Source organism: Ictalurus punctatus, chromosome 8, assembly GCF_001660625.3.
Source record: "Ictalurus punctatus breed USDA103 chromosome 8, Coco_2.0, whole genome shotgun sequence".
Lineage (NCBI taxonomy): Eukaryota > Metazoa > Chordata > Actinopteri > Siluriformes > Ictaluridae > Ictalurus > Ictalurus punctatus.
The window spans coordinates 16,421,363-16,543,258 of record NC_030423.2 but is presented as its reverse complement, the minus strand read 5'-3'; the positions used below and the strand labels follow the sequence as shown (position 1 = coordinate 16,543,258).

The 121,896-nt window shown below is 38.3% G+C and overlaps 9 protein-coding genes across 10 annotated transcripts; 3 read left to right on the top strand and 6 right to left on the bottom strand.

Moving 5' to 3' along the window:
- Window positions 1-383: 383 nt before the first annotated feature.
- hapln3 (hyaluronan and proteoglycan link protein 3) lies at window positions 384-11,326 on the bottom strand. The gene is made up of 5 exons (XM_017473970.3): window positions 11,237-11,326; window positions 10,438-10,591; window positions 8,292-8,663; window positions 6,159-6,464; window positions 384-2,472 (listed from the first exon to the last, which is right to left on the bottom strand). The coding sequence occupies exons 2-5, from the start codon at window positions 10,556-10,558 to the stop codon at window positions 2,186-2,188; spliced, it is 1,086 nt and encodes a 361-aa protein (XP_017329459.1). The 5' UTR covers window positions 10,559-10,591; window positions 11,237-11,326; the 3' UTR covers window positions 384-2,185.
- A 7,601-nt stretch (window positions 11,327-18,927) lies between these two features.
- On the bottom strand, window positions 18,928-37,909 carry mfge8b (milk fat globule EGF and factor V/VIII domain containing b). Of its 2 annotated transcripts, XR_001813373.3 has the most exons (11): window positions 37,732-37,909; window positions 31,459-31,584; window positions 31,224-31,343; window positions 25,645-25,758; window positions 25,234-25,415; window positions 22,800-22,955; window positions 22,556-22,700; window positions 20,970-21,154; window positions 19,817-19,972; window positions 19,174-19,504; window positions 18,928-19,022 (listed from the first exon to the last, which is right to left on the bottom strand). XR_001813373.3 is itself a non-coding variant. In XM_017473969.3 (10 exons), exons 1-10 carry the CDS (start codon window positions 37,811-37,813, stop codon window positions 19,361-19,363), a joined length of 1,410 nt encoding a protein of 469 aa, XP_017329458.1. In that variant the 5' UTR covers window positions 37,814-37,909; the 3' UTR covers window positions 18,928-19,360. The 2 variants fall into 2 exon arrangements, 1 of the variants encoding a protein (XP_017329458.1); XM_017473969.3 differs by having other exon boundaries at window positions 18,928-19,504.
- A 3,257-nt stretch (window positions 37,910-41,166) lies between these two features.
- On the top strand, window positions 41,167-48,318 carry abhd2b (abhydrolase domain containing 2, acylglycerol lipase b). Its single transcript, XM_017473583.3, has 9 exons — window positions 41,167-41,378; window positions 41,636-41,811; window positions 43,808-43,975; window positions 44,377-44,560; window positions 44,688-44,780; window positions 45,682-45,783; window positions 46,130-46,199; window positions 46,312-46,396; window positions 47,818-48,318. The coding sequence occupies exons 1-9, from the start codon at window positions 41,167-41,169 to the stop codon at window positions 48,024-48,026; spliced, it is 1,299 nt and encodes a 432-aa protein (XP_017329072.1). The 3' UTR covers window positions 48,027-48,318.
- A 471-nt stretch (window positions 48,319-48,789) lies between these two features.
- On the bottom strand, window positions 48,790-53,072 carry rlbp1b (retinaldehyde binding protein 1b). Its single transcript, XM_017473584.3, has 8 exons — window positions 53,043-53,072; window positions 52,494-52,585; window positions 51,835-51,963; window positions 51,483-51,687; window positions 51,125-51,303; window positions 50,801-50,959; window positions 49,819-49,929; window positions 48,790-49,699 (listed from the first exon to the last, which is right to left on the bottom strand). Exons 2-8 carry the CDS (start codon window positions 52,503-52,505, stop codon window positions 49,571-49,573), a joined length of 924 nt encoding a protein of 307 aa, XP_017329073.1. The 5' UTR covers window positions 52,506-52,585; window positions 53,043-53,072; the 3' UTR covers window positions 48,790-49,570.
- Window positions 53,073-55,514: 2,442 nt separating this feature from the next.
- Window positions 55,515-60,401, bottom strand: isg20 (interferon stimulated exonuclease gene). The gene is made up of 4 exons (XM_017473433.3): window positions 60,321-60,401; window positions 59,296-59,897; window positions 58,958-59,152; window positions 55,515-57,934 (listed from the first exon to the last, which is right to left on the bottom strand). The coding sequence occupies exons 2-4, from the start codon at window positions 59,878-59,880 to the stop codon at window positions 57,737-57,739; spliced, it is 978 nt and encodes a 325-aa protein (XP_017328922.1). The 5' UTR covers window positions 59,881-59,897; window positions 60,321-60,401; the 3' UTR covers window positions 55,515-57,736.
- A 2,724-nt stretch (window positions 60,402-63,125) lies between these two features.
- Window positions 63,126-71,869, top strand: ckmt1 (creatine kinase, mitochondrial 1). The gene is made up of 10 exons (XM_017473326.3): window positions 63,126-63,227; window positions 64,264-64,462; window positions 65,783-65,981; window positions 67,174-67,269; window positions 67,495-67,716; window positions 67,977-68,062; window positions 68,570-68,693; window positions 70,432-70,566; window positions 71,224-71,349; window positions 71,508-71,869. The coding sequence occupies exons 2-10, from the start codon at window positions 64,314-64,316 to the stop codon at window positions 71,619-71,621; spliced, it is 1,251 nt and encodes a 416-aa protein (XP_017328815.1). The 5' UTR covers window positions 63,126-63,227; window positions 64,264-64,313; the 3' UTR covers window positions 71,622-71,869.
- A 6,189-nt stretch (window positions 71,870-78,058) lies between these two features.
- pdia3 (protein disulfide isomerase family A, member 3) lies at window positions 78,059-83,358 on the top strand. Its single transcript, XM_017474680.3, has 13 exons — window positions 78,059-78,357; window positions 79,419-79,497; window positions 79,620-79,737; window positions 80,111-80,218; window positions 80,338-80,467; window positions 80,692-80,808; window positions 80,884-81,009; window positions 81,250-81,432; window positions 81,672-81,780; window positions 81,876-82,004; window positions 82,347-82,426; window positions 82,652-82,709; window positions 82,810-83,358. The coding sequence occupies exons 1-13, from the start codon at window positions 78,221-78,223 to the stop codon at window positions 82,924-82,926; spliced, it is 1,491 nt and encodes a 496-aa protein (XP_017330169.1). The 5' UTR covers window positions 78,059-78,220; the 3' UTR covers window positions 82,927-83,358.
- Window positions 83,359-84,280: 922 nt separating this feature from the next.
- Window positions 84,281-103,861, bottom strand: si:dkey-234i14.6 (uncharacterized). The gene is made up of 5 exons (XM_017474679.3): window positions 103,084-103,861; window positions 90,977-91,153; window positions 89,034-89,252; window positions 86,250-86,463; window positions 84,281-85,146 (listed from the first exon to the last, which is right to left on the bottom strand). Exons 1-5 carry the CDS (start codon window positions 103,555-103,557, stop codon window positions 84,968-84,970), a joined length of 1,263 nt encoding a protein of 420 aa, XP_017330168.1. The 5' UTR covers window positions 103,558-103,861; the 3' UTR covers window positions 84,281-84,967.
- Window positions 103,862-115,528: 11,667 nt separating this feature from the next.
- Window positions 115,529-120,545, bottom strand: nudt7 (nudix (nucleoside diphosphate linked moiety X)-type motif 7). Its single transcript, XM_017475150.3, has 3 exons — window positions 120,305-120,545; window positions 118,126-118,284; window positions 115,529-117,000 (listed from the first exon to the last, which is right to left on the bottom strand). The coding sequence occupies exons 1-3, from the start codon at window positions 120,458-120,460 to the stop codon at window positions 116,650-116,652; spliced, it is 666 nt and encodes a 221-aa protein (XP_017330639.1). The 5' UTR covers window positions 120,461-120,545; the 3' UTR covers window positions 115,529-116,649.
- Window positions 120,546-121,896: the final 1,351 nt, after the last annotated feature.

Below are 121,896 nucleotides of genomic sequence, written 5' to 3'. Positions count from 1 at the left end.
CCCAGGAATTCTAAATGTGAGGTGGGAATACACCTTGAATGGGATGCCAATCCATCTCAGGTTACCTCATCTCATGTACACACATACAGTTACACACTCATTCATACCTAGAGTAGCCAATCCACCTACCAGCATGTTTTTGTACAGCAGGAGGGAACCAGAAAACCCTGAAGAAACCCACGCAGACACAAGGAGAATATGGTAAAATCAGTAAAAAAATAAAAAAAATAAATAAATAAAATAAAAGGGGTAACCTGAGCTCAGGATCAAGCCAGACACCCTGGAGCTGTGTAGTAGGAATGGTACACACTACACCATCATGCCATGTTATATATAACGAGTAAATGAATAAAATATGATTAACAATCAATACTATAAAAAGGTTTTAAGGGGAAAAAACATTTATTATCTAAAATGATAGTTAATAAGACAATAAAACAACAGCAAGTTGTTGTTGTTTTTAAACAAGATAGACTGTAAACATGCATGGACTATGGCATAAACACAATTAGTGAAATTAAACACTATATGTACGTAGGATACTACATATGCAAAGCTTTCAGTCATTTGAGCAAAAATATATCACAGAACTTTGGGGGTGTGGGGGGGGGGGGGGTTAACTTCCATTATAGTTTGCTTTGTTGCATCTATATGTATGTGAAATTTAATGTAAATAGTTTATATATGCACATATAGTACATGGCTGTAGTACATGTGATGGTAGAACACATTGTATGTATTATACAATGAATGTCCATTGATTTAGTTGATGTGAGAGAATTTACCAAGGGCAGTTTTTGCAGACCTATTCCCTGAGTGATACTTTAATGCTTAATTCTACATACAGGTGCAGCTAAAAAAAAATGGAATATCGTGGAAAAGTTCTTTTCCCCCCATAATTTAATTCAAAAAGTGGAATGTTCATATATTCTAGATTCATTACACATTAAGTGAAATATTTCGAGCCTTTTTTTGTTTTAATCTCGATGATTACGGCTTACAGCTCATGGAAATCAAAAATCCAGTATCTCAAAATATTTGAATAAAGAATTTTTAATACAGAAATGTCGACCTGAGAAGAGCTCTAATCAGCTAAAAACTCAACACATGCAAAGGTTTCCTTGGCCTTTAAAAAGAACTGGACCATTGCGCAGTGGTCCAAAGTCCTCTTTTCAGATGAAAGTAAATTTTGCATTTAATTTAGAAATCAAGGTCCCAGAGGCAGGAGGAAGAGTGGAAAGGCACAGAATCCAAGTTGCTTGAAGTCCAGTGTGAAGTTTCCACAGTCAGTGATGATTTGGAGTGCCATGTCATCTGCTGGTGTTGGTCCACTGTGTTTTCTCAAGTCGAGAGTCAATGCAGTGTCTACCAGGAGATTTTAGAGCACTTCATGCTTCCATCTGCTGACAAGCTTTATGAAGATGCTGATTTCCTTTTCCAGCATGACTTGGCACCTGCCCACAGTTCCAAAACTACTAGTAACTGGTTTGCTGACCATGGTATTACTGTGCTTGATTGGCCAGCCAACTCGCCTGACCTGAACCCCATAGAGAAGCAACCAATGAGAGACAGCAGTCCTAACAATACAGACGAGCTGAAAGCCGCTATCAAAGGAACCTTGGATTCCTTAACACCTCAGCAGTGCTACAGGATGATTGCCTCCATGCCACGCTACATTGATGCATTAATTCGTGCAAAAGGAGCCTCGACCAAATACTGAGTGCATAAATTAACATACTTTTCAGAAGGTTGACATTTGTGTATTATAAATTCTTTATTCTAATATTTTGAGATGCTGGATTTTTGATTTCCATGAGCTGTATGCCGTAATCATCAAGAATAAAACAAAAAAAAAAGGCTTGAAATATTTCTCTTTATGTGTAATGAATCTAGAATACACGAAAGTTCTACTTTTTGAATTAAATTACGGAAAAAAAGAACTTTTCCTCAATATTCTAATTTTTTTTGATGAACCTGTTTATAAAATCAGAAAATGTAATAGTGGAATCCAAATCAGTCCATTTAATCAAAACTAAACTGATTGCAGATTCACAGGAACAGCTCAGACACCCTTCATTTGTATTACAGAAATTAGAAGATGAATCATCAAACCATATATCATCTGCCAGAATTCACATTTGTGTTGACTGAATTTTAAATTGATGACCACAGTTGTGTCAGAATCTTACCATCTGACTTTGTGACAGTAAACTCCATATTTTAAATGCTGGGGCAGGAAGCCGAAGCTCCGTACACCAGGATCAGGTGGGCCGCAGTTGGCTCTGGGTTTGATGATGGGATAACGCACACTGCCATCAGCCAACCACCCAGCATCACACTGATCTAACCCTGCAAACCTCCATGCTGCGTACAGCTGACCCACTTTAGCAATCTGAGCACCATCCTGTGCACACTCCTCCACTGCCTCAGAGAAGTTCAGCTTGAGCTGGTGCTGCAGGAAGTAAACTTCACCTGAAATCAGGAACAGAACAATCATTCAATTCCTTTTTTGTCAGTCATTAAAGCAAAGGTTGCACTGTTAACTTCAAATACAGCCATTCGGAGCAACTTCAAGAACTTCTGAGGTGAGTTGGTAATATTGTAACTTATTATAAGGTCTACCTTTATTATAATATATTACATAATTTTATTACATTATATTCTTTACATAATGGTAATAGTTAGATAAAAGTTAGGTATGTAGTTAGGTAATAGTATTAAGGTCTTGTTAAATTTTCTATAATCTATTAATTAATACAATAACTCACAGTATTAATAAAGATCATTTACATTATGAAGAGTCTGTCTGGAAAAAAAGGTAGGTTAACCAAATTATAGGCTACAATAATTACCCTCAATTCTCAACTTATCCTGGTACAAATTCAAATGAAATCGATATATAGTTGCATTTTTACCTGTGGTATAAAAACACAAGTTTTTATTGAATATAGCGTACAGTGAGGGAAAAAAGTATTTGATCCCCTGCTGATTTTGTACGTTTGCCCACTGACAAAGAAATGATCAGTCTATAATTTTAATGGTAGTTGTATTTGAACAGTGAGAGACAGAATGACAACAAAAAAATCCAGAAAAACGCACGTCAAAAATGTTATAAATTAATTTGCATTTTAATGAGGGAAAAAAGTATTTGACCCCCTCTCAATCAGAAAGATTTCTGGCTCCCAGGTGTCTTTTATACAGGTAACGAGCTGAGATTAGGAGCACACTGTTAAAGGGAGTGCTCCTAATATCAGTTTGTTACCTGTATAAAAGACACTTGTCCACAGAAGCAATCAATCAATCAGATTCCAAACTCTCCACCATGGCCAAGACCAAAGAGCTCTCCAAGGATGTCAGGGACAAGATTGTAGACCTACACAAGTCTGGAATGGGCTACAAGACCATTGCCAAGCAGCTTGGTGAGAAGGGGACAACAGTTGGTGCGATTATTCGCAAATGGAAGGAGCACAAAAGAACTGTCAATCTCCCTCGGCCTGGGGCTCCATGCAAGATCTCACCTCGTGGAGTTGCATTGATCATGAGAACAGTGAGGAATCAGCCCAGAACTACACGGGAGGATCTTGTCAATGATCTCAAGGCAGCTGGGACCATAGTAACCAAGAAAACAATTGGTAACACACTACGCCGTGAAGGACTGAAATCCTGCAGCGCCCGCAAGGTCCGCTGCTCAAGAAAGCACATATACATGCCCGTCTGAAGTTTGCCAATGAACATCTGAATGATTCAGAGGACAACTGGGTGAAAGTGTTGAGGTCAGATGAGACCAAAATGGAGCTCTTTGGCATCAACTCAACTCGCCGTGTTTGGAGGAGGAGGAATGCTGCCTATGACCCCTGGAACACCATCCTCACCGTCAAACATGGAGGTGAAAACATTATGCTTTGGGGTTTTTTTTCTGCTAAGGGGACAGGACAACTTCACCGCATGAAGGGACGATGGACGGGGCCATGTACTGTCAAATCTTGGGTGAAAACCTCCTTCCCTCAGACAGGGCATTGAAAATGGGTCGTGGATGGATATTCCAGCATGACAATGACCCAAAACACACGGCCAAGGCAACAAAGGAGTGGCTCAAGAAGAAGCACATTAAGGTCCTGGAGTGACCTAGGCAGTCTCCAGACCTAAATCCCATAGAAAATCTGTGGAGAGAGCTGAAGGTTCGAGTTGCCAAACGTCAGCCTCGAAACCTTAATGATTTGGAGAAGATCTGCAAAGAGGAGTGGGACAAAATCCCTCCTGAGATGTGTGCAAACCTGGTGGCCAACTACAAGAAACGTCTGACCTCTGTGATTACCAACAAGGGTTTTTAAACCAAGTACTAAGTCATGTTTTGCAGAGGGGTCAAATACTTATTTCCCTCATTAAAATGCAAATCAATTTATAACATTTTTGACGTGCGTTTTTCTGGATTTTTTTGTTGTTATTCTGTCTCTCACTGTTCAAATACAACTACCATTAAAATTATAGAATGATCATTTCTTTGTCAGTGGGCAAACGTACAAAATCAGCAGGGGATCAAATACTTTTTTTCCCCTCACTGTATATGGTCTATAATGCATATAGTGTTCTTACATCAACTCTGCACACAACTTTAAGGGACAAATACCCTTATATCTTACTATTATAATAACCGTGTGCTGGAATGAATTTATTGAACCTCTAGTGAGATTGTCAGCACATCCATTTTAATAACCCCATGCCAATTAAGTGGCAACTTTTTAGTGGTGCTTTGAATTGTGAATTGTCCCAAGTAAATGATTTTTTATTAATACTGTAAGTCACAATGCTCATTTACAGAAATCTGTTAATAATTGACTATTATCATTATTATGGGTATTCATATATGATTTAGTTGTGTGTTAATGCCTGTGCTTCATTATTTCCATTATATGCTAAGGATTAGTGCATGTATTATTTCATCATTTTGACAGCATTAATTAATTATAAATATATACTTATTTGTGTACCTTACATAGTAAAAATGTGCAGCTGTAGTCTATCAAAGACATGAGAGTCAAGCCATCATTTGTAATAAAGTGAATTCTGTCATTGACCATGTCCAAAACACACAACTCCTGAGCTTTAAAATGGATTGCTTGTCAAAGCTCTAATGATGTGTTAACATTAGACTAATCAGTTCAGGAAGAGCTACAAACCAGAGACAATTCCTTAGAGACAATCTGAGAATGCTTTTGTCTTTGAAGACTGAGACTCATGAGAATTTTAGAGATCAAAACCAAGGCCAGTTGTATTTCTGTAATCATTGAAGGCCAGCGTGTATTTGGTATGCATGATCTGCTGGCTTCATCAGAACTGCATTTGACTCTCCGGTTCAGCCCTTATAACACAGTGGAGACAGGTCATTTTGTCACAGCTGTAATGAATCAAATGCTCCCTTGGAATTCTACAACACCCGTTGGTGTTTTTACAGTATGGAAATCCTCTCAGCATTTTCTTTTCAAGCTACTATTAGAATCCTTTTCCAAACTCAGTACTTGTCTACTGCTCAGATGATTTTTGCAGGTAAAAGAAATATTAAAGTCAAGGTTTATAATTAGTATGTGTATTGGGTGATGAACAGTGTTTCCTTATCAGACAAAGTTCCAAGTAGAAGCTAAGAACACTTAATTATTGACTGAATCCTTAAGGAACCCTTGATGAACCCCATTTTTCTAAGAATGTATATTACATAATTTTATACACTTACTGGCCACTTAATTGTAACAGCAGCGCAAATGTATGAAAACATGCAGGTCAAGAGCTTCAGTTAATGTTCATGTCAAGCATAAGAAATGGGAAAAAATGGCCACTATGACTTTGACCGTGGTTGTTGGTACCAGATGGGATAGTTTGAGTATTCCAGAATTGCTGATCTCCTGTCATTTTTGCACACAATAACCTTTGAGGTCAGATTGGTTTGAGGTGATGCTTTACCAATATTCAACTGTCTACTTTCAGTGAACCTGTGCCCACCGTAGCCTCAGATTCCTGTTCTTGGCTGATAGGAGTGGAACACATATGACTGGCTGATTGTATAATTGCATGAACAGGTGTGCAGGTGTTCCTGATAAAGTAAATGGTGAGTGTGTATTATAATGCCATTTGTACAGTTGTAAGAGGTAAAGCAAAGTGATCACCTTTGATTGAAGAAGTGAAGCAGAATGCATCAAATCGGTCGATGGATTTGTGGCGTACGCCGTAACTCCTGACGCCCGGTGCCAGGTCTGTACCACCACAGGCATCTCGAGGCACTGATACAGGGTACTGTGCTGTCCCATCAGCCAGCCAGCCAGCATTGCACCAATCAAGCTTTTCTTCCTCCCAGGCTGCAAACAGCTGCTCAAAGGTGGCCAGACAAGCACCCTGCTCCTCACATGCCTCTTTGGCTTCCTGGAAGTTAAACTGGTAGCGACCCATGGGAGAGTAATATGGGAACACTATACCTGTGGGAGGCAACCAAACTGAGATGAGTTCAGGTCATGTTAAAAACATTACATTTACACAGGTACATACTAACATTTGTTGATACAAAATGATAGCTCAGAATTTTCCAGTATTTTCAAGTCATGGATATATAGTTACATTGTGGAGAGGTGATGTATCTGTAGCAAAATGCAAATCAACTGTCCTAAAACAGTGTCTGTCACAAAACTACAAGCAGGTATTGTCTTTAGAATTTACGATATAAACACTTGAATATGGGACAAAATAGTACTTCAGCAAAGTCCAAATAAAAAACACACAGTGGCCACATCATTACATACATCTACCATGAGCAACAAAAAATTTTTTCAGTTAAACCTACCATGTAGGTGCAATTGTAGGTATATAATTACTGATTGTAGCCCATCTGTTGCTATGCACAGTCTGTCATCAATGGAAATGGAAAGGGACCACCATTTGTACCATGGACCACCACATTCCTGATACACTCTTACCACCACAACACTCACTACCATGTCACTAAAATCAACTTTGAGTATTGAATATTGATAAATATCCAGATTTATATCCAGTGTGTGATAGTTAGTGGAAAATATCAAATTAAAAGATTAAATAATGGAATTCTTTCATCAACATGTTGGTCTATTTTCACTTTTTGCTGCTCGATGAAAGTGGTGGAACTGGGTATTAGCCTTCTCTTCATCTCTAACTAAAAGGAGGGATACAGGACAGCTTTAGTCCTTTAGTCTGTCTAACTCTCTCATCTTTACATCTGCAATCTCTGCTCAAACACAACTGGTTCCAAAGCTTTCATTCTAATACCGCCATCCTCAATCAACGCCATCATGCTTGTCATCTCCAAGATTGCTAGCTTTCAAGCCTAGCCTCCACTTAACTTAAGGCAACTGCATCGAAGAGCTGCATTTTGGAATTCTTACTCCAATGTTTGCTGTCTCCATTAATTCTACAGTGGCTTTCTCACTAATATGACATAACTGGAAAATGGTGAGTGAGAAAAGTAGCTTTTGTTCTGTGCTTTTAAAATATTACTGTTATCACTTAAGTTTGAGATCATTTAAACATGTTCTCCTATTGTGGCTCCCAAGTGGTGCAACAGAAAAGCATTTGCCCTGTTATCTGGAGATCTTGAGCTCAGTTCCCAACAATGTCACTGTGGCTGGGAGTCCAACAAGAGCAAAACTGGCCCTGCTCTGGGTGGGAAGAATGGCACACTCTCTCCCTGTCAATCACAGCAACAATAGCTAATAGTGGGTGTCTGTGAGCTCGTGTATGCAGAAGTGAGTGGATAGCACTCTCTGAGAGTGTTACACTGCCCTGATGCACTGATACAACAGTTGGCTGGCTTCATGTGTCTTGGAGGAAACAAGTATTAGCCTTCACCCACCCTAGCTGGTAGCTGTCGCATGATAGGGGAATGCTGACCGGTGTGAGAGAACTGGCCAAGGCCAATTTAGGGAGAAAATATTGTACACCATTGTAACTGCACTACAATGTCGCCCTGTGACATCAGTGCAGCCCAGAACCACCAACATCTCTCTGAAATAAAGAAAATACAGCACCAAAATCACTAAGGAAATCACAAATATTTGTGAAATAAATACATTTAATGTCTTTCAGGGTGAACATTTCCTTTAAGTATAACTACAAATGGTCTAATCAGTAACTATATACCTACAAAGCGATTTATATGGTTGGTGCACCTTAAAAATGGTCAATAAGCGCAGATGCAATGAAGTATACCCAACGCCTAGAAAAATGGCCACATAGTTTATGTTCCAAATGTGTTTTACAGATGATTACGTCACCCCGAAACTGAAGCTCCACGGTGATGCTCTCGTCCTCCAGGCCGTCTATAATCTCACAGCGGTAGCGCCCAGTGTCGTCGCTCAGCAGCGGGTTGATGACCAGAGACGCATCGCCTGGAGCACTCCGGCGCAGACGCACGCGACCCCGGAAGTCGCCGTAACTCCTGTGTCGGGACCCAAAAGCCACTATGACGTGCATCTCTTTGGTTTCACCTGTGTTCGGCTGCCAGAACCACTTCACCCTCGTCTTGCGAGGTGCACTGACCTCCGGCTCATACCGGTACACACATGGAAGAGTCACATTGCCTCCTTGTACAGCAGACACCAAAGTTTGAGGAGATTCCACGTGAAGACGCACACCACTGAAGTATACTAGGGAAGGTTGGGGAGTGTTAGTAAGGTCCAAAAAGCTATTATATAAGACAAAAGTGAATATCTGCAAGTAGTAAATATAGTGCATCCAGAAAGTATTCACAGCGCTTCACTTTTTCCACATTTTGTTATGTTACAGCCTTATTACAAAATGGGTTAAATTCATTATTTTCCTCAAAATTCTACAAACAATACCCCATAATGACAATGTGAAAGAAGATTGTTTGAAATCTTTGAAAATTTATTAAAAACAAAAAAAGCACATTTACATAAGTATTCACAGCCTTTGCTCAATACTTTGTTGAAGCACCTTTGGCACCAATTACAGCTTCAAATCTTTTTGAGTATGATGCTACAAGCTTGGCTTGGGCAGTTTCTCATATTCTTCTTTGCAGGACCTCTCAAGCTCCATCAGGTTGGATGGGGAGCATCGGTGCACAGCCATTTTCAGATCTCTCCAATGTTCAATCGGGTTCAAGTCTGGGCTCTGGCTGGGCCACTCAAAGACATTCACAGAGTTGTCCTGTAGGCACTCCTTCGTTATCTTGGCTGTGTGCTTAGGGTCATTGTCCTGTTGGAAGATGAACCTTTGCCCCAGTCTGAGGTCCAGAGACCTCTGGAGCAGGTTTCCAACAAGGATGTCTCTGTGCGTTGCTGCATTCATCTTTCCCTCAATCCTGACTAGTCTCCCAGCTCCTGCCGCTGAAAAACATCCCCACAGCATGATGCTGCCACCACCATGCTTCACTGTAGAGATGGTATTGGCCAGTTGATGAGTGGTGCCTGGTTTCCTCCAGACATGACGCTTGCCATTCAGGCCAAAGAGTTCAATCTTTGTCTTGGTCTTGGTCTGAGAGTCCTTCAGGTGCCTTTTGGCAAACTCCAGGCCGGCTATCATGTGACATTTACTGAGGAGTGGCTTCCGTCTGGCCACTCAACCATACAGGCCTGATTGGTGAAGTGCTGAAGAGATCGTTGTTCTTCTGGAAGGTTCTCCTCTCTCCACAGAGACACGCTGGAGCTCTGTCAGAGTGACCATCAGGTTTTTGGTCACCTCCCTGACTAAGGCCCTTCTCCTCCGATTGCTCAGTTTGGCCAGGCGGCCAGCCCTAGGAAGAGTCCTGGTGGTTACAAACTTCTTCCATTTATGGATGATGGAGGCCACTGTGCTCATTGGAACCTTCAATGCTGCAGAAACGTTTTTGTATCCTTCCCCAGATCTGTGCCTCGATACAATTCTGTCTCGGAGGTCTACAGACAGTTCCTTGGACTTCATGGCTTGGTATGTGCTCTGACATGCATTGTTAACTGTGGGACCTTATATAGACAGGTGTGTGCCTTTCCAAATCATGTCCAATCAACTGAATTTACCACAGGTGGACTCCAATCAAGTTGTAGAAACATCTCAAGGATGATCTGTGGAAACACGATGCACCTGACCTCAATTTTGAGTGTCATGGCAAAGACTGTGAATACTTATGCAGATGTGCTTTTTTGTTGTTTTTTATTTTTAATATATTTGCAAAGATTTCAAACAAACTTCTTTCGCGTTGTCATTATGGGGTATTGTTTGTAGAATTTTGAGGAAAATAATGAATTTAATCCATTTTGGAATAAGGCTGTAACATAACAATATGTGGAAAAAGTGAAGCGCTGTGAATACTCTCCGGATGCACTCTATAATTAATTTAAGTTGGAAGCTGCAAAAAAAACAAAAACTGAAATATTATTAATAGATACAAGTATCATAATGTAAAATAACAAGCAGACATACTCTCTCCGTTTCCGTTGCCATCAGGTGATAAGTCCTGATAGTAGTAACTGTTGGAGTAACGCAGCGCCTGACTCTCCAGCATAAGGTGCAGCAACAGCAGCAGAGGGCGCTTCATCCTCATATTCACCAGACCGCTGCTTTCCAAAACAACATCCTACACAAGACAACGTGTAATTCTGCTTATTAGTAATATTTACAGTCTGATTACAGTTTGCTGCAGTGCTATCATACCTTACACCTGCATTGCACTCATATCCTTACAGATATGATGTTTACATTCTGATATTTTGCACAGATTTATTTCTCAACATTAATTTGCAGCTATTGATGGCTACAATAGCCACTGTTTCCTTTTTTTGAGAATGCTATAATGACAATAAAATCTACTTGACCTGAACTTATCCTAACCAAACCTAACTTATACTACAGCTCTTAAAATCATGGCAAATAAAGTGTTTTTCATTTTGCAATCTGCTATGTGCAAAATATTCCAAAAATAAAAGGAATTATTCATTACAGTTTGTATTTCAATGAATTTTTACGTTCTTCTGCACTGTGGATGCATACGCAAACAGTAACGTCGCCTTAAATGCAATATCTTTGATTTTATTATTATTATTATTATTATTATTATTATTATTATTATTATTACTATCTTTAGTTTTTATTATTATTATCTGTTTTACTCAAAACTGCATCCAGAAATAAACGCATATCGCAAGCGTACTCATGTCAATTTGCTAAATTGCCAAAACGTGCAACAAAGATTACCTCATTTGTTTATTTAAGAGCTGCTTACCGATTGAAGACGATGCTGTGCTCGGTGCGTTCTCTGCACAGTTTTCTCATGTGTTCACATGTTCACACTCCGCCCGGATTTAATAGCCTACACTCGCTCCCCCTCTGCGTGTGGCTGGAAAACTGCGATGACGTCACGGAGGCATCCTCGCTGCTGAAGAGCACGAGCTTAACCTGTAACATCAGCACAGGAGCTTCACTAATTTTACAGAAATATTTCCCAAAAAGTTTATTTAAAAAAAAGAAAGAAAGAAAAAAAAGTGTGTGTTTGTGTAGGGGGGGGGGGGGGGGGGTAATAATACCCATAATGCAACCTACTAAGCAATTCCAAAAAATTTTAATCACACACAAGTCAGTAGAGCAGAATCCTAAAATGTCTTTTCATCATTTCATTCATTCTTACAGCACTGGTTATGGCTTTATCCTGGTTAGGGTCACAGGGGATCCGGGGATTATTCAAGGAACACTGGGGCGAAAGGCAGGAATACACCCTGGATGGAACACCAATTCATTGCAGGACGCCACTTACATACATGTTACATACAAACACACATACAAACACACACACACACACACACACACACACACACACACTTTGGGAGGTGGAGAAAACCAGACAACCCAGAGAAAACCCACATAGATAGACGGAGAACATGCACAGGAACAGGGACATGCAGACAGTTCTTCAGTGGCAGGGGCTCAAATGTATAAAAATAAAAAAAAATCACAAAAAAGGCTACAGTGGGGGAAATAAGTATTGGACAAGTCAACATTTTTTTTTGTAAATATATTTCCAATGAGGCTATTCACATGAAATTTTCACCAGACATCGGTATTAACTCAAGAAATCCGAAAATATAAAGAATTCACAACTTTAAAGTCCATAAATTAAGTTAATAAAGTTGAATGACACTGCAAAAAAAGTATTGAACATGCTAACTGGAATTTATTGAATACTTAGTGGAGAAGCCTTTGTTTGTAATGACAGCTTCAAGGTGTTTACTGTATGAATAAATTAATCGGCCACAGTATTCAGGTATTTTGTCCCATTCTTCTAAACATATTGTCTTTAAACCTTGTTCAATTGGATTCAAGTCAGGTGGTTGACTGGGCCATTCTAACGTCCTGATTGTTTTCTCTGAAATCAATTGAGAGTTTCCTTTGCTGCATGTTTTGGATCGTTGTTCTGATTGAAGGTCCATGCACATCTCATCTTCATCATTCTGGTGGATGGCAGTAGATTCTTCTCAGGAATCTCTCGGGAAAGGGCTCCATTCATTGTTCCTTCAATTATATGAAGTCTGGCAGTACCATGTGATTAAAAACAGCCCCACACCATGATGCTTCCACCTCCAAACTTCACTGTTGGTATAGTATTTTTAGGGTGATATGCAGTGCCATTTCTTTTCTAAACATGATGTGTAGTATGACAGCCAAAAAGTTCAATTTTGCTCTCGTCTGACCAGACTACACTCTCCCAGTATTTAATAGGACTATCCAAATGAGTTGTAGCAAACTTTAAACGAGCTTCGAGGTGCCTTTTCATTAGTAATGGAGTCTTGCGGGGTGAGTGTGAGCAGTGGCGTGCATTGCCTATTGTTTTCTCTGTGACGAGGGCACCTGCTGCCTCCAAGTGTTTCTGGAGCACTTTCCTTGGCTCTTGGGCTACTCTTCTGACTATTCTTCTGACTCCCTGGTCAGAAATCTTGCGAGGAGCTTCTGTGCGTGGCCGGTTGATGATGGAGTGATGTTGCTTCCCAGTGGTGCTTACTGGAAGATTCAGCAAATACGCCTGTATCCGATTCCATCAATGTTTCGCAACAATAAGGATCTGAAGGTCATGGGAGAGCTCTTTGCTTTTAATCATCATGAGATGTTTCTGATGTGATACATTGGTAATGAAAAGCCTTTTTATAGACCATCAATTTACTAATGCAACTGATATTAATTTGCACAGATAGGAGGGATAATTACTTAATGATCTCAGCTGGTTCCCTGCCTTACCTTGCCTTGGAGAACTGCTTTTCTTTTTTTCCTGTCATTCCACTTTATTACACATAACTTTATTTATGGACTTTAATGTTGTGAATTCTTCATATTTCCGGATTTCTTGAGTTAGTACCAATGTCTGGTGAAAATTTCATGTGAATAGCCTCATTGGAAATATATTTAGTGAAAAAAATGTTGACGCATTCAATACTTATTTCCTCAACTGTATATCACCAAAGAGCTAATTTAACTACTTTATTACTTTAACTACTTTAATGACTTTAATTTAAGTACATATTATCACCTTGGCAGACATTGTAAAACAGACTGTGTGGTCACAATAATGAATATGAGAATGACAGTACTAACATGGCCTAATGTTATTTTATATTTTCATTTATAGAAACAATTACAACAAAATGGCAACTTTTATTGGAGAGATGAATCCAAAGAATCTTTAAAAGAAAATGTAAATTTTATGAAATAAATTCAGTAAAAAACTAAAGTTTTCCCATCCACAAATGTAGTGACACACCTACTGTATGTGACTTACTGTAAAAGTCGGTAGAACTTAAACATTTAATTTCACAATTGAATTTACATTTGGCAGCAGCACTCTGATTTCCATAAAACTGCATAAAATTCTCAGACTTTCCTGTGATTAATTTGCTGCTGTTTTGTGCACACTCATGTTTATTTGAGTTCAGATGCTTTTTACATAATATAATTGTTTATTAATTAATGTTGAGAGGGGCACTTTTAAATAATGTAGAAAAAGAGTAGGGGCTCGAGCCCACAGAGCCCACCTTCTGCAGATCCCTGCACAGGAACTCCACACAGACAGTAACCCAAGCTCAGGCTTAAACCAGGGACCCAGGAGTCGAGAGGCAGCAATGCAATCAGCCTTTTATATTTTGCTTTTCATGTGTAAAAATCCTATTCATTGTGAGAAATCTGCTGCACTACTATAAGGGTAGACATTTAAAGGACTCTTAAAGCTTCTATATTGAACCCTACAACAGAGTGTTTCCTTATCAGAGAGTTTTCAATTCAATTAAATTTTATTTGTACAGCGCTTTTAACAATGGACATTGTCTCAAAGCAGCTTTACAGAAACATAAATACAGCATACAGATTTTAAGTGTGTGAATTTATCCCTATTGATCAAGCCGGTAGCGACAGTGGCAAGAAAAAAACTCCCAAAGATGAGATGAGGAAGAAATCTTGAGAAGAACCAGACTCAGAAGGGAACCCATCTTCATCTGGGTAACAACAGATAGTGTGAAAGTAAAAGAAAGTTCATTATGGTTTTAACATGAAGTCTGTTTGTTGAACTAGTCCACTGTTCACTAAAGGAGACCCGAGTGCAAAATTGTATGTGCTAATTGCAGTCCCAAGGATATAGTAGCCCCAAGGCCATAGTATTAACCGTAGTCGAGGCAACCACAGTGAGAATGTCCATGTGGAATTGAAGTCCAAAACCATTTCCATGGTACTTCAAGCAGTACCATCCTAAGAGAAGATTCCACTATCAAAATTCCCCTTAAAGAAACATGTTTATTCAAAGACTGCATTATTAACCTTGCTTTTAAAAGCCATTGTATTGAGTTGTAATGTTGTGAATTTATAAACAAGCAAAGATATCTGTTAAGCTATGGACTTCTGTATATTTTTGTCATGAAAGAATTATTTAAGCAAACTTTATAGTTCATTTTGGTGTAATTTACATACTTTAAATAAAGTAAACACAGCACCATTGATCAAAAAAGAAAAACAGAAATCTGATCCGAAGTTACAGGCCTATCCTCCAAACATCCTGAACTCTGACACTGCTCTCAAAAATACAGTTGGTTATGGAAAACACTGAAACCAGAATTCCACTTTTCCCAAAAGGCCTGTAAAGCTATTTAATTTTCCAGAGTCAATATATCATGGCATAGGTATTATCAAAGAGATGGGATTTCCCCCAACCCCCACTCTGTCACATGCACATAGTCTCTGAAGATTTGATAGAATGTCCTTTCATGCCACTCAGTCGCTTGGATTCAGTAACCTTCGCCATCTCTTCTTCCTAAATGTAGACTTCCCTGCTTGAGGAAGATATTGTTTATTATCAGTGATAACCATGTCAGCTCACCAGTAGCTGGGGAAAGGAAAGGGCTGTTCAGCGGCCTTTGGTGACAGCAGGATGTTGGGCTGACTCCTTCACTCAGCATTATGACAGAGCAAAACACAGCTCAAGCCCTCCTTTGCTTATGATCTCATGCTTTTCACACTCACACATAAGAGACAGGAGAGACACATTTACCTTGTTGCTTTCACATATACCAAGACCCATTATTGATGTGTTTGAAGATCCCAGACAGTTTATTCCCAAAGCTAAGATGAAAGCTCTTGCCTGGGGCAAGGAATGCCAACTGCCTCTGAATAGCAGGGGACAGAAGAGGAGGATAATTCTGGCTGTTGACACCCAGCGGAGATAGCATTGTGCGCTAATAGTTTAGTCAAAATGAAAAGATCCAGAGTACTCTGGATTTTCCCTAAGTATCTGTCAGTTTTCATTGCAAATCAAAAGGGAGACCGAGCAGACAGACATAAAATACATTTTAAAAAATGACCATTTAATGGGAAAACTTTTCTTAAAAAGTACAGACACATCACCAATATCTTAGAACCTCTTAAATGCTTGTTAATGAATACATCACAAAAATGTTTAAATACAGTTAAATTGGCCATGAAACTTCAGTGCATCTTGCACACTGTACTTGTACAAGAAAAAGCATATAATTCATGTTGCCAAAAAATTATATGAAGTGGAGGAAGGCAGAAAAGGTCATTTATTCTCACAATAATTACACTTCTCAGAGAGACGTTTCCTGACTTGGATAAACGTCAGTGCTCATAGGTTTAGAAATTGGCCGTTGATGACAAGGTCAGACCAGCTTTCCCTACTGCAATCTTTCATTTACTCTGTAAAACATTTCCTTCTAAGTCTTGTTTGATTGCAGGTGGTAAGATTGCAGAGTCTTGCCTCCTGAATATTTGCTTGTGTTTATTACAGATTTTTCTGTAGTTTGGGAAGATGATGTGGTGTTTATGTAGTGTATGTAGGATTCTCCATGAACAAGTAAGGCTACAGTGAGCATGGACTCAAAAAAGAAAAGAAAAAAAATGGACAGTTGAAAATTTTGGTTGGGGGGGATGGGACTAATGAGCAACATTTTTTAATCTTTAACTGACCATTCTCCTATGAATGCGGTCAACAAGGCATTTTAGCATGAAAAACTGCCTCTCTGTGGATGTATTTTGCACCATTCAGTGTAAACTCTAGAGACTGTTGTGTGTGAAAATCCCAGATCAACATTTGGTACTCAAACCAGCCTGTCTGGCACCAGTAACCATCAAAGTCATGATGATGACGACATTTTTCCCCTTTTCTGATGCTTGATTTGAACAATAATTGACGTTCTTGACCTGTATCTACATGATTTTATGCATTGTGTTGCTGCCACAACAGTGCCACATTGTGTTGCAGCCACAAGTGTTAGCTGATTGGATAACTGCATGAATGTGAAGGTGCACAGCTATTCTTAATAAAGTGGTCAGTAAGTATATATTTTGTTATACATACACAGCAGCTGTGGCCCAGGTGGTAGAGTGAGTTGTCCACTAATCGTATGGTTGGCGGTTCGATTCCTGGCCCACATGACTCCACATACAAAAATGTCCTTGGGTAAGACACTGAACCCCAAGTTGCTCCTGATGGCAAGCTTGTGCCTTGCATGGCAGCTCTGCTACCATTGGTGTGTGTGTGAATGGGTGAATGAGAGAGTGTAAAGCGCTTTGGATAAAAGCGTTATAAGTGCAGACCATTTACCATTTATATATAAAATCAAGAAAAATGGTCAGGTTCAAGGAGTAGAGCAACATGTATCAAAGTTGGTAAAGGTTTGTTTCAAAATACAGAACGAGTTGAGCAAGTTTCTCCATGAATTTAACAATGGATGACTTCCTCTATAGACACATTTAGTGGTTTTCCAGCTAAAATTTTGCCTGATAGTTGGTTCAGCATAACTTTGTTATTCCAGGAATGAGTCCTTCCTGGAGGTGCCATGCTCAAATTGACATTTTCCTGCCATTCTTTGGTCCCCCATTCTTCCTGCTTCAACCTTGGAACAAGGCTTCTATATACTGCACCTAGTTAATCAACATGACAGACAATAGAACACTGGTTCTTTTGGAAACCATGCCAGACAGAGAGATCTTTATATCCTGTTTGGTTCAGGCTTCTCTATAACAAGCTAAGGCCGTTATAGAGCACAGACAGTGACTTGAGGGGGAGGGAAAATGAAAGAAAAAAAAAAGAATGGAAAAATGACATTCACAACATGGGACCAATTCAGCACAGTCAATTACGTGCCAAGGTCAATGTATGGAAATTGAGGACTCAACGAATAGCATTATCTATTTTAGCTTTTTATTCCTTTTTTTTTTTTTTTAGTTATTAAGAACATGAAATACGTTAAGATACACTGAAGAATTTAATCAAATCTTAGCATGTTACTCAATAGGTTACAAAAAAATAAGACAGCAAAAAAAAAAAAAAAAAAAAACATACTGAATTGGGTTAAAGTTTTCATTGTGAAGTAGAAAACCACTGATAAAAGCTTACACTAACATTGATTAAATACTATGGATTTTTTTTAAAAATACTACCAACTTCCTAAATACACAACCATTTTAATTGTCATAATATTGTTCATTATTTTTCATCACCTACTAGTATGTCCAAATCCTCATCTAAAATAATAATAATAATAATAATAATAATAATAATAATAATAAATAATAATAATTTTCTTGGCATTTCCCATTAATATTAATGCTTGCATCATATTGCACAAACCCATAATTTATAATTCATAGGGGTTGTTGGGGAGGAGGGTCACATCACAACACCATGAGAATATTATGTAGATTGGGGAGGGCAGCGCTTCAGTGCAAACTGTACAAGTCATTGCAAAATTAGATTTCCACCCCTTTACTGGGGGCTGATTTTAATAAGAAGCTTCAGTTTTGCTGCTGAGCCACTAGAAATTCAAATATTACTGATGCATGACTGAATATATTAGATACATGTAATTTATCAGACTGAATGTATAATAACATTCAAAGCAGCAAGAGGACACGCGTTCCATTTCATGGAATTAACATGAAAATTTCAATCACTTTGGTATTTATGCAATTATAATATTCAGAGGTGATAAAATCACTCTGAAATAAGCCATTTATTTAGTTTTAAATCAGTAGCACATTGCAATTGATTCAACTCTACCTGAGAAAGATCCATGGCAGTGTTGGGCCAAAGCATTAAGGTACAATAATACTGATCAATTGATTACACCTTACTTTTTTCAAATGATATTTTACAATATTAATGTAATAATATAATGAAAAAAAAATGTTTGTTAGAAAATTTCAAGAAATAAAGCTTCCTTTAAAAAAAAAAAAACCCACACACGTGAGTCATTAAACACCACATTTTACAGTCACTTAAAAAAAAAAAAAAAAAAAGAATGAAAGAAAAAGAAAAAAAGAAAAAGAAGATCTTGCTATGGGCTACTCACAAACTTGTACACTTACAAAATTAAAGAACTACAACTGGCAATTTATAACTAAATAACTGACACACACTGCTGAGACTATTTAATATGTGACCCATTTATTCTGTACAATAACGCATTTAATCAAATATATCTTCAATCTTCTTCAACATGGGCCACTGTCTATACATCAGCCTAGATAAAGGAACATGAACATTTAGTTTCTGCAAGATTTTTTACCACAAAATGTATTAATGGATCTTTTTGGGATTTCAGTTTACACTATCAGTTGTATTGGTCATGCCAAAAAAACAATTTACTGCTTAGTGAGTTGAACAGAACTTACATGGCATGGTTTGTCTTTATAAGCAGGACATCCCTGAAGTGCTGGTAAGCTCAAGTCCCTGTTGTTCTCATTAGGATTATATTTCTTCTTGTGGTCTTAGCGCCCTCTGGTGCTGGTAGTGAGTCAGTGCATTAAGTGGCTCAGGAGGGATGGAGGGATTGAAAGGAGATAGCAGGGAGGGGGTGATTTAATCCTCACAGCCCAGCAACTCCATTCGCAGCGTGATGCTCTCATGCCACTCCCACGGGAGCACACGGACAAATCGGGCGTAGAAAGGCGGGTCAAACACGTTCTTTTTGTGCACATTGTTATCGCTGTTGCCAGGGAAGATCTGCAGGTAGAATGAAGAAAAATTAAATGCAAAGGAAAAGAAACCTAGAACTTTGCTTGAAAAGGCTGTGTGCATGCATCTGACCACTGGCTTTCTTAGTTTCTACAGAACAGGTGGTTATTCCGAATAGAGCCAAATGGCCTAGGCATCAAACATAACGCGTCACATTTGTCTTATTCCTCCATACGCATTTTCACATGCATGGAAAAACAGCACTTATATGTATAATCATTAATAATTTTCCAACAGCCACAGAGAAGCACAAAATCTTGAAAATGAAGTGGCCTCATGTGTAACAGATGAGTGTCTGACCTTGTCAGTGTTTTTTTTGTCATCCTTTACCACAGTCCAGTTCCGCCCGTTGTCACTGTAAGCCACTTTGTAGGCCGAAACAAACTGCACGTTTCCAAAGTCTTTAGCGCCCTGAGTGATGATTCCTGTGATCCGCTTAGGGGAGAGCAAGTCCACCTAATGAAATTACAAAACAGTTTAACAGGACAGCTACACAGATAAGTATTCTTTAACGCACTATTAAAATAAATAAATAAATAAATAAATAAATAAATAAATAAATAAAATTTAACACCACATACCAATACTGAGTAAGCCTATAATAAAAAGTTTAAAGTATACAGTCAGTGAAGGTGTATATTTGCTTCTTATGGCCAGAATTATATTTGGGGTCTGTAGGTAAATACTATTCCAAGCACAATCCTGGCGTACATCCTGCTGTTCAACTTGTGTTTTTACCCTACTTACGAACTTGGAAGCAACAAACCAACAGGCAACAAGCAAATTTTTATGAACTTGTGTGAAATTAATTAAAATTCTCAGTTCCATATTAGTTAGTTATGATGCAGTAAAAGTGAAATATCCACAGTAAAATGAAAAAGACCACAATAAACAACAAGGGAAGTCACACAAAAGACAAATGACTTGAGCTTGTGTGAGTGTAATGTGAATGTTATGATAACATGGCAGTTATAAGCCTCTGTACTCAAGGGGGCACTAAACACAGTGTCAGTAAACCAGAAATTAGGCCTGCATCTCTCACATTTTACAGGTTAAATGAGGATCAACACTTAATATTTCTGGACAATGGCTGTGAACTGTGATGAGTTTCTTCATGTGTGAGAACCCACATTTCTTGTGCTACAGCAGCTATTGCTGCAACACTTGCATTGCAATATCAATTTTATTTTGACAGTTATTAACACTACAGTAAGTGAAATCAGTGTAAAGCATTTATGCTTGGAAACTTCCATGGAATATGTTTCTGGCCTTAATGTCGCTCTATGATAATGATAAAATAATGTCATTTGATCCACATGACAACTGGGACATACTTCAATCTATTGAGTTGTATCTATATTCATCCATCCATCCAGTCACATTTTCTCCACTGAAAACATCTCAAGTGGTTGGTGGTATTTTTAGTTATGTATGTACAAAGTGCCACGTTCACCTGTAGCCACTCCGATCTGCTGTTGGTGGCTGCAGTCCAGGCGTTGGTCTTGCCCTGCTTGTCCAGGCGGGCATAGTGTGGATGCCAGGTGAAGGCCTCAATGCCCCACGTGCGGAATGAGCTGGAGCTCGAGAGTTGAGCATCTCCAATCAGCCGTGACTTGAAACCCAGTGGCTCTGAGCAACCTATGACATTAAAATAGATTTGCCATGTTTACATGTAAAGATTTATCAATCTGAATGAATTCATTCTGATTGCAGACAGTGAATATACTGTCTATGTATCCTAAACTGGGCAGTCTGTATAAAATCTCTGTTTGTATGAATGTTATAATTAATCTGATCAAACGTTATGTGGATGCAGGGAATACGGTTGTCAAGGTTATCATAACAACTACGACCATGCGAGTCCAATCTACATCCCATGTTCCATATTTCTGTTGAATGTCTGAAATTCCAGGTGAGGTCGGTTTGCACCCTGCAGCTCCTTCAAAATTTTAGTTTGATGCCATTTCAACTGCACAATTATTTTAACTATGTTCATACTGGACAGCTTGAAAAGGTGAACGTTGTGAAAGCACATACAAATTCCAATAGTGAAAGTAAATCAGACACAAAGGATTACATGACTATTATTCTTCTATTTAATGGATTACTAATATAATTACCTGGTCATTCTATCAGATAGGTATTTCATTTTGATTGGCCACAATCAGTTTACTCTATTCCAAAGTGAGGTGCACACATTGCACAATGTTTTGTAATTCCAAATGAGCAGTTAGGATAAAGTAAGAGATACAGGGAGGATGAGATTTAAAATAAAATAAAAAATAAAATAAAAAACAAAACAAACAACCCCACACACCACAGTGTGAAGCATATCAGCCTTGCGAGGACAGATCAGAAGGACAATGAAGTGTTTCAAGCCTTTATACAGATTTGCAGCGTTAGCCATATGGGTGATGGGGTGTGTATGAATTGCATGCATGCGAGAGCAAGTATTCTTCTGTGATGCATGCAAATAAGCACATAACGAGACAAAACTGCTAAACGTATATAAATGTACTGGTGTCCTATTACAGTAATAACCATAATGATTATGTAGTGTTTGTGACCAGACATTAGCAATAAATGAACAGCTCTGAATAACCATAATGGAATGTGCCTCACGTCATAAGATGCGATTTATTATACCGAGAGGTTAGGTTTGTTCCAATATTTCAGCCATGTTCTCTAAAAAATGTAATGCCTGACCATTTTTGTACTCATAGAAATATTAGCTGGCTAGAGTCCCAGGCTGGGCAAAGTCTCTTCTTTTGAACTGGCTCTTCAGGCCAAAGAACCTCTTAAGTTTAATCACATTGTCATGATGGCAAATGAGGAAGAGTTTCATGTCAGTTTGGATTTCACGTCGTATAATTTTGTTTTGGAAGTGGATTTAAAAAAAAAAAAAAAAAAAAAAAAAAAAATCAAATCAATCACATTCCCTATGATTTAAACAACTTCCTAACATTTTCTTTGGGGAACTGTGCATTTGTAATGTTTACTGCATACAATGCATGGATAGAGTGTATTGTTTTAGTATACCGCTGAGTTCGCAGCCCACTAGCTCCATTCTCAGCGTGCAGGCTTTGCGGCACACGATGGGCAAAATGCGGATGTACTGAGCGATTATGGGTGGTTCAAATAGATTGGTTTTTGTGCTGTCATTGTCCACATTCCCCACAAAAATCTGCCAGGAGAAAACAGATTCAGGTTAGAGATATGCATATGTGGTTGATCTTCAGAGCACATCGTAGACTAGAGGACTGTGCGTGAATGTTTAGCTCACCACGTCCTTCTTCTGACCATTGCCTCTGTACGTACTGTACATGTGTCCATCTGAACTGTAAGCCACCTTAAACTGTTTGATGAACTCCGCAGTGCCAACACGACTGGCACCCTGAGTGATGATACCAGTGAAACGCATCAACCTCTGCATGTTGAGCTACACAAACACACAACCAAGAATAACGGTCATTCATTGTAAAGTCAGATAAACCCAAAGGGCCTCATTTACCAAGCTGGATATGAATTTATTTATTCATAAATCCTTTAAACAGGGGCATGTACATAAATATAATATTACTGACAACCCAATTAGTTCAGAAAAATGTTTGTATACTTTATGAGCTTCACACAGTTTGTGTAAGCCTTGACTGACAGGCTATAAATCTTCTACTTGACAGAGTTAGTGTAAATTTCTATATAGTTTATGTTGACAAGTTTAATTAGCTTATTTTTTTCCAGTTACACAAACATAAGTCTAACCATTCACTTAGGACAAACTAAACGGGAATCTATAAAAGGAGTCAGAGTTACAGCACTCTCCACTTATATTGGCACCCTTGGTAAATATGAGCAAAGGCAGCTGTGAAAAATCGTCTTTATCGTTTAACCTTTTGATTACAAAAATAAATAAATAAATAAATATAAAAATTCACAAATATACTCTGCTGTCATGGATATCAAACAATTGCAAAGACATCCAAAAATAAATAAATAAATAAATAAATAAATAAATACATACATACATACATACATACATCTCTTTGTTGCACACTTATGTTTAACAATTATTGGCACATTTTTATTCAAAACTTGCTACTACCTTGGCAAAGGGAGGTAGCAAATTTTCTTCTCCTATAATCCCTGATGAGGTTGGAGCATGGCAAGAGATCGGAGACCATTCCTCCATACAGAATTTCTCCAGATTCTTCTAATCAAAAGGTCCACGCTGGTGAACTCTCCTCTTCAATTCACTCCACAGGCTTTCTATGGGTTTCAAGTCAGGGCACCGGGATGGCCATGACAGGAGCTTGATTTTGTGATCAGTAAACCATTTTTGTGTTGATTCTGATGTATGTTTTGGATCATTGTCCTGCTGGAAGATCCAACCATGGCCCATTATAATCTTTCTGGCAGAGGCAGTCAGGTTTTCATTTAATATCTGTTGATATTTGATAGAATCCATGATGCCATGTATCCTAATAAAAAAATTCCAGGTCCTCTTTCAGAAAAACAGTCTCAAAACATTAAAGAGCCACCACCATATTTAACGGTGGGCATGAGGTACTTTTCCATATGGCTACCACTCTGTGTGCGCCAAAACCACCTCTGGTGTTCCATCTTGGTTTCATCTGACCATAGAACACGATCCCATTTGAAGTTCCAGTAGTGTCTGGTAAACTGAAGACGTTCGAGTTTGTTTTGGATGAGAGTAGAGCCTTTTTTCTTGAAACCCTTCCAAACAATTTGTGGTTATGCAGGCAACTTCGGATTGCAGATTTGGGTACTTTCTGACCCCAAGATGAAACTAACTTCTCCAAGGATCACAGATTGCAAATTGCAGATTTTTTTTGGCCACTCAAACCATCCTCTTCACAGTGCATTGAGACAATATAGACACACATCCAATTCCAGGTTGATTCATAACATTTCCAGTTGACTGGAACTTCTTAATTATTGCCTGGATGGTGGAAATGGTCATTTTCAATGCTTGTGTTATTTCCTTATAGCCACTTCCCATTTTGTGAAGCTCAACAACCTTTTGCTGCACATCACAGCTCTATTCCTTGGTCTTACCCACTGTTATGAATGAATAACGGAATTTGGCCTGTGTTACCTCATTTATACCCCTGTGAAACGAAGTTATGTTTGAATAATTTCCTGTTCCTAGTCACCCAGGTGTACAAACATTTTTTTTTTTTACATATCAATGAGAATATACTTCAAATATATTTCTCTCATATGAATTAATAAGGGTGCCAATAATTGCTGCACACCTATATTTAACAAAGATTTTTTTTATTTTGATAAACCTATATATTGTTTGCAATTGTTTGATATCCATGAGAGCAGAGTATTTTTGTGCATTTTTTTTTTAAACAAAAGATTTTTTAAAAACCCTGGACTTTTGGCTTCACAGCAAGGGGTAATTGTGACATTTTTAACACTGTGAGCTTTGCCTTTTATGGAGTTCTGTGGAAACCACTAAATATAAATCAGGTGTGCAGTAATGCACTTGGTAATTTACAGGCGATTGGTATTTAACAACATACAAATATGAAGAAAATTTGTGTTACCAAATCTTTTGTAAATCTGGTTGGACTTTAGTTCATTTGGTCTATGAAAACATATAAACACACCTTAAGAATAAATGATAAATAAGGCCCAGGGTCCTGTTTACATATCCAAGTCTCATTTTAAAAGCCAGAATTCTGCACCTCAATCCAAGGATTCCTGTCATGTGTCGCCGAGGTCCATGCATTCACCAGGCCTTTGTTGTTGAGACGGGCCAGCTCAGGCCCCCAGCGCTGTAATCCCAAAATGCCATAATACACAGAGGAGGCGGTGATCTGAGACTCCGCAATGCCACCACCCTCCAACCCCAACAGAGAGATACAGCCTGCAAAACAAAATGACACATTAAACAACCTGTTCACACACGTAGGAGACAGACAGTGAAGCAGACAGATGGACTAACAGTGTGAGGGTCACACTCATGGGGAGACATGCAGTCACATGGATGGATGATGAGGTCATCAGAAACTGGAGATGAGAAGCTATACATTCTTATTTCACTGCAAGTGTCCTAATGGGACATATCAAATAAAGCAGTGTGGAAGTCCACTCACGCAGGTGGCAGTGTTTCCCAACATAAGGGGATGGGCATTTACAGTAGAAATCTCCATCAAGATCTTGACATGAACCCCCATTTTGGCATGGCTGAGCAGCACAGTCATTCACATCTGTGAAGAGATCACACACACACACACACACACACACACAATGTCTCATGATAGCATCAACACTGATATTGACAGAATATTCAATATTCATTAACATTCTTGACATTTCATTAGGTGCAGTTCTCCAGGTGAGCTACAGATGGCACTCTTGTCATCAGTAACATGTGTGATCCATTCCAGAGACTGTAAAATCCATTTAGCCTTGCAAAACGGTTTAAAAGAAATAATTTTAAAAAATTTAATATAGTTAGATTTTCTGTTCAAATTATGTACTTGGTCCTCTGAAATGCTCAGAAGATCAGATCTGAGTGATCATACATCAAGATAATGAGCTTTTATACTGATTATGAAGTGAAATTATAGAAATTCAAACCACTGTGGCATCTCAAACTTACACACAGTGCTATAAACTCAAGACTCCAGTCGTCCCACTGTGGAACTGGGAAAATTAAGACTAAACTGGACAGAAAATTAACTTCATAGAGCAACACTGTTCTCTGAGCTCTGAGGGATATTGAGGGGACAGTCCATGAAGTACCACAGGAGAAATAAAAGAAGAATATTACTAGCATTTTAATCATTTGGGGAACATTCATAAATGTTATGATCTATTTATTTATTTATTTGTTTGTGTTTGTTTATAAATCAATCAATCAATCATTAATTAATATGGCAAGGCGGTGGCTTAGTGGTTAGCACATTTGCCCCACACCTCTGGGGTTAGGGGTTCAAATCCTGCCTCTACCGGTGTGTGCAGAGTTTGCATTTTCTCCCAATGCGTCAAGGTACACCAGGCACTCCGGTTACCTACCACCGTCCAAAAACATGCGTTGTAGGCTGACTGGCATTTCCAAATTTTCCATTGTGTGTAAATGCGTGTGTGAATGTGTGTGCGATTGTGCCCGGAGATGGATGGGGCACACTCTGGACAGGGTGCAAAAGTTCCCTGGGATCGGTTCCAGGCTCCACCGCAATTCTATGCAGGATAAGCGGAATGGAAATATACGGCAAGATTTTCACTGATGGTAGAATGATGTTTTAAAATAATTAAATGACAATTTTTGAATACCACCACATCTACTACTGCCTGGATCCACCCAAAACACATGAGCATCTAACTTTCCATTTTAATTATCCAGATAATGTGACTATTTAGCAAATTTCCTCATTCCCTTGAAATTATTTCCTGGCTACATGACAGTATTTAGGGATAATTTTACACAAAAGCAGTACATCTCATGCACTATTAACAGCCTTCTCACTCTTCTGTCAATCCAGCAAAAGCCCACAATGATGAAAAGGAAATCGAAGGATTATGTGACCAAGCGCACAGATGGAGTGTTTGACCAGTCAAGAGCCAAGACAGCACAAGCTGAAAGCCACTCAAAGTATGAGGTCAAAACTGAAACAGTTACAATTTCTAAAAAGGTGCCAATAATCCACAGAGAACATGAAATGAAACCAAACTTTCATGTCCTACCTATAAAACAAAACTCAGATCATTGCACGCACACAGATGCAACACGCACAACACTTCTGTTCCTCAGCAGCATGGTTACAAGACTTTAAAAACACGCATTGTATTTCTTTAATAGTTCATTAAAATGTCCAATATTACAATGGGGGGGGGGGGGGGATCTTGGATTGTAGTCGTTTCTATTTTCAAGTTTTACAAGACCTCTAATTTTCCTGCTTTCTCACTCATCTGGTTTTGACCTCTGTTTTTGGATTATGAATTTATCTCTGCTGAATTTGACCACCTGCGTTTTGACCCCAGCTATGGATTTGGATCACGCTTCTTGGATGGTTACAAATAAGGAGACTCAGCACTTCCCTTCCTGCTGACTCAGGTTCCCATTTGTTACAAGTTTTATTGCTCGTTAGATAATATTGCAGTATGTTTAAGTTTATCTAAGCAGTTGTGGCTCGGAAATTCAGCCACTTGAGAGACTGTGCTGTTTATTCAGCATGACACTCCATACATGGGTTTTGCAAAACAGGAACTAGTACTTTCATGATCATAGAAATAAAGTGATAGAACACGTAGATCCTTACAGCTCAAACCTAAAGCTCACTTTGCAGATACAGAACAGCTGCTTCACTGAAGCAGGGAATTTAACACACTGGTGTGTGAAGTCATTAGAGTGAACATCAATAGGAAAATGTTGGACGATGCATAATGCATAAAATGAAAGCTGATCCTGAGCTCATAATGCACTTTGACCCCGATCGATAGGAGACGAGGCAAGCATGCTCCTGCACGTGACTGGGAAGAGCAACGTCTGAGGGAACAGTCCAGCTGAATAGGCATTTACTTACTGGTGACAAAAAAAAGAGGTGTATGTGTGAGACACACACACACACACACACACACACACACACACACACACACACACACACACACACACACACACACACACGAGATGTGACTAAAGCACAGTCTGGTTGTCTATAGTAAAGGTGTCCCCCTAGGGAAAAGCAAGGAACAGTAGGTTAACAGAATGACGCACATCTGCAATAAAGCTTTGAATGCTGTTGCTGCAGCGCTCCATTTCTAAACCTGGCAACCGACCAAAAGCATATGTGTCGTAAATCATCACACAGAACTTCCTTCTCACCTATAAAAATTTAAGGCTGGCTACTGCTTTGGCTCTAAAGATCTTGGCAGGGCATTTTGTGAAACAGAAGAGAAGAGGCACAGAGAGAAACAGGAAAGACAGAGCAAAGACAAAATAAACATTCCAAGAGAATCGCAGAGACCAAGTTTCTCAAACAGAGCCGGAGCAGCAGAACACAAGATTAGCTCCGCCATGGAGTCCAGTCACGCAGCCACATAAACGTCCTGGTAAAGAACTCATAGATTCCAAATTATAGATTTCTATTTGCACTCCAAAAAAAAGAAATACATCATTTCCACTATTCCTCCACACTTATTACATGAACACAAACTGCTTCCAAAACTGTACTAATGCCGACACTCTACAACAGGTTCCATCCTATTTTAGGAGAGTTAATATGGCTAATACTTCACCATATAAAAGCTTTTGACACAGATTTCATGGTCTCTCACTGAGCTTTCAGGGTAATTTCACACCAGCAATATAACGTTCCCATCAGCCAAGAGGAAAGACTGTGACAGTGTCAGAGTTGACTTAATTCACTCTTCCGCCTCCAACTCCATTTTACCCCAGCAACAAGGCGAGTGTGTGATGGCGTGGGTGTGATACGCAGTAGGCCTTTCCCTGTTGGCTGGACAACCGTGTGTGTTTTTACAGTGTGGATGTGTGTGTGTGTGTCACAGACATGTGTGTTGGCTTTGTGCTGGGAATAAGTTTGTATTTAAAGTATAGAGAGGTTTTGTGTGTGCACTCAGGCACACATTAGCTTTTATTCTTCGGAAATACATGCTACCAAAACTGAGCTTAACATAACCGTGTGCAAATTTTATAAACAGTAAATAATGCAGTATGGGTAAATTGCCACAGCTCAGTGACTCAATATCAAAGGACTTGGTCACTCCAAATTCCAGTTGACCAGGCATTTATGGTGTTGTTCTATGATCTGATCACCCATGAAATAAGGCGGGGGCTGAGAACTGATTTCCATGAGCTGTAAGCCGTAATCAAGATTTATGGGGCAGCTGTGGCTCAGGTGGTAAAGCGGGTTGTCCGCTAATCGTAGGGCTGGCGGTTCGATTCCCGGCCCACATGACTCCACATGCTAAAGTGTTCTTGGCTTGGGGTTCAAGACAATGAACCCCAAGTTGCTCCCGATAGCAAGTTAGCGCCTTGCGTGGCAGCTCTGCTACCATCGGTGTGTGTGTGTGTGTGTGTGTGTGTGTGTGTGTGTGTGTGTGTGTGTGAGTGAGTGAGAATGGGTGAATGAGACAGTGTAAAGTGCTTTGGAAAAAAGTGCTATATAAAAGTATTACCATTTATATATAAAAAAAAAAAAAAGGGGTGAAATTTCACTTTATGCGTAATAAATCTAAAAAAAAATGAAAGTTTAACTTTCTGACTTAAATAATGGGAAATTAACTTTTCCACAATATTAAAATATTTTGAGATGCACCTGTAGATAACCTTAAGGCTAACATAATCCTATTAAAGCCAAAAAACTTAAAAATTGATTTGGGACTTTAACATTGCTTTATGTTTAACACAAATTTACCCCACATTAAAGCATAACATTTCCCATTTAATTATCCTTCCCATTATCTCTATTATTAACAATATCTGTAAGAAGAAGGAGAATAATAATAATAATAATAATAATAATAATAATAATAATAATAATAATAATAATAATAATAATACCAATTAAAATGTCTCATAAATGCTATGCATTTAACGGCTCGATTGGAACTTTAATATAAATTGGAGTTTAATGCAGATAACATTTATGGTCAATCAAGTCATATGAATACGTTTATAAATAAGGATCTGGCATGTTTCTTCATGGCTGAACCTGATCCACCAATTAGGAATCAGCTTAAAACTATGCTTTTTTTTCTGCCAAAGAACTCTTCATTCTTGTCTTATCTGAAGACAAACACAACAGATGCTTCTTCGGTTACTTCTAAATATTCACCATGAAAATCCACAGCCTCCTTGATCTCCAACTACAGACGGTAACTACAGCCTAAGGATGAGGCTTGTTGTTTACACACCCACACACATAACGAAGCTCAATCAAATCATTATAATTGACACAACCAGATGGAAACTGGAAACAAATTGACATGGAAGGTCACTGCTCTATCATCAGTGCTGGAGATTTTAGCGAGCTTATGCTGTTAACTTAATAAATCTTGACTTGTAAATATAAATGCAAATAAGACTTTAAATTAAGAGAGCATTTCCACCCACATGGTTTCTTCTCAGGGAGAATCTTTATCCAAAACATGAAATAATTTTTAAGCGAATACATACAATAAATAAGGCATAAAAACATGGCAGGTAAACAAGTTACTTCCTGTTGTCACTTAGTTGCAGCAGCTATAAACTTGAAAATTGGTCATTACATCACGAGACACTCTTTCCTCTCTTGAAGTCAATGAGACTCCGATTATTCTTTCTGATGGTAGCAGCTTGGTTTGCCTCTGTCCTGCCCCTACACCAGCAATAAAAACCAACAGTTACTTAAAGTGAGGACAGAGCCACACTACTGTACTGCTACAGCTGAGGATTTGCCATCTACCACCAGAATATCCTGAGGCCCACTGGGTCAAACACAGGCCTCAGTATCTCACTGTAATCAGTCAAAATCTCAGGACAGGAACATCTGCATCTGATTCTAGGTCCTTGTTATTCTACAAATATTCGTTTATACTGATAAGAAGGCTGTGCTGGTTGCATCAAACCCATTATGCTTCTTGTTATCAGCACTGAATGTCAGACTGAATTACTATGTTATGGTTTTCCTTATGGTCTGTGAAGATGTTTAGGCTGGAAAAGAATTCTTACTGTTTTCACACTGGATGCCATCAAAGCCTTTCAGACACTTGCACAAAAACCCCCCGAAGACATCTCCTCTCTGAGGCTCACAGATACCATCATTTTTGCATGGGTTAGGATGACAAGGCCCTGTGAACGAAGGTCAAAACATGTGGAAGAACAGATAATCTGATAAACTGAACACACCACTCTGCTGATCTACATCTACCACTATTTCACAGTATGTGATTGTTAAACACATTACCAGGCTCTGTCTCATTGCAGGTTTCTCCCGTAAAGCCATCTGAGCAGATGCAGATAAAGGAATCTTTCCCTGCTGCAGTCACACACGTCCCGCCATTCTGACACACATTCACCTTACAGGAATCACCTGTGAAAGAGGAAATAAAAGATTTTCAGTTCAGTTTACTTATGTTCCCCAGGTGAATATTTTCAGTACAAGACTGCGGTGATGTGAGCGCGTAGTGACCTGGGAAAACCCTTCAGGTGGTTATTTTGAAGAAAATATGTTAACAGTTTCTACTACACATAGTTCTGAAAAATACAGATTTTCCTGAACTTAAATGTTTCTCTTTATGTACCTCAACCAATGACTGTGTCTGTGTGTGTGTGTGTGTGTGTGTGTGTGTGTGTGTTATATATATATATATATATATATATATATATATATATATATATATATATATATATATATATATATATATATATATATATAAAGTATGCGTCATGTCATGGATTCAAAAGTAAAGCAAAAATGTGTCCTCTAGTGGCTGGCTGCTGTCCAACTTTTAATCCCACTAATTCCCCATGTTACTGAATGGAGAGCATAACTTTCAATTTGAGTTACAGCTCCACAAACGATTTTCAGGAATAGTGGTCTTTTGTTTTAAAGGTCAAATTCAGTTGACCTTGATAAGCGCCCTCAAATTATTCCTTATAATAAATGTGTTTTATAGGAGGCACAGTGCGTTAGTGGTTAGAATGTTTGCCTTGTACCTACAGGGTTGCAGGTTCAAACCCTGCCTCTGTCCTGTGTGCATAAGGTTAAGTTCTAGCATTTCAAATTAACACCTTAACACCAAAATCACATTTAAGGATTTTATTCTAATTCCACTGAAAGAAGCCCTGCCTACCACCACATTTTTAACTTAAAATATTAATGAAAAAACAACAAATTTTAAAGAACTCCAAGTTAACAATGGGAAATTAGTTAGTATTTTAATTATCAGCAAAATACACATCAGTCTCATCACCCGATGTAAAAAAAGTCACTCACAGTCACTCAGTCTCTTTAACGACTACTTTCTGTTAGAACTAATATTGGTGAGGAAATAATTCATGATTAATGCAGTGAATTAATTCCGTGATTAATATATTTTACCAAAACTATATGGAAATAATGTTTGCTTAAACTACATTACTGGCATAAAACTAAATTTTGGCTAAAATCTAATTTTCCACCTATTCCAGCCGGACACCCACCACACACACACACACACACACACACACACACACACACACACACACACACACACACACACACACACACACACACACACACGGTGGTGGTGAGCAACCGTTTACGTCGTAATTAACACTAACCCAGGGCTGAGCACTTTCTGTTTACCGGGAAAAGAGAAGTAAAATCAACACTAGTCAACACAATATACTCCAATGTTTGGAACAAGCCTGATGCGCATGTCGTTGCCATGAGTGCGGACCCGAGTGCTAGATGCTTCCACAAAGACCACAGTATTGTGGCCATTGGTCAGCTTGTTAGTCAAAGTGTAGGCATGTGTATTAGAGACAAACATAATATTACAAAATGTGTTTTCTCCACCAGAAAATAAGTTTTATTTTATATTCCTTATATATCTTATGCTTTGAGAAAATCCAAAAGTGTGTGTGCGTTTGATATTGAAGTGAAAGCGGATCCACAGACACTCTGACTCTAAAAGGTTTTATCTTTTCAGTCAAGGATGGGTGGGTATATTTAGACACCTTAATGCAGAACCTACATTCCCACAAATCCACCATGAATCTGAAACATCTGTGAAGATCTTCCTGTCCTCCCTTGGCAGACTCCCAAAATACCAGCATTTTAAACACAGTTTCTATTCAAGGTAACATCCATGCTAAATTGTCATAATCTGTAAATAATTTGAGGCTTAATTACAGCTGCTATTTACAGTTGACTAATTTTTCATTGCATTGCAGGCTCACAGCATTCTTTGGAGGTTATTCACTCTGGAAGGATGATATGACCTTGGACATAGCAATCATTAATCAAATGTTTTGCTTATTTCTCTGAGTCATTAAATGCATTGCAACACCCACAAGCCAGGGATGCGTTCCCCCTGACTCTATGGACAAAACATTAATTCTTCTGAGGAATGACTTCAAACTTATTTTGTAATATAATCAAAAAAAAAAAAAAAAAAAAAAAAATCATATAGGATAGGCATGAAAACCTGCTCTGACTCTCAATACAGACTCTCTGATACTTAAAAACAATAGTCTTCACAGAATTGTTGCTGGAAGCACAAGAGGAAGTGTGCAACGCTGGTTTAAAGCTGATCGGCTAAATGCCATTCCTCCTTTACTTAAAACTGTGAAACTGTTTAACTTGCTTTAAGCTCAACACATTTCATGTACATAGGGCATTCATTCATTAATTCCTTCCCTGCATTGATAATTAATCCTTTCACAGTTCACAACACAGAAAACTAGTAGACACATTCAAGGTCTGAGAAAATAACAGACATCTGAGATAAATGAAGCAGCCTAATAATGACAAGTGTTACATAATTAAACACTTTAATTAGTAATTCTACATATTAACTTAATTGAGCATGTCTTTCTCCCCATTCATTCATGTTCCTCATAGGATTTAAAGTCATTTAAAGCAGGCACCAGCAGTGCATTACAGCAAAGGTATCGGCTAGAAAATTGGTTTGATCAGATGGAACATTTGGTCAGCATGCGATCATCTGGACTGATCAGTCAAGAGAGGAAAATTCTGGATAATTCCCTTTTCACCTGAATTCCCTTTCACCATGTGTTTTACCACAACCCATGGTAAGACACTTTTGCTATGGGATACATGTAAAGGCAAGCTTGCATGCATGAATACAACAGGTGTATTCATTTCTTTCTTGGATACAGAATGGGACAAAACGGGTTTTGGTGGAGATCAGTGACACAAGGCCAGATGATGAGTAATATGTTCTTACTGTGCTGAGGAACCATTATGGTATCAAACCCTCTCACGCTATATGACTCATAATATCACTACTCCAGATGGAAAAGCCATGAAAAATACAAGGAACAATTCAAAGTAAACAACGAGCTACTTAATATTATGGCTCTGCAAAAGATCCCCTTTTGTATTTTTCCAGATATTTATACTGCCTGTGAGTAAGAACTGATAGGTAATCCTAGCACACCTGACAGAATTTGTATAGTTCTTTGCCTTAGATTATCCATAGATTGCTGTTCTGCCTTGTAGTAGGACATGTCTAAAATGCTGTTTCATTGGAATTCAGAATTACAAAGTAGCCTTCAGTAGCATTCTTTCCAGCTGAAGGCATCACGCATTCTTTACCAAAGAGAAAACCTTCCACAGTCACATTAAGAACAGGTAGAAAACAAAAACAAATTGTGGGGCGCAGTATAAACATTATACACATCGAGAATGAAAGAGGACGCCCTTCCGAACACACTGCCAACATGCCAAGAGTAGAGACAGGAAATAGGAAGGCATGCTACAGTGAAGTCTGTAGTGAAGCAACAAGTTACACTGGAATAATCTGGGGGGAAGGGAAGGGGGGTGTTTGGCCCAAACAACTGCTCAGCCTTCAAGGACCCTTAAGATGGTTGAGTGGTGACTGGTGACCTTGTTTCCATCCTCAACCCTTGAGTTGCTTCTAGAATTGTTTTCACATAAGACATTATGAAGAGCAAGAACCAGAAATCAAAGACAGTTTTATTAGCACAAACAGTTCAAGACACTACATTTGACTTGAAGGGTTTGTTAAAATTTTAATTTGTCTTTATGCCTATATCAGTACACTGGGAACTAAGAATTCTGTTGAATTTTTATGATCAGCTTTGGTGTTGAAAGAACTGTGTGCTGAACAGTGCAGTAGCTTAGTTGCACATATAGACAACGTCCTGAAATGCCTACTGTCCGAGCTCAATCGCCCATTACCTCACAGAGCAGCTTAAAGCACCGGAGCACATGGAAGCTGGCTTTAAGATTCAGTGCCACAACACGTCCCATAATGGCCCACATCCAACATACTAGAAGCATGATGTGTCTATGTAGAAACAAGTGAATAAAGCACGGAAATAATAGAGATAAAGGCTGTAGAACTACATCTTCAGCTAGAACTTCTGAACAGCATATTTATCTGTTCTGAGAAACAACAAACAGCCCCTGAAATTGACAGAGATACCAACTCTTCTTAATGCAGCATATATGCAGTTCTTATACCACCTTATCTAGGCCAAAATAACAAAAGACGCACGTTAGTACAGGATCAAAATAAGAACACTGTCAAAGTTTGTGAGGCATCTGGAACATGGGAATAATCATTTAAAAATTCAGTACAGCAGATTGGAAAGTGGGACAAGAGACATAGACAGAGGGGGCTCAAAAGAGAAATGCCATGTTGCTGAAGCTAAAAATGGAACACTGATTAGACACTATAGAAAATTAATCAGAAAGGAAGAAAATGCTGATTGGACTTAGTGTTGGAAGTCAATTCATCAGAACAAATGAGGTCATCCCCTGAGGACAAGACCCCTTTGCCAGATGGCAAAGGCCATGCAATAGTTTTGAAATTGCTGCAAAAGAGAGGTGCAAAAGACTGTATGGTCACTAAGTCTATATTTAGACTTCACTCTCTTCACTGACTGGAGAGGTTTCTGTTTGTTTCACCTCCTTCATCTATGTGAACAAGACAGGAAAACAGCACAGCAGCATGGAGGATAGTAGCACTTCTCTCACCACATGTGTGAAGAGTGATAGCTCACTGCTTAAGACAGTGGACTTCTGTTTGGAAGTTTATGAGTTCAAATCCCAGCACTGCCAAACTGCCAGCAATGGGACCTTGAGCAACTGCTTAACCCTCAATTGCTCAGTTGTATAAATGAGATAAATCCAAGCTGCTCTGGATAAGGGCATCTGCTAAATGCAACACAACTGGGGGGAAAGATATTGCCAAAGAAATAAAGAAAACTCTAAGTGCATATCCAAAGCATCCACCGTGAAGACATCTGTCCAAGTCATGACCCAGATGAAGCTGTAAGAGTTCACTTGCCAACAACTCCAAATCTGGAGGGCGAGTCAGCCCACGCAAGTAGGAAGGACACAAAGTACACACAAGCACTGCTGCACTGGTCATTAGTGGTAGGAAGCGTCCAGGCTTTGTTGAGCTCCACTACATGTTTTGATGACCACCGCCAATGGAAATGACTCAGTGTTTTGGTCTCTGTGCCACACCTACAAATCCAAAACCAAGCCATGGCCTCAGGCATAACAGCACTTCCACACGAAACACAAATGCCTTCCAAATGCTTGACCTCAGTCAACGTTGATGAACACGGAAAACAAAAAACTTACACAAACATTACAAGGTAATCCTAACAGGAAGTGAGAAAACATTATTTTAAAAAAAATCTGCATCTGCTTTAAATCATATTCAATCATTTCTACCATAATTTACAAAAACTAAACTGTATCACTATCTGAATCTGGTCAGCCCAAAACTGGGTGGAAAAGAACTTACACAAACAAACACATCTCCTACACATCAGCCCAAAGAGCTTCTGATGGTCCTCCATGCCTTCAGGTCATTTCAATCCCAATAGAAATCAGGACAGTAGATTCCTTAGTCTAAACCTTTGAAAGACTACTTTAAATGTTCACACACATGCAAAGCCCTGGGTCAGGAACACTATGTCCTTGTATGAGCTCACACAACAGAAGATACTTTTATCCCTGAGAGTCAGCTACTATACATGTACAGATACTGGAGTTCTGTAATCCTTAAAAAGGTAGAATCCTTTCTTATAAGTACACAGTGCAGACAAATACATGAAGCACCATTTTCCAGGGACAGGACTGATTGGTTATTAATTGGTTATTAATTACTGATTGATAGTATTCCTAATAAAATGAGTTTGTTCATCTTAGGTTATTAATATTTCAGTAAAGTGCCTGTACATCTTAAAATATTTCTGTCAATGTGTGCAATGAAATACACAAATGATACAAGTATTGTAAAGATATGTTGGCCCCAAACAATTTGTTGATAAATTCATGCTTCCACGTGGTGACTGCCTCCCAAACACACTTAATGTTTTGACACACTGTTTAAAGCGGATTTTTCTCAACATGCACATCGGCTCCTCACACCAAGCTGCGTTGTGTTTCTAGCCTGTTCACACACTACACTTCTACTACACCTCTCACATTCTCTCTAATAAATCCAAACGGGGGAAAAGCACTTACCTCTCACCGCAGAGAAAGAAACAAAAACAAAGCAAGCGGCAAAAAGTGGTAAAAAAAGTGAGAAGGTTGAGTAAGTTCTCATGGTTCTGCTTGCAGTCCCGCTCAACTCTCTTGTGTGTTGTTTTGCGCGTCGAGATGAACCTGAATTGCGTTACGCCTGAGCTCCAGATTAAAAAGCGCGAGGGGGCAGGCCGCGATACTTGCGCTCCGCACGTGTGCTTGTCTTTTTAGCCAATCACGCCCTGTTCTAAAAGTGTAACCACGCCCACGTGGGCGTGACCAGTCGAAAAATAGCTCTGCGGCGCTACAGCAGCAATATGCATACACTTAGACTGATATCATACTGTAAACAAAACACTAAGACTAATTGATACATGTAACAACAACAATAAAACAACAACAACAACAACAATAATAATAATGATAATAATACAATTTATAGGCTACCTAATCAGGAATCACTTCATTCACCATATAAATTAAAAATGTATTAGGATATTTTCCTTGTGTTTGGTCCCATCACATAACATCAAACTCAGTAAACATACACATTCACATACTCATACACACAGCAGGATGAAAAAAAAGCAGCTGTAGGGTAACTATTCTGTGCAACTGTACATAACAAATGGATTATCAATACTGTTTAGTGAAAGTGGCTTGTGCAAGAACCTGAGGAGGACCATAATAACAGTAGTGCAATTCATTTGTACTCATTATCATTGTACAAATCATTTTGTAAACATTAATAAGTTTTTTGTGATAGTTAAGCTATATCAAACACAGTTTGAGAGATGAATTTTCTTATCTATTAAGTTGGGAGTTTGGACCATTTTCCTAAACATTTGAGTGCCAAAACAGATTACAATTAAACTACAGCTACAACTAGTTCTAAAGGTCTGGGTAAAATGAGTTTTGGGTGGGCAAAATACTGTATAAGTATGATCTTGCACAATGATGAATATGTCCATTAGACCATTTTCTGCACCTCTTATCTTACTCAGAACCCCAGGGGAGCCTGGAGCATATCTCAGGCAACTTGGAGCACAAGGCCCTTGGACACCCTGGACTGGGTGCCAACCCATTGCAGGGCACAAATGCACACGCACTCACACACCATGAACAATTTGGAAATGCCAATCAGCCTACAGTGCATGTCTTTGGACTGGGGAGGAAATTGGAGTACTTGGAGGAAACCCCCTAAGCACAGGGAGAACATGCAAACTCCACACACAGCGGGCTGAGGCAGGATTCAAACCCAGAACACTGGAGGTGTGAGGCAAACGTGCTAGCCAATAAAAAAAAAAAGTATTAAAACATAGAAAAAGTTCATCTACTTTAATATTTGTGTGTTAGTATCCTTGGTTTGTGTGCAACGGCTGCAATAGGCTATATATAGCATACTAATGAAGTAGAATCAAATCAACTCTGCGCACAAGAACAATTCAAGACAAGGAAAGACATAATGTACATGCACACTGCACTACCATTTAGTGCATAATGAAATTTGGTCCGTAATTTAAAAAAAAAAAAAAGCGGTTATTAATGTCATTAAGGTCACTACAGGCTCTCTGGCTGAGTCGTTTAAATGCTCGTCCTCATTCAATTTAGCCAATCTCACTTGATTTGGTTGAATGTAAAGTGAGACTGATTGTCCTCCAACGGACCTTCTTTATCTCTAATAATATAATGGATACTGGCTAGGAGAAAATCCTGGCGATGGATCTTGTGTCATCAACCATTTAGGATTGCACTGATACGATTTTTCCAGGCACGGGTGTCCTGGCAAGGGAAACTAGGAACTTGTGATGATACATAAGAAGTTGGGATGATTTTACACTTCAAATGAGATCAATTACAGATGACCTTCTAACGCATATCAGTAAGTGTTGAATGTTGAGCACACATCATGCAGAACGTTTGTAGGTGGTTCAAAATAGTCGTGGAGCAATTTCAGCTCTTTGCCTCCACCTTGTGGTACCTATCCTTTAACGCATGTCAGGGAAATTAATCAGCAATGGTCCCTTTTCATTGATAGAGGTAGGAAATACTGTGCGTACCAACAAGTGGGCTGCAGACAGTAATTGTAAACCCGCCAAGTGCATATATATGGTGGGTGTAGAATGTGAGTATAAGATGGTTGAATGCATCTTCACCTAATAAACTGCCCTATGAGTGTATAATGCCCTGGCTGTAACATATCATTTACCACCTGTAACCTGCAGTAGCCTACTTACCTGGTAAGCAGGACGCCATTGTGGCTTCAGCCAATCACCTTTAAAGGTGTAGTACTTGCTCGGCTCCAATCTGAGACGCCAGGCAGTTGCTAGGCAACCGTAAGGATGCCTCTCTGCACCTGAGTAATGCGTTAGTATTAAGTTTGCATCTTGTATTACTGTAGACAAAGCAGGCGTCCTGTGATCACCAAAAAAAAAGTTTGACTAGGACTGTGCTGGCTCAACAAGACGCTCTGAGATCTCTAAACGGTGCGTACTGATTTCATTAATTTACTTTAACCCATGTTGTCTGTGACGGTGTAGATCATTTTGCATGTCTAGTACTCAAAATATCTAGACTTCTAGATTCTTATCATAAACATGAGTCATCATTGGGGCACTGTGTGAACTGTGTAACTACACGTCTACAAGACATTAATCCTTTTTTAGTATCAGTTATACAAACCATCTATTTATGCATGCATTTCAATATATCTCAAGCTCAACCAGCAGAGCTTGGTGACCCATGAAGAACAAACTTGAGTCAATAAAAATGGGCTAAATAAAACAGCTGCAGACTTACTCTTCACTTATAGCCTCGTTGCAGGATGAAACGTGAGGGCGTAAGAGATCGATTTCATGAGATTACTTAAGAGATGGATCTAAATCGAATCACTTAATAAGTGTTGCAGAGGACCTGCAACCATCAGGCACATTTCCAAGCTTTTTTAAAGCTTGAAATACCCTAAATGAGCATTCTTTAATAGCACTTGTCAGATCTAGCAAAGGAAAAAATATGTAATGACTGAGAGAGTTAGAAATGAGAGTTTGGAGAGTTCATGGAGAGTTTCACCATGAGTGCCTGTAAGGACACTTTGACAGGTCAGATGGGTTCAATAAATTTAATTGCAGACAAATCAGCCTTACTTTTCACCTATAAGCCTCATTACAGGATGAGAGTGAGGGCTTAAGAGACAGATTTAATGCAACCAAGCAACTGATACAGTATTTCTTTGCAAGTGTTCAAGGATATGGGCCACCATCAATACAATCTTTTTTTTCAGAACTAAATACTACCATTTAAGAAGTCTAGCAAAGGACTTGCAACCAACAGGTACATTTCAAAACTTTTTAAACATTGCCTAAATGTAAGTGGCAAATGTCTGCTCTAATGAAGAAAAAAAAATGTAATATGATTTACAGGGTTAGTGGTTTCATCATGAATGCCCATGTGGAACAAAATGCCCAGACCCTCAGATCAGAGATGCCAGCTGTCTTTGATGGCATGAAGCTGGCTGCAGTAGCCACTGTGCTGTACATCATAGTGCGCTGCCTCAACCTAACAAGTCCTTCAGCAGCCCCTAAAATCACCTGTCAGAATACACCTCTTAATCACTACCTGCTCAAATCCTGCTCTATTCTAACCAAACAGTGAGTATTCACATGTATTGCATATATTTCTCCAATATGTAGTTGATCCTTTGATGTTGAGATGGTTCTTTGGAGTTGATACGCTGACATTAAGGAAACAGCAACTTGGTTAAGAAATAGTAACTTGGTTAAGTTAGGTTAAGGAAAGGGTATCAGATGAAATCAAACCTATGATCTTTAGCCAACCTTTTGGCAGCTGGCCTTCAATTCGATACATCCTACATCTACAATAATATACAGTATGTCTGTGTTCTCAGGTACGTTCCACCATTACTGTGGGGTAAGAGTGGACATTTTCAAACTGCGCTCTATGGAAAGATGGGCCGAGTGTACTCTCCTGAGCCCTGCGGCATGCGTTTGTATCTTCCAATGCATGATGGTGCTACAGCCACGTTTGACCTTTTTGAGCCCCTTGGTGATCATATAACAAGTGGTAAGTTTATTTATATAAACAGTAACGAATGCATACCATACACTGTTCTGGTATTTTTAAGGACTGCTTTAACATTCTCAGAAATTCAGAGGGTATGTGAGGTACCAGCCTAATGCTGAGAATTTATGATGTCTGTATGATGTACACACTGGTTCTTGGCCTCTTTTCAGACAAAAAGAGCCTATGCAAGTATTAATAATATACAAAAAAAGAAAGCAATTCACTAGGTATGGCAATTGAATAGTGTGTTAAACCTCATTTGGCTTCAGAACAGCATAAATTCAGCAGGGATTCAAAAGATGTTGTTCATTTCACACTTCTGCAACTTAGAGAGTTGTGCAATCTAGCTGTAAATAGACATTTCTACCCCATTCCAAAGATGCATAATAGGCTAGAGATCCAGGGACTCTGGAAGAAAACTCATTGTCATATCCCTGAAAACATTTTGTAAGAATACAAGTACCTCCCTTGTGACATGGTGTATTATTATGCGGGAAGTGTCCATTTAAATGTGAGTAACCTGTAGCCATGAAAGGATTACTCTCAGTGTCAGATGCTTTGCCCACAAGTCACATAGTGTTTGATATTTTTTGTACACGTTTCCAGCCTCAAGCTTCAGAATCTGATTGACTCTCCACCTTTCATGGGATGCACATTTTAATGCTGCAATTTTCCAGCATTATAAAAAAATTTGAAGACCACAACACACTTTCAGTGTAAGATGTAGTCACTGGGCTGAAACAAGTTCATGATGTCTTTAAAAGTGATTAAATAGTTTTGTTTGAAGCAGTTAGTTATGAGTAAACTAGATTTGCAGTTAAACAAGATGCGTACTTGTCACGGGGCTATGCGAAAAATTCTGTGGTTGCCTATGTGCCATGTTAGTCAAATTGCCTCTTTCTGTAAAAGTTGCCAGTTCTTGACTATGTTTCTATAGCAAATGATAGAAGTCTGACTGTGAATGGTTGAACTTAGTCAGCAACAATTTTCCGATATGTTGTGCCATTCATATGCCTTTCATGGGTATCAGGGGGTGCTAACATAAGCCAAGCAATCATTCTCCACACCATCACACTGCCACCACTGGTTTCCATCCCAAACAGAATGACTTCCAAACAGAATGAATTATGATCTTTCAGTAATCATGATGTAAAAGGAACCTTGATTTAACTGACCAGGCACTCCTCAATGGTTTAATTACTCCTCAAAAGGTTCATTTGGTCAATGGCTGTTGTGTATCCCATTTAAGGCAAAGATAGATGCATTCTGAGATGATATTTTGCATGCTGATTTTACACAATTCTGCTCATTTTCCTATTTGCACCACTCTTTGGACTGGAGGCAGTGGTGGCTTGGCAGTTAAGGGTCTGGTTTACTGATCAGAAGGTTGGGGGTTCAAGCCCCAGCACTGCCACACTGCCTCTGTTGGGCCCTTGAGCAAGGCCCTTAACCTTCTCTGCTACAGGGGCACTGTATCATGGCTGACCCTGCACTCTGAATCCAGCTTCCTGACATGCTGGGGTATGCGAAGAAAAGAATTTCACTGTGCATATGTATATGTGAGCAAAAAGGCTCACTATCATTATCATTATTCTTGAAGTGTGAAAAGCCAAAGTCTACTGAGGAGATGCTAGGAGATGCTAGAACTGGCCTTCCTAGCACCAACAATGATTGCAATGCTCAAAATTACTGAGGTCATGTAAGGCTCAGTTGAACACTAAAAACAGTAAAACACTATGCATCTGATACATACCACACAACACAATTGCATGATGAATGATTTGTTGGATTGTACAATTTCTATGAAGATGGCAGTAAACCTAAAATCCTTCAACTGGGTATATTACACCTATATGAACTCAGTTAAAATGGTCCATGATTTTAAGGGCTATAAACTGCCAATCATCAAGTTAAGGTGTGTTAAGAGAGACAATATGGAATATAATAGGGACCTATGCTGCACATGGCTAACTGCTTTTGTGGTGTATGTTCACAGATGACATAACCATGGTGATCTGCCCAGGGATCGGTAACCACAGTGAGAAGCATTATATCCGTACCTTTGTGGATTACTCCCAGAAGCAGGGCTACAGATGTGCTGTGCTTAACCACCTGGGGGCCTTGCCAAACATTGAACTCACATCTCCACGGATGTTCACCTATGGTAAGACCAGTGCTGGTGTAATGAAATGCCTTCCCATGGAAAACAACTCTTTGGCAAGCTTTTACACCTATTTCATCATTGCATTGGTGGACTGGCATTCTTTTTTGTCTGGGTGTCTGGCTATTTGATATATGCAATTGCACTGTCCGAAATGTTTGGGGAGGTAGTGATGTAACACTCTAGTAATAGGACTAACAGTCTTTATTTATATTACCATATATAGTTATCACACAGTGAAGAAAATTCTTGCTATTAGGAACACTTGTTTTGGGTTTATATATATATATATATATATATATATATATATATATATATATATATATATATATATATATATATATATATATATACAGCTAGGCCATTCCCATATTTGGATATATCAATCTATTTCTGTGCCACAGGCTGTACCTGGGAGTTTTCAGCCATGGTGAGCTACATCAAACGTACATTCCCTCAGACCTGGCTCATTGTGGTGGGCTTCAGTCTAGGTGGGAACATTGTGTGTAAGTTTCTGGGAGAGAACCAAGCCAATCAGGACAAGGTGCTATGCTGTGTCAGTGTTTGTCAGGGCTATTGTGCTCAGAGGTCAGTTTTAATTCTTATAGTGCATTCCACATTAATCTCTGTTTAAGCAAACAATATGACACTTGTTTTCATCTGAGTTATTGTTTAGTTCATTTATATTCTTGTTCTCTTTTTTTGTTTGTTTCAGGGCCCATGAAACATTTATACAGTGGGACCAATGCAGGAGAATTTATGACTTCTTCATGGCTGACAATATGAAAAAAATCATCCTGTCCCACAAGTAATCACTGATAAATAAGGAATAAAATGCAAGATGGCATGTTATAGAAAAATAATCAACAGATGATGCGGTCTGATACAAAGCAGAGTTACTGTTATCACACTTAAGCTGATTATTTTGCTATGACAGTACTTTCTAATGTGTTTTATTCCTTTTATCCCACAGCAAGTTGACAACATTTACTAGTTTTATTTATTTATGACATTTATTTATGACATTTCATTCTTTTTTTAAAAATTTTTTTTATCAGTTTACAGCTACATTTAATGTTGTCGAACATCCATGAAACAAGCTAGCTCCTGTTATCACTTAGGCCATAACAGTTATAAACATTCATTCCCTCATGACCCTCTCTTTTTTCTCTAACTTTAAGTTAATACGACAAACACTACACACCTTGACATGTTACAGAGAAAAGGCAGATGGTAGATCCCTCTATTCTGAAGACTTGCGGTAAACAACTTAAAGTTAAAAGTAACTTTAAAGTTACCTCTGATGATTTCAAAACACTGAGGCTGGAGACTTAAATAAATGTTTCCTTACAGAAATCTTTGCCATATCGACCATTATAAGTTTTCTTTGTTAAATAACAACAAATTTTAAAAATTTGTTTATTACTAGTTTTTGATTATGTTTAGCATCTGCTATACAAGTCCCTGTGAATTAGCTGATATTATGAAAACCATAGCATATTAGAACAAGCATATTCATTTATACCTTGCAGCTGGCACTACTATTTAAGCCATTACAGAAAATTAATCATATTCTGACAAATCAAATTTGGGAATTCAACAGTGCTGTAGTATAATGAAGTGTAATAGCTGAGAAATGTGTAACTGTTCTAGACACTGAATATGATTAGAAGCATTCATAGAAGTAATGTTAGTGTGTTCACTTGTAGAAAAAGCTTGTTTGGAGCACAGTCTGGCAAACTGGATGTTGAAGATTTAAGGTGTCTCTACATGGCCACATCTCTTACGCAGATTGATGACTGCATTATGAGGTACAATTTGATTAAAGCCAATTTAATTACAAATCTTTTTTTTCCAATATGTGTTTTGAATGCATCGGTGTCCTGTTTTGTTTTGTGTGTTCGTGTCAGTTGTAGCTGTACAGAATATTTGAAGTTAGTCTTCTGCAAAAACAGTTTTACAGTAAGGGGACGATTTACTAAAGCATTTGGAACAAGGAAAACTCCTTTGCTGAGATATTATTGGCATTATCATTATCCAGTCATGGCCATGTCATATAAAGAGAATGTGCCAAAGGCTCTGATAGCTTTGCCCGAGCCATAATGTACCCTTTTTCAAGTTGTGTACGCTTCTATCTGTCCACTTATTTTTCCTCAGAAAGTTCCATGGTCATAATTCTTTAAAAGAATTCTATGAGAAGGAAAGCTGTGTACATTACATTCACAATGTAAGTCAGATGTATTATTAAAAAGAGATCATAGTAGTTATACTTAACATTACTGCAAGTCATTTAAATGGCATAACAATAATGCTTGTGTAATTTATCTTGCACCTGTCAGGTTAATGTTCCTCTTCTCATGATTAATTCATCAGATGACCCGCTTGTCCATGAGTCTCTTCTGACTATACCTCATACCCTAGCAGGTAACACTTCCACAAACGTATTAATCAATAAGAAAAACGTTATATGTGTCTTTTATAACATTCAAATTTAAAAAATAAACAATGTATAACTTTTAAACGAGCATTACATATATTCTGATGATATTCCAATCCACGAAAGCAGAAAGTAATCGGTGCTCTACTTGTTAAGGCTAATTCTGAAAGCACAAAATATTTATTTCAGTCAGCATTGTACCAGTATAAAAAGTATAAAGTGTATGGCAATCCTTTTCCCCCATACTCCATTGGAGAAACCCAGTCTCCAAACTCAGAGTATAAACTATGTGTGTTGCATAAGCTCTGTACTCAGATGCTGGTGCTGAATTTTTCAAGGCCATGCGATCCATTTGCCCCTGTGTGATTATTTATTAGATGGTACACACCGTACGCACTTCCCTTCTCCACAACAGATCTTATCAGTCAATGCAGACACACTGTGCACCAAGATCAGATTATGTCCTGTCTGCATGTCCCACAGGAATGACTTAAAGTACAGACACCAAAACCATTATATTGCGGGTGGAATGATTATCATTTCAATGGACACCATGTACTTTCTATTTTCTGAGAAGAGGCCAATTTTTGCAGACAGACCTCTTTATATGTAAAATAAAGTCCTCTGTGTCCTATTAAATGGACTTCCTCTGATTACTTTTAGATCAGCACAGGTGATGATTTAGAGTTTAATTTACAAATAACTTAGGCTGGAGAATTCATGAAAACGTTCTACAAAAATTAGCTCTCCCACCCCAAGACTTTTATTATAAGTGAGTTTTGAGTATAAGTGAGTGTTTTCTTCTCTTTTTTAATCAGTACTGGAAATGTAGTGCGATTATGGTTCGTTAGATGTGGTCGATAGATGTTAGGTTTAGAAATGACAGAGAAGAGAATATAATTATTGAACTGCAGGTGTTGATGCCCTCAAAGGATTCGCCTGAGTACCTTTTCTCCAGAGAGTTGCTTTTTAGATCAAATGCTTGGTGCAGACTGAGTGTGATGACTGAGATGACAGGAAGTTTCAGAGTGTGTGTTTTTCACCAGCGGGCCAACTGTCGTGATGTACCTCTCATCTCTCATTCAGCATGCCTTTTGTCAGAGGCTCCATATGGCCCTGTAATCATATGTTCACCTACTTCCATTCTGTATAGAGGATAGCTGTGACACTCGGGGCAATCCTTGTTTTGGCTAGAAATAGATAGCTGCTCTCCAGATCATGTGGCTTGAATGGAGCATTGATGGGTCTCTGTCAGCAAACTGAAAGGCAGGAAGAACTTTGGTATCTAAGATAAACTGTAAAGCCAGGACCTGTGATTATACCCTCTTTAATCAAAGACAACCTACAGTATTACAGTATTTTAAATGGCATATACATACTAATGCTAAACCACTTTTGATCCCCATAGAACACAAAGAGAATGTGATGTTTGTGCTGACACAGCACGGAGGCCACATGGGCTTCTTTGAGGGCACCATGCTCTTCCCTCAGCGTCTTACCTGGATGGACAAAGTCATCATCGGTTATGCTAATTCCATCTGCCAGAGGAAGAAGGAGCACCAGGCCATAGTGTATCACCAAGCCATGGATTGCACAGAACTCAAAGGCAAAGCTTAGCAAAGGTCAGCCATTTTCACTCATAAGTGTAACTCAAATGCATTCAATGGCTGACTTACTTGTCTGAGTGTATACTGAACACAAAGCAAGAAACAGTCTCATGGAGACACATATCTCTGTAACCAACTGAATTTCTATACAATACTTGTTCACTCACTGCAACTATATGATAGGCTTAGTAAGGGAGTATATGAGCTTACTACATCCAAGTCTGTAAATGATCAGAAATGGGAGTGCATTAAAAATAAATTGCATCCTTCACTTTTGTTAATAAGACGGAACATTTACACGGTGACTTGATGTTTTAAAAAATGGACACTTTCAGCAGAAGGATTTCTGTTTGCACTCTAACCACTAATTTATCATGCTGTCTTGCATACTACTGAGATTGCTGCAGTCACTATTTGCTGGCTGATAATGAGAAACTGATTCTGATGTGACAAGATGGATATCTATGGGGATAAAATTCAGTTTACCTACTTTCCTCTGTGGAACAGTGTCACCCTCTGGTGGCTGGCGCTGAGTGTAAAGGATTTCACATAAAATGCCACATTGCTGGTGATGTTTTACTGTAACTTAATTTATAATAGAAACAAACTTATTTTGTGGACTTCCCACAACATTAAATGTAACTATAAATGGATAAAAATTATGTGTCATTCTTTAATAAACTAAAATATAGTTACTGTTGGCAGATTGCTGTGTTATAAGTGGAACTGCACTTCAGGACATGGTGTTACAGGAAAATAATTAACTTCGGGGTTGTAACAGTAACTCTGTTTCATCACACCACCTCACTGTTGATTATTTTCCTATAACAGCACACCCTGTCATGTTTTATTCTTTGCATAGAGCAAGATGTAAATTATTAAATGGATTAATTTTTGACTCTGAACCTTAAGTAGATAACATGATAGGGTCAATATTTTGTGCTGATGTACATTTAGCTAATTACAATGGATTTAAGACCCAGAAAAGACAGTTCAATAAGTACCATATGACAGTAACGTTTTTTTTTTTTTTTTTTTCTTGAATGTGATTACAATCTACATCATTCAGCAATAAATCAAACTGGATAGTGGAGAGTTAAATGCATCAAGCATCTTTGACCATCCCAAGTCATTTACACTGATACAGATATCTTGATGTAAATATGGCTACATATTCTTGTAGTGTGAACTGTTAATATCTTATTGTGCTATGAAACAACCTTAATAATGGTGTGTACACCAGGTACACAAATATATTGTTAAAAATGCTCAAGCAAATTAAACTATTTTTAAATGATTTTTTTTGTCCTTACTTTTAAATGATGTCAATTCCTCAGCACTGATATTACATAATTGCATGATTCCCTCAGGCCAATTATATCAACATTCACGAACATAGGACATTTTATGTAATCAGATTATTTTTCTGCCACAACAATATGTCATTTTACACATAGTCCACATTGGATATGACTTACAAACAAATTTTCACATACTTATTCTCTATGCTGTAATACTAAAACATACACATTTTTTTCATGACAGTTGTATTTTTCAGTCAAAAAGTTTTGCAGCTGTTGCCTTGCCATCATAGTTGGGACCCTTCCCTTCAAACTCTGCCGGCAGGATTTCAGGATCAAACTCCTTGTAGTAGCTCTCCAGCTCCTCTCCATGGACAAACACCTTCAGACACATAAAACAGGCAAAATGCTCAGTCAGACTCAGGTGTCCTTTCCAATGCGATCCTAACAGTGTTTATTATACTAAGATGAGCACTTTTGTTGAGATCCTCTGGTGCTTACCCTCTCCAGGAGTTTGCTCTTCAACAATGGTTTGACCACATTATAGGTGGTAGTGAAATACCAGGGCTGGTGGATGAAGTGCACTGCTTTAAAGCGAGCAGGAAAAGAGTCCTGGCCAAGAGAAGAGCTGTAGCATTAGAGTTCTGAAATTTTGATGATCCTCCTAATCCAAACATAATCTCAGTCTTGATTTAATAGAAATCTCCACCCTGAAACACATTAAATATATTTATATTGAAATTTTTTTTTTTATTTGATTAGTGTTTTCGGTGCTAATTTGTTGGCTAGTGCTCAATTATAGTTTTTCCCATGAGAAGATAGCAGTTAGGGGACATTTCTAGTCAGGTTTCGCTGTTAGCTGCGAAAAACACAAGAACAAGGCCTTTTCTCACTCACCATTTTCTATTGATGACCAACCTCATATTAATGAGATATCCAACATAGAATTAAGTAGTGGAGACAGCAAACATTGGACTCAAAGTTCCAGAATCCAATGCAGCTATATGACAGCAGAGACTTGGCTAGTGATATTAACATGAAAGTTGAAGCGTTGGAACCTGATCTGTTTGAGAGGAGTGTACAGATGATGAGGTGAGAGAGCTAGTCAGAACTAAAGTGAGGAAGAACCAATGCATCACTCCTTTTAGGTAGAGATGAAGCAAGGTCTAAAACCCACTGGTGCCACTAACAGCAGGTATTTGAACAGCATTTTAGGTAATGTAGGAAACCATTAACCTAAGTGAAAGTACACCAACATGTCAATGAAAGAGGAACTAAAAAAGTAAACTCAGAACTCCATTACAAATTAAGGATGCTTTTGAAGATTAATATGCAAGTCCTTCAGGGTGGATATTTCCTTTAACAGAAAAAGGAAGAGCAATGAGGTATGTGCATATGATTTTGTAAAATGGATCTACAATATTTAAAGCACTTGATTCCTGAAGTTGTGTAAGTACAATATGTGGCACGTTCTGGAAATTACCTGCAACATGTCTACCATTTTCTTCAGTTCTGAGGGCTTGATACTGGATGCCTGCTGCATGGTGAAGCCTTTAAAGTTCTCAATGATGCAGAAGCCATTGATCTGAGTCTCCTCATTCTCCAGCAACTTCTCCAGGATCACACAGTAAGCTCTGATGATCTACAGCAAAAGGCTGTAGTTTTATATGTCTTGAATGTCACTTTTATAACAATAATAAAGCCCGAACAAGATGACGGCAAATATACAACATTTAAGTTGAGTGATTTTAATACTCACCCAATACCCAATTTCCTAAACGTGAGAAACATACAAGATAATTCTTACCTCATCAAAGGTGATCTCTTCATAGTCCCAGTTCTCAATGTTGAAGAGCAACACTACATGGCCATGTTTGTCTCTGCTAGAGAGGATCCCTGGGTATCCGGCTTCAATGGTGCTGCGTACAGCTTCTGGGCTTAAGTTCTCAAAGAGCTCGGGGTAATCTCGTCTGAAGCGCACGTAACCTAAAGCAAAGCAACAGTTCTATTTATCAGTATGATCAGGAAGTATATTCAAGTAGCACAGTATGCTTTTGCTCCACCATTACTGACCATATGAATACCTAGACACTGTAAATTGCTGACTACAGAGAATTGTGAATGTTATATGGCCTTTACGCGAACGTTAAGGATTGCCTTCTCACCCTTCATGAGCTCAAAAGCCCTATTCACATCATACTTTCGGGCCCGAATGAACCTAATAATCACGGCATCAGGTTTCTCAATGAACGTTTCCTGCACCGCTTTGGCCAGGTCATCTCCGCTGTCTGCCTTCTCTTTAATGATGTCCTTCAGTTCCTTCACTGCTGACACTTTTTTCTCCTCTGTCTCATTCAGCTCATCTTTAGCCTACAATGACCAGTAAATATCACAAGCATATATAAAACAACAGCTGCAGTGGAAATAGATCAAATGAATAAAATAGATGATATATAATATCTCTCATGTAGATACTGACAGCAGTGGTTTAATCACTGCCAGAGTCTGTAAACACACCTTCTGAATGGTGTGATCAGGGAGCTTGGCGCAAGGTCCAAACACTGGCCCGTGGTCTTTGACGGTGAGACGCTCCAGTTTGGCCCTAAGCGTCTGCTCTTCCTCTGACACCATGCGGAACGTTCCACCCTGCACAAAGACACCGGCTCTGAAAAACACACTAAACCAAAGCCCTTATTCTACTGAGGAGCAGGCCCAAATAATGAGTGCAACTATGAGGAAACACTAAGCTGGCTCACATGAATTCAATAATGCCTGGTTAAAAAAATGAAAACTATTCTTGGAGATCAGAGCTAGCAGTCTCAACCTGGTATTCAGAGCTTGGAATACTTGCTTACTATACTATACTGTACTATACTATATATACTATGTAAGTGGAGACTGTTGAGAATTAAAATATACAATTGATTGCATGAGGACAATGGAAATATAAGAAGTCAATTTAGGTGGGATTAAACTAGAAAGTATTATTTAATGTCAAAAAGCTCACATTTAGTCTTTTTAGATCAATAATTCTGTGTACATCATGATATGGTAAACTTATCCTGATGCTCAGCACCACTATTTTCAAAGGTTATTTGAACCCCCTGTCCCTAATCATGCAGTGTTTAGTATGTTGTATAAGGAGAGTGAGGAACAATAAAGAAAAATGTACTTACAACAATAGCCATTGATTCAGAAGATAAGCACAGTCTTCAGAAAACTGGAAGTATAGTACCAGGATAGTACCTTAAGAATGCTCTTATTGTACCTATTAACAAAATATTTTTCAGTATACAGTAAAAGAAATTAAAAAAAAATTAAAAATCTATAAAGAGGTCCCTTTTATTCCTGTGCATTTATGAAATGAATGCAGACTGATTAATGTTTCTCACTGAGAACAAAGCCTTGATACATATCCACCCTTATGCATCTCCATTATAAACTTCTTATCGAGGCAATTCTCAAACTCTTCAGAATATTTGCAATGCTTAATAATTAATAATAAATTCTTACAACCAAACTGATCTTTCCAACCTGTTGGACCATTAACAAATATTGCTACACCCATCCAAGACTCACTCATCAGTCACAAACAACTTCTTATTCTAGTCATTAGAAGAAATCCCAATGCAATGTCCAGGCAGCAAAATCCAGCACACAAAACTTAAACACTTTATGATAGAAGCACAAAGATTATTCCAGGCCAAAGCTTTCTCATGACTTACCACACACGTTGCCGTGCAGCTGAAGCGTCCGTCACCAACACTGTAGTGAGGAGAGATTTTGCTGTCTTCGACCATTTGTAGTGGTACCCCTCCCTCTGGCTTAACACGTCACACAGGATTACATGGAGCAGATTTTACGTTAATTAGAATAAAAACAATTGGAGGAAAGAGGAATGAGTGACCAAAAGTTATAGGTTTAAAGAATAAGTTGCACAATTACATTGACAACTACCAAAACCTGAAGCCTCAAGAAAAGAGGCTTGAGATGAATTTGCTAATATGGAACTCATTCATTCATCTTCAGAAAATATTTTATGCTGGTCAGGGTCACAAAGGTTCCCATGCTGAAAGGCACTACAAACACATTCACATCTAGGGGCAAACTAAAGTAGCCAATCTATCTATCAGCATGGTGTTGTGAGGTTGGAGGAAACGGAATCACACAGATATAGGGATAAAACATGAAACTAAAGGATTAAATTCTGGATTTTGAAGCTGTGAGGTACCACTGAGGCTCAACTCTGTCTATTCAACTCCCTCAATTGAATTTTCTTATTTTCTTATGATATTTCTTATTATAATTCATAAAGGATAATTATCATTCCCAGTCAATGAGCATTATCAGTGGCCATCTACTACCCGATAATTATAAATTAAATTATAAATGGTTATCGTACTCTTGATTATATATGCATATCCATATACAGACCATGTAGTCTGTGTATGCTGTATATAGAGACCAGATCATAGAATAACTAACGTCAGTGATAAACTCTAGTGAAAATTAATCGCCTTGTGTTTACCAAAGCCAAAACTACCCATTCCATTCTTTCGCATGTTACATCACTGCATGTTTCCCGCTGATGCAAGAGAGAATGGAGCTATAATCCTTTAAATCAGGATTTAGCCTATCAAAGAGGGGGTCTGTGTGCCTAAGGCCATGGTATTGGCAGGACAATGCTGGTCTCTGTGCTGCCCACAATTCTGGAGGACATGTGCAGGACACTTCAGCACCAGGGTTGCTGGACTGGGCATATAATAGCTGGAAAAGTGTACTGTGCAGGTTCTAACGTACATTGGAACCTACACACAGCATTTAACCCTGTGAAATAAGCCGCTTCACTGAAACCCTTTTTAACAACATCATTAACCTATTTGCTGTTATGTCATACATGATGTGTCACAGGATGGGTACGAATATCCATCTTTAATTTAAGCTGCTAAAGCAGAGTTGCATTCTGCAACTATTGCAGCAGAGGCGTCAAAAAGATTTTGCACAAGTGTAACAATCAGGTGCTGTGTTGTAATTCCATTCCAGCTTAGATCAAGACTGCAAAATATCCAGCTTGTGGCTCAAAGGTGAATGAGAACCAACTTAGAACATTACATGGGTGATTAATCCTGAGGTGAAGTTACTATAACTACTACAGTGCACCTCTGATGTGTCCGGTCAATTCCATCTCACTTTCCCCGTGGTTTAGCGTTTGCTTGTTGTGTTTATATATGTTTACTCTTCTAGTTTTTTGCAGAGGGTCTGCAGGCTGAAACACCTTGTTGATGAGAGAGATCAGATGAGAATGACCAGACTGGTCTGAGCTGACAGGAAGTCTATAGTAACTCAAATAAGCACGCTTTACAACCGTGTGGAGCAAAAAAGCATCTCAGAACTCACATCAAAGCTTGAGGTGGATGAGCTACATAACAGCAAGTGCATCAGGTTCCACTGCTGTTAGCCAAGAACAGGAATCTGAGGCTATCATGGGCACAGACTTGCCCAAACTGGGCAGCTGAAGACTGGAAAAATATCAGGTGATCTTCATCTGTCCAGTTTCTGTGCTTCTGTGCCCATGATAGCCTCAGATTCCCGTTCCTGGCTGACAGCAGTGGAACCCAATGTGGTCTCCTGTTGTTGTGTCACATCCACCTCAAGGTTTGATGTTTTGTGCATGCTGAGATGCTTTTCTCTTCACCACAGTTGTATAGAGTGCTAATATGAGTTACTATATCGTTCCTGGCAGCTCAAACCAATCTGGCCATTTTACTCTGATCTCTCTTATCAACAAGGCATTTTCACCCACAGAACTGTCGCTCACTCAGTGTTTTTTGAACCATTCTGTGTAAACTCTAGAGACTGTGTGTGAAATTCCCTGGAGATCAGCAGTTTCTTAAAAAACTCAAACCAGCCCATCTGGCACCAACCACCATGCCACAAACACAGTCAGAGATCACACTTTTTCTTCATTCTGATGTTTGATGTGAACATTAACTGAAGCTCTTGATCTGTATCTGCATGATTTTTTGCATTGTGCTACTGCCATATGATTGGCTGATTAGATAACTGCATGAACGTGTAGGTGTTCCTAATAAAGTGGATAGTGTGTGTAATTGATTTATAATATTTGAAGTAATCAGCACCTATGAAATTTTGTTTTACAATGAAGCAAAATGATTAAGACAAAAAACAAAATCAAATAGGATGTAATGTAATTTTTAATAAACCACAATTTCTTTGCACAGTAACCTCAGAATGTATTTATTTTATATATATATATATATATATATATATATATATATATATATATATATATATATATATATATATATATATACACACACACACATGTTGTATTTGTGAAATGTCCTTGCTTGGGTGTCATAAAAGATGCTTTTTAAAAATAAAATGTATTATTATTATATATTTTACACATACACTTAGCTATATTGCAGTTACTCCCAGGAATCTTTACCAAGCTTGTGAGTTGCATCAAGTCTTAAGAAAAAAATTACAGTAACCCGTTACTTCACATGAGAACAAGTATACCCAGTCTGTGTAATGTAGTTTGGAGGTAAGAACATTTGTCATTACTAAAGCAAATGTACAACTGCAATCAAAATTATTCAATCTCCATTGTAAATCGGGTTTATTGTGAAAATTTAGACTTTCAGCTGTTTGCAATGAATAAATCAAACAAAAGCAATTGAAATAGTTCAACACAACGAATGCTTCAAGTGGTTTCCCCAAATTCAACTGAAAATGCCACTTATTATGATTTCTCCAGTTAAACAATTATTCAACCCCCTGAATAGAATCCCTCACAACAGCACAAATATGCAAAACAGGTTTTGTCTCAAGCATGCAACTAATCAAGGGCTTCATTAGTTGCACCAGGTGTGCTTGAGCTGGAACACATGAGATACCTGAACTGCCTATGGGCAGAAAATACATTAAATACCTGGACGGGGCAGAAAAAGGAAGCCATCAACCGCTGCAACCAGATTTCTGAGAAGGCAGGTTGTGAAAAACCCTCAAGTGACTGCAGAAGACCTGCAGCAAGACTTGGTGGCAACAGGCACTGACGTTCCAGTGAGCAGAGTAAGGCGCGTACTAAATGCAGAAAGTTTCTCTAAGGCGTACACCACTACTGACCCAAAAGCACAAGAAAAGTCGTCTCAAAATCATATAAATAAACCATAGATGTTTTGGGATTCTGTTCTGTGGTGCGATGAAACAAAACTGGAACTTTTCGGCACGATGGATCAGTGGTATGTCTAGAGGAAGAAGAATAAAGAAAGAACACTCTGTCCACAGTTAAGCATGGTGGTGGCTCGGTGATGCTCTGGGGCTGCTTTGCATCCTCTGGCACTGGAAACCTGCAGCATCTGGAAGGCAAGATGGATTCATTGAAGTATCAGGAAATCCTAGGAGAAAACGTGATGCCGCCTGTGAGGAAGCTGAAGCTTGGGCGTCACTGGACCTTCCAACAGAACAATGATCCCAAGCATGCCTCAAATTCCACCATGTCTTGGTTGTAGAAGTCGTCCTGGAAGATTCCACAGGGCCATCACAGTCACTTGACTTGAACACCATAGAAAATCTCTGGTGGGATTTGAAGAAGGTGGTTGCAGAACGCAAAACCAAGAATATTACTGAACTGGAGGCCATTGCTCATGAGGAATGGGTTAAGATTCTTCAGAAACATTGCCAGAATCTGTGCATCTCATTTGCAGCAGGTTATAACAGCAAAATGCTGCTCTACAAAGTACTAAAGATGTTTACCATGAAGGGGTTGAATAATTTTGAAACTGGAGAAGTCATAAGATGCATTTTCAGTTGAATTTGGGGAAACCACTTGAAGAATTCATTGTGTTGAACTATTTCAATGGCTTTTGATTGATTTTTCATTGCAAACAGCTGAAATTCTGTAAATTTTGACAATAAACCTGTTGAATAAGTTTGTAACTGTAGCTATTTCTTGCTTTACCCACAGGAGTCCTAGTAACACCAGGTGCATTAAACCAGCCTAAAGATTCATGAGTTGAAGGTGTGTATTGTGGTTACATAAAACAGGTGTGCAAAAAAAGGTTGGGAAACACAATAAACAGCACACTGGTCTCTAATATTAACCAAAAAGTGTGACTGCCACCAAGAACTATGGTACCTGTGAAGCAAATTGTTTGTTTTGGAAATATATAATGGTTAAACGCCTCAAAATGTCATTAAAGTGTTTAATGTCTATAATATCTCCATGTCTGTGTTTACACCTGTAGTAAAGCTGGCCATAGTGCTAACACTCAAACATACCCAAGGTCTCCTATTGATTCTTCACAACTGGAAATTCTGCCACCAGCCCACACAGTGGACTGATGCAAGTTCAGTAAGGTTTCAGTCCAAGCTTCTATGCCATACAGGTCTCTCACTCACTGCAGTCGGTTAAACTATCAGGCCAGTATTCATCCTGCATGTAGTGCTCCAGAGAAGATGTCGAATCAGTGGCTGGATCTGAATTTTGGACGTGGCGCTGTAGAGATTTTTCCCACTCCTCTTCCACCAACTTGTAGAGGTCCAGAGCAGCAAGAGCATCTTCCACAGAACAATGGCCAGTGCTGTCAACCTGTTTGAACAGGAAATACCATAGATGTAAACATGTTTTAAAAGAACAGCCTCATGTTAATATTTTCATGTAGCAATTTGCATTCATGAATGACATTTTTCCCCCTGCATTGTCATGTATGTGTATCAAGAGTGAAAAGTATAATGGCCCTGAAGTGCAAAATACATTAACGAATCAAAAACAACAGGAAAATCACTACAACAAATGTGAAAATGCAAGACCAAATTCAGAAAGGGAAATGGAAAAGGTCAATCCTTACTGAGCATAACAACTGTTGTTACAGTGTGTGCCAGTCTGACACACATGGAAAATGAAGAGCTAGAGGATGTTTACAGTAGGAAATATGGAGCCTAAAAATGAATCTACTGATGCTTTTAAATTCAGTCTGATCAGGATTTCACTGAGTGTTTTTTGTGATTGTTGTGGCCAAAAATGCTTGATTTTGCGATACAATTTGCAGATTGTGCTTTTTTTTTTGGAAAACTACTTGAATTGGCAAAATTGCAGTTGCATGAAATTGTTTTTCACTGTTTTTTGCAGTGATGTTTGTTGGTAAATTAGACACTTTAGCTGTACTCATGTTCGACGCACGTGAATCGAAGAGGGCTTTGGATGAATACGCGTTGTGATCACGTCACATGACACGTCTTGGCTCAAATCTGCAGTAATTTATAAAAATGGCAAGCTCCTGTGAATATTGTGGAGTTTCCTTGATTGCGTTAATCCTTGAGGGACTGTAAATTGTTTTTGCTAGACTAACTATATAACAGACTGAAAAAGTGAAAGAATTTTTCCTTGTGATGTCACACACAGTGTATAATCAGCAACCGACATGTGATGCTCAATAAGCACCCACCCTTTCCATTTTTTAGTTCATTTTGACGCGTTTTTTTGTTATGGTTTTTGTGATGGTTTTGGTAAATCATTTGAACTAGCATTCCACCATAGAAAACTAAGACTTTTTTACAGTGGCATTTTTAATCGTCTTTAGAAACATCTATAAAGATGATGAATAAATCATACCTGTATGCTCCTGTTGAGAAGAGACCCGGTCAGTTTCTTTAGAGATATGCAACTCACAGAACCGTGCATCTGTCGCAATAGATGCGAAGTGGAAGTGTCCCTAACCATTTCATGCGATATGCTAATTCCCAGGGCCGCAAAGTCGTTACGCAGAGCATGTCCGATTATTATCTTCCCTTTAATGATCTGTAAAATCTGAGACACAGAGTTAATAATTTAGTTAATACTGATAATTAAAAATTAACTACTGAATTAAAGACTAAACTAAATACATGTTATAACAATAATATTGTAATGCCGTGCAACATTAGTCATCTAAGCTACAATTAACTTTGTACCTCATTTCTCGCTTCTTCATAGGGCAACGCCTTTATCAAGTGCTCCTTTTTAATGCCACTCCACTGTGTCCGGTAGTCCGTGACAGGCCGACAAGGGAGGATATACTTATCATAGATCACAGTTCCAGAGTAATTTACCAGACTACAGCGGGCCAGTTCACTAAACTGTCCATTCACGCCTGTCCCAACCATCTCACAGTCCATAGCCAGCAGCATGGAGGGCTGAACCCCAACGCAGGGGGAACTCCGGCCGCTGGCGGGGGGAGTGATCTCTGATGAGAAACCACTGTCTGCTTCCCAGCTGTCAGTCAGTGAATCTGCCCATTCGGACTCCTGTGTATTACCAAGTTTTCTGGACCTTTTGTTCCTCCAAGGCTGTGTGCTTTCCAGTGGAGAGTCTAAGCACCATTGCTCCAGCACCTCACTCTGCTTTCGTTTAAGTCCCTGGCAGATTTTCTGGCAAACCTTTAAACATTTCTTGTTTTTCTGCTTCACTTTTCGTCGTCTGGAAGTTTTTGTTAATACAGAGCAGATAGTAGAGGACTGGGTATCCATGCTGTTACTGAGAGGTCCTAATGCTGACATTTCTAGCTTACCTACACCTGTGACGAAAATGAAGGAAAACAGGACAATGACATGTTTTAATTTCTTCATGTGGCAGTGAATAATGAATAATTAAAATAGCTTGTAGCATTATTGATAGAATGTTATATAACACTGAGCTCAATAGTTTTAAGATCCCTCAGGTGACATTAGCTTAAGGGGCTACCAGTATGAAACATAACCATAAACATCTTAACAGTGTGGCTGTGCTACTCGTTGTTTCACATTCCTCATTGATTTGGACTTCAGAACAATCTATAATGGCTCGTTTTATAGCCAATGGCTGACCGTCATGACCGCACGCAAATAGTTAGCTATAAAAATGAAGGATATACGTAAATACTTTGTAACCAACAATATATTTTAAACATACTGTATGTTGTAATTTTAAATGTATTTTGGAATATCGGGTGAAAGCCTACCTCTATAGCAAACACGTGTACCCGGCAATGACGTGAGAAACCACGAAGCAGCATCCGCTAACGCGATTGGTCGATTTTTTTTCTGAGCGCTGATTGGATGGCTAGGACTGACCAATCACATCCGAACGTAACGATTAAACTTATTACACGATGTAAAGAATTAAAGTATGTGTATATGGGGTGAATTTACATCAAGCGTGCAAAAAAGGTAATAATACATTTAATAAATATAAAAAATATTAAACATTAAACATATTATTATATTATTATTATATATATATTATTATATTAAACATATTATTATATTAAACATATACATATTAAACATATTATTATTATTATTATTATTATTATTATTATTATTATTATTGTTGTTGTTGTTGTTGTTGTTGTTGTTGTTATTATTATTATCAAAGACATGATTTAAAAAACATAAAATTTGAATGTGGTTATGCACATATTTTACATAGATACTGTACAGACTTGTGGAATATTGTGCAAGATGCAATTAGTACAACATTGGAACAAAATAACAATATTGCATAAAAAAATACTAATACAAACTGTGGTTCAGACATAAATAACAATTGTGGTTAAAAATACAGCAAACAATAATTATGTAATTATGTAATTAAGAGCTCACGACCAATATATTTATAGGTTTTATATATATACAGCTTAATTTTATAAAGAACACGGAGTACTGTGGATGTCCAGCAGGAGGTGCAACACAGTTATTCATTCATTCGTTCATTCATTTATCTTCAGTAAGCATTTTATTCTGGCATAATGGTGGTAAATCAGGAGTTTACCCTGGTAACACTGGGTGTGAGGCAGGCAATACACCCTGGATGGGACACCAGTCCATCAGAGCGCTCCATGCACACTCACATTCATACACTCATTCACATCTAGGGGCAATATAGCATAGAAAATCCACCTACTGGCGTGTTTTTATGAAGAAAAAAAAAGTAAAACTTGGCAGAAACCCACATGGAAACTGGGAGAACATGCACAGACACTCAACACAGTATCTTGGGGACCCTTTTATTGTATAAAATCCTAAGCAGTAGGGAGCATTTTGCTACCTGTTGTTTGGTCTTTACCTGTGACAGACCCACTTTTCTTTTTTCCCCACTTCACTTTTTTCTTCTCTTGTCTGTGTACACCAAATGTTTATACACAGTCCTTTGTGGTATAGCTGGATTGCAAATTTGTTACACATATTGTTTATCCTGCTTAATTAAATATTATTTATATATATATATATATATATATATATATATATATATATATATATATATATATATATATATATATATATATATATATATGAAGTACATATGTGACTACATATTTACAAAGTTATATTTTAAATGCATTATTGCGTTATACAGGCAAAACTAAAATAAATTCATCCAGCTAATCAGTTTACTCAATAAAAAGTTAACTATTAATTATTGCAGGTTACAGTATATACCACAGTGACTGTATACTTCCAGGTGCCTACGTGCAGCGTATCCTGTACTTAAAGTTACTTGTGAGCTGGAAAGGGTGTGCAGTGGCCTATTGGCCTTTGTTTTATTGCAGTTCTAATGTTGGTCTGTTTAGATAAGCCATCTAAGGTTTCTCAGTGCGCTCATGCCATTCAGTAAATCATTATGGCGTCTATCATTACTTGCCACACTGTGACGTTTTTCTTCAGGACGTGGAGCTGCACTAAAGTATTAACCCATACGATACTAATACTATATGGGAAGACTGTAGTTCACTTTGCTCAATCTACAGCTGTGTTGGGAATACTTCTTAAAGCTACAACATTTTAAATGGCATATTTGGCTATAAAACCCATGCACATTTCTGTGAAAAATAAAGGATGCCTGTGTGCTCTCAAACAAACATGCATTTGAAAGGCTCATAAAATATAATATACAACACGTGGCCAACTATGCACCAATTTTCGTAATAAATAGACCACTATACAATATGAGATTAGCATTGCTTGTCAATAATCAATACAAATGATCATATCCTGTAATTACATAAATGCAATACTATTATATTATTTAACAGACGCTCTTATTCAGAGTGACTTACAGAAATGCTTTGTAGAACCTATTGACAAAACATATACTCACGCTGGTATAAGAATTGCATAAAGCTTATAACACAAACACCAGGTAATACATGGACATGTGTATTATTATTAATAAGTAAAACATCATTTTCTTTTTACATCAGAACATTCACAGGACTACAACTGAGAATACAGACTTTCAGCAGCTTTCTAGGTAGAAACTGGAGAAAACTAAAAGTCCATCTATCAGATGAAACAGTTGGGAGTGAGTGTGTGTGATGAAAAGTGCTTAAGACGGAGTCGGCTGAAGGCTTTCTTTGTCTTTAAGCTCAGAAGAAACACCTATGAAGATGGAAAAATAAAAGGATCACAGTGATCCAGTAGTTAAATTTCTGGAATTGCTATAAGTTGTAATAGTGTTTATCAAAAAATTTATGTGCTTTTTAAACAGCCACCTTGTTAATAACTGGCTTTCACAAATTAAATATCATCATAAACCTCTAAATAATCGTGGTTCAGTGGATAAGGGGTTATGCTAGTGATTAGATGGGTGTGAGAAAGAAACGAGAGTTTTAAATGTCTTTTATTTTCTTAAATAAATTGTATATGGCTAAATCCTATTTATTGTTTTGTAAATTCTATAAAAAGCAGATGATGCTTTATTAAGAGAGCTATTTCTAAAGGCCGGACTTCAAAAACTGCTTTGGCATTTTAATGGTTAAAACGATACTGACTCTTTGTACTAGACCTACGTGATAAAGGAAACGTGGACACACCTGCACAGACTTTATCACGGGTACCTGCTGTATAAGATCGGATATCCTCGTACAGTAAGTTAATAGCTTCTATGAAATGGCTATCTTTACTGTTCTGTGTGAAAAAGGCCATTGCTATATGCTTGTGTTATTGATTCTTTTGTTCATTTCTGCTTAACAATTCTGATTCTTTTCAGCCTTTTCCTAATGACTGTAGCTTCCTTAAAGCTAAACAATGAACAGATATCTGTATATTAGTTTCCTAAATTTTTCAAATTAACTTTGTTGCTTGTATTATCATTGAAATAGAAATAGACTGTTTCTGTGTTGTATCACTGCATCAGTGTACTACATCACTGTTCAACAAATTCACTTATTCATACTTCCTGTTTTAATCCAAGCAGAAAGTATGTAACCATATAAAACCTAAATATGGTTTAAGAGTGCAATGCTAACCATCACTTACATTGGTATTACATAAGAAAATTTGGAACAGCAAATTTCTTGGCAGATTAATTGATTTTAGAGTAAGTGGGATATGTGTGAACATTTTTCCTCTAAATTATTTATTTTAATCGCCAAAAAGGAAGAGAGAAGTCAAGTGAAAGTCAAACCACCGGCGCTGACCACACTGCGCATGAGCATTCACGCCAGCAAGCAGAAGCCTTTACTCCCCCTTGTGCATATTTTCACAAGTGGGCCATTGATCATTGTATCATTACAGGCTACATTTGCAGTTTTAATAAACATTTAATTTTTCGTCGAACTGCATCATGTAACTATTTATTTATTCATTCATTAAATGAATAAATTCTTGGTCAAAGAAATGCAATCATTTGAGTACAACAGACTGAAGAAAGGAGAACTGCACGCACGCACGCACGCACAGATGAACACGGAAATGATGCATTCAACATTTGAAGAGTTAATTCAGTCCTGTGTGCTCATTCAGCATGGAGGGAGGATTGTGCTCTTCAGTGAGATTTTTTCCCCCTCACATTGCTGTATTGCACATATTCCGGTAGGGGCGGGAGGCTGATCACGGTTGTAGATCAGAGTTCTGCATTCTCCTGCTGCATCTTCAACTCACCCATCACGTTTCACCCGACAGGTCCCATCCTCCTCCAAAAGGCTTTGCTTTGCACAGGCCACAGCATCATCATGGCAAGCAGCTTCGCAAGGATTTTATCCTCCAAAAGGAACGTGGGTTTGCTGTCTCTGGTCGGCGCTGGATCACTTAGTGTAGGATTTTATCTGAATAGAGAGCATGTGAGCGCAAAAGTGCAGGATCGGAGACGATACCCGGCCAGGTAAGCTTTAATAACAATATCTGTAGGAATATCTATATAAAAAAAAAATGCATGCCATTTAGCTCGGCGCACTATGTTATATTGCTGCGCTTTTAAGTCGTGCACAATGCGCTTTGGGTGTTAGTGCACTGGGCACTAATGTGTACGGCAGTATGTAGTTTGAGATGTACCCCATGTCTTGAGCAATGTCACCAGTCCTATATGCATGTAGCCTACCTATGTTGTCTTCCCACCTTAATAAATATCATGCATCTCATTCAGATAAACTGTGTACATGATTATCTGCATCGTATTTGTTTAGTCAGCCAGAGGAAGATGGATAGCCAGGTTCAAGGTGCACACACTACTGATAATAAATGAGTTATTTATACTATGCACGTTACTCCTGCAGGAAAGGCTGTGCTACCGAGCAATCCAGGGTCTCTATATGACACATGCATGAACTGTAATTGCGCAGCATCGCCTAGATAGGTGTGTTGGAAAGAAATCGATTCGTTTGATTCATTAGGCAGTACGGAATAATCATCAAGCCCGCGATTCAGTGGAGATGCCTGATGCCTGTGGTGCTGAATTCTTGCATACTGCAGCATACGATCAGAATGGCGATAGGCTTACCTACTGTATATGTGGTTGAAGCGATTAGGGATGGAATGTAAAATCTGCATCTATTTGGCACATAAAGTCCATAATGCCTTTTAATACCACCGTGTATGCATTTTTCACTACTGGTATTTGCATATGTTTTTCAATACTAGTATTTGCATGACGTTGTGGTGTTGTAGTTTAGATTGGTCAGTTTTAATCATCTGTCCACACCTGGCTGTCATATATCTTTGTACTTGTGATTATGTGAATTATATTTGAATAAACATGTGAAGGTGCATTGCACCATGTTGTGCCCTGAAATTGTGCATGTGAAGTACACATGTGACATTGTGTAAACAATATCTGACCACATGTAGAAAAATGAATCACGTGAGAAAATCACTTGATAAAACCACATAACCTACAGGTGAAAAATGAACATGTGCTATGTTTTTTGGCGATGAGCGTTTACAGACAGTACACACCCAATAACCCCAGCTCAGAATCGAACTGGGAAACCTGGAACTCTGACGCAGAAACAGTATCTGCTGCACTATCATGCCACTTTTTTGTCATTCAAAGCAAGTGCACTACATTTGAAAAAAGTCCAAACCCCCCCCCCCACATTTGTAAATTTCTCATGTGAATAATGTAATTTTTCTCATGAAGTTTTCAGTAAGGGCTACACGCCCTTGTCCATGTCTTCATAAAACAACAGTCTCTGTTTCCAAACAGTGCGGATTACCCAGATTTACGAAAACACAACAACTGCATGTCCAGTCATCTGACACCTGCCTTATATGCCAAGCTGTGTGACAAAGCCACTCCAAATGGCTTCACACTGGATCAAGCCATTCAGACGGGCGTGGACAACCCCGGGCATCCCTTCATCAAGACTGTGGGAATGGTGGCTGGAGATGAGGAGTCCTATGAGGTCAGAGGCAGTTCAGATCACTACATAAAGCGTCAAACAACATGCTGTAATGAATGGATCAGAAGGACCATTTTATAAATTGTATATGGTTCACATGGTTTAGACCAGTGGTCACCAACCCAATGTCCCTAGAAATCTGCCCTCCTAAAGACTTTGGAACTAAAGTCTTCAGGAAGGTCGCTCTCCAGGAACAGGATGATAACCACTGGTTTAGACAAGACCTTAGCCTTTAATATTTGTTTGTTAGTTTTTTTGCAATATATATATTTTTTAGTTGTTGCACAGTATTCCAAAATGATCGTTTTTGTGAATGATCCTAAAGTACTACAGCTAAAGTAGTACTGCAATATCTGTATCTGTATTTGGTGAATAAGTGTTTTTTTTTATTAAATATGAATTGTACCACAATGTCCACAGAAATATATAGAGATATCCTATATATTTATAATAGTTATAATATCACCTGAACCCTGACCAGACAGCTACTAAGGATAAATGAATGAAGATATGTGCATTGATGTGGTTTCTTAGTCCCACGAGATTCATATCTGACAGCTCACTCCTGCCCACGAGCTGTGTGACATTTTTTTGCTTTCCAACAAGCTTTCTAAAAAAAAAAAAAAAAAAGAGCAAAAAAACCCAAAACAAACCTGTGCATTTCCTAATTATATTATCTGTATTTATATCTGTTTAGAACACATTATCTGTTCAATACAAATAATATATTCATATTATGTTACATCTCTATTCTAAAGTAAGATACACAATGTTTACTTCACAATCTTTTTTAGGGAATTCAATGAAACAGCTGTATAACACTCATGGGAAGTTCTCTACATCCGCATCTCTGTTTCTATATATAATTACTAAGTATGACCAGAATGCTTGCCAACAAATAGCCAACAAATAATGAAAATTGGAGCATATGATTAAATACTTATTTATAATTAACAAGGTTTGTAGTTGTACAAGGCAGTTTCTATGCAGTTATATTCCCTGTGGAAGCTAATGCAAGAACTGAGGCATGCATTTATCAAATGATTTTAAAATATTGTGCCGTGTGTATGTATGTGTGTGTGTTTTTAAGAAAACTTTTTAAGGATATTTCCTGAAAGACAATATACATGTGATTGTTGAAAGATGAAAATATGAGACCTATTCTTGTAAGTTAAGAAATGTTTGTTCCTGACAGGTGTTTGCTGATATTTTTGACCCTGTCATCACAGAGAGACACAATGGTTATGACCCACACACTATGAAACATCCCACTGACCTGGATTCCAAGAAGGTACTTGGAACTGTACTATAAAAGAGTGTTAACATATTGCTTTTCCATTAATAACACAAATAATTGCATAAATAGCAGGATTTTGTTTAAGAAACTTCTGACACTGATCTTATATCTGGTGCACAACTCTGCATTACTTATACAACTTATAAGACTATTATTAAATGCATCACAATAATGCCCTCTGTAATATTGTGTTTTTTTAATGGAATGTTCCCTTCTCAGATACGAGGCGGAATCTTTGATGAGAAGTATGTGCTGTCGTCGAGGGTGCGGACGGGCCGCAGTATTCGAGGTCTGAGCTTGCCTCCTGCCTGCACACGTGCTGAGCGCAGAGAGGTGGAGCGGGTGGTGGTGAACGCCCTCGCTGGCCTGCAGGATAACTTGACGGGTAGATACTACAGCCTGACCGAGATGACCGAACAGGAACAGCAGCAGCTCATCGATGTGCGTATCTGTCCTGCAAACCTTCACAAGCATCATGTTACTATATGTTCAGGACAGTTATAAAATATCACACGACAAAACCTGCTGTAGATGTCTTTCTTTTAAAAGTCAAAATGACATTTTATGCTTTTGCATCGCAGGAAGCTAGGACACTTTGCCACCTTTTCCTATCATATCATATAATATAATATAATATTGAATTATACTGTTATATGACATATATGACATCTATATATGTCCCATCTGTTTTGGTTCTGTAGGATCATTTCCTGTTTGATAAGCCAGTTTCACCCCTTCTGACATGCGCAGGAATGGCACGGGATTGGCCTGATGCCAGAGGCATCTGGTAAGAGGCATCTTAGCTGGAGGCTGAAGGACTGGAGTGAATAATACTTTAGCTGCTGAAGTCTTAGGATGAGTGTCAGGGCCCAGATATAGTATGATGCAGCCATTCACGTACTTGTCTGAGTACGATTCATGAGCCTTGGACTCCTTGTCCTCCAGCTCATAATTTAGTTCACTTATAATCTTGAACTTTGAGAAGACGATTACTTCAGCAGTGCTGTATGAGTGATTTGATGATTGGAATTATTGCGGAAAAGTGGTTTGGGAGAGACGCTGCTTTGCCTGTAGCACACATTAGCATAAGCATCTTAATCAGCTAGTCTGGTTAAAGGTCAACAGTCTTAGTAATACACTCAAATATTTTGCAATTTCACAAACTTTCTGGAAAAAGCTTCTTAATAAATGTTGATGTGAAATGGGCACTGTCAGGTTGAACCTGAACTTTTTTAAAAAAAAAAATACACGTCTGTTATTAGCTGTAGGTTTTAATAGTGCGGTTTCTTTACAGGCATAACAATGAGAAAACATTCTTGGTGTGGGTTAATGAGGAGGACCACACTCGGGTGATCTCCATGGAGAAAGGAGGCAATATGAAGAGGGTCTTTGAGCGTTTCTGTTGGGGCCTCAAAGAGGTGAGCTCACTCGTCTCTCTCTGGCCACATTAGCGTAACACAAGCTTCTGTTATTTATTCAACAGCTATCCAGGACATGTAGCGCAGCTGTGTTTACAGCAGTATGGAGCAATACCCTTTTGTGAATAAACAACAGTAGGACAAACTGGATTGTTTTTTAGTCCGTATTAGACTACGTCTTCCAAAACTGTTTTATGCTGCTTTTGTGATACTTTAGAAACGTTATAGTTATATTTATCATAGAACTTAGCTTTTATCCCTAACATTATAACTGTATATCTCAGTAAATCATTAGAGAGATGCCACTTTATTAGGAAAGCCTGTACACCCGCACATTCATGAAATTATACAACCAGTCAATCAGGTGGCAGCAGTGCAACTAAAAAATCATGCAGATACAGGTCAAGAGCTTCAGTTAATATTCAGATCAAATATAAGAATGTAATCTTGCTGGCCTTGGGCAGATGGGCTGGTTTGAGTATTTCAGAAACTTCTGGGATTTTCACACACAACAGTCTTTAGCGTTTACACAAAATGATGCAAACAACAAAACACATCCAGTGAGCTACACTGGAGCTAGATAGGAAGGCCACGGTAACTCAAACTCACTGGTGAGAAGAAAAGCATCTCAAAACACAGAACATGTCAAACTTTGAGGCAGATGGGCTACAACAGCAGAAGACAACATCAGGCGCAACTCTTGTCAGGCAAGAACAGTGGGCACAAGCTGAAACTAGGCAGTTGATTGTTGGAAAAACATCACCTCGTAGTTTTCTATTCTTCAAAAGACCAGGGGGCTGTGAAGCATGGACAGGAGGCCTGTGATTTGTTTTTAATTTTTGTTACAGGAAATCACAATCGACCATTATCAAGATTTTTACATTTATTATTGAGTTCTAATAGCTATTAGCATGTTTGACGGGTCATTTGAAATGAATGCGTTTATTCCAAACCAAAGTATGGTTTGTACTTTACTTGACTTTTATTTGATTTTTAGTTATTTCTACTCACATTTCAAAAGAAAAATCACAACATTTTACTCACTACACTTCTCTGTATTCAGATATATATAAAGAATAATAAGGTGAATTTTTAGCATCAGACATCTAAATTCCTAACACATTTAAACTTGTGACTACCGCCTGAATGAGACTTTATACCCGTCTGTAATCTGTCTGCTGCTGTGTACAATTTGTACTTATTATGGCAGTTTCTACTGTGACAGCTAACTGTTAGCATTCAGCTAGTTTTATTAGCAGACTTATTGTCATGCAAGCTAACTTGAGAGATTAGTAATTGTTTCATATTTTATATACAGTTAATATTGTTCTACTTTCAACTTAAAGTGAAGAATCTGAAGTTGTACTTCAATGTTTACGAGAGTATTAACCCTAACCTTAACCTGATTCATTTAGTAATTGCACTTTTAGTTAAGTAAAGAATTTTTGTACTTTTAGTACCTTTCATTATTAATATCTGCTTTTAAAATAAATACATTTAGATTGAGAAATGAATGCATAAATTAATGTCACTATTTACATTTGTTTTTAAATTATATGCTTTTATTAAATATCTTAAGAGAATGAAAAATATTAATTCAATCTAGTGTGTGCAAACTTTTGACTGCCGGTGTATGTGAAAAGAATTTCTGCACAAATCTGCAGGACATTTGCTTCATCAAATGCATCCAACCATCCAGGTGATTGCATGCTTCTGAATGTCTGTCTGCTCTGCTTAGGTGGAAAGGCTGATTCAGGAGAAAGGCTGGGAGTTCATGTGGAATGAGCATCTAGGTTACATCCTCACCTGCCCTTCTAACCTGGGCACAGGCCTTCGCGCTGGCGTCCATATTAAACTGCCTCGCCTCAGCAAGGTGATTGTCCACCTAATGATAATAACATGATTATAACAACAACATCATCACGGCATCTCAGTCATTTAAACTTACTAGATATGATCAGGACTATAAGACATAATTAATACATATTAAATGAGAATTCATCTAAGAATATTCAAGAATTCAATAATTCATCTAAGAATACTGATTGATACTTATTGCAGTAGGGCACATAGTGTAAATGAAAACATTAAAAAACATAAACTTAAAAAAAAAATTAACAATAATTTTTTCCATAACTTTCTTGACAATTCCTATCATATTACCAATCAGGGAGGTTGAAGGCTAACATGTGCTTTCTCCAATACATGTGAAGTCAGCCTCTTAATTTTTTCAAACTGTTGTTCATGCTGTGTCACATGGCAGCGTAACACACTCAGAGGAAAGTGCTATCCACACTCATCGCCATACATGAACTCACATTTGGCTATTGTTGATTGACAGGGTGAGAGTAAATCCATCAAACCCAACCAGAGAGAATGGCCAGTTTTGTTCTCTATTATTTATTCCACAGTCACGGAAGGCTGTGGAATTTCCATTATTCAAACTTGCTATCTAAGGCAAACACTTATTTATTTGTTTGTTTGTTTGTTTGTTTGTTTATTTAGAGTTCTGCTGTCTTTGTCTAAACAGGACCCTCGTTTTCCCAAAATCCTTGATAACTTGCGGCTGCAGAAAAGAGGCACTGGAGGAGTGGACACGGCAGCTGTGGGAAGCACCTTTGATATTTCTAACCTGGACAGACTTGGCCAGTCAGAGGTCAGTCATGTATTCTGATCATTTTGGTATCAGTGATTTTCCACACAATAAAGACAGTGAAAATATATGTGCATGTGTGTGTTGTGTTTTGTGTGTGTGTGTGTGTGTGTGTGTGTGTGTGTGTGTGTGTGTGTGTGTGTGTGTGTGTGTGTGTTTAGGTCCAGCTGGTCCAGACAGTTATCGATGGCGTTAACTACCTGATTGATTGTGAGAAGAAGCTAGAAAAAGGCCAAGACATCAAGATTCCTGACCCTATTGGCCAGAGGAAGTAGACCTACACTAAGCCTCATCCCATCATTTCCCCATAATTATGGTACTCAAAACTCCATTTCAAACAGCATGCTTTTTTGTGTGTTGTGTCATTGCAGCTCCACTCCTCTATACAACAGGAGTGAATATGCTGTACACCATGATTGTGTTGATGTGTCATTGCTATTCTGTCACATATACCACTGTCTCTTATATTGATTGTGCTGCAATAAACAATAAACGTATTATAACCTTAGAATTGTTCACCTAAGCAACAGAGAATCATGTGAATGTTTTTGAGTGTAGGGGGGGGCTAAATTATGTAAAGCGCTTTATTGACAGATTAACATTGTTTTCGCGAGTACTTTCTATTTATCCGCAGCTACATGTGAGATAACCGGTATGTGGATTGGTAGGGTTTTGAAAATGAAGCTAAAACTCTAAGGTCTATGAGCCTAATTCAGGCACAAGCTGGTGCTGAACACATTAATTAGCACAGGATAAAGTTTGACTATCATGTGACCAAAAAGAGTCCTTATCTGCCTCCATTGTGTTACAGCTCCCCTGAGCTCTCCGTAACCTGTGCACTCAATTTCCAAGGTGACACTGAATAGACCTGTTCTGAGATTCTCTTTCTTTTTTGAGAAGTCTTTTCTCTCAAGGTGGTATCAGTTACAACAGTTTTACAAAGGATAATGGGGCGAGGCACTGTGTGATGATAAGTCAGAGAAACCTTACAGGTACAGGATGGTAAATAGAATATATTCCATGAAGTGTAACTCTAAAAAAGAACAGTTATTTAATATCCTTCTTAGTATGAGCTTAATACTTAATTTCATGAATTCATGTAACCAAAAGCAAATACTGCAATACCTGTGATACTCTGGTGGGTGGAAGGGAATTAAGGAGATTTATAGGTAGGCATGAGCAAAAAGCAGTGCTGTGCTCAGACAGGCTGCAATGAATGCTGTTTTTTCAGCTTGGGGACACACCTAAATTTGGCCCATGACCAAGCAGAAGCCCAGATACCATACTTCCACCCATGTAGTTGCACACTTCTTTGGGTTTGCTGTAAGTCCTGCCAGTCTCAACAATCTCAGTACAGCCCTAGTATGTTGAATGTGCCACTGACAGTCATCACTATAAATAATAACACCATCCACATAGGCAGTGGCATATACAGGTCATAGGAAGCATTCAATGTGTTGTTAAAATGTGGCCGGGGCTCCTATCAAACTGAATGGAAGGGTGGCAATTTGGTGTAACCCAAATAGAGTGGAAAAGGTCATTGGAGTATAAGCAAGAATAAACAGAATAAGCAAATATCCCTTTGTCAAATACCATGTCGAATAAAATCAAGCAGATTGAGCAGTTCATCCATGTGTGGCACTGGATAAGGATCAAATTTAGACACCACATGAACTTTTCTAAAGTTACAGAACCAGACAAAACCAACCTCCTTGGAAATCAGGATAAAGTGACTGGATCAGTTACAGTTGAATTCCTTAATTACCCTGATATTGAGCATGACCTGGAGCTCCTCCAGAACCACCTTAGCAAAAGTACTTGAATAGTGAGTCCATGGGCCAGACAACCAGCTCATACTCATTTTTGTTCCATATCCAATGCAGGTTCTTTTTCATATATGTCAGCCTAGTCTTGTATTGCATTTTTGTCACTTCCAGTGTCAGGTGGAAGCTTTTGCCTCTTGGCTGGACAGGAAATCCTCTTTCTTTCTCTCAGGGTAATTCTGGACAAAGTGCAAATTTGAATGATGTCTCATACAAACTTTAAAACAAACAACAAACAAACAAACACCTTGAGTGACACCTTATACACAAGGGTAAGTGCAGTGCAGTATGCAGTTTTTGCTCAATTGTAATTGCTGCACCTCTTTGAAAAGTTTGCTTCTAATTTCTTTAAATTAACCCACTAAAAGAAAAACACAATACATCAGTATTTGAATTTGTTTCATCAAATGAAAAAGAACGTGAATAATCAATGAGATCAAGATATTTAACGTAAGATTTTGGTATTCATGAATGCCTGTAAAATGTTTTAAATAGAGATGCACCAATGTATTGGCCGATAATTGGTATCAACCGATAAAGACAGTTTTTTTTGTTTAAAAACATCCAATGATCAGGGCCGATTATATCCTATCAATCAAAAGTGGGCGGGAAAACACATTTCGGGCTGTGTCTCTTGTTTGGAATGATAATAAAACAGCAGTTTGTAAGCTCTGTAATTTCTGCACTGCTAAAATTTTACACTGGATGCTGCAGCAGTGAAGCGGGAGTCGAGTCATCGGGTCATTATTTTTTTTTACAATTTTGCCACACTGCTCGAGCTGAATTAAAGCGCCAGTACACCACTGAAAGATTTATATGAAGATAGGTTGACAAAAAGGTATATATTGCACAGAAAAAATATATTTGTAGAGTAGTATATTTCATATCCAGTTAATGTTAATATAAGAAAAAGTTGATATTATATATTACCAGTTTGATGTTCAGTGATTAAGTAAAAATGCTTTTGTTTGTGGAGAGTGAATGTGAAGCGTAACAGGAGGTTTTTAGAATTCACTCAATGTTAATATGAACTAATAACATTCAATAAGTTAAGAAATATTACTTTAGTCTTCAGAATTTAGTTCATGTGTTAATGTTAATGTGAGTAATGTGTTTTCTGTTTATGAGACCAGTTACTGTGAATAACTTGCTGAAATGCAGAGAATAAGGTTTTTATTTGCATTTCTTTCAGAATTTAGGAATTAATTGTTATTAATTTAAAAGAAGGCATAAAAGGCAGAACTACCGGTATCAGTTATCGGTATCGGCGATATCACCCTGAATAATAGGTTATCGTATCGGCTGAGGAATTTAGTATAGGTGCATCTCTAGTTTTAAAACACTAAAGAGCCAATCAGGGCCAAGAAGATCATGAACAGGCAACAGGGAATGGTGTGCAATTCTGGAACCCTGTGCATCTCTGCCACCAAGGACAAAACACAATCATTGGTCAAAAGTATAAACAGTGTAATGAGGGAACTGGACATATCTATGTAAAAAAAATAATAATAAATAAATAAATAAATAAATAATACCATGTCAAAACAGTAACACTGGGAATTATATCATCAAAAATAAAACTTTAGGAGGAGGCTGCTTCGGTTATTCTGATACCCAAACAGGGCTTTAAATACATTTGAGAGGTTTAAAAAATTAATAATAAAAAAAAAATTAAAATCAGACACTATCACATAATAGGAAAACTGGTAATGTTAGTACTCAATAACTGTCTAGAATACATAAGAATGTGATTTGAGACACAAGGCTAATGTGTTTAACAGAGGTAGATGGATGGAGGAATTTGTCCATTTCCACTGTAGTCCATTTTTTGTCCAAACTACTGTGTCAGGATAGTGAAAAAAAAATTTAAATAACATTTTAGTACCATATTCATTTAAATGTTGCGTGTTTGAATGTGACTGCAAGTAACATTTCAAATGTCAGTGCAAAAAAACCTACCTTCGATATTTTAAAATATTAATTTCTAAAATAAATGAACGAAACAAAAGATGGCATTTTCAGTTTCTCTCGCGACCCCAGTGGAAACCCCTGATTTACATGCTAAAACTGAAAATATTTCCATTTGATCCTATTAACACGTGTGTTTGTTTCCTTCCATTTTGCTGCGGGGAAACCTTGGTGAATTCTAATGCTTTAGCTCCACCTGCTGGTGTGGCGTTATTGCTAAAACAACAGAAACAACCCAGAGTTGCTTTATGCTATTCTGTGTGTTTATCTTACGACCGCTGGTGGTGCTGTTGCACTCGGTTTAAAATAATAATAATAATAATAATAATAATAATAATAATAATAATAATAATAATAATAATAATAATAATATTTGAAACATGTGTTAACCGCAAATAACAGATCTTATACTGATTTTTTTTTTTTTTTTTACTTTGGAAGACCAGGGGACTTTTTGGATAAAATCGCCTGTAATTACTTTCAAAATAATCACAAAAGCTGATACTTCGAAACTGAAGACTTGGCTATTTCACCGACCCTGTCAAACCTCTTAGGAAAGGACTTTTTTTTTTCATTTACGGTTTAAATTTAAATGTGGGTGAGTAGCATAGTTTGTGCAACATAGCCTTTAGGTTGCTGAACAAAATGGTGGATGGAATCAACAGGTTCAACATCAGTTATAGGCCACCTGCAACCGCTACATCTTATATCAGCGATATAATAGAAATCATCACAAAAAGTCTAATGGTTTCCATTACAAATACCATTACAATCCATCAGCTAACAATTAAAATAATGACTCTTATTGGTATTCACTAGACATAATATGACATACTACTACTACTACTATTACTACTACTAATAATAATAATAATTGACTTTTATTTCCCATTTGTCTGACAAGAAAAAGGTCACAAAGGATTTAACTACCCTCTTAAAATGGTTATATCTGAACCCTTAAGGATGTTGTTAGGGGAAGTAGAATCCTTCCTTAATTATCCAATGAATCTTCAAAAACCCTTGAAATATATACCCTTTACTATAATCATTGAGGAGCCCTGTTTCTTAAGAATGCACTGTTGGTTGTTGGCCTTGGGAATATTTCAATCTAATATACAGCATATTCATACACAGTCATTGGTCTATGTGCTCATGGAGTTATCATTTTAGACTGCAGCCACTAGGGAGATGTCTCCCTAATGAATAAGGGAACAACATTCAACATTAGTGAGCATTCACTAGACCTCTGAGTTCTAATGGGTGAACAATAGGTGACAGATTTACCTGCATTTTTCTGCAAAATTTCAATCTGAATTTTTAGCAGTTTCTAGTGTAATTACAATAAATGTACAAATACATGATAAAATAAATGGTAAACTATAATCACCTCAAAAACTATTGGAACAGCAAGGCCAATTCATTTTTTGTTTGTATGCTTGAGATAAAAAGATGAGAGGAAAGTTTTGAATTTCAGCTTTTATTTCATGGTATTTACATCTACATGTGTTAAACAACATAAAACCTAGAATCTTTTGTATCTGACCACAGGTGAAACCAAAAGTATAGAAACAGATAAGACTTGAAGTAAAGGAAAGTAAATAACACTTCGTATTTGGTTGCATATCCCTTGCTTATCCCTTGATATCCCCATATCAAGCTAGTGACTCACGGACATCACCAAACTGTTGCGTTCTTCTTTTGTGATGCTTTCTCAGGCTTTTTCCACAGCCTCTTTCAGTTGTTATTTGATCTTGGGGGTTTCTCCCTTCAGTCTCCTTCCACTTCTCCCTCCTGATAAAGTCCTGATAAGTGTAAAATAAACATACATTAATTTTATATACACTACCAGTCAAAAGTTTAGACGCATTCATCCTTCCCCCCCCCCCCCCCCCCCCCATTTTAGAATAATTTTTAAAAATTCATCAAAACTCTGAAATAACACAAGTGGAACTATGGGAATTATGTTGTGATAAAAAATACAAAATAAATAAAAACATATTTAATATTTTAACTTCTTCAAAGTATAAACACTTTTTGCCTAGAATTTCCAGAAATGTATTCTTGACATTTACCAAATTCTTGAGAAATCCCCCTGAGATGCTTTTTAAACAGTATTTTTTGTACAAAAAAATATTTTTTGTAAATAAGTTATTTTTTATAAATTATATTTTTGACCACAACACCGATTTCAAACATTTAATCATACACGTTCAGATCAAAAGGTGTTTGTCAAGAGAAACATTTCAGTCAAGTGTCTCCAAACTTTTCACTGTAAGTAAGTTGACATTTCAGCTTTTCTTTTTAATTTATTTATTGTCACATTGAAGCACATTGTAAATTTATTATCATGTAGGTAATGTAAATAATGATGTTTGTGTCTGTTTGAACTTGAAATTGAAACGAATGTTTTCGATTACCATGGCTTGTACACACTTTTTTTTTTTGCTATATCTCATAACATTAACAAAAATTTCACATTATAACCAAAAACAGCTATTAAATGCTCATAATGATGTTAAAGCAATATTTATATTTTCAAAGGGGGGGGGGGGGGGGGGGGGGGGTTCCATCATGTATATCCAGGAGGTTCCTGACTGTACTCACACGATGCTGGTGGAGATTATCAACTGTTATCAGGGTTGCGCCTTTACATTTTAGTGTTTTCTCTGTGCCAACAGGCCCACATCAACACAGGAAGGGCTGTTAATTAGCTGACTAGTTGAATCAGGTGTGTTAGAGCTAAGATGTGAGCAAAGATGTGCAAGGCAGTGGGTAGGTACTCCAGGATCAGGGTAGGAAACCTGTGCTTATATTATTGACAGAAGGAGGGACTCTTTAACAAGGAACTTTGAAAGCGCTTCTCTGATTGGCTGATCGGGACAGTGTCACGTGGAAGACAGTCCAATAGTGATGTGCCACACTCTGGTTACTTTGAGGAGCTCCGGGTTTGTTCATTTCGTGTTGGTTGTGCTTCTTTCTCTTCTGTGCACGGCGCCTGTTTCACCGGGCTCCAACTCAGTTCTGAATTAATCAGCATTACATTTTCTCTCTTTTTCTTGAGGCGGACGTGCAGACGCTTTTCCATGATGTTGCCGTTATTGTTTTTCGCCGTGGTGGCCGGAGTGGCGCGGGCCAGTGATGTGCTCGAGTTCACAGATGACGATTTTGAGAGCAGGATTGGAGACCACGACTTAGTCCTGGTTGAATTTTTTGCCCCCTGGTAAGTGTGTGAAGTCTGTTTGTAGCTGCTGTAAACCGTCAAGCGTGTCCATATTCAAATGCTTTCATTTTAAAGTCAACTTTGGCGAATTAATTCATTGCAAACATGTAGTTCGTGTTAAGGCCTACAGTAATCTCCCCGACGCCTTTTGCTTTATAACTTTGGTTTCAGTTTCTATCCTGATACGCTTCATTTTTTCCCTCGCCTTATCATCTTCGGTTGTGTGCAATGGTTTGATAGCGTTAGCTGGCTTAGCCTTTGTTAGCCAGTTGTAACTTTTATGGTGATTATCTTTTCTTTAAACCTATTATTGACTTACTTAAAGGATGATCTTGCTTAACTGGATAATTAATCATAAGACAAATCTGTATCTAGCTATAGTAAATAGGCTACTTCATCACAAGTTATCCCATTTTATCTAGCATGGCTAGCTCACATTACTTCCTGTTAGCAGTGTGCTAACTAGTACACAGATTTACATCATAATTGCTCATTTCAGACCCGGTGTGCTGATAACTAGTGTAAATATGGATTATTAGACTTTTTTTTTTTTCGAGTGCAATGTAGATTTGAAATGCCAGTGTTCGCAGTATATACGTCTCTTCATGCTAGCTTGGTTCATAATTTGAGTGGCTGCTGTGTGTTGGTATGAATCTTTCTTTTTTTAGTGGAACATATTAGCAGTATAATCTTGCTAAGTTCAGCTATGTGCTATATAGCTAATAAGTGAGAAACTTGTAATTCTCTGCTTCATGGAGGACACTTTATTGCTGTTTGGAGGCGTGGCGTCCTCATGTTGTAACGCTGTGATTGGCTCGTGAAGTTTCGTTGGCCGTCTCTGATTGGCTCAGTCCGTAGTGCAGCAGTAGGACGATGGCGGAACTTATCGATGAGTTGGGAAGAGATTTGTAATTGTCTGCTTCACTAAACCACAGTACATGTATAGCTAATAAGCCTACTGTGCCTGGGGGACTTTATGTAGGTTTAATGAAGCCTTACTGCGTGACTTATAATGGTTGAATGCCACAAATCAATAACTCCTGTATTGTTTTCACAATTAGGTGTGGTCACTGTAAGAGACTTGCTCCAGAGTATGAGGCAGCTGCTACTCGCTTGAAAGGCATTGTCCCACTTGCCAAGGTAACCCCCCCCATATGTTTTATCAGCCTGGTTTTGTGATCACTGACATTTTTAGTTCTACTGCTTTCAGTGTAAAGCCAGTTTTAACGTCAGTTTGGTGATGTTTTATCTGCTTTTATTAGGTGGACTGTACAGCCAACTCCAATGTGTGTGGGAAGTATGGTGTGAGTGGCTACCCAACCCTGAAGATTTTCAGAGATGGAGAGGAGTCTGGGGCATATGATGGTCCAAGAACTGCAGGTATGATTTTCACATTAAATGTTTTTTAATTAATTTTTTTTTATTATTGCTGCTATGGCCTTTTGTGTTTGTCATGCTATTAAAGTAGTTTTCCTTTCAGTATTTTAAAAATGCCTGAAGTAATAGCTTCTTATTTGCACCCAGTTTACAGGATGATAAGCATTAATAACTTGTTCCCTTTGCATCCTGCTCTATACCCTGAGGAGAGAGGGGGGAAAAAAAGTTGTCTTGCTAGATATGAAGCCACTCCCCTTCACTTTATTTGTGGCTAGGAGGAACAGGCTGGACAGACAGCCCTGCGATGTGAAGCCTGGGACCTAAAATAAATTCTGAGTTTGAGTTCTTGTATGCCATTTCTTGATTCCTTTCTTAGATGGGATTGTTAGCCACCTTAAAAAGCAGGCAGGTCCAGCCTCAGTAGAGCTCAAATCTGAAGAGGAATTCAGGAAATTTATTGGAGACCGTGATGCCAGCGTCGTGGGTGAGCATATTGTTTTTTTGGGGTGCTCTCTTCTGACCTAAATATGTCTATTTTGGTAGACAAACTCTATATTGTGACGGTTGATGAGAAATGGTGCTTAAACACTTTTATGTCTCCAGGATTCTTTGCTGATGCTGGAAGTGCTGCACAGGGTGAGTTCCTGAAATCAGCCAGTGCACTAAGGGAATCGTACCGGTTTGCTCACACAAACACAGAGGAACTTCTAAAGAAGCACAACATCGATGAGGAGTAAGTAGGCCTTGTTTTTGTGGCTGCAGTTTGCTTTCACTTTTGCTTTTTGTCCAGTCTTAATATATTCACAGAGCCTGTTGGAGTTCAGGTTTTAAGCCAACATCTGCCATTCAGATTTTTATCAGTGACTTTTGTTTAGTTTATCAATGGCATGCTGGTATTTTGTTGTACGTTGCTTTGTTTCCTGATCAGTCTGTTTGTTTTTTTCTTTTCCTTTCCAGGGGTGTCATCCTGTTTCGGCCACCTCACCTCACCAACAAATTTGAAGACAGCAATGTTCAATTCGATGAGGAGAAATTCACTAATGCCAAGCTCAAGAAGTTCATTCAAGACAACATGTAAGTATAATTTTTGAACATTTTGTTTAATTCTATCTGATTTCTGTTAAATTAACCAACATTTTTATATGGCAGCTTTGGAATATGCCCTCACATGACTGATGACAACAAAGATCAGCTGAAAGGCAAAGACCTGTTGGTGGCCTATTATGATGTGGACTATGAGAAAAACCCCAAAGGTTCCAACTACTGGAGGAACAGGTACACCTTTCTGTTCACTTTAAAATCTCGTGTGATCATGAGGTGTAGACAGTCCCACATCTTGACTAAATGAACATATGTTTAGCTATTGATGCAAGATGCTACGTTAGTCTACATTGTTCATCTACTGTCATATAGTTAGACTTAAAATGCAATAAGAAGCCTAAAAATGCAACAAATGGCTTCTCTGTGCTATTTACATGGTAGGATCCTTATCTCAGACATTTACTCTGTATGCAGGGTCATGAAGGTGGCCAAGAGTTTTCTGGATCAGGGAAAGAAGCTGAACTTTGCAGTGGCCAATAAAAACCTCTTCAGCCATGACGTCTCTGAGCTCGGCCTGGACTCCGGCAGTGGAGAGCTGCCTGTCGTCGGCATCCGAACTGCCAAGGGCGACAAATACGTCATGCAGGAGGAATTTACGTAAGTACTGCTAAATCCCGAATCTATGGTTATGATCTGTTAATTTCACCTTAACTAAACAATGCTAAGTCAGTCTTAAAAATTTCTCAATTCTACAATGACATGCATCTTTTGTTTGTTCTTTCCGTCTGATGCTTTAAATTGGTGAAAGGACCTTGCTTCTGTTTTTTATATTTTTTTGTGTATATGAGTAAAGATCTTGCGGAATATTAATTAGGCACTGTGAATGTTTAATGCAGCCGTGATGGGAAGGCCTTGGAGAAATTCCTTCAGGATTATTTTGACGGAAATCTGAAACGTTACCTGAAATCTGAGCCCATTCCTGAGGGCAACGATGGCCCAGTCAAAGTGAGTGTGCAAATGATTACGATATCTCCAACTTCGTTTTAGTGATTAAGTTTTCCTGTTTCTTCACTACTGCACTAACCTGGTTAATCGTTTAGGTTGTTGTGGCTGAGAACTTTGAGTCCATTGTGAACGATGAGGACAAGGATGTTCTCATTGAGTTTTACGCACCCTGGTGTGGCCACTGCAAGAGCCTTGAACCTAAATACAAAGAACTTGGTGAGAAGGTGAGTGTTCAGCTGTCTGTTTTTTGTTGTTGCTTGGAAACCTAATTGACTAGGCTAAAAATTGTTAGCTAATTTCAATGCAGTGATACATGGCTGGCTAGCTAGGTAAGTGTGTGAATACAGACACAAGTATATAATTTCCTGTGTTGGGGACAACTTGGCCATTATTTGTATTTTTTTCTTTTTAAAGAAATTGTTTGTAGCACAGTGTATTTTCCCCTCAGCAAGCTGTTTGGCAATGAGTGGTGCTATCTTTTCACATAAAACCTCAAATAAGCTAACAAAACCTCCTCTGGGTGCATAGTATTGTGACTCTAACCACCTTCTGTAATCACTTTGCAGCTCTCTGATGATCCCAACATTGTCATTGCCAAGATGGATGCCACAGCTAATGATGTACCATCCCCTTATGATGTCAGAGGGTATGTACAAATACAGCAGTCTTGGGGATGTCCTGTGCTTGCCCTCCACAGTCTGTTCCACCTTTTCCTGTTTTCAAACCCTTTAGCCCAGCTCATTAAGGATTTAATTAGTTGATCAGTTGCTTTTGGTGTGTCAGCAGTAGGGAAAACTAAAAGACCCATCTACTACTGAAACATTACAATCCATTCCACTCTTTTGACTGTTCCTGGTGTGCTCATTTTCAGATTCCCCACTATTTATTTCTCACCAGCTGGGCAGAAACAGAATCCAAAGAGATATGAGGTTTGTTCCTTGAGAGAGTACAGTATAAATTTGCCAGCAACAACAATTATTGTGGTAGGTGTGGTTAAAGCTAATTATGCTTGATTTCATTTGCTTTCAGGGGGGTCGTGAAGTCAGTGACTTCATTTCATATCTGAAGAAGGAGGCATCTAACCCACTGGTGGTAAAGGAGGATGAGGAGAAGAAGAAGTCAAAGAAGAAGAAGTCCGAGTTATAAGTCATCAAACGGCAAGAAATCTGACCGGAATCATGTTGGGGAGCTAAATTATATTCCACCTTTTTAGTGAACAACCGAATGCTCTGAAGTAATGTCTGCTCTCTCTTGGGCCTGCTGCTCTGGGGACACTGTGGAAAATTGTTGTGGCCAGGCCTTTGTGTGATGATTTTTAATTTTTTTTTTTTAATTTTTTTTTTTTTTTATAAATAATGTCAAACAGGTACAGTGTGGTCAAATTGAGATCTGTTCACTTTCCCTACACTGTACCTCCAGCAGATGCACTTTGGTTTTGAGACCAAGTCCAGTCATGATTTCTTTCTCATGGAAAAGGGGAGGGGGTTTGGTGAATGATTAGGACTTACTTTTTTTTGTACCATATCTTGTTTTTGTACATTTGGAGAGCTTGTGAAATAAAGGCCTACTAAACCAGGAGCTGTTATGCTTTTTAAATCCCAGTGGAAACCATTCAGTTCTGTAATTTAGTGGCTGCTATTTCATTTAATGCTTAAAATGGGGTGGGGGGGGGAACTGTCATCTTATTTCAAAAGGAAGAAATTGGTTTATTAAGTTGGTACACAAGTGCACACTCAAACTCCTCTGTGGATGACTTTGTTGTTAAACCATGTGTGAAGTTCTGTAAATCATGTGCTTTAGCCAATCAGGAAAAGCCATAATCATAATGAAATTAAAGCCTGAACAACCGGTCTGTTTTAGATATCCGTTACTGGGTATGCACTTAAATCCAAACTATGCACTTCAATGTAGTGATCAGTAGGTGGCAGTATAATCAATGGTATTGCTTAAACCCTTACTGGTCACCTTTTTTTTTTTTTTTTTAAAGGTGCCGTTTTCAGTATTTTTCATTTCTTGTACAAATAATGTGGAAAATTTATGTAGGAATAAAAAAATGGCTTACGCCATTGTCTTAGAACAACTGTATTCTGTAGGCTTAAAAAAAAATTAAATCTGCCATCTGGTCTGGAAAGTTTGTTTGGGTTGGCCTTTTGCCAGACATTTTATAGAGGTGTCCATTTTTATGTCCTCATAATTTGTTGGGAGAATTTATATGCTTAAAGTTATAAGTAATCTGACTTTCATACAATTGAATTCCATACAAGTGAATGGGGATGGTGGTGGGTTTAACTGTGGTGGTGGGGGGGGGTCATTCAAATGTTGTTCAACACCACCTATTTAACTACTAAAGATAATTTTTTTCACAAATTTGAGCTAATGCACCTTTTAAGTGTTTTCCAAAAATCACATCTCTTTAAATGTTACTGCTTACTGCTAACATAATTTTAATCTCCAGTTTTCTCCAATCACCATCTCCAACCAATGACACTGTACCCATGGAAAAAGATGCACATTTCCTTTTATTAACAAACATTACAAAACTGAGGACAACCCCATTTATACATACATAATATCCCAGGGAATGGAAATGTATGCATTTGTGGTTTATTGACTATCCACCAGGCACTTCTGTACAGTATCAAGCCAACAAAATTTACATTACTAAATTTGATTAATGATCTAATTCATGTGAATGCTCAAAGTCATGTTAGAAAGCATAAAGCAGTGCTGAAATAGTGTAGATCTGAAAACACCCTGCCAGCTGCAGCTGATAAAATGTAAAATCTCAAACTATGAAATTGCAAGCATTAGTGCAATCAACAGCATGTTGATTTAAAAAAAAAAAAAAAAAAGAATGAACACTTTCATAGTCAATTTGAGAAAAAGTGGTACTGTGTGTGAACGTAATCGTAAGTTTAAATGTAAGTTTTAGATCACATTATCCTCCACTTTAACACTACAGATGTTTTTCTGTTCCATACAACACACGTCACTGATTGCAAGGAAATTTCTTTTCACGCTTCACAGAGCTAAAGCTTATCCACAAACCCTGGTTCCTCTGACCACTTACATCAGTTGACATTCTTAATATGATGAAAGCATGACAATACACTTCACTTTAACCAGGACATTTATTATACTTTAGAGACAACAGCGTTTCCCCATCGTCTAACTCTCGCACATCCGTTCATTCAAACATAGCTACAGATAAACCAGTTTGTCTGAAGGTCTCAGCCACGTGTTTGGAGTGCTGGATTTTGGCCGAAAGGGCTTCGAACACATCATTCTGATCCTGAGCAGTGGCAGTTCTGTAGATAAACAGTCCCAAAGACTCCAAGCCCCTCATGCCGAGGTTCACACCGCAACCTTTCAGAAAATAACATCAGTTATAGGAACTGTCCTCACATAAGACAATTCAAAGCATAATAAAATACTCACAGTGCTGTCCGTAAGTTGAAAATCATGTCACATTTTATTAATTTATTCATTGTTTTATTAACAATACACTTGTATGCTCTAAATTTAAATAATATAATAATATATTTTAGGGAGGAAAAATTAGTTAATAAATGAAGATGAAGTAGATGACTGCTAAATGCTAAATGATGTGATTATGTACGCAAGGTCATTGCTCCTCAAAGTATCTACATCAAGATTTCACCAGAGCTTTCCAGATAACAGGCTGGATATTCATTTGATTCTAAAATGATCATCAGTATTACACAGCTTTCTCACTTGGGATCATCCACTATACTATACTGGACATGATACTGAACACATCTAGCAACTTAAATCCTAACTGCGTTTGTTAACTAAAATAAACCCTATAATGCAAAGTGCTAGCATTATATATATTTTTGATATTCTTCTATACTGTATGTATGTGGCAGTATATCTGACAGTTAATATAACTGACAGTATTACTCTATATCTCAAAGTTAGCAGTATATGTGACAGTATTCATATCTGACAGTAGTACATCTGACAGTGTATTTGACATTTAGTACTACATCTGAAAGTATATCTGGCAGTCAGCCAAACTAGACAGTTGAAGATTGCTGTTGTAACCCAGCCACTTCAAGGTTTGGTGTTTTGTGCATGCTGAGATGTTTTTCTGGTCACTGCGGTTGTAAAGAGTGATTATATGAGTTACTATATCCTTCCTGGCAGCTTGAAACAATACGGCCCTTTTCCTCTGATCTTTCTTATCAACAAGGCTTTTCAACCTACAGAACTGTCGCTCACTCGATGTTTTTTATTATTCACATCATTCTGAATTAGGGTGTGTGTCCACAAACTTTTGGCCATATTGTATATCTGACAGGTAGAAGTAAATCTGCCAGTTAACACATCTGAAAGTTAGCAGTACTCTTGACAGTAGAAGTGTATCTGGCAGTTAGAAGTATATCTTACAGTTAGAAGTTTACCTGAGTCAGAGTCAAACAGTGGACAGATGAAAACAAACTTACCGGTATCAAAGTTTAGCATGCGGGCTGCCTCCCCCTCCACAGTGACGGCCACATTGTCGCCCTCAATGTAGGCTGCACTGATGCGCCGGTGAGACAGCATGATCTCGAAAAGCCTGCGGCTGCACTGCATGCGGTGCAGAGTCAGCTCACTCACCCGTGGCTCAATATCTGTCTTATATGCGTTAAAGGATTGGTGAAAGATGTTCTTCATTATCTGAGATTAAAGGGTTGGAGAGAAAAATCATTTAAGAGGTGTGTGAATGTATGTCTTGCAAACAAAAACCTCCAGGCTTCAGGGAATCTAATGACACCAGTGTTCAGTAGAAAGCATACACATGTAAAATATGGACATTTAGAGAAAAAAAAATAAAACTTAGATTGTGTTTACTGAGATATAAAACAAAATAAATCCTACATGTTCAAATGAGCCAACATAAAGACATGAGTTAATGACACTGCCTCACATCATTGCCCCGTCATCCTTCTGTGGTGTCTTGGTAACGTCTCTCCTATCCTCTGCACCCATCTCACACACACACGCACACACACGCACACACACACACACACACACACACACACACACACACACACACACACACACACACACACACACACACACACACTCACTAATTCTCCCTTGCTGTAACCAGGTAACAGCATGTGTTTCTGTCAATGACGTGCTCTGTCACACTGTTGGTGCGCACTGTGACGCCACTGTCTTAATATACCTCCTCACACTGTCTCACTCTCTTTCCTCCTCAGTTTGTGCCGCACTTTCACCATTTTATCTTAAGCTCTTTAGAGTGAAACAGCCCTGACCTTGCTTTCTTTTGTACCCTTCTCTTCTTCTTCTTTCTGTAGCCACACACACTCCATCCATTTACCATATCCTATGGACCTGAGAGTAGTCTCAGCAGGATGGAATGTTCTTGCATCTTGTCATCCACTGACTCACCCCCAAAGAAAGTAACTGAGCTGCACTTTAAATTCACATTTCTGTAGAGTACTTGTAGAGATACTAACTTGTGCAGTTTGCAACCTACATTTCAAGTAGACAGAAAAGTAGCAGGTTAATATCAAAATAACTGCAACCAAAGAGTTGCACAACTGGAGTCATTGCACTTCTATCTACTTTGGTGTGATTATTTTTTTTTCAGTGCTTTTTTTGAGGGATCAGGTGAACATGTGTGAGAGAACAGCAGAGATTTGTTTATTGAATACAAGGAAATCCCTACTGTACATTAGAGAGCACAGGGAAATTTGACATTTGGCAAATGAGGCTAATAATAATATAATTTATAAAGACCCACTCAGACTGTAACAGTTTCTCAGGGTTATATTCAGGAATATTGGCATATTATCCGGGCGCATGGTGGCTTAGCACGTTCACCTCACACCTCTAGGGTTGGGGGTTCGATTCCTGCCTATGCCCTGTGTGTGCAGAGTACTGCAGAGTACTCCGGTTTCCTCCTCCAGTCCCAAGACATGAATGGTATGCTAATTGGCATGTCCAAAGTGTCCGTAATGTATGAATGGGTGTGTAAATGTGTATGTGATTGTGCCCTGCAGTGGACTGACACCATAGATCGGTATACCCCTGGATAAATCTCATTTGTAAGTCATTTTGGTACATTTACATTGTAAATGTACCAAAATGTACCCCGCCTTGTGCCTGATGGCACTGGTTATAGGCCCTGGGATGGGCTCCAGGTTCCCCATGACCCAGTAGGATAAGCGGTATAGAAAATGGATGGATGGATGGAATATTATCCATTATCTTTTTCTAGCAGCCTTCTGTTCCTCTAAACCTAAGATTTTGTGTCTGACATGGTTTAATTACATTACAGTATTAGATCAGGAATTTATTAACACAAGACTACTACATATAAAAATATAAAATAAGACTTGTAATTATCATGACCAATCAGCCTGCAAAATCACTCTTTATTTGTATTCACTTTCTTTTTTTTTCTTTTAGCTGCTTCTACATAGGCTATATGGAGACAAAATTATATGATCCATCAATTTTTCTTTACCACTTATCATACACACGGTTGCGGGGAGCCTAGACTCGGGACTCAGGGTACAGGGTGGTGGATACCCGAGATGGGGTTCTAACCCATCGCAGAGCACAATCAAACACACCCACTACAGACAATTTGGATATGCCAATTAGCCTACAGCCTGGGGGTGGAAAAAGGAGTGCCTGTAGGAGCCCCCAAAGCATGGAGAGAACTGCAGGGTGGAGATAGGAATCGAACCCCCAACCCTGGAGGTGCAAGGCAAATGTGCTAACCACTAAGCCACCATTTTTCACCAATTTTTCCAGCAGTATTTACTCTGGATGCATGCAGATTGGACCAGAATGATCAGACTGTTGAGTTCTTTGCACTGCCAATCCATCAAGACAGAAATAAAATCCCAGAGAGTAGCCCCTCTCTCCTGAATTCTCCTGGTCACCATGTAACACTAATACCATCCAAATATACAGTAGCTAAAGAGCTAAATATTAGAGCTAGAATAAGTGTGATTATAATATTGATGTGTAATGGATCTCACTAGTTTCTCACTAGTTGCTGTTAGCATATTTCTAGTCTGGAAATGTACACCACCCCCAGCTGATATAGCGCTCCTTAGTTTCAGTATGGATTTTTCCAGCTGAAGTTGTGATTTTGTTATCATGATAATGAACCATTGGAAAACAGAACTGAACCCCTGTAGCATGTAAAAGATGATTTAAAAGACTGTGAAACTGATGCATGGTGTTATTCATAGGCTTATTACTGAGGAGTTTGCCGTGTGACGCAGGAAACGCAGCATTTTCGAGTCTGTAGACGTGCAGGCGAGCGCCATGTATCGGTTTCGAAATGTTCCGTAGATCTTCAGGTGAAAACCAGGCTTGGCTGAGGTTTGAGAGGAGTTGCGAGGTTCTTTAACAGCATCAATGCCGTATGCTGACAGGTCAAAGTACAGGCTGTGAGCCCTGATCTCTGGTGTGGGGACCTATAGAGGAGAGACAAAGTATACAGTACTATTTATGATTACAGCACATAAAAATGTACAACTTACCTACCAGCAGAACTAATACAACTATTAATAAATTAATAAATATGTCTTGTCCTTCCTTGACATGCATTTTGTGAATTCAGAACAACAGAGATGGTGAGTCATTTTCCGTTGTACTTGGTTCTCCACACAGTTCATGCCAGTGTACCATAAGTCCAATTCAAATCAAATCACAAATGGCTTTATACATTTATTCACCAGAATCCATTCATCTGGAAAGGGAAATAGCACAGAATGTTTTTTTTAATTATGAATGAAAGGTCAGGTTTTGTCTGTTCTATTTCTAGCAGAGGCTGTGGGTAGTCTAAACAAGGGACCGATGCTCTTTCCTAACTTAATCACACCTTAATTGGTCTTGGTTTACACTGATGCAATAAGGCATGGAAATTTGATTGCTGGATCACATTTTCTATTTAAGGCAGAATCCACTTGAGCAATTACTAATTCCAGAATCACAACACAGTATGACCCAGTGAGGTCACATAAGGAAATGATCTTGATTTCAGCTGGAATGAAGAATAGGAAATTAGAGATTTTATGAGTCTCTGGCCTCAGATAACTCTGATCTCCCTTCATGTGCGTGCACACACACACACACACACACACACACACACACACACACACACACACACACACACACAAATCAATCTCTTGTCAAATCAAATGCAGTGTTGCTCACTGTTCAAACATATAATATGGAGACTGTGACCTTCAATAGCCTGAAAAGACATGCTCCAGCCAATTCCCAGAGATTCAGTGTGTATAGTTGTGTGGGAAGGCCAGTGCAGACCTTTCCTTGAACTTGTCTTCTTCCTATTTGTCACTGGAGCAGCTGGAGACTGTGCTATTTTTTTCTGGCTAAAAGCATTTGGGCATCTAATATTCAAGACCCAAAGAGCACGATGATCCAGTGCCACCAGTAATACCAGACTGATTTGATGTTATAAATAGAAGGATATCAAATGTGTTGTTGGTCTGTTGTCTCTGTGGCTCTGCTGGAAATGCAGAGCGATTGCTAAGATTTCAGGAATTAATAAACAAACTACAGGAAATGGCATCTACAATATTGTATATCTTATGTTTATTCACCTCATATCAGCTTGTTCCCTTTGATGGACCATTGTTATTCATTATGTATAATAATGTCTCAGTAAAAGCTTTGATCTGGAAATTTCATTGGTAATATACTTTTAATATACACATTTGTTACAATCCTAGTAGAATGCAGATACATGGCGAGATAAGCACAAGCTCCGGCACAGTATCCATATTTAAACAAATGAACCAGCAGAGCCAGAGAACAGCTGCAAAGCTAAAACAATGATAATAATGCACTAATGTTAAACTGATATAAGAGGAGGAACTTTGTGAAAAAAACATTAGCTTGAAACAAACAACTAATCAGTTATTATTATAGGCTACATGAAAATACTTTGTCTAAATTATTATTGTTTTTGTTAGTAAAATTGGTAATAAAAAATAAAAAATATATAATGAAAAATATAATAAATAAATAAATAAATAGATAAATAAAACAAATAAAAAAATCACTGTGGTCTCTGTTGAAAAGCCAGGCTCTATCGGTCACATTTATATTTCCCATACCAGTGTATCTTTACCGTGCATCCGTCATTAATGACTTAAGCATCTTTAAAACTGACCTGTCTCTGGTCCAGTCTCTCTATCGTGGCATTAGCTCCGTAGGCATGACAGGACTCTACGATGTACTCCGAACTGATTCCCAATACGGAGCAGGAGTCACCGCAAGAGCCGTCAGCCACTACAATAACCCGGGGCCATTCGCCACTGGGGATCTTCCTCAGATATTCATCTGTGAACTAGAGAGAGAGAGAGAGAGAGAGAGAGAGAGAGAGAGAGAGAGAGAGAGAGAGAATTTAAATACCCTGAAATGATGTGTTCATTTTAGTGTTTTAGTGGAGTTTGATGTGTGTGCGCCTGCTGAGGGATTGTTAGTGCTCAAGCTGCTGTATAAGAAGCCTTTTTAAGTGCTTTATAAGCATTTCAGAACAATGAAGCATTTGGTGTTTCAACCGGTTATATGGCTGAGCTACTCCTCTCCACCTATCATATCAACACTGTAAGTAAGAATTTCTTAGTTTGATGAAATCCATGCATGTACACTTATCCTACACAGGGTCACAGGGAGCCTGGAGCCTATACCAGGGGGCTGACAGCACAAGGCAGGGGACACCCTGGACAAGGTGCCAACCCATCGCAGGGCACAATCTCACAAACACTCACACATGGACAATTTGGAAATGCCAATCAGCCTACAACCACGTGAGGAAACCACGAGGAAAACATGCAAACTCCACACACAGAGACAGGAATCAAATCCCCAGCCCTGGAGGTGCAAGGCGAATGTGATAACCACTAAGCGATGCCCCTAATTTGATGGAATAAATAAGTAAATAAATAAAAAATAACCAAGTAGTTCATGGGAAGTTTGTGTACAACAGATTTAAATTGGCCTGAATGATAATCCTATGCAAATAATTCTATTCAGTGAAGGAAATTGCATAAGCATTTCTACTTTGATGTAATTTACTTAGTATAATTAATACTTGTACTTTTGTACTCCCCCTAATTTCATTAACACTGTAACAAGTACCCATTACATATTTCATAGATCAGGCTCAAATATTTTTCTTTTGCTAAGTTGCCAATTAAGTCCATCAGATTTCTGTGCACTTGAACTTTGTTATGAACAATATTAAGTTAAAACCATACAAACAAATACATATCAAATTTGTACAGATGCCGCAACCAAACCAACCATTGCACAAAGAATGCCTAATAGTCTGGCTTGCTGTTTGGACATTATGTTACTTTGTTGCTTTGAAAATATGTTGACATGGTTAAACCTTGTTCACTTCATACAAATGACATTGTAAGAAAAAGTACAAATGCTAATCCCATCCCTAAACCTCAAACTTTGTTTGTTTTTGTTTTTTTCAGACTGACTCACATGAATAGTTGCAAATTAGCAAAGTAGTTAAAATCATTGATTTACTTTTAATTACTTGACTACAAAAGGGTGTGGACATGTTTTAACCTTCACTTATGCATTCTGAAGAGCTAACTCCACTGTTAATTGAGTACGATTTTGCAGCTGATCTTTTCTCTGCACTGTAGAACATCTCTCTCACTGAACCAGATTGACATCCTGTCACCCCAAATGCCATAAAATTGAATCAGACTGAACTCTAATTTGTTTTGTTGGATGTGAGATCCTCAGCACATCAGTGGGGGCCAGATAAAACCCCAGATAAGGCTGAATATGCAAAGCAGACAGACAAAATGCAAACACTTCAGCTGCTTATCAATAAACCAACAGCTTTATGTTTAATAAACTGTGACCTTGGCATTAAGAGATGTTTGCATGAAAAAGGAAAAAGAGGCCAAGGAAACCCAAACAAAAGTCTGTCATGACTAAAAATAAAAGCTTTTTCATTTCCAGACCGAAACAAGCACTCCTACAGCAGGCGGTGAAAGCAACTGGCCCTTACAAAAGAACAAGATGGAGGAGAGGAAAGCAGCAGGTCATCTCTGAATCACAGCTCTGATCTGAAACCAACACAATCACACAGAGAGTGAGATAGAGAGATTAGGAGAGAGAAAAAAGCTGGTATAAAGACCAAAGGGGAACAGTGAATCTATTAAAAGGCTTTATTGCTCTTGCTTGCCTTGTTCCTGCGTCAGCACTGTTACCCAGCCTTTACTAAATACAATCACCTGTACAATCTGTACATAACGGCCGTCTGAACCAGCTACATGCTAGCTGCTGCTTAGTGTGCTGCTAATGATTTTATTCTGTTATTTTAAAGTGAATAAGACATTACAGTTGACTCAATAGCCATGTATGCTATGAACGAACTCTCTATATAACCACATACATGAAACCAGTAATACGGCCGGCCTCTAGTATTCATCAGGTGTTCCTCTTGCAAGAGCAAGCAAGGAGCAATTTCCAGAGCTCACTGTGGAATGTTTTAAGCATTCGCTACTCCTGTGTTTTATATCTGCAAAATTTCTCTTAAAGCATGTTATTTCTCTGCATCTCAAACATATGTGATGCTCAAGGCTCAAGTCTTCATTGATCTTGTGTAATCTTGCTCCTGGCACAACACTGTTTTCAATTGATAGCTCTGAAGTACGTCCCCAAAATAGTACAGAATATCCAAAAGCAATGTATAAGTATATTAACAGCTCTGCGTTTTAACAATTGAATACTTATAAGACAACATACAGAACATCCAATATTGTGAATGCTGAAAATATTACAAAACAAAATGTCACTGGAGTGTTACTGCATAGTGTATAGTCTGATCCTAACTTTAGTCATATCCGTGCTCTAAGATGCAACGCAACCTAAACTTGTTTACTGAAGCATTGTAATCCAGTTTTGTAATCATCTCCTTTGGTAATTTTGGAAAACTCAACTTGACAAGCTGACTATTCTGCCAGGAATTTGCCAATCACTCTGTCCCGATCGCCAAATCCGCATTGAAAAAAAATCCTTTCACTTTCTCTCTTCTAACCTCATTTATCTCCTCTCTCAGTCATCCAGCTTTATTACTTGTTCTTATTCATCACAGCGGGAAAGCCAATTATCACCTTGAAGGTGGGCAAGCATCCAGAAACACAAAAAGAGCACAAAGCACTATTTCATCTGAACTTATCCTGATCCCATGAAATGCTCTGAGAGTCATGCTGATCTGATTATTACTTCTTTAAAGAAATATGCCAAGAAGCATCAAAGCCATGTTAATCTTTCATCTCTTGTGGATCTAAGTTGGATCTAATTTGTCAGACACCATGCGGTACGTTTTCCCCAGCTGAATTAGGGGCCTTATGGGGATGAGCAGAATATGGTCACTCAGGGGACGGGGCATAGCTAGAACCAGGGATGGGTTAATAAATCCACTAGGCAGGAACTTAATCAGGACCCACCTGTCCAACCCGACATGTAAGAACCAATGCAAGGAGCCATGACCTCCCCACCCCACAACCCAACGCATGCAAAATAAAGAGCATACATTACACACCCATTTAATCCATACTGCACACATTACACACCCACTTTATCCATACTACACACATTACACACCCATTATACCTTGCAAACGCGTCCAGCTCTTTAACAAGCTTCAAATCACTGACCAGCAGTGGCCACATGTTGAGGATTCTTTGGCCCATTTTAGCTTTTAATCTGAGCTATTGGGAAAGTTAACATTCTGTGGTTTCTCTTTCTTTTAAGTTTTCTTTTTAGAACCAATGAACCTCTACTTTCAGTTCATTGATTTAAAAAAGAAAACTAAAAAAAGAAAGAGCAATCACAGAATGTGGATATCTGTGCTTAATGGTTATCTTTTTTTATGCATTTGTTTATCTTGCTCCATTTAGGACCTAACTGACCGATCACTGGTTACAAATTCAGACCCACACACCAATAACATTTCCATATTTATTTTAGATTCTGTGACTTTGCATTCATTAGCTTGTGTTCTATGTATCCTGTTGAGTGTGACATAACGATGACCTAATCATTCACTTCATACCTATGCTTGTATTTCTATCTATGCCTTTTTTTTTCAGCAGGTCACTGTTAGGAATAACACTGTTTTCATAAAAAGGTCAAGGTCAATTCTTAATTTGCATTGGCTTAGGGGGACAGTAGGACTTTTTGGCCCCCTGACCTGGACAGTGTTTGTTCCCCCAGGCCAAGCTTGGGCCCCTGACTACTTTACTACCTGCCTTCCGCACTTTATATCACCTGTCGGTTAGTTGACTCTAATAGTAGCTAATGAAATGTAGATAGTTAGAATGCCTATTTAAGTTCCCTTCTTCAGAAATGAGTAACACTATCAGACACTGCTTATCCAGTTTTTACTAGCCTGTTTGTCATTTTTGACCATCTGGTCAAATATTAGCTTGCAGAACATTGTTTCATCTCCTACTTAATATCTGTCTCCAAGTCTCCAAATTGCATTCCACACTCTCTCGAGGTTTACAGGATTTTATTTGTTCAAATAGTTCAAATAAATAAATGAAAATTCCTCCTGTAATCAGTGGATCAACAGGTTACTCTGTTTAAATTTCACTACTGCTGCATACATGTCTCCTTTAGACATGGATTAAATGGCAAAAGAAAATATACATACTAACAAACAGGTGATAATAAAACAGAACAATTATCAGTTTATTATCATGACATACAGGAGCTGCAATGTCTAGACATATTAGAGGTATTGTGTTAAAATGTAGGCTAATAAATAGCATGCACTGCAAGGATGGCAAGCCTATAGCCACCTGGATTCTGAGTTCACTTATTGCTTGTTAATTAGCTTGTTTTTGTTCTAGCCTACAGTTATTTTTTTAATTATTTAATCACGTTAAAATGGGCAGGATAGATCCATATGGTGTGCATGTGGTCTTACATGTGTACAAGGCACGAAGAAGAAAGAGAAAGATGGCTATGTGACAGTGGTATTTATTACTAATTCTGCATCATATGTCACTTTGAGATTTTCCTGAAGGTTTCAGCATACATGTGCACACGCATAAGACGGTATCCAGGTGATTCTGACCATCCCAGACAGTAAGGAAAAGTGAAATAGAACAGTAGTTAAGCTAAAGTTATTTTTGCATTAATCTAGCAAAATAACTACTATAGCAATTTTCAATATTTTTATAACAAAATGAATGAAGTTGGTGAAAGTATCACATTCTGAAACAAAGTGAACACAAATATCAAAACTTAATTCCACTGTTTTCTGCTCCTTGATTGTTTTATTCCACAATCATTCCGTCAACACACTCAGAATAGATGATAATAACATGCTACAGCCGTGTGCCGCAATAAAATATAATTACAGGTCAGGATCGGGACTTTGTTCACATTCCTGTCGGGTGATGAAAGGCAGGCTCACATTACATAACATCTTGTATAACAAATCTCTAAAAAGGATAAGAGCAGGCCCAGACTGGCCATCAGGAGCACCTGGAGAATTCCCGGTGGCCTGACAACTGATTTGGCCCGCTGCCCTGCTGTGTTTTTTTCTTTCATATTGAATAATTAATAATAAATGTATTATTTTATATTGATGATTGCGTGTCCTATGTACTCAAGTGATCCTTTCCGACTTCGACATTTGATAATAAATGAATAATAAATCATGAACCTGTTAGTTTTGACTTGCAACGCTACCATTCTCCTCAGCTTCGGCGAACGGTCATCACACAGAGTGAGGATGAAGAGGAAGTGGCCAGGTGGAGCAGAAAGGGAAAGGGCATGCAAAAAGAAAGCCCTCCTCTAAAAAGAGGCAGCAAAAATGTAACAAAATTACCGATCAGTTCATGGCTTCAAGTGCACATCAGTCTCATCTGTAAATACTGTAGCTTTGTGTTCGCTAACTTAGCTAAAGAAGTATTAACCAGAGTTTCACTACTAGCAAACGTTAGCACTATTACTATCATCCCTCAGAATATGCTAAAGGACAGCATTACCTTTCGTGTACTTATAATACTACGTAAGTTAGCAGACAAATATCCAAATGAATTATTTTAAATGTTGAAATTACACATACAGCTAAGGCAAGCAACAACAACAACAAACACTTTTCCAAGCAATGAGTCATAAAAGGTACTATCATGTTCAATATTAGGATTTTTCTAAATAGATATTGTCATGATGTAGTTAGTATTGCGCTAACAGATATTTTGGTAATTTAGAAATTTATGTCTGCCTATATGTGAGGTTGAAAAAAAAAATTATCCTATTTTTGACAATAAGGTGGAGAGAGTCAACCTGGCACTAGCTATGTGCAGTGGTCACACTTCAGGATCAAGCTGAGATGACAGGTAGCGGTAAATTAAGAGAAATGAAATATGCGTTCATCTATGTGTATGAAATATAGTATGGTTAAACCTTAGGTATTTTAAGCATTTTTAAGTCTAAAAAAAAAACACTGCCCTAATGTGATACATTACTTTTAACTAAAGAAATATAGATTCTGTGCTTCAAATTACAGTGAGGGTAAACAGTTTTCATTTTCTAACAATGTGGAGACAGTTCTGTTCATAGCATACATGAAAAATGGCAAAAAACAAAAACAAAAAAAAGTGTCTTTTGTTTACCTCTATTCTGCACTGAATGCACTTTTTTGAGTGAAAACTAGAGAGTTACTGGCAGCTTTGCACTTCTGGTGTTTGATAAATGCTTGGCATACCCATGTAAGCTGGTATGAATTAGGACTGCTTCACTACCTCTAGGTTTCTTGTTTATGTTTTTATGGGATGACCATACTGTGTTTAATAAATTGAATTTAGGAAAGCAAAAACAGGGTTGTCAGTGGTTTCAAAATTTGTTGTGGGTGTATGGGGTGGCCTGGATGAGTGTGAGACTCCCGGCCTGTCCCAGTCCGGCCCTAGAGAAGAGTAGTGTAATAATACAAACACCACCACCAAATTTATCAGTAATGAACATGTAAGCTAATTAAAAGTGAAGACAAATAAAAACTTAAATACATAAAAGCAATTAAAGACAATAAATAACATATTGCAGCAAAAACTGTTACAAAGAAAGCAGTATTCTGTGCTGACGTATTAAATCTTGTCATTTGTCAACATGTATTCTAATTCATAGACCATAGCCTTTGAGAATGATTAAAATATGGTGGTGAAGTAATTTCATTTTATGGAGACACTAAGTGAGGAGAAATGCTATGTTCACCGATTACATGTAATATTTCTATAGAACCAGGATTGTGGAAGCTAATAGTTAATGCTGATCAGATCAAATAAGTACAATTAGGTGATTATGTGATAACTGCTGTAAAACCTGTACAAGATTGACTTGTGACAGATGTCTGATATGATTAGTTTGTGGGTCATTCCATCCTAAGTGGTCCAATAACTGCAAAGTTGGTTGCTTGACTTTTTTCATTTTTATTGATTAATTTTTTGACTGATAACCTCTATGCGTTAGTACTGCAAAAACATCACCTTTTTTCTTTGCTTGTTTTTTACTTGGTGTAACTACAATGGCCATATATGTGTCATGGCACACAACACATTTTGCTTATACAGCTGTTCAAGCTCAGGATAGGCTCCTTGGAACAAGAACAATCTCTAGAGCACATTACAAGGTACGTCATCATTTATAATCATGTGGCTGTGTCTCACGTTGTAGAGTGGGTTGTCCACTAATCGTAGGGTTGGCGGTTCGATTCCTGGCCCACATGATTCCACATGTTGAAGTGTCCTTATGCAAGACACTGAACCCCAATTTGCTCCTGATGGCAAGTTAGCGCCTTGCACGGCAGCTCTGCTACCATTAGTGTGTGTGTGTGTGTGAATGGGTGAATGAGAACCAGTGTAAAGCACTATATAAGTGCAGACCATTTACATTCGTGTTCCTTTGACGTAGAACTTAAGTCCAACTGTAAAGGTCCATTTAACGTACTATGTCTAAATCAATGGATGTCAATGGGAGTGTTCACACCCATGCATAAAACACGTGGCGTCAAGCGTCAAATTTTTTTTAACGTCAAGGGGTTTTTTTTGACGCAGCACATCAAAAATTGACCGACCAATAAGATTCGCACTTTTGTTCACTTGCAGCTGAAGTTACATAAAAAACATGACTTAGTGGTGCTCAAGTACAAAGTTGTCTTGCCAACTAAGAAGAAGAAGCCGAAAACGAGACAAAAAAGAAACCGAAGAAGAAGATGCAAGCAAGTAGTAAGTTAAACGTTGAGCTGCTGGTGTCTTTGGTATCTGAACCTCGATAGCTTTATGGTAAATGCCACAGCGACTACAAGAATGTTGATAAGAGGGAGTTGTTGTGGCAAGGAATTGCCGACCAAATAGGATTCAATGTGAGTGAACAGGAGGATGATTTCCGGAGTGGACAGGCTGCTATATACAAGAAGCAGTGGAAGTATATAAAGGTGATGGAGTTCCTCGCAGCATCAACTGAATTTCGAAGGTATTAACATTAGAACACTACAACACATAGCTGTGTGAGCTATACAATATGTATTGCATTGACATTACACAGTGATTAACATGATATCATAGAATGTTCCCTGTACACCGGGATCATGCCTATAGTTCATTATATTAGTTTGTGCTATTCTGTGGATAGGTAGCCTCTGCTGAATTTGCATTGCCAGATGTATTGTACATTAAAATTACTGTGAATCTAAACTATTTTTTCAAACATTGACCTCAGGAGCATTAGTTTAAGATGGTCATGAATTGTGGCATGGCCCACACTGTGAATGATTGTTTCTGATGCTGAATGTATCTTTGCAGTATCTACAACAACATTTGATGAAGACACTGATGAAGACCAAAATGATGCAAGTGAAAGCAGATTCAAAATCATGAAAAGAGAGAAAGAGGAGCGCAGAGAGCAACAAAGAGAGCAAAAGAAAGATGACATTTACGTTTTTGTTCATGGCTTGGTACCTGCACTAAAGAGATTCTGTTCGGTCAAACTCCAAACACAACAATTATTGCACGATGCTTCCCCAGTTTCCTCACCAATCGCCTTTGTCCTACCATATCAGGTCACCCCGCAGACCCCTACAAACTATGAGCGCCACAACATTAGGTCTTGGCCACAACAGTAGATATATGTGTGTGTATGTATATTATCCATCCATCCATCTTTTATACCGCTCTATCCTTTTCAGGGTCACGGGGAATCTGGAGCCTATCCCAGGAAGCATCAGGCACAAGGCGGGGTACACCCTGGACATGGTGCCAATCCATCGCAGGGCACACTCACATACACACTCACACACCCATTCATACACTACGGACACTTTGGACATGCCAATCAACCTACTATGCATGTCTTTGGACTGGGGGAGGAAATCGGAGTACCCGGAGGAAACCCCCGCAGCACGGGGAGAACATGCAAACTCCGTACACACAGGGCCACGGTGAGGGGAACGTGCTAATCACTAAGCCACCGTGCGCCCTTCTATGTATATTATATACCATTTTATTTATCTGTATTTACTCAGTAATTTTTATTTGGACTAATGTTCACTTCCACTATTGACACTTGTTTGCACCACAATTTCTGACTACCATTTCCTGATGTCATGTTTATTATTGTTATTGTTGCAAAACATTGTTAATTCATAACAATAAATGTTCAACTTTTCACTAAATGTTCAGCTGTAAAATTACAGAACAATGCCATTCAACATGCAAACTTGAAACCTCTTTACTATCATCCACCATTTTAGTGAGAGTGCATAAGTGACATACCTGAAATGAAATGCTCACTGCTAATAAATCCTTCTGCCTACACACATACACAAGGTATCGTTTGAAAGCACCAGATTCAAAATTACCCACTAAATACTATATATATCCTGAACTTCAGGACTCATTATGTTGTGGCTATTTTTTTGATGACACTGAAGGGCAAGCATATATTCTAAGTGATCAATTGAATTCTTTCAGTGTTGCTTTCGACACTAAATAGCATTGTTTGTTTCTTTGTCTCTTACCTGGAAATATGCAAATGATAATCTGCGAATTGATGGTCCATTGTATTTATGATATAAGTATTCTTGAACTCTTATTCAAATAGTCAAGTGCCCCATTACTGCATTCTTCTGTAAAAAATGGTGAGTTTGATCTTAGAGGTAAACTCTGCAGAACAGTGAACCTCAGGGTGCCAGATTTGAAGAACAGCCTGATCTATCATGTTGATGCAGGTGTACAGTTGGTATGCATGAATAGATTTTATCCAAATATGGAAGTACAGTGTTCAGTTGGGTGTTTTACAAATTAGCGATGTTGTTGTTTCTCCTCTGACAAAAGCAGTAACTGACTACAGTTCAGAAGTCACTTACCACTTTTATCACAGACCAAAATTGGTTGTGTGCCATGACACAAAGCTGGTTGTCATAGTTAAACCAAGTAAAATAATAATAATAAAAAATTCTGCAATGCCGATACATAGAGGTAATCACTCAAAAAAAGGAAAATTAAAAACAGTCGAGAAACCTGCATTGGACCACTTGAGTTGGAATTAACTGTGCAACACTATATGTGATTTCAGCAGCAGTACATGTGAATTCATTCCAAAGACCAATACTTTATTAAGACATTGTCTTGATCTATGTATGTGAAATCGGTACTGATTGTGCTGATTGAGTAATGGCTACTGACAGTTTACTCAGTGTTTACATAAAGGAGTGGCCTTGGCCTCTGCCCTTTACTTAATCTGTCACTCTAAATAACCATGCCCTTTTGACAACTGCCTTTTGCTTCTTATTTTATTTTCCTTTTTTATGGTATTGTACAGTGATCTTGTATGTTTCACCAGGGACCTGCATGCATTTTGGGAAGCAAAGTTGATTAGATTTTTTTGGGGGGGTTAAACCACATCTTTCACCACAGTTCTTTTTCCAGCATTACATTAAAATGTAGAGAGCCTAACAGCACAATGAGGCAAGATCTCACTCAGATGTGTAGCTATAGGACAGGTAAGACTTGCATAGGGCCTGGAGCACTGAAGGGGATGCCAAGGACTGGTCCACAAAATGTTAAATGTCCGAATGTTAGGTCTTTCCTAAAACCTCAGATGTTCAATGTATAACATGTCAAAAGGTTAAAAAATAATAATAATAAACCCCCCAAAGAGGCCTAGGTCACTAGTATTATACATGTAAAATGTGTGTGGAATGAATGTGCATGTCAAATGTAAATGTCGAAAGAAAGGAACTGTGTCTATTATGAAGTAAAAAGGGAAAGAAGAAGTAAAAGCAAGAGAAAAGGAAACAGTGGGAAGTGGTGGCCATGAATTGATCGGCTTCACAGTTCCTAATATGCAAACAATTGCTTAAAATACCCTAATTACAGTGCTACAATGATTTAGATCAAGGGTGTTCAATCTTATCAGCAAAAGGCTGGTGTGGGTGTAGTGGTTAAGACATTGGACTTCTGATCAGATTGTTATGAGTTCAAAATCCCGGCACCACCAAGCTGCCACTGCTTGGCCCTTAAGCAAGGCCCTTAACCCTCAACTGCTCAGTTGTATAAAGGAGATAAATGTAAGTCGCTCTGGATAAGGGTGTCTGCCAAATGCCATAAATGTAAATGCAACCAAACAGGAGCACCTATTTAATCAGTTGATCTTGGCTTTCAATAGACCCAGGTGTGGCTTCTGTATGGTTGAAATGAAAACCTGCACCCACACCAGCCCTTTCTGGATAAGATTGGACACCCCTGATTTAGCTCAACCTTGGTTGGATAGGATTAAAATGTTTGTATGGTTTATGACCAGTTAACCTCTCAGAGGGGTTTTGGGGGCAATACTTGGGGTCACAAGACTTATTTCAAGGGTTAAATCATAATAAAATTATAATAAATTATTGGGTGAATGTGGGTGTGGATGCAGATCTACCTAGACCCTTACCAGGATGAAGCGGATACTGAAGATGAACGAATTAATGAATAAATACTACATTTTAGCATTTTTAGCTCTTCTAGGGACTCCAAATTGAATGCTGTCTGGGATGTACAGTGTGTGTAGTAATTACCGAGGATTTTCCTGGAAATGTTTGTTAAGGAGGGTTCTCTTGCGCCCCGTATCTCCTGGCCCTTGGTGTCCCTCTATTTTGGCACACCTGCTCTGTATATTCGTGTTCAAATCTGACCACGCCACCTATGTGACAAAGAATAATCTGTTTTGTGAGTGCACGACCTCACTGACCTTCGTGCCCAAGTGGACTCTCACGTCGACTTTCTGCTTCTTTTGCTCCAGCACGCTGAGCAGGTACTCCTGAAACACGCCGATCCGCGTAAAGAAGTGCTCATTGTGCCAGCAGCCCTCCATGTTGTCGAAGTCCACGCCGAGACTGAGCAGAAAGCGCACGCTGCGGGGGTCCAGCGCAATCTGCTGCGGCCGGCAGAGCAGTGCGCTGCGTGTGCGCTCGTCCAGCACGGTGAGCTTCAGGACCTTACCGCTGCGGACAGCGACCAGCGCCGCCGTTAGTCCCACCGGCCCGGAGCCCACCACCAGCAGCGAGATGCGCGCCCGCCACTGCCGCAGCCCGTCCACGCTCCCCTTCACCACCACGTACACAGCCACGGCCAGCAGCGTGCTGAGCGCCGTGTCATATGCCACGCTGCCATAGCGCTCCTGCGCGCCGCCGCTATCCACGTCTTCTCCCCGCACCCCGTTCATAACGCTCTCAGGCGGTACAGCGAGCCAACACCGAGCCGCGGACAGCTTTTCCCATCGCGCTCTGCAGCGCGTCCCAGAAACAAGTCGGACAAAATGGCAAGTAAAGGCGCTCTCGCTCCGGCTACATTTTCTACAAATCTGCTCCAAACGATAGGCTACAACACATTTATACAACTTTAAATGCGTGCACTCGGCGCGTAAAGTCTGAAACGGAGGCAAGCAGCAAAGCGCTGCGGTGCTGAGCTGACTGAGCTAACTGCTGCGCGCGCGCGTGTGTGTGTGTGTGTGAGAGAGAGAGAGAGAGAGAGAGAGAAAGAGAGAATCAGTGTGTGTGTGTGTGTGTGTGTGTTATGTGATTGGGTGTGTTCTTGCACTCTGTCTAGACACGCCTCTTTAAGAGCCTTTCGAAACTGGAACTCATCCAAACTTACAGCGTCGCATCAAAACAATAATTTCACCAATAAATAATTCTATATCAGTCTTTAGTCTTGATATGTTTCTGTTTCTTAGTCTGTTTCTACAGATGCTGGACGGCGCACTGGGCGCGTAGGGATTTTGATAGCTACTGAAAATGATAAAGACTGGTGCGTGCGTATCTTACACTATTCTTTAAGTCGCAGTGCTCACACATCAACGTCTCACTACAGAAAGAGTCCTACGGGCAGACTAGACAAAGTGAATCTGTGCATGAGTGAGTGAGACTCAGCTTTAAGAAAGACCGAGGAGAAAGACTGTAAGTCTCAGGCTGTAAATGAATTTGCTCCGAGTTCTCGGTTCCGAATGGACCGGTGTAAACGAGACTAAATGGGACCTTTCTCCTGTGTAGTGTGCTCAGCATTTTTCAGCACAAAGATAAATGCTGCTCAAGCTGCACTGGCTGCTGCAACATGAACGGACAGTTTCTTTTTAGGTCTTATTGATCAAGGGAGCTAAAACAAGACCAGTCGATGAAGGAGATAACTCTCCGGGAGAACTGAAGCTTTATTCCATGACAGTGCACAAATCCAATTTAAGAAAGGAGTAGACATGAAGTAGTTTTTGTCTGGACCTATATGATGACTTTTTGTAGAGTAAATAATCTTAGAAAAAAGGTTTAAATCTAGAACCCTTTGGCATGTTCCTCTGGCAAATCCCTAAATGTTCTTTGTAGAACCCTACAACAGAGAGAGCGGTTAAACATCGAGTGAACCCTTTAAGAACACCTTTCTAACGAATAATCCATCCATCCATTCATTGTACCACTTATGCTTCACTGGGTCACGGGAAGACACAGGGCACAAGGAGGTGCCAACCCATCGCACACACGCACTCACACACACAATGCATGTTATTGACTGGGGAGGAAACCGGCGTACCCTGAGGAAACCCCGAAGCACTGGGAGAACATGCTAACTCCACTCACACAGGGCAGAGGCAGGAATCAAAGCCCCAATTATGGCGGTGCGAGGCAAACAGTCCCTGTGACTGAGTTGTTAATACAGAAATGATAGTATTTTAGAAATAGTGCGTAAACATAAACCTGTGATCCGGCACATTTGTTCGAGCTGCTGTTATTTAAAAAAAACAAACACCTTCCACCTTCTGCTTCAATTTTCTGTCCGACTGGAGAATTGAGCAGCACTATGGTATATTATGTTTAAAACAAACAAATAAATTATATCATGAGTAAAATAACCCAATTGGCTTTTCTGTGTGCGTCTGTCTTCATTCTGCGCACTTTTTATCCATTAACCAGCAGCACTATCCTTCCTGTCTACACGGAGTAATGTGATTTTGAATAACCTAGCTCTGCTGTCTATGATTTTGAGATGACTGTCCATCTTAGGACTTCCTCTTAGCTACAGTTGCCATGGGCTCACTCTTTGACTTCAGTTGGAATGCTTTGCAGCAGCAGCGACAGAAAAGATCACTCAAAAAATGAAATTGCTTTGAATAAAGGAATTGGGAGGTTGATGCACTCGGCTCTCAGCAACTATATTATAAGGAAGTGCACAGTGAGAAAGCTATCAAATCAGTCCAGAAAATAACATCTACATTTACATTTAGAGTATGTACTCTTAACCAGACTTATAGAAATACAGAGGCGCTTTCCAAAAAGTCTACTTGGAAAACAAATCCTTATGCTAGAACAGAATGGTAAAAGTCTGCAGTGCTTAAATACAAACTAGTTTTGTTTAGGTCTATAATTAGTGTTAATTTATGTTCTTTCTTGAAGCAGTGGGTCTTCAGACTTTATATGAAGGCAGCAAGGGACATGTTTTATTTTTTGCACATCTAGCAGTTATGAAAGTTCATTCCACCACCTCGAGCATTTGGGCAAAGAAGTTACAGCTTTGTGGCGTGAAATGTGGTGGATCTTGAGGGGTTGAGGTATAGTCTCTTCTGCTTTTCTACATTTTGACTGTGGATCAATGGAAATCACACTGTAGAGAATTGCAATGCACAAAGGAAGCTGTATCAGCAAAAAACAATCTCACATAATCTCTCTCTCTCTCTCTCTCTCTCTCTCTCACACACACACACACACACACACACACACACACACACACACACACACAATATGCACTAAAAAGGACATTTTCAGCCAATCCTCATTTAAGAAAGTATTTTATGACAACACTACACAGTAGTATATTGATTAAAATCTAAAGGGCAGTGCTACTTGAAATTAATTAGAGTGGTGGAGTATTTCTTTAAATAAGTTGCTGAAGGAAGATGCTGTTTATGACACCTTGGTTTTGTAGTCATAGTATTACAGAAATTAGAAGTCATAGAAATCCTGGCAGTGACATTCACTGAAAACAGCAAAATAATTGGGCTGTAGCACAATCGATACAATTCTTTTCAAAATATAGATGTGCAAGAAAATAAACGATGTACTACAAGAGTACTGCTATTCACAGTCATTACAGTAAATAGTTGGTGTCTGCTATACATCTTAGTCACATGGAATCATGTAATTATTATATATGTGATTTAGCCTTGCTTACTTATTTCCACTTCAGGTTCTTCAAAAGTTTATTTCAAATGCATGGCGACATTGGCATATAACAGCTCAACATCTAACCATGTAAACATGTACAGGTAAGCTGCGTGAGCTAGACTAGCTAGGCAGATCTTTTGACTTGTTTTACAGTATGAAAGCTCTGTATTACTCTTCAGATATTACTTCAGTGTTCGGTAATGATAGCCTGTGTGGGTTAAACATATCTAAGCACTGCTACAGCCTATAGCTCAGGATAATAACAGGATAAGGGGCATCATTGCTAGACAGCTCTGTATTTACATGAGGTACTTAGCTATCTAACAAACAGAGCAGGCTACTTGTCAAATCTAAAAAGCATTTGGCTAATTTAGCAGACAAGCTAACTTTACTTTTACCTTAATATTGATAATTGTAGCGGTATTCACATCAGCATAGCTCACTTGGTTAATTGTGTCAATGGTAGACAAAGGCAGTTTTTCATCAGATGACATATATACTCTTACTTGAGTAGTTTTCTTTATCACTACTTTTACTCAAGTGAATTATTATTATTAGAGCAGCAGTACTTTTACTCATCAGTGTATATAATGAGTAATAATTGGTAATGACAAATAGATATATACACCAATCAGCCATAATATTATAACCACCTGCCTAATACTGTGTACACCCCTCTTGTGCCACCAAAACAGCTCTGACCCAGTCGTCTATCTATCACAATTTGGCCCTTGTCAAAGTTGCTCAAATTCTTGCGCTTGCCCATTTTTCCTGCTTCATCACCTTTGAGAATTATATGTTCACTTCCTGCCTAATATATCCCACCATTTGACAGGTGCCATTGTAACAAGATAATCAATATTATTCACCTTACCTGTCAGTGGTTTAATGTTATGGCAGATGGGTGTACCTACTGCATTTCTCTGCTTACTCTCTCACTGCTCTACCTCACCATTTCATTCACCGAACATTCTCTGATTCATTTTCTTATTCAGTGAAAGACTGAAAGCAAATCGAACGATTGAACTGTTCTGAACAGTCGGGTCACCTGCAGAAAAGAAGCCATGTCTCTTTCAGTCTTACTGAAACAAACAGAGAAATAGCACACAGCAGAGAATCTGAATATAAATGCCTGAGTCTGCAGTGAACATCCTGTGCAACCTTTGCATACAAATTACTGTCTTTTTTTTCAGAGGACAACAAGGTATTCAGGCTTTTGCATCTTAAGCCAACTGAACAAAGTCAGCCAATGTGAATTGAAAACAAAAGCATTGATTAGCACATATTGTTTTTGCTGAGACACACAAGATAATGAAGGTACATCAAAAATCACCATGCAGAGGTTTACAACTTTAGGCCAACACATGGAGACTAATCGACACCAAATTACTTCAGGGTATATAACAGCTACCGACACACACACACACACACACACACACACACACACACACACACACACACACACACACACACAATCCCCCTCACTGTTAAATGCAGTGAAGTGAATAACAGGCCCAGACACCTGCAGTAATTGGTTTCCACTCTTATTCTGGCACCTGGCAACCACAAAGCTCCAAAATGGCTGCTTGGAGAAGTGAGAACTCAGGTGTTAATTAAAGATACCCAGCTCAGTGCAGGAAAACACAAGGGTAACAACAGACAGCTGTCAGGTCACCTAGAAACTCAGGATTATAACTGTGCCCTCAGATAACTTCAGTTGATGTTGAGTCATGTTTCTTGGCCTTTGTCATGTTGCGATGGTTACAGTCTTGTTTGCTCTTCAATGTTGTAATTAACTAAGGCATATACTGACAGAATGATTAATGAGAGAAGCAGAGTACTCTTCCGCTCCTCTGTCATCAGTAAAATTTATGTGCCTTAATGAGTTTGCTCCTTTCATGAGTAACAATTAGTCCAGGAAGGAGAATTCAGTGTATTCTGTACATATGGGTGTACACTGTGTTCTACTCATTGAGGTGTATCCAGTATGATGTGGTCTGTAAGAATAATGCAGTGCAGAATCATTATTTAGAGAAAAGTTCACAGAGCAGGTTTTGAAACACACCATCACATATCAGCAGTATTTCACTGCACACTTCCAACAGTGGCTCACTCCTTAAAGATCAGAGGCGGCCAATTTGTTGAAATCTTTTACTCGAGTAAAAGTGCAATTACTTAAAAAATGAAAATCTTTTAAATCTAAAAAAATGAAAGTAAAATTTGATGTCCAGCTTAACAAATCCTCATGCAAGTGAGCAAAAAAAAAAAAAAAAAATGGGCCAAGCCCAATATGGCAAAAATATTACGCTTTTAATGGTCTTAACAACTAATAATTAGTCAGAAAATTAGCCAGAATTAAACAAATGCACTCCAGAGACCTCCTGTGCCACCATTTACTCATTTACTTTTGCTGCTCATTTACTTTAAACGTTTAAACCACAATTTTACCCATAAGGTTTAAACATTTAAAGAAATCAAAGGGAAAAGCTATCCCATACTAAGTTACTTTATCTATTTGTTTAATTATTGCTGATTTCCTGACTAGTGATTTGTTGTTAAGACCATTACATAACATTAGCTTAATATTTTTGTCATTTTGAGCTTAACTCTTAAACTCTTTAAGTAAAAATTTACTTAAAGCATGAAGGTAAATGTACATTCAGAAAGGAAAAAGACATCTGCCTTAAATCACACACTGATTGGTGCCTCTTTCACCAAGGAACAAAAGACTGTCAGAAACCATTAGTACAGCTTTATTCCTAATTTCTCAAATGATTAGCGAGCATAATAGTAACCCTGATGATACAGACTAGTGAAATACTGATAGCTGTCTGTCACAATACAAACAGCATTAATAAAAAAGTGTATGTAGTAGTAAAAAGTGGTGTTTTGTCTTTTGAAATGTAGAAAAGAAGTAAGAGTAGCGCACAGTGGCTTAGCGGTTAGCACGTTTGCCTCACACCTGCAGGGATTGGGGTTCAAGTCCTGCTGGGGCTGTGTGTGTGGAGTTTGCATGTTCTCCCTGTGCTGCGAGGGTTTCCTCCCCCAGTCCAAAGACATGCATGGTAGGCTGATTGGTGTGTGTATGTGATTGTGCCCTGTGATGGACTGGCACCCTGTACAGGGTGTACCCTGCTTTGTGCCTGATGCTCCCTTGGATTGGATCCAGGTTCCCCCACAACCCTGAAGAAGGAGTAAGTGGTAGAAGATGGAAGTAAGAGAAAGAAAAACTCAAGTGCTGGCATATAACCCTAACAATGTCTTTAGATATCACTTTTAGTTTAAAACTTTGAGATTCTAGCAGATAACAAACCATAGAGGTGTGTAGGCCAAATTTTTTATGTAGACTACTTTTATGACTTTTTTGTAACAATTTTTATGCAATTAAACCTATAGGTATAGCTTCCAAACATAGGAGAGTTTAAGTGAATTGAGAATTTAATATAGAACTCAATTACTTGAGATCGGCAAAAACATCTGAATCCTGTGGTTAACACAGATTGTACATGCAGTGATGTACTTGTGCACAGTGGCCTAGTGATTATCACATTTGTCTCGCACCTCTGGGGCTTGGGGCTCAAATCTCACTTCCACCTCATGTGTGTGGAGTTTGCATGGTTTCCTTGTGCTTTGAGAGTTTCCTCCAGGTATTCCGGTTTCCTCCCCAATCCAAAGACATGCGTCGTAGGCTGATTTCTAAATTGTCCGTAGTGTGTGAATGTGTGTGCGATTGTGCTCTATGTTGGGTTCGCACCCTATCCAGGGTGTCACCTGCCTTGTGGTCTGAGTTCCCTGGGATGGGCTCCAGGCTCCCCTGCAACCCTGTGTTGGATAAGCAGTATGGAAAATGGATGGATGGATGGATGGATGTCCTTGTGCATATCCTTAATCATTACTAAGGTAGAGTGTGTTACACTGGTTTGAGTGTAACAGGCTTGGCAGCAGTGCTGGGATTTTATACACTTCAGTGTTACGACTGAGTGTATTACCCAGGACTTCTTAAGAGAAGTCCTGCGGTTAACACAGACTGTACATGCAAAAGTGCTCTAAATGTGCACCTACGAGGTGGAACGCAAAGAGTTGTTTGTCTAATAAAGTGAGCAACAAATCTACAAGTTTTTAAAAACCCAAATAATCAAAAGTAACTGTGCCTGCTACACTCATACCAATATCATGCCCAGTGGTGTTTTCATTCCAGTGTTGGATGGGGTAGAGTGGGGCTGATAAATTATCTTTAGTAATCAGTAATTATATACATACAAACTGACAATGATTTGTCCTGAGATATAATTCAATGCAAAAAGCTACATGCAGTCTGGAGACCCAATATCTCATATTAATAATCTGTAGGGTGAAATTGTGAAGATATACCCAAGCTGTTTAAAAAAAAAAGAAGAAGAAGAAGAAGAAGAAAAAGAGGAATGAAAAACACCAAATGGCCAAATGGTACAGGGCTGTTCTTCCACCCACACATGCCAGCTGAACTTATAATCTATTTATGAAGCCAGTTTTATCATCACACTTGCACATAGCACTATGGATATAAATTCCTGTACTTGTGTGCTAAGGTCTCAAGCAGCCCTTATGGGAAAATCACATGCATTGCACATGTAATTAAAAGTGATTATGTATTTATATACAGTAATTGAGTCATACCCAAAAAATGAAACCACATTCTTAAAATCATGTGAAAATGAAAATGTGCACGTTTGAATATAATCACTCACATGTGAGGTATATGTGACTTTTCTGTAAAAGTTTATTGTAGTTAAGTGTAACAGTGACCTGTAAAGAAGTCGAGTGCCACAAAATTCGTCAGCAATATAACAAAGTAAGTCCTTTATTCATATTCTCTCCTAATTATACAATCATTGTCTAGTGTCACTTTCTCTCATTATGTTAGATGAAAAGCATTTGCAGATTTTGCAACACAAAGCCTCTTCAGAAGCTGAATCTCATTATGCATACATTATCTGACAATTATGACAGCGTTTCTGAAGCTAGTCTTAAAATGCATCTGCTGTCACGTCGGAAGGAATGAATTAGTAAATGAACATTCTTATCTGTGATGAATGCAAATTAGTCCAGTGGTATCAAAGATTACATCACATCTGTTAAGACTTTAATTGTGAAAGGTTTCCTTTTACCTCTAATAAGATTTTGATTTTGGACACAGATTTGTGTGGTTTTACAGGTTTCATTCCTCCCTTACTCCATTCTCCTGCATTTGATGAACATTATTAAATTACATATTCTCTCATGCCGAGCACAATCTCCCCTGTGCACTTTGCTTATTTTCTCATGGCGTCCTCAGGGAGTGCAGTGAAGGGTTTATAGCCACATTCACAATCTTACCCAAAATCCCTGCGTGGTACCACATTCCTCTTCTCCCTGTGCACAAAATTGACCTTGACACAAAGGGGAAAATCCTCCAGGCAGTTCTGACAAAGGAAACAATGGCTGGCTTTGTTGCACTAAAAATAGGTAACAGAAGTTTTCCAATGGAGATTCCATGAGACCTCATGTGTGAAATGGCCTCAGAGACAGTTGGCGATGAGGATGAGCTCTCTCCCTGCTGAGACTAGATAATGTGGTAAATCCTGGCAAGCTGTGCACTGGGCTTTGGGTGGATGCATATTTATAGGCCAGAACATGAGCAAAACTGTTGGTACATGATTGTGTGGTTCTGTTCTAGGTTTGTGCTATGGTTTAGGATCTTGCAGAACCAGGAATGTTGTTTGACAGCATAGTAAAATCCTCTGGTTTCAATATGATTTATAACCAAACAAACAAGGGCAAAGAGGTGAAACAGAGTGGTTTTATCAGTGATTGTCATTGCTGCACATGATATACAGTTGGGCTGTAATGCAATGGCACTAACTTTACTTGTATCTGTTTAGTGCTTCAAATATTATCTGTATTTGGATTTAAACCCAATGTGCGTGTTGTGTAAACTGGTCTTAAAAAAAAAAATTCAATATGAACCCAGCTACTATGGAAACACTGGAAAACTGAAAGAAAAGACAGAGGTGCAATACCAGCACTGTCAGCAATATTTTCTAATGAATAATTCTATTTCCAAAAATATAAAGAAACTAGTAGCCTAATTGCGTGAAGTTGGCCCCCCACCCAACGCAAAACGTCGGCAAAATAGTCTCAATCGTTTGTGCTCCGTTTGTGCTGGTTTATGCTGTAAAAAGTTTGTTTGTGCTGCTTCAGTTTTTTAGATATTGAAAAAATATTTATAGGTCATTCTGAGGTCAATCATTCCACACATCCTGTGATCTGCTGTGTCCATTAAAAGTTGAAAAACGTATAGTGGATAGGTAACAATCAAGTGAATGCGACTATTTCATGTGATTTGGTTTGCCATTTGGATCTTACCTTGTTACTTCAAATGTATTGTTAAAAAAAGACAATTGCAAAAAACTAAACTTGTATCAGCACAAACCAGCACAAATATATATATATATATATATATATATATATATATATATATATATATATATATATATATATATATATATATATATAAAGTAGGAAAGAGAAGCACTACATGCCATACTCCATACACCACAAAAGCTATAACCTGTAGTTGAACCCTTAAGAGAAAGCTTTAATACTACAGCCAAGATTTAGATTACTACCAGAGAATATGATCAAACACAACATGAAACTGACAAAAGGCAGGTATGAAGGTAAAGCTAAAAACAGACACCTCTTAAACATCTCTCTGTAAAAAAGCCATGCAAGTCCATGGTGTCAAGAGTTATTTTATTACCTGCTATCTAGCAAGAGATATTATAAAAACAAATGAAATTGGCTGCGACCTCATGAAAAGGGAATATTGTAGAACGCCTTGGATACTCTTCTGTTTCCAATTATGAAAGAAAACCACAATAACAGTCACACAATAAGCATACATGACAGATTTTCTTTAGTAAAAGCTGATTTATGAACAGCTATTTGTTCTATTACACTTACCAATGTATGTATGCTCTAGGTGTGTATTGAAAGTCGCCAAAAGGAGAATTTTATTCCAATGTAAATGAAGAGCAGTTCCACACAACAGGAGTTGGTCAATATTTACTCAATGCTGAAATGGCTGTTAATGCATTTTTGTAAAACTAATAAAAACAAGCTGTAAAAAAACATAATGATAAGATTGCATGCACATATTTGCTGAAGCAACATGACCATGTAAAGGTGTGACTGCTAACACTACTTCTCTTTCTATGGTAACGTAAACCCAACTACATTACACACATTAAAGACTGGACAACTAATATAGGTGTTACACTGAGGCTTATGCTTGTGCAAATTCAAAACACTGCCTCTGATAGCATTTTTTTGTGCCTGTGGGTAGTTTTTTTTCCCCCTCATGCAAAATCATTCTTAATGTCAGCCTTTTCATAGCTAGTTCTACAGCAGTTAAGGTCATCAAGCTGGCATTTAGCAAACACAGCCCACATGCATCTGAGCAGATTTGGCATACACATTCCCAGGTTACATAACAGCCCCTTACTTTATCAAGAAAAAGAAAAGCACTAAAATGTAGATTTTTCTTGGTTGGGTCACTATAACCTCTCTTCAAGCAAACCAGCTGAGATATTCCCCTCAGCTTTCCACTTCTTGAATAGCCTGCAAATCACAGTAACCAGTAATTACATGTAATAAGTTGTATTCAGCTGTTTCTGCACCCTCTAGTGGTCAACAAAGCCACATATGCATTTACGTGCTGTAAGCTTACACCACGACAATTCACTGTGAACAGATTTACAATACCTGTGTTATATGTCTAAGAAAAATGGCCTGAATCAAAATTGATTCAGTGTGCGAAGTGCTGTGATGTCAAAGAGAGTGATGAATAGTTGCTCATGCATTAAGCTGGAGCTGCGGAGACAGCTTTGCTCTCTAACGAAGCAGAAATGGGCTGGCCGGAGTCCACCTGCTCCCAGTGCTGCTGGATCAACACACCAAAACCGAAGAAAAAAAGCATGAGGAATGTGTAACACTTTCATTTCATTTAGTTTTTATAGAGGGAAACACAAACTCCCTCTAGAAGGGTGCTATAGATCTGTAGGAGAGACCTATTTAAAAACAAACAAGCAATAAAAATAGCTGACGTGGGGTGGCGCAGGTGGCTTAATGCTTAGCACTGTTGTCTTACATCTCCAGGGTTGGGGGACTCGAATCCCACCTGCACCCTATGTGTGAGGAGCTTGCATGTTCTCTACGTGCTTCAGGGGTTTCTGGGTATACCGGTTTCCTCCCCCAATCCAAAGCATGCGTTGTAGGTTGATTGGCATGTCCAAATTGTCTGTAATGTGTGAATGGGTGTGTGATTGTCCTGTCCAGTGTGTCCCCCACCCTGCTCCTTGAGTTCCCTGGGATAGGCCCCCTGTGAGCAGTACAGAAAACAGATGGATGGATGAAACAACTGATGAATTAGGGCAGGGGTTTTCAAAGTGGGGTCTGAGGTCTGTGATTGTTGTGCTTTGTGGACCCAAGCACAACAGCACCAGTAAGAAAAATACACTGAATACTATGAAGAACCGAGGCTATATAAAATAGTTCTCCCCACATCATTCTTACTATGCAATTAATGAGACCTTGTGATTTACTGCATTGCTCAACCTGAACACTTTTATTGTTGAATTTTTGATAAATATTAGATTTTAGGTCTCCTATCTAATATCATGACCAGTCAGCTCTGATGGATTTAATCCAGACTAAAAAACATTTACCTATAAAGAATGTCAGTTGTTCTGTACATGGAAATGTCAGGATTAAAACGCTCCAGTAAATAGGCAGAATATTATTGTACATTTAAATAATGATTTATGAACAATTCATTAATCATTGAATTTTGAATAGTTCATAAAATAACTGACAGTGTCCATGGAACGTCTTATTTTGAGACGCTCTGGTTTAAGGCAAAAAAAAAATAATAATAAAAAATAAAAAATACACGGTCAGAATGAGATGTGAGATCACATATTTTTTTATTTCTGACACACAAAATTAGTCTATATAAGAATATGATTCTACATGAGGGCTTGGCATGTCATTTTACAATCTTGATCAGGTAAGGTTTCAGTGATAATAATAAAAGTGCAAAATATATAATGTTCCCTGATATTAGCAATAAAATGCTACTTTTTAACTTTTTAAGTTTTAGTCATACATTAGATATTGGGTTACAGTATTGAATCACCAGGCTCAGTTTTATACTTGTAAAATGTCTCTGTGATTTTTTGTTTTTCAGGATTTTCATGATCTATTCAGACATTTAGGTCCTGTGGGTTTTGCAGCCAAGGTGATGTGCAAATTAACAAAATGCAAACGAACATTTCAGTAAAGTGTATTCTAAATTAGTCTAGGCTAATTTGAATCTAGGGCTGATTTGAATTTATGCATCTGATTGTTGGATGGGGGGCGCGCAGTGGCTTAGTGGTTAGCATGTTTACCTCGCACCTGCGGGGTCGATTCCGGTCTCCACCCTGTGTGCACAGAATTTGCATGTACTACCCGTACTTCAGGGGATTTCTTTGGGTATTCTGGTTTCCTTCCCCATTCCAAAGACATGAGCTGTAGGCTGATTGGCACCTCTAAATTGTCTGTAGTGTGTGATCATTCTCTGCTATGGGTTGACACCCCGTCCAGGGTGACCCTGCATCGTGCAGCTAGTCCCCTGAGGCCCCAGGCTCCCCCGTGACCCTGTGTAGGATAAGCTTTAGAGAAAATGGATGGATGGATGGATTGTAAGGCGGCACTGTGGCACAGTGGGCAACATTATTGCCTCACAGTTCCGGGGTCCATGGTTTGATTGTGATTTCGGATTCTTATCTACTTTTGTGGTTTTATGGTTCCCTCTCACCTCCCAAAAACCTACATGAAGGTGAGTATGTTACACTGCCCTAGATGTGAAAGTGTGTGTGGGCATCATGTCCAAAGTCCTGGGACAGACTCTGGATCCACCACAACCCTGACCAGAATAAAGCAATACTGAAGGTGAATGAATGAAGTCATTAAAAAAAGTTATTATTTCCAGGAAAACATTTTAGTTATAAGCCACATGTTCCACCTCATTCTATGAATGAAATTAGTCATAACTTGCTTAAACTACGTTTAAGGTGTTGCTGAAAGTTAGCAAGTGGATTCTGAAAATCAAAGTCCACTTCAAACTCTGGATTCTTTTTAAAAGTAAGAACAGCCAGAAGTATGAGCAGATAGGCTGTTAGTCCCCAGATCTGCTGGATCTTGTCAGTGACCGGGTCAGTGTAGATAAAACTGTGCGTATATCCAGCTATGTTGGGTACAGGGTAAGCCGAGTGATCAGTCTCCTTCAAGAAGAACTCCACAGGCACAGAGAACACCTCGCTCACTTCATCTGGGTTTGGGCTTGCTTGGAAGGAGTCACTGATGAAAGCCACCACTGGGGTCACCAGAATGCCTCTCTGTGCAAAATATTGAGAGAAACAAGAAGCAAGGCCTTTTGATTAGCTTATGAGAACCAATGCCAACAAAATCCACATGAAGGTCACTTACTGAAATAATCCAATGAGGAAAACAAGGGGACATTTTAAACAGACACAGATTCTGAAGTGAGGTGTGGGGATGATGCTTAGATACCTCTTCACATGCTGTGCATGTTTGCTGCTGTAGACCAAATCTACCACAAATAAATGCTGGATAATTTTTTTTGAACATGCGATCTTCAGCGGTGTCCAAGATTTATTTTGCAATGAAATTCTGAGGTTACAGGTTTCCTACATTACCCACAATGGCATAAGACTCCCCGCTGACAATGTCACCATTTAGCCCTTTTCTCTTGCTCTACCTAAAGACAGTGATGCAGCAGCGCTTTAGTCATTTAGCCTGTCCAGCTCTCTCATCTCCTCATTCATGCACTCTGATCGAACAGATCAGCTTCCAAATTTTATAATTTCATGCTAATACTGGCGTCAATGCCCTCATGCTCATCATCTCAAAGATCATTAACTAGCTGAGCTGAGCTTAACTCAGCCTTACTGTAACTCAGTATAATAGTGTCATGTAGTTGTACTGCAATCTGAAGCTTTAAGATAAATGTTTGCTGTTTCCTCTATTCTATGTTGTATTTCTCATTAATCGTTGGAAAATGGCATGTGACAAAAATAAGCTCTTCTTTAACAGTGAAAGCTGGCCTGTTATCCATCATGTTTGAGTTTTTTTCTCCTATTAAGCAGCATTAAAACTGTACCAGCAATATTGACCTGTGACGTCAGAGCAGAGCGCAACCTCTAACTTCTCACGGGAATAATGAAGACACGGTATCAGTCAGAAAATTAGCATCAGAATCACTAAACACACAAACAATATTCCAGTATAAACATATGTATTGTGTTTTAGGGTGGAGCATTCCTTAAAGCTATCAAGTTCCTATCAAGCTGGGATATGTTAAGAAAAGAATTTCACTGCACTGTAATGCATGTGTGCCAAATAAAGGCCTCTTATTCTTCTTATGTTAGCTAATTTTGTTACTGTTATGCATGAGGCACATAATAATACACATCTATAATACATGTGATGATTCAATGTACCGCATTCAACACTGGGCAGAGTCTGCAAACCACTTCTACTCCATCAGGAGGAAGGCTGATCTCCTCCAATGCCTCCCTAAGCGCTGTTTCAATTTCATCTCGATCGTGTGGATCAGATTTCCCCCCCGGAAAACACACCTCTCCGGGGTTGTGTTTGAGCTGAGAAGAGAAGCACAACAGAGTTCACCTGTAAAATACCACTGCTGAAGCACTGTTCATAAAACAGTGACAAGTTTTTGAAGAAAAATGTACAATTATTTAAAATAAAGTGTAAAGACATGATGTTTGTCAATAAGAACACATGCTATAACGATGTGGTGTGGGATTATTACGCAAGCTTAATTTGATATTTGGTAAGGATATAGTTAAACTGCAAGCGATAAAGACCACCAACACGTGAAAACATGCAGTATGTCCTGGTATATTTTTTGTAGACAGAACCAGAATTACAAATATATGTATAATTATAATTCACATATAATATTAATATGTAGAAATATGTCAAAATAACAAAAGGTGTCAAAAAAGTAACAAAATAACTTGAAACAATGAAGTCATAGTGTGAAATTTAGTCAGCAGAAATAACAAAACATCTTGAAATTAGTTATGTCAAAATCACAAGTTACTAAGTCTAAAATAACAAGTCGAAATAACATAATATCTTTACAATAATGACAACTAAAATAACGGCATAGTAGCTATCTTGAAATAATGCATTAGTAAGTCGAAATAATGAAATACTAAGTCACAATAGCAACATAATTGTCTGAAATAATAAGTTATTAAGTTGAAATATCGACAACATATAATGAAATAACGTGGTGATTCAAAATAATAAAATTTACTTAAATAACGAGTTCATTCAAAGTAATAACAATACACTTAAATAACGAGTTAATTCAAAATAATGAGAAAATATAGGCTACTTAATTAATTTGGAGTTAATTTGGAATAACGATATATAATAACATAACGCATTAGTAAGTTGAAATAATGAGTTATGAAGTCTCAGATATTAATCTCAAATAACGAGTTACTAAGTCGAAATAGAATCATATACTGAAATAACAAGTCGAATAATGACGTTATATCCTGAAATAACGAGTCGAATAATGACATTATATCCTGAAACAACGAGTCGTATAAGGACATTATATCCTGAAATAACGAGTCGAATAATGATGTTATATCCTGAAATAACGAGTCGAATAATGACTTTATATCCTTAAATAACGAGTCGAATAAGGACATTATATCCTAAAATAACGAGTCGAATAAGGACATTATATCCTGAAATAACGAGTCGTATAAGGACATTATATCTTGAAATAACGAGTCGAATAATGACATTATATCCTGAAACAACGAGTCAAATAATGACATTATATCCTGAAATAACGAGTCGAATAAGGACATTAAATCCTGAAATAACGAGTCGTATAAGGACATTATATCCTAAAATAACGAGTCGAATAAGGACATTATATCCTGAAATAACGAGTCGTATAAGGACATTATATCCTGAAAGAACGAGTCGTATAAGCACATTATATCCTGAAACGAGTCGAATAATGACGTTATATCCTAAAATAATGAGTCGTATAAGGACATTATATCCTGAAATAACGAGTCGAATAAGGACATTATATCCTGAAATAACGAGTCGGATAAGGACATTATATCCTGAAACAACGAGTCGAATAATGACATTATATCCTGAAATAACGAGTCGAATAAGGACATTAAATCCTGAAATAACGAGTCGAATAATGACATTATATCCTAAAATAACGAGTCGAATAAGGACATTATATCCTGAAATAACGAGTCGTATAAGGACATTATATCCTGAAAGAACGAGTCGTATAAGCACATTATATCCTGAAACGAGTCGAATAATGACGTTATATCCTAAAATAATGAGTCGTATAAGGACATTATATCCTGAAATAACGAGTCGAATAAGGACATTATATCCTGAAATAACGAGTCGGATAAGGACATTATATCCTGAAATAACGAGTCGAATAATGACATTATATCCTAAAATAACGAGTTAAGTTGAAACAAGGCTAATATCTTGAAATAACGACATAGCCCTTGAACACTGTGCGGTTCCGAGCACGGGTAGGATACATTAGTGCAGTGAGAAGTGGAGATGAGATGAAAGTCCACTGACTTCAGTAGAGCGCACAGTTAGCAGCACATGAACCCGACCCTCTCTCAGGAAAAGGGGAATCAGTACTGACGCTTTCTTTACGGAGGATAAATGAGAATACTTGTCTCCAATGTCGTTTTTCCTTAAAGACGCTATAACCTCTGCCTTAACGTCCATAGTATCTACTCAACCGGCTGCTGTCATCAAGCTAAACACACATCCGCAAACACAGGTTGACCCGCATACACACTTCCGCAGGAAATAATGCCTGTACAATGCATTATGGGAAGTGTAGTGTTGATTTAGCTTCTTAACAGGAAGACTGCTAAAGGCCTTTACTCGGCAGAAAAAAAATACTGCTGAAACGATATTTTAGTAACAGAAAAAAGATATGTCAAAGCACTGTGTTGCAGCCAGGAACAGAATTATACAAATACATGTATAATTATAATGCATATAATATTATAGACTTACATATTATATACTATATATACTATATATTATAGACACAATATTATCGACTTATTATAGACACAGATATATATATATATATATATATATATATATATATATATATATATATATATATATATATATATATATATACATACATACATACATACACACACACACACACACACACATATATATATATATATACATATATATATAGTACAACACATATAATATGTATAATTTCATAAGAACTACAATTGATGACTTTTAAGCTGCAAATGATTTATAATAATGAATAACTGCAGTTTTATTTATGCAAAGAAAATGAATTTACATACTACCTAGCAAAAATTTGCCTTTAAAAAAAACTTTTTTTGCGACCAATTAACGTGTAAATATTTAATTTTCTTTTTAATACTGAAATAAATCAGACATCTAGATTTATTAAACTGTAAGAAATAAATCTGTAATGTCTACAGTAAAATTATTGGGTTTCTCTGTCCTCGTGTCACAATCTCCAGAATCCTCTGCACGCCACAGCACCTGAGTAGTCACATGACCCCCAGCTCCATTCACATTGCCCTGAGTACTAATCTCACGCCTGTCTCCCATTTACAATAAAATCATTAATCATTGGGGAAATTATTAATGTAAACTGACAGGCCAGTTCCTACTATAGGAGAATTTTTCATCAGGGACAATGAAATTTAAAAAAAAAAAAAAAAAAAGAATACTAAAAAATTTTTAAGGACTCTCTCCATGTGATTCTTTTTGTCTGCTAATCATTCATTCAGTAAAAAAGTTATGGAATACTAAGTCATCTTGTATTAAATATATTTATACTAATTTATGAAATGAACAGACAAGATAATTTCTCAGATGTTCGGGCTCAAGACTTCACTTTCTATCAGAATTATAGTCATTACTGTATTTAAATAATGAATTAGAAACAATAATGTATTAGAATGAGCACATTAATATACAGTAAACCTGTATTTTGAATTACGGCCAGCACTACTGTCAAATCTGCCGTTCTAGAAATTTAATCAACACCTTCTGTCCAATTTGATTTGAGAAGCTGAATTAGCTCATTCGATGTGGACTTTATGAAATGAAACCTGACAGCCTTTTGGTGAGTGTTCAGTTTTTGGATGTGG

Bases quoted from the DNA above. Each gene is read 5' to 3' on its own strand.
- isg20 (XM_017473433.3), bottom strand. From the start codon at position 59,880: ATGTCAGCATTAGGACCTCTCAGTAACAGCATGGATACCCAGTCCTCT. The intron at 59,153-59,295 runs GTACAAAGTTAA...TCTGTGTCTCAG, and splicing joins ATGAAGAAGCGAGAAATGAG to ATTTTACAGATCATTAAAGG. The intron at 57,935-58,957 runs GTATGATTTATT...CTGTTCAAACAG, and splicing joins TTCTCAACAGGAGCATACAG to GTTGACAGCACTGGCCATTG.
- pdia3 (XM_017474680.3), top strand. From the start codon at position 78,221: ATGATGTTGCCGTTATTGTTTTTCGCCGTGGTGGCCGGAGTGGCGCGG. The intron at 80,219-80,337 runs GTGAGCATATTG...TTATGTCTCCAG, and splicing joins CCGTGATGCCAGCGTCGTGG to GATTCTTTGCTGATGCTGGA. The intron at 81,433-81,671 runs GTAAGTACTGCT...TGTTTAATGCAG, and splicing joins GTCATGCAGGAGGAATTTAC to CCGTGATGGGAAGGCCTTGG.
- abhd2b (XM_017473583.3), top strand. From the start codon at position 41,167: ATGAATGCCCATGTGGAACAAAATGCCCAGACCCTCAGATCAGAGATG. The intron at 41,812-43,807 runs GTAAGTTTATTT...GTATGTTCACAG, and splicing joins TGGTGATCATATAACAAGTG to ATGACATAACCATGGTGATC. The intron at 45,784-46,129 runs GTACAATTTGAT...ATTTTTCCTCAG, and splicing joins ATTGATGACTGCATTATGAG to AAAGTTCCATGGTCATAATT.
- nudt7 (XM_017475150.3), bottom strand. From the start codon at position 120,460: ATGGACGTTAAGGCAGAGGTTATAGCGTCTTTAAGGAAAAACGACATT. The intron at 118,285-120,304 runs GTCAGTGGACTT...TTCTCTTCTCAG, and splicing joins TAACTGTGCGCTCTACTGAA to CTCAAACACAACCCCGGAGA. The intron at 117,001-118,125 runs GTACATTGAATC...TATTTTGCACAG, and splicing joins TCTGCCCAGTGTTGAATGCG to AGAGGCATTCTGGTGACCCC.
- ckmt1 (XM_017473326.3), top strand. From the start codon at position 64,314: ATGGCAAGCAGCTTCGCAAGGATTTTATCCTCCAAAAGGAACGTGGGT. The intron at 70,567-71,223 runs GTGATTGTCCAC...TTGTCTAAACAG, and splicing joins AACTGCCTCGCCTCAGCAAG to GACCCTCGTTTTCCCAAAAT. The intron at 71,350-71,507 runs GTCAGTCATGTA...GTGTGTGTTTAG, and splicing joins ACAGACTTGGCCAGTCAGAG to GTCCAGCTGGTCCAGACAGT.
- si:dkey-234i14.6 (XM_017474679.3), bottom strand. From the start codon at position 103,557: ATGAACGGGGTGCGGGGAGAAGACGTGGATAGCGGCGGCGCGCAGGAG. The intron at 86,464-89,033 runs GTAATAAGCCTA...CTTTAATCTCAG, and splicing joins GTCACACGGCAAACTCCTCA to ATAATGAAGAACATCTTTCA. The intron at 85,147-86,249 runs GTAAGTTTGTTT...ATTTTCTGAAAG, and splicing joins CATGCTAAACTTTGATACCG to GTTGCGGTGTGAACCTCGGC.
- hapln3 (XM_017473970.3), bottom strand. From the start codon at position 10,558: ATGAGGATGAAGCGCCCTCTGCTGCTGTTGCTGCACCTTATGCTGGAG. The intron at 6,465-8,291 runs GTGACGTAATCA...TGCCTCCCACAG, and splicing joins CGTGGAGCTTCAGTTTCGGG to GTATAGTGTTCCCATATTAC. The intron at 2,473-6,158 runs GTGATCACTTTG...TCCTGATTTCAG, and splicing joins CTTCACTTCTTCAATCAAAG to GTGAAGTTTACTTCCTGCAG.
- mfge8b (XM_017473969.3), bottom strand. From the start codon at position 37,813: ATGAGAACTTACTCAACCTTCTCACTTTTTTTACCACTTTTTGCCGCT. The intron at 22,956-25,233 runs GTGCAGAATTCT...GTGTTTGTGTAG, and splicing joins ACAGGAATCCTTGGATTGAG to CTCAACATGCAGAGGTTGAT. The intron at 19,973-20,969 runs GTGAACGTGGCA...TAATTTCATTAG, and splicing joins GCAGATCGGAGTGGCTACAG to GTGGACTTGCTCTCCCCTAA.
- rlbp1b (XM_017473584.3), bottom strand. The intron at 51,304-51,482 runs GTGAGAAGGCAA...GCTTTGCTTTAG, and splicing joins GGCTTTTGAGCTCATGAAGG to GTTACGTGCGCTTCAGACGA. The intron at 49,930-50,800 runs GTAATTTCCAGA...TCTCTTGGCCAG, and splicing joins AAATGGTAGACATGTTGCAG to GACTCTTTTCCTGCTCGCTT.